The 144,179-nt window shown below is 35.8% G+C and overlaps 8 protein-coding genes and 1 long non-coding RNA gene across 16 annotated transcripts in view; 3 read left to right on the top strand and 6 right to left on the bottom strand.

The window, feature by feature from the left end:
- Positions 1 to 10,542: 10,542 nt before the first annotated feature.
- On the bottom strand, positions 10,543 to 12,339 carry LOC137949457 (protein neprosin-like). Its single transcript, XM_068795506.1, has 7 exons — positions 12,326 to 12,339; positions 12,040 to 12,222; positions 11,856 to 11,942; positions 11,553 to 11,768; positions 11,298 to 11,462; positions 11,154 to 11,210; positions 10,543 to 11,070 (listed from the first exon to the last, which is right to left on the bottom strand). The coding sequence occupies exons 2-7, from the start codon at positions 12,196 to 12,198 to the stop codon at positions 10,543 to 10,545; spliced, it is 1,212 nt and encodes a 403-aa protein (XP_068651607.1). The 5' UTR covers positions 12,199 to 12,222; positions 12,326 to 12,339.
- A 13,629-nt stretch (positions 12,340 to 25,968) lies between these two features.
- LOC137950008 (aldehyde dehydrogenase family 3 member H1-like) lies at positions 25,969 to 33,338 on the bottom strand. Of its 2 annotated transcripts, none has more exons than XM_068796336.1 (10): positions 32,981 to 33,338; positions 31,197 to 31,265; positions 30,994 to 31,090; positions 29,874 to 30,080; positions 28,475 to 28,590; positions 28,262 to 28,366; positions 27,411 to 27,583; positions 27,217 to 27,307; positions 26,965 to 27,114; positions 25,969 to 26,409 (listed from the first exon to the last, which is right to left on the bottom strand). In XM_068796336.1, the coding sequence occupies exons 1-10, from the start codon at positions 33,209 to 33,211 to the stop codon at positions 26,170 to 26,172; spliced, it is 1,479 nt and encodes a 492-aa protein (XP_068652437.1). In that variant the 5' UTR covers positions 33,212 to 33,338; the 3' UTR covers positions 25,969 to 26,169. The 2 variants fall into 2 exon arrangements, with proteins under 2 accessions (XP_068652437.1, XP_068652438.1); XM_068796337.1 differs by having other exon boundaries at positions 29,874 to 30,044.
- Positions 33,339 to 46,715: 13,377 nt separating this feature from the next.
- LOC137949456 (secreted RxLR effector protein 161-like) lies at positions 46,716 to 47,656 on the bottom strand. Its single transcript, XM_068795505.1, has 3 exons — positions 47,301 to 47,656; positions 47,058 to 47,154; positions 46,716 to 46,862 (listed from the first exon to the last, which is right to left on the bottom strand). Exons 1-3 carry the CDS (start codon positions 47,654 to 47,656, stop codon positions 46,716 to 46,718), a joined length of 600 nt encoding a protein of 199 aa, XP_068651606.1.
- Positions 47,657 to 62,397: 14,741 nt separating this feature from the next.
- On the top strand, positions 62,398 to 68,101 carry LOC137949654 (ras-related protein RABA2a-like). 4 transcript variants are annotated; one of them, XR_011111881.1, is made up of 4 exons: positions 62,398 to 62,773; positions 64,851 to 65,340; positions 66,090 to 66,192; positions 67,796 to 68,101. XR_011111881.1 is itself a non-coding variant. In XM_068795774.1 (3 exons), exons 1-2 carry the CDS (start codon positions 62,609 to 62,611, stop codon positions 65,331 to 65,333), a joined length of 648 nt encoding a protein of 215 aa, XP_068651875.1. In that variant the 5' UTR covers positions 62,398 to 62,608; the 3' UTR covers positions 65,334 to 65,340; positions 67,796 to 68,101. The 4 variants fall into 4 exon arrangements, 3 of the variants coding, with proteins under 3 accessions (XP_068651875.1, XP_068651873.1, XP_068651872.1); XM_068795774.1 differs by lacking the exon at positions 66,090 to 66,192; XM_068795772.1 differs by lacking the exon at positions 67,796 to 68,101 and having other exon boundaries at positions 66,090 to 66,487.
- A 12,271-nt stretch (positions 68,102 to 80,372) lies between these two features.
- On the bottom strand, positions 80,373 to 84,102 carry LOC137949637 (ras-related protein RABD1-like). Its single transcript, XM_068795748.1, has 8 exons — positions 84,012 to 84,102; positions 83,837 to 83,909; positions 83,685 to 83,732; positions 83,534 to 83,581; positions 82,613 to 82,684; positions 81,650 to 81,805; positions 81,268 to 81,371; positions 80,373 to 81,031 (listed from the first exon to the last, which is right to left on the bottom strand). Exons 1-8 carry the CDS (start codon positions 84,023 to 84,025, stop codon positions 80,938 to 80,940), a joined length of 609 nt encoding a protein of 202 aa, XP_068651849.1. The 5' UTR covers positions 84,026 to 84,102; the 3' UTR covers positions 80,373 to 80,937.
- A 1,940-nt stretch (positions 84,103 to 86,042) lies between these two features.
- On the top strand, positions 86,043 to 90,811 carry LOC137950002 (SUN domain-containing protein 4-like). 3 transcript variants are annotated; one of them, XM_068796327.1, is made up of 6 exons: positions 86,043 to 86,244; positions 87,081 to 87,225; positions 87,551 to 88,812; positions 88,972 to 89,057; positions 90,032 to 90,280; positions 90,638 to 90,811. In XM_068796327.1, exons 2-5 carry the CDS (start codon positions 87,090 to 87,092, stop codon positions 90,267 to 90,269), a joined length of 1,722 nt encoding a protein of 573 aa, XP_068652428.1. In that variant the 5' UTR covers positions 86,043 to 86,244; positions 87,081 to 87,089; the 3' UTR covers positions 90,270 to 90,280; positions 90,638 to 90,811. The 3 variants fall into 3 exon arrangements, 2 of the variants coding, with proteins under 2 accessions (XP_068652428.1, XP_068652427.1); XM_068796326.1 differs by having other exon boundaries at positions 87,551 to 88,821; positions 90,638 to 90,809; XR_011111914.1 differs by lacking the exon at positions 90,638 to 90,811 and having other exon boundaries at positions 87,551 to 88,870; positions 90,032 to 90,120.
- Positions 90,812 to 102,067: 11,256 nt separating this feature from the next.
- Positions 102,068 to 112,975, bottom strand: LOC137950791 (uncharacterized). Its single transcript, XR_011112001.1, has 3 exons — positions 112,807 to 112,975; positions 102,952 to 103,232; positions 102,068 to 102,412 (listed from the first exon to the last, which is right to left on the bottom strand). It is a non-coding gene; the product is annotated as an uncharacterized lncRNA (long non-coding RNA).
- Positions 112,976 to 121,553: 8,578 nt separating this feature from the next.
- On the bottom strand, positions 121,554 to 122,054 carry LOC137949455 (uncharacterized mitochondrial protein AtMg00810-like). Its single transcript, XM_068795503.1, has 2 exons — positions 121,809 to 122,054; positions 121,554 to 121,718 (listed from the first exon to the last, which is right to left on the bottom strand). Exons 1-2 carry the CDS (start codon positions 122,052 to 122,054, stop codon positions 121,554 to 121,556), a joined length of 411 nt encoding a protein of 136 aa, XP_068651604.1.
- Positions 122,055 to 140,647: 18,593 nt separating this feature from the next.
- Positions 140,648 to 144,179, top strand: part of LOC137949604 (polyadenylate-binding protein 2-like) — a 5,588-nt gene continuing 2,056 nt past the window's right edge. Inside the window, exons 1-3 of one of the 2 annotated variants that reach the window (XM_068795696.1) lie at positions 140,648 to 140,775; positions 140,876 to 140,984; positions 141,646 to 141,716. In XM_068795696.1, coding sequence (XP_068651797.1) covers positions 140,653 to 140,775; positions 140,876 to 140,984; positions 141,646 to 141,716 — 303 coding nt within the window. In that variant the 5' untranslated portion in view covers positions 140,648 to 140,652. Of the gene's footprint in view, positions 140,776 to 140,875; positions 140,985 to 141,645; positions 141,717 to 143,680; positions 144,162 to 144,179 lie in introns of those variants that run through there. The other variant, XM_068795697.1, reaches the window with a different exon arrangement.

Here is a 144,179-nt window from a genome sequence, read left to right as displayed (position 1 = left end):
CTCTGATTTTCGGGATCTCTGGGTTCCAAAATTTTCTTCTCTTGGGGGTCTCGCTCTCTCCCTCTCTCAAATTTCTTTTCTCTCTCGCCATCTCCTTTGATTTCGGGATTTTATTCCCGAACAGAATTTTCTTTTCTAGAGGGGTCTCGCTGTCCCTCTCTCAATTTTTTTTCTTGATGTCAAACCTCTCTCTTTCTACGACTGCGGTGCAAGAAGACGAGGGGTTGCCGAATGAAAATTTCTTCCCGGAGTCGCTAATCCAGCTCTGATACCAGATGTTGAATTTTTCGTATGCAAAGAAAAAATCCGGGAGCTAGAAAAAACTATTTATTCAAAAATCAAAATGGCTTACAAATAGCCTTACAGAGAAACAACAATTCTTCTGTTTTACATTCCGGAAGACATGGTCTAAGGACTCAAAATAGTCCTGAAGGAATAATTCCTTCTAACAATTCCAACAACTTTAACAAAATTAGGGTTCACTCATACCTGTTCAAATCATAGGTCACTCACTAATCAAGTTGTTTTTTTATGACATAAAAATCATTCCAATTTTTCGTCTACCAGGTTAAAGTCGCTTAGTGTTATGGGGGCTTCTTGGTCTGTAATTGTTTGTTTGCATCATTGAAGAAGAACACCCATTTTAAAGACGAGTACGGCAACTTTTATGAGACTTTACGATAAAGCAAATGAAGAAGACTAAATATTTTTCACATTTGATCTCAAAGAAGATTATCACAAGTTGCAAAAACATGAAATAGAGTAGAAACCCTTCGTCATATTGTTGGCCTTTATATCCCTCTAAAGGTATACTGCAAAAGTAAAACTATGCAAGTCAGTGACAGGAACAACTCAAAATGAAGTTTCTCTGCTCAGCAGCCCCATTAATGAGATGCAGCATCCAGAAAGGACAACTGCTTCTGCTACTAAAATCTTGTTTTCATCAGCTTACTTACTTACTTCCAAGTTAAAGAATTCCATGACAGTATCTTTCTAGTAGCAAAGAAGAACAAGTACCTTCTGGCAATGAGTGTGATCTTGTTGTTCATTAATCTTTGAAGGGGGGTTTTCTACTATCTAAAACATTTCAGTAATTATGGCTTCAAAATGAGTGTGATCTTGTCGTTCATTAATCTTTGAAGGGGGGGTTTCTACTATTTAAAACATTTCAGTAACTATGGCTTCAATCGCTTGATATGCCAAAAAGAAGATTGGACAATCATATTAGGTACCAAAGAGTAAGTACCCATTTATTTTAATATAAACTGTCGACAAACCCGAACCATGAGCCTATTACACAATGCCATCTGCTTATTACAGATCACAAAGTCAATAATGGAGTTAATATAAAAAGATAGAGAAGGATAGGAGTAATGAAGTTGCCCTTAAATAATTGAAAGACATCAATAATATCATGTGCAGTGGGCATTTGGAGGATCAAATTTCCATTTTTTCAGGGTAAAGGTTCTGGGGGGAGGGACCCTTGAAACAGATGCCAACTTTGAGTAAAAAGCAAGCATCCAAGGAAAAGCATGGAGAACCCATTTTAAAAGCAGAGAAGCCATATCTGGAGAAACCATTCAGGAATGAGAGTGAGGGTGGTCTTTCAAGTTTATCAGAATTTGGAATATTGAGATGAGACATGGTGGTTGGAGCCTATTGTTTTCTTGAAGCAGTTTAGGTTGAGGCTGTAGATTCTACTAGCAAAGAGTTGCAAAAGACAAACAAAAGGAACTGCAGAATCAAAAGCCACAGGAAGGAAATCCACGACCTAGGAAACAAGATGAGAAGAAGTAAAATCTAATCTAAGTTGCTTGGAGAAACTATCAAGAACATAGAACAAGATTCAAGAATTAGTCAGCAGAGATGGCATATTATCAGAACAAGGAACCTTTCAAAAGACCAGTAAACAAATTCAACATTTGAAGAACTCAGATCACTATAAAGGAAGAAGATTCGGTTTTTTAACTAATACTTACAGGAACGTGAGAATCCCTGGCGTTTCTCTTGGCATCGGTGGCAGAGAAGACAGTGTAAACAAGAACAAAGGTTCCCACTGCTGAGCACGGTGGAGTCTGGTCCATACGTGCGAGCAGGACATGAAGGGCATTCGTGATTTTAATTTGCCCTTTGGCGTAAACTACAATCAAGGGAAAATTAAAATCTCCCTTGGTTCGATTTCAATTTTTCTTCCTCTTCGTGGTGTGTCTTCGGGAAACAGAGAGCGGAAGAGAAAATCAGGGCTTTTGTCGCTGTTGCTGGAAATACAGCAACGCGGGAGCCAGGTTGTCACCAAAAGAGCCAGGTTGTCGCTGGAAGAGCGAGACCGTCGCCGAAAGAGCGAGGTCGTCACTGTTTCTGCTCAGAAATAGCAGCTCAGGACCGTTCTCGCCATTGCGGAAGAGGGGCTATTGTGCCTCGCCGTTGCCGGAAGAAAGGTTGTTGTGCGTTGCCGGAAGAGAGGCTGTTGTGCCTCGTCGTTGCCGGAAGAGAAGGACGACACCATTGCTGCAGTGAACGGGCTCTATTCATCGATGCTGCAGAGAAGGGTCTCTGCTAGTCGACGCTGCAGAGAAGGGTCTCTACTGGCTATGTAAAAGGTGAAAAGAAAAGATACTGGTCCCACTTGTATTGTGATTCCTCTGATTGAAGAAATAAAAAAAATCCTCTGCAGCTCCCGTGGACGTAGACAATTTGTCGAACCACGTAAAATTTTGTGTCATGTGATTGCCTGTCTATTTATTGTCATCAGTTTTTTTCATAACAACTGGTATCAGAGCAAAGGTTTGGCAAAGGGAAAAATGATGACTAGAGATGAAGTGAAGGTATCGGGGATCGAGAAATTCGATGGCAAGGACTATGGATTTTGGAGGATGCAGAAAGAGGACTACCTCCATGGGAGAAAACTCCATCTTCCACTATTGGGGAAGAAACCGGAAAAAATGGAGGAAGACGATTGGAATCAGTTGGATCGACAGGTTCTGGGGATTATTCGGCTAAACCTGTTGAGGTCCATTGCACACAACGTCAGTAAGGTGAAGACGACTATGGGTCTCTTAGAGGTCTTCTCAGGTATGTACAAAAAGCCTTCAGCGAATAACAAAGTTTATTTGATGAAAAAGTTATTCAATTTGAAGATGGTAGAAGGTACATCTGTTGCACAACATCTGAATGCTTTTAATACTATCACAAATCAATTGTCATCTGTTGAAATTGAATTTGATGATGAGATACGTGCACTGATACTATTGGCTTCATTGCCAAATAGTTGGGAAGCCATGAGAATGGCTGTGAATAATTCTGCCTGTAAATCAAAGTTGAAATATGATGATATTCGTGATTTGATTTTGGCTGAGGAGGTATGCAGGAGTGATTCAGGCGAGACTTCAGGTTCGAGTTCCGCATTGAATGTTGATTCTCGGGGGAGATCACATGACAAGAACTCAAACAGAAACAGATCAAAGTCAAAGTACAGGAGCAAGAGTAAGTCAAGGCCTAGTCAGCAGGAAACTTGCTGGAACTGTGGCAAAGCTGGCCACTTAAAGAGAAACTGTAAAAGCCCTAAGAAAATCGAAAAATGATGGTGCAAATACAGTAACTGAAGAAGTATAAGATGCACTATTTCTTTCAGTTCATAGTCCAGTTGATGACTGGATACTGGATTCAGGGGCCTCATTCCATACATCCTACCATCAGGAGATAATGCAAATCTATGTTGCAGGTGACATTGGGAAGGTATATCGGGCTGATGGAGAAGCCTTGAACGTGGTGGGGATGGGAGACATTGACATTGCACTCCCTAACAAGAACAAATGGGTCTTGAAAAAGGTCAGACACATTCCTGAATTGAAGAAGAACCTCATTTCTGTTGGGCAGCTTGATGACTGTGGCCATTCAGTAGTGTTCTCAGATAACACCTAGAAGGTCACCAAAGGAGCATTGGTACTGGCTCGGGGTAAGAAAACCGGTCCACTCTATTTGACTACTGGTTTGATTAAAACTATTGCTACTACCGTTGCAGAAAACACAATAGATTTATGGCATTGCAGGCTTGGCCATATGAGTCAGAGGGGTATGACAGAACTATTGTCCAGAGGCAAGCTACCAGAACTGAAATCAGTTGATCTCAGTATGTGTGAGAGTTGCATTATGGGGAAACAGAAAAAGGTCAGTTTTTTAAAGGGTGGCAGAACACTGAAGAAAGAAAAATTGGACCTTGTGCACACAGATGTGTGGGGACCTTCCCCAGTGGCATCCCTTGGAGGTTCTTGTTACTATGTCATGTTCATTGATAATCATAGTAGGAAGGTATGGGTTTATTTTTTGAAGCATAAATCTGAGGTATTCAATGTGTTCAAAATTTGGAAGGCCATGGTTGAAACAGAGACAGACTTAAAACTGAAATGTTTGCGGTCTGATAATGGCGGTGAGTATATTGATGGCGGGTTCAAAGAATATTGTGCAGCTCAAGGTATCAGAATGGAGAAGACCATTCCTGGGACACCACAACAAAATGGAGTTGCTGAACGTATGAACAGAACCATCAATGAGCGTGCTAGAAGCATGAGGTTGCACGCTGGATTACCACCTACTTTCTGGGCAGATGCAGTCAGTACTGCAGTTTACTTGATCAACAGAGGACCATCAGTTCCGTTGGATTGTGGATTGCCAGAGGAGGCCTGGAGCGGGAAAGAGGTCAAATTTTCTCATCTTAAACATTTTGGTTGTCTTTCTTATGTTCTTGTTGATTCTGATGCTCGTAGTAAACTTAAGGCCAAGTTAAGAAAATGTTATTTTATTGGCTATGGAGACAAGGCATTTGGTTATCGTTTCTGGGATGATCAGGGTCAAAAGATTATAAGAAGCAGGAATGTGATTTTCAATGAGAAGATTGTATACAAGGACAAGTCCAGTACAATTGCTGAAGCAGCTCCTCAGGAGTCCGAGTTTGTGAGATTGGATGACCTACCAGAGGCCACAGTGCAGTGCAAAGATGCGAGTGACGGGGAGAGTGGATCCAGTGCACCCACTCCTATTATTCCTCAGTCAGATCCAGAGCCGTCCACTCCTGTAGCTGCAGTTCGCAGGTCAGTTAGGACTATTCGGCCTCCACAACGTTTCTCACCTATTTTGAATTATATTCTGCTGACAGATGGTGGAGAACCGCAGAGTTATGAAAAAACCTTGCAAGATGAAAATTCTAGCAAGTGGGAATTGGCAATGAAGGAAGAGATGGATTCCTTGTTAGAAAATCAGACATGGGAGTTGATTGAACTTCCACCAGGGAAGAAGGCATTGCACAACAAGTGGGTGTACCGGGTGAAAACTGAGCATGATGGCAGTAAGAGGTACAAGGCTAGAATTGTTGTAAAGGGCTTTTAGCAGAAGCAGGGTATTGATTACTCTGAGATCTTCTCTCATGTGGTGAAGATCACAACCATCAGGTTAGTATTGTCCATGGTTGCTACTGAAGATTTATTTCTTGAGCAGTTAGATGTGAAAATAGTTTTTCTTCATGGAGACCTTGAAGAAAACATCTACATGCACCAACCTGAGGGATTTGCAGTACAGGGAAAGGAAGGTTCAGTTTGCAGACTGAAGAAGAGCTTGTATGGCCTGAAGCAAGCTCCTAGACAGTGGTACAAGAAATTTGACAGCTTTATGTCCAGTGCAGGTTACTTCAGATGTCAGGCAGATCACTGTTGCTATGTCAGGTATTTTGACAATTCTTACATCATTCTGTTACTGTATGTGGATGACATGCTTATTGTAGGGGCTAGTATTGATGAGATCAATAATTTGAAGAAGCAGATGTCAGAGCACTTTGCAATGAAGGATTTGGGAGCTGTGAAGCAAATCCTTGGTATGAGAATTGTCAGGGACAGAGTCAGAGGCACGTTGAGACTCTCGCAGGCTGAGTATGTGAAAAAGGTACTCAACAGGTTCAATATGGATAAGGCCAAACCAGTTGGCACACACTTGGGCAGTCACTTCAGACTCAGGAAGGATCAGTCACCTAAGTCAGAGGAGGAACTAGATTAAATGAGTAAGGTTCCTTATGCCTCAACCATTGGTTCACTTATGTATGCTATGGTTTGCACTAGACCGGATATTGCCCATACAGTGGGAGTTGTGAGTAAATACATGAGTAACCCAGGAAAACAACATTGGGAAGCTGTGAAGTCGATTCTGAGGTACTTAAAAGGCTCCTCAAATACGTGCTTGTGTTTCTTAGGAAAGAGCTTAGAGGTGAGGGGTTATGTTGATGCTGATCTAGCTGGAGATATTGATAGCAGAAAAAGTACAACAAGGTTTGTTTACACTCTGAGTGGTACTGCAGTTTCATGGGGTTCAAATCTACAGAAAACAGTTTCTTTGTCTACCACAGAAGCTGAGTACATTGCAGTATCAGAAGCTGCAAAGGAGATGATCTGGCTACAGGACTTCTTGGAGGAATTGGGCAAGAAAAATCAGAAGGGGACTCTCTACAATGATAGTCAGAGTGCCATATTCCTTGCCAAGAACCCAACACTTCATTCCAGGACAAAACACTTTCAGATCAGGTATCATTTTATACGATCATTGTTAGATGATGGACAGTTGGTACTTGAGAAAATTTGTGGAAGTAAGAACCCTGCTGATATGTTGACAACTTCAGTTGGTCTTCTAGCATGAAGACAAGAGCAGTGAGTTGCAGAGGTAGTAGATATCATGTTTGAGGAAGAGGGTGATACAGTGGGTGTACCAGTCTCCAAGTGGGAGAATTGTTGCGCACGGTGGAGTCTGGTCCATACGTGCGAGCAGGACATGAAGGGCATTCGTGATTTTAATTTGCCCTTTGGCGTAAGCTACAATCAAGGGAAAATTAAAATCTCCCTTGGTTTGATTTCAATTTTTCTTCCTCTTTGTGGTGTGTCTTCGGGAAACAGAGAGCGGAAGAGAAAATCAGGGCTTTTGACGTTGTTGCTGGAAATACAGCAACTCGAGAGCCAGGTTGTCGCCGTAAGAGCCAGGTTGTCCCCGGAAGAGCAAGACCGTCGCCGGAAGAGCGAGGTCGTCACTATTTCTGCCTAGAAACAGTAGCTCGGGACCGTTCTCGCCGTTGCGGAAGAGAGGCTGTTGTGCCTCGCCGTTGCCGGAAGAAAGGTTGTTGTGTGTTGCCGGAAGAGAGGCTACTGTGCCTCGTCGTTGCCGGAAGAGAAGGATCACACCATTGCTGCAATGAACAGACTTTGTTCGTCGACGCTGCAGAGAACGTTCTCTGCTAGTCGATGCTGCAGAGAAGGGTCTCTGCTGGCTGTGTAAAAGGTGAAAAGAAAAGATACTAGTCCCACTTGTATTGTGATTCCTCTGATTGAAGAAATAAAAAAAATCCTCTGCAGCTTCCGTGGACGTAGGCAATTTGCCGAACCACGTAAAATTTTGTGTCGTGTGATTACCTGTCTATTTATTGTCATCAATTTTTTTCATAACATCCACAATCTCAGCACCAAGGCAACCTTTGGTGTAGCCATGGGCAACCACGTTGGCAACACCACCAGAAACCTCGTAAGGACTCTTTCCAAAGCCCTTGACAACTCCAGCACCACAGATTGCGCCCAAGCATTGCAACACAATGTAGTAGAGGGCCCTGGTGAGGGAAAGCTTTCTGGCCAGGAAAAGCCCAAAGGTAACAGCAGGGTTGATGTGTCCACCTGAAAGGAAGACAACTCAGAAGCATGAAATTCAAAATTAGAAAACCAAAACATTCCCATAGTAGTCATCTTGACCAATCCAATGTCAGAGTGGTTCCGTCCACTCTTGTTAGAGTTTGTGGTCTGAGTTAGATACTTGGTTTTCCGCACCTTAAAACGGCTAGTCTTTTCGGGTTGTATTGGCTAAGTATCTGACTCAGAACTTCGTAGTTAAGCGAGCCTGGGCGAGAGTAATTCTAGGATGGGTGACCTCCTGGGAAGTACTCTTGCCTAGGACTTTGACATGGTATCAAAACTATGCACGCCACGGCCCGCGTTCGTATCCCATGAGAAACGGCTCCAGAATGGGCGGGGTGGGTGTCAGAGTGGTTCCGTCCACTCTTGTTAGAGTTTGTGTTCTGAGTTAGATACTTGGGTTTCCGCACCTTAAAACGGCTAGTCTTTTCGGGTTGTATTGGCTAAGTATCTGACTCAGAACTTCGTAGTTAAGCGAGCCTGAGCAAGAGTAATTCTAGGATGGGTGACCTCCTGGGAAGTACTCTTGCCTAGGACTTTGACATCCAATCTGGTACAAAATTATGAGAACAAAAACAAAAGGAAAACTAATACAGAAGAACAACAAATATATTTAGCAGATTTTAAGCCATATAGCAGAAAAAAAATAGCAGAATATAAAAGAAAAAAGACAGAAAGGACGAAGTTCTTTTCAGAAAGACACAAAAAAAGGAGAATTCTAATTGGTTGGCAGAGAAATCGTCCCAACATTCAAAAGAAGAAAACAGAAAATAAAGAGATTTTTTTTTTAAATTTATCCCCAAGCAGAGAAAGAAAAAATCTGAAAAGAAAAAAACAATTTTTTACCTGAGATCCCAGCTGTGCAGTAGACCAAGGCAAAGATCATACCACCAAAGGCCCAAGCAATCCCTTGAATACCCACCGATGCACACTTGTTGGGAGCTTTGTTAACCCCCATCACGGTCAAGATCGTGATGTAGAGAAACAGGAAGGTAGCTATGAACTCTGCAATTCCAGATCTCCAGAAAGACCATGACTTTAGTTCCCCTGGCTCAAACAAAGGAGCTGGAGGACGCTCCTTGTAGAAAGAGGAAAAATGGATGTAATTGAAAACTCTCTAAAACCATTAGAGCTCAATTGAAGGATGAAGTTGATGACAGAGAAACTTAAAAAGCGGAATAAAAACCACCCCAAAAAAGAGTCGTAAGGTATTAAATCGGAAAGGGAAGAAAATTATTGGGGATGTCGGTCACGATCGCCGATTTTCGACGACACAAGTTGGTGAAGGGCAATCAGAAACCAGAGAAAAGAAAAGAAAGAAGCATGAGATTAGGTTACTTGAAAGGCTGAAAGAGAGCAAAGGAGTAGAAGGTGTTATCGATCTCGATTCTCGTCTCTGTGCTGCGTTCCTTTGGCGTTGTAGGGAAGACAGGAAGACTGAAGAACTTACCTAACGGAGCAGATTGAAGGTCTCCCCCCCCGGACGAAACAGCCTGAGATCAACTGAAGATAGCAACGTAGCCACACAAAACCGACGGAAAACATGAAGGGGCAGATTTTAGGCCTCAAACAGTTGCGCTAAACAAGTTAGAAAGAGCAATAACGAAAGAAAATTTCCTATTCAAAAGGGCATACAAGATAAGCATAGAAAGAGCAAAAATGGACGCAATTGAAAACTCTCTAAAACCATTGGAGCTCTATTGAAGGATGAAGTTGATGATAGAGAAACTTAAAAGCGGAATATCTTAGTTGTGTATGTAATTAGGTAATTTTACTTATTTATTGTTTTACTATTTATCAAAATAAAATGGAATAAGATAATATCTATTGTTTACATGTTTACCCATTTATCGATAACGTAAGGGTATTCTTGTAATTTTATATACATAGGAAGATGTTGTTATTTATTTTATTTTATAATTTTTTACTACCTTCATATATTATAAATATGTTCTTATTTTTTAAAATTTTCAAGAATTTTATATATTATTAATTATTTATTTGCCCGTTTAACCAACAATTCAATCCTCAAGGGACAAATAACCTCGGCCCTATGACAGCATATATGACAAGGAAAGCAATGAAAGGGCACCCTCACCAAAATCGCCTAGTCCTCCTCTTGTTTGCCACGTGTAGACTGTGATTGTCCTACTTCAGCAAAGACATTTTACCAAAGACATTTTACCCACGTGTAGATTGCCATGTGACTTGGATTGAGAGAGGAGAAATTGGGAAGAATATGGAAAGAGACTGCAAAGGTGTTTGGTGGGTAGATAATAATGAGAAAGGATTATCTAAAATTAATTAAGGATAAGAATAATGCTAAGAGATGATGGATTAATTTATGTGAAGATGTTTTTTTTCATGTTGTTGGCATTTTGGCATTTAGATTCCTCTACAGGTATGAACAGTGACAAGAACAACTGATAATGAAGTTTCTCTGTTCAGTAGCCCCATTAATGAGTTGCAGTATCCAGACAGGAACAATTGCTTCTTCTACTAAAAATCTTGTTTTCATCAGCTTACTTACTTCCAAGTTAAAGAATTCCATGACAATTACCATCTGGCAATGAGTGTGATCTTGTCGTTCATTAATCTTTGAAGTGGGGTTTTCTACTATCTAAAACATTTTAGTAACTATGGCTTCAATCGCTTGATATGCCAAGAAGAAGATTGGACGATCATATTAGGTACCAAATAGTAAGTACCCATTTATTTTAATATAAACTTTCGACAAGCTATTACACAACGCCATCTGCTTATTACAGATAACTACTACTACCACTACTAGATAATTAGGGTTCGTGATTCAATGCTGCCATGGAAGTGCAGTTCAACAAGTGCCCCCCGGTCCTCCAAAATAGAAGTGTGGGCCAATCGTGGGAACATCAGCCGGGTTGTCTCCTAACTCATAGCATCGTGGTGTTGGTTTATTTGGAATAAGATTACTTGGGGCATCTACGAACTGCATGCTACTGTCTATCACCTTCATATTACTCATATAAGCTGCCTTTTTATAGCCTTCAGAAGGGAATCTACCACTCCCCATTGGAGGATAAGTTACGCCTGGTTTAACATAAGAAACCGTTTCTCCTCCCCACTCGATCCTGTTTGCGTGATTAGCTAGAGAGTTGAAGAGGTTCTCTGGCCAGTACCCAACTGATACATAACCATTACTGTCTTCATACCCGAGCCACCAATGTCTAGGGTTGTTAGCCTTATACACGGAAATGGTGATTTCTTCTTGAGTTCCATCTTTAGTAGAGACCTTTGGCAATATCATTCCAGGAGTTATTCTTGGGTGTACTTGGACGAACCCACACTTAACGTTATAGCAGTCTATGGTTACGTAATTATCCGCCTGCCACACCATAGAGACATTAGTTGATGGTAACAGGGAATGATCTTTACTGAAAGATTAATGGGAGCTTTTTTAGGACTTACTGTAAAGTAAACGAAGAGGCGAACTTCAGTGCTGCCTCCGTAATATGCTGGATATACCTGCAGTAAAGATAATCCACTCCTATATGATAGAAGAAGCTAAATTTCCACAAACTGATCGAGTAGATTAGAACACTTGTTACTTACATGCCATCCGGCTTCTATAGTGTTAAGTACAGGGCCACTATTGACAAACCATAACTGGGCTAGACTGAATACTTCATTGTTTTGGGTATTAATCACTGGCTTCCATACGTTTATTGTCACTCGAGTTCCATAGTAGGGGCCACCTAGTATTCTCTTTGTTGCATACTGAATGACACAAATGAAATGTAACAATTATTTGTGTAAACAATATATCTAAAGAACAAATTCGGAGTTGTTTATAGGAAGGATACTTGCCAGATGATTTGCTCCTTGGCCCAAGGGCTGGTAGCCACTTCGTCCATACTTGCTGTTGTAGTTCTCCACTGAACCAAATTTTAACAAGTCCTCCTTGTGGACTCTTGTCATTGGAACTGTTCCCAGTGGGCAACCCTCGTCGTCTTTTTCTGTCATCATGCTAATGTAGGATGAAGGCCTGAGCTTCTTCATAGGTGGAAATGAAGGAGGTTCGAGCTGTAACACGAATTCATTTATCAAAACTCCTGTACCAGAGAGTATCAGAAACCTAAGCAAATTAAAAGCAAAAGGAAAAATTCGCACCTGCACTGTGTGGTTTCTGAGTAAAGGATGATCCAGAGATGGTTGTTTGTTTATATCAACACAATCGAAAACATCTCCGGCCTTGGTCTACTTCCATATGATGAAATTGAATGCATTAACCTTCAGAAAAAGTAACTAAAATATTTGAAAACGATAATAGGCAGCGTGCGTTTAGAAATTTCACCGTGATCGTCGTCACCGGGGGCTTGTTCACAGACGCAAGGTATTGCTTCATCCGCACATACTCTTCCACAGATACATCAAAATCATCACAGAAGCCGTGGGAAACGAAAGCTAAGATGAGCAACAACGTGAATAAACTGATATTCATCAGACGATCCATGGCTACGGAGTCTCCGTGTAGTTCCTACAAGTATCAGAGTATTGATTCTGTAAGAAAATAACTAGGAAGAAAATTTTCGGCTTTCTGCATTGCATAAACAAAACATCAAACTAAAAAGAAAAACGACCTGTGGATTACTACTACAACTGCTTGCTATGAACACTGGATTACAAGGTAGCCTATTTATAGGAGTCGGACGCTTAATTCCTCCATATTTTCTTGGTGGAGGGAAATTTATTTCTGCATTAAATGGTCCGTTTAATACCTTTCACGTGACTAATCTCATTAAAACAACGTGGATTTAACCAGTTAAGCACACAACAGTGAGCCGGCTATTTTTATAAGGTGAAATTACTTTAAGTGGACAAATATCCTCTGAGTGGGCCCTATGACAGAAAATGTGAAAAGGAAAGCAGCGAAAGGACACGTGTAGAATATGATCGTCCTACGTCAGAAAAGACGTTTACCGACGTGTAGAAAATTGGATTGAGACGAGGAGAAAATTGGAAGATGCTTGAGAGAGACTCCAAAGGTGTTTGGTGGGTATATAATACTGCAAAGTATAAGAATAATGCTAAGAGATGATGGATTAATTTATGTTAAGATGAATTTTTTATATTTTGGCCTTTGAAGAATCTGAAATATTATTAATAAATAAAATAAAATAAAATAAGCAACTTATCTAAGATTTAGTGAAAAATATTATTAATAAATAAAATTTGAAATTACTGTATATTTTAAAATATTTTAATTTTTAATTATTAGAAACTACGGAGAGAGGACAAACTTGGAGAGAGCTTTGCCTTTGTACCAACAGCCTTTTCCAATTCTAAGTTGACATATTGGGGCAATACTGAAGAAGAAAACAACAAGTTTAACATCTAAGATGCAAAAAAAAACCGACAAGCATGATGTGCCTTTTGAAAGTTTAATTTAGACTCTACTTTGTACACTAAAACATATAGTTAAAGATTGAAAAACTACTTATCTAATTTATTATATTTATATAAATCTTATGTGATGTTGTAGTTTAATTTTAATTTTTAATTATTGTAAACTATTTATTACCATGTTTATGTAGTTATAAAATAATATAAAATTAAATTATCTATTTATACATACGTTTATTTAATCATTACAAAGTAAACAGTTATCCTTTCAGGTGAGATGAGTAACAAAACAAAGGTATGGTAAATAGAGTGGATAATAGAATACCCATTACTTGTTTCATCCATTACCCATTTACACCCTTACCTCAAATAACTTCCACTAATTGACATAATTAAGGATTCTAGAGTATATGATATAGAAATTTTATAGTAAGTTAATATGCTTTTATTCTGTTGTCGATAAATAGCATATGCAAGATCAAACCTAATTTGTAGACATCAAATAAATACCCAAGAAATCTCATAAATTTGATTGAGTTTTAAGAATAAACAACATATGCAAGATCAAACCTCATATGAAGATATCATACCCAAGAAACTTAAAAACTAAGGTTAATTATGATTAGGCCAAGTTTTTCTATTAGCTCAATGATTTGTTAGACTAAGAATGATATCATTTAAGCTCTATTCATCGATAATGTAAGGGTATTCTTGTAAATTTATATACTTAGAAGGATGTTGTTATTTATTTTATTATATAATTTTTTACTACCTTCATATATTATAAATATGTTCTTATTTTTTAAAATTTTCAAGAATTTTATGTATTATTATTGTTTAGTTACCGGTTTACTTGAATGATAATCAAAAGCATATTAGAATTAACTTATTACATATAATCAATTTATGCTTCATAGTCCTCATACCTATATGTGAAAATTCATGACGAGACAATTCAATCCTCAGGGGACAAATATCCTCCGAGTGGGCCCTATGACAACAAATGTGAACAGGCCTAATCCTCTTCTTGGTTGCCACGTGTAGACTGTGATTGTCCTACGTCAGAAAAGACGTTTACCGACGTGTATACTGCCATGTGGCTTGGATTGAGAGAGGAGAGAATTGGAAGAATCTGGAGAGAGACTGCAAAGGTGTTTGGTGGTTTGATAATAATAAGATACTGCAAAGTATAAGAATAATGCTAAGAGATGATGGATTAATTTATGTGAAGATGAATTTTTTATATTTTTTTCTTTGAAATATCATAAAATTGAGGTGTCGGTTGTCACACTAATGAAAAACATGATTGGAGGTATTGTAATTAGAGACTCACAAACCAACCTATGCACAACATGAGTGCATTGATAAGAAAACAACAAGTAATAAAATGATTATTTTTTATTAATAAAATTTGAGTTGTGAAGTTTAATTCATAAAATATATTTAAAGTTAAATTAATGTTAAAAAATTTATGATTTGTTTTTATAAATTTGGGTGTTGAAAATTATCCATTAATGGATTTGTATTATCAGAAGGTTGGTGGGTGTCGAAACATGAAAGATATGGTACAACAGAAGAAAAATTTTAATTAAAAAAAATAATAATGAATATCTAAGCAATATATATTTTCATTATATAAAAAATAAAAAAAGAAGAGGTTTTTTTTGTAATATTGTTTTTTTAAATTTCAACATAAATATCATATATAGTAATTTAAATTAAGAAAAATTGCTTAAAATTATTCTTTAAACTCCTTAAGTTATTTTTTTATATTTCATAATTCAATTTGAAATATTCATTAGTAACTTATATGAAATAAAAAAAATAACATAGACATATTTATTAAACTACTGAAGAGTTTCATATTAAATAAAAATATTCCTTATATGAATAAAAAAATTGGTGTAAATTGATTTAGAATGTGAAAAATATTATTAATAAATAATTTTTATAAATTATTGTATATTTTAAAATTTTTTTATTTTTTATTTTATTTGCGTATATGTTCATGTAATTTAAAATTTTGGTTAGACCACCATGATTTCATTACTAGGAGTGGAATGAGGGTGGACCCTATGTTGTTTTATAAAAAAAAAAAGATTAGGGAAATGTTGCCCTTATTCTTTTTCCATATTACTATAGTTCATACTCTTGTTTAGGTCCCAACCTTAAACATATAGCTGAGGGACTCGAGGCGAGTTCCACGAAATAATTCAAGAAGAGGGGGTAGAGAGTTAAACTTGATCAATTTAGATTTTTGCTTCAAGAAAGGCAAGCAAAGGACAGGGAGGTTTACATCTTTAGAAGACCACACAACTATGTTTACTAGGGTCTCTTTGCTTTTCAAACCTGAACCAAATTCACTAGTTGTTAATTGAATATGAAAAATGTTAACAATCCCCATTAAATTTTCCAAACATTTTTAAGAGTATTAAAAATATTCAACATGCTAGAACACTAAAAGTAACTTGTTTCTTAAAACTTGAGTGTAATCTATCTACTTCAAATATCAAAATCTTAATGATTCTTTTCACAATAAAGAGACATAGTATCATTTAAAAACATTTTCTTTAGACTTGCTAAAAGACATATGTTAAATTTTTAAAAAAGCGAAATACTTCATTGACTTGTTCATAACTGAATATAATGAACCTCTATTTATAATAAAGAAAATAAGTAGAATCAAAATATAATAAAACTACGCATGTCTCAGTTACACCCAAACTTTAACATTAAAGATAACCTTGATATTTTCTACATAAATAATTACGTGTATGTACCAAAGACATAGTATCATTTAAAAGAATTTTCGTTAGACTTGCTAAAAGACATTTGTTAAATTTTTAAAAAAGAAAAATACTTCAGATACTTGTTCATAACTGAATATAATGAACCTCTATTTATAATAGAGGAAATAAGTAGAATCAGAGTATAATTAAACTACCCATGTCTCTGTTACACCCAGAGAATCAGTTACACATAAAGATAAGTCCTATCATAATTAAACAACTGAGCATAAATAGAAGACTTAAATAACTAAAACACCTTTTAACTTAAACGCTCCTTTGAGACATCCTCCCATGAGACATCTGCAAGATTCTATTATATTAATTTCTATTTGTGGGATTTCTTCTATGAGAGTCATGCAAAACTTTTCAATACCTGCTCTTCAACAACATTAATTTTCACTATTTGATGCAAATATTTGATGTTTGAGTTTCTCATATGCACGAAAATTGTCCCTGAAGAGATCTAGAATACGGAGATCAACTTCTTGATGAGATGCTTAACATTTTGCTTTAATGTGAAAGGCTGAAATATTTCACTCTAAGCATTGACAACCAAAATACTAGTATGGATAAATTCAGTATTTTACCTCAATGTTATGTCTGAAGTTCCATTGGAAAATAATAAATAAAAAAAGAAATAGAAGAGTCCAAACTGAGCAGTGTGTTAGTCTATAACAAACATTGTGATAAAATAATTGAATGGTCACCTCTACATATTGAGCATTCAACACCAATTTGTTCTAACTCCAAGTGAATATTACTGATGAACCTTGATCTCAATTATTGACTTACAATATTCAATTATTGTCACTATCATCTCATGGTGGTGATTATTATTAATATTATAAATAGAGAGTATGTGATACTTTTTTGGTAATCGATAGAGTAACCATCCAATTGCACCACATGGAGCCATAAATCCCATCTCGAACAGTTTACAATGCATATAATAGATTGAACAATGGAAGATATAAGTCATAGTTTAAGCACTAAAAACACTATCCAACAGCCTTTTCCAATTCAAACCCAATTAGATTGACTAAGTTGACATATTGGGCCAATACTGAAGAAGAAAACAAAAATTTTAACATCTAAGATGCCAAAAAACCGACAAGCATGATGTGCCTTTTGAAAGTTTAATTTAGAGTCTACTTTCCACACTAAAACATATAGTTAAAGATTGAAAAACTACTTATCTATGTATAAGAATTAGATTACAATAGAGCTACTTATTGCATAAGAATTAGATTGCACCCAGCTATTGAACTAGGATAGATCTTGAATTTTTTACTTTAGATTGAAAGTTTAATTTAGAGTCTACTTTCCACACTAAAAAATCTTAGTTGTGTATGTAATTAGGTAATTTTACTTATTTATCGTTTTACTATTTATTAAAATAAAATGGAATGAGATAATACCTATTGTTTACCTATTTTCCCATTTATGGATAATATAAGGGTATTCTTGTAATTTTATATAATTAGGAGGATGTTGTTATTTATTTTATTATATAATTTTTTACTACCTTCATATATTATAAATATGTTCTTATTATTTAAAATTTTCAAGAATTTTATATATTATTATTATTTATTTACCCGTTTACTTGAATGATAATCAAAAGCATATTAGAATAACTTATTTCATATAATTGGTATATGATTCATAGACCTCATACCTATATGTGGGAGTGGCCCACTTATGACATTCATGATCAGACAATTCAATCCTCAGGGGACAAATAACCTCTGGGTCCTATGACAACATGTGTGACAAGGAAAACAACGAAAGGGCACGCTCACCAAAACCGCCTAATGCTTATCTCGTTGCCACGTGTAGACTGTGATTGTCCTACGTCAGCAAAGTCATTTACCCACGTGTAGATTGCCATGTGGCTTGGATTGAGAGAGAATAAATTGGGAAGAATATGAGTGTGATCTTGTCATTCATTAATCTTTGAAGTGGGGTTTTCTACTATCTAAAACATTTCAGTAACTATGGCTTCCATCGCTTGATATGCCAAGAAGAAGATTGGACGATCATATTAGGTACCAAAGAGTAAGTACCAATTTATTTTAATACAAACTTTCGACAAGCTATTACACAACGCCATCTGCTTATTACAAATCACTACTACTACTAGTTAGGGGTGGCATCGAGCCGAGCCGAGCCCGAACCTGCTTATGTTCGAGTCGAGCTTGATTTAAATATTTCGAGTAGATCTTCGAGCCGAGCCTCAACATACATTTAAAACTTTTCAAAAAATATATATCGAATAAAATGTATATAAAATTATGCATACATTTTACATAAAATAGGGCATAACTTATATATATAATATGTGTATAAGATTGGGCATAACCTCTACTTAAAATTGAGCATAATCTATATATATAATACTTGTATAAAATTTGGCATGACCTCTACTTAAAATTGGGCATAATCAATATACATAATACCTGCATAAACACTCCATAAACACTCCATAAAATTGTCTATACATTCCATAAACACTTCATGAAATTGTTTATATACTCCATAAAATAATCTAAACACTCCATACACTGCATAACATTATAAATAAACTCCATACAATAATCAAACACAACAAAATTAAATAAAATATCACTATCAATTTACAATCACCCAAATAAAAACTATAAATCCTTTAAATAAAATCCTATTACTATTACAGACTTACTAGAAAATTACAAGAAATATTTTAATTTTTTCTTAGGAAAGTTAAATGGACCTCTTATTGCCTTTTCTAAGGAAATAAATAAAAATTAATAATTAATCTAATATATTATTATACTTATCGATAAATTTTTAATCACATAAAATGTCAAACACAAAATTGCTATGAAAATTGCCTCATGCTCAAAGTATTATATCATCAACTGTCAAATACTTATTCAAAATTTTTCTATATGGTTTTCTAACCCATCTTGGCAAGAAAATCTTACTTGGAAAATTATATGATTTTTTAAAAAGAATTTATAATTAGAAAAATATTTTGAAAAAATATGAGGCACTAATGGTCCCTATATTTCTATTAAAAATGTCTTTTCAATATTTATTGAAAAAACCACTAATAGTCTCAAGAAACGTATTTTTACTAAAATATCTTTTCAATTTATTGAAGAGCCATGAGGAAGGGACAAAGAGTTTTTTTTTCCTTGTTTATGATCTCGCACGTAGGTGTAGCTTTGAATAAATTATATATAAAATTATGCATACATTTTTAAAAAATATAATGATAGGGGAGGTTCAGGATTGAATTTCAATAATGGATTAAAATGCACCAATATTAATATTTTTTACTCCAATTGTTGTCTAGCTTGTTTTGTAATTTTTGAATCTGGCCATAATTTATTATGGCCTCCTTAATGCCCCTAGATAAAAATCTATATTCTAGGAAAAACTAAAAATAGTTTTCCTATGATACATATTCCGAAAAAAACCTTTAAATAAAATCTTAATACTATTAGTGACTTATTAGAAAATTACAGGAAATATTTTAAAATTTTCTTAGGAAAGTTAAATGGACCTTTTATTGTCTCTTCTAGGGAAATAAATAAAAATTAATAATCAATCTAATATATTATTATACTTATCGATAAATTTTTAATTAAATAAAATATCAAACACAAAATTGCAATGAAAATTGTTTCATGCTAAAAGTATTACAACATCAACTGTTAAATACTTATTCAAAAATTTTCTATGCAGTTTTCTACCCCATCTTGGTACGAAAAATCTTACTTAGAAAATTATATGATTTTTAATAAAAAATTTCAATTAGAAAAATGTTTAAAAAACCATGAGACACTAATAGTTTATAGAAAATTATTTCTATAAAATTTATTTTTAATTTTTTCCAGAGGAAAAAGTTTTTTTTTATTTTTTTATTTTATGATCTCGCGAGGAAGGGGGAGATTATTTCTCCCCTGTTCTGGTTTTCCGCCGAGACGACGCGGAGGGAAGGGGGTTACGGCGGCGGGGAGGACCCGTCGGGGATTGTCAGAGTGGTTCCGTCCACTCTTGTTAGAGTTTGTAGTCTGAGTTAGGTACTTAGCTTTTCGCACCTTAAACAGCTAGTCTTTTCAGGTTGTATTGGCTAGGTATCTGACTCAGAACTCCGAAGTTAAGCGAGCCTGGGCGAGAGTAATTCTAGGATGGGTGACCTCCTGGGAAGTACTCTTACCTAGGATTTTAACATGGTATCAGAACTAGGCACGCCACGGCCCGCGTTCATATCCCGTGAGAAGCGGCTCCAGAATGGCGGGGTGGGTGTCAAAGTGGTTCCTCTTGTTAGAGTTTGTAGTCTGAGTTAGGTACTAGGCTTTCTGCACCTTAAATGGCTAGTCTTTTCGGGTTGTATTGGCTAGGTATCTGACTCAAAACTCCGAAGTTAAGCGAGCGAGAGTAATTTTAAGATGGGTGACCTCCTGGGAAGTACTCTTGCCTAGGATTTTAACATGGTATCAGAGCTAGGCACGCCACGGCTCGCGTTCGTATCCCGTGAGAAGCGGCTCCAAAATGGGCGGGGTGGGTGTCAGAGTGGTTCCGTCCACTCTTGTTAGAGTTTGTAGTCTGAGTTAGGTACTTGGCTTTCCGTACCTTAAACGGCTAGTCTTTTCGGGTTGTATTGGCTAGGTATCTGACTCAGAACTCTGAAGTTAAGCGAGCCTGGGCGAGAGTAATTCTAGGATGGGTGACCTCCTGGGAAGTACTTTTGCCTAGGATTTTAACAGGGATGACGGCCACGACGGAGTCGGCGGCGACGGAAATAGAGGCGACGGCGAAGATAGGAAGAAATCTAACGGATGGCCACAAAAGCGGCCGGCGAGCAGCTACGACCGCGGTAGAGGCGGCGACAACAATCGATGGGAGGGGTCAGCGGTGAGGAGAGGAAGAAATCTAACGGATGGACACAAAGGCGGCCGGCGAGCAGCTACGACGGCGGTAGAGGCGGCGACAACTCCCGATGGGAGGGGGAGGAAAAATTTTCCCCCCCCTCACTCTCGCTCCCGCTCCTGCTCCCCCGCTCGCTTGCGATCCCGTTACCGATTCATACCGATCCAACTCATTTCGAGCCGGCTCGAACCTAGATTCGGTCAAGCTCGGCTCGTTAAGGTAAACGAGCCGATTTCGGTGCTCGAGCTTAATAAATGACGAATTGAACCGAGCCGATACCGAGCCGGCTCGCGAACCGGCTCGGTTCGAAGCCACCCCTACTACTAGTAGTAGATGATTAGGGTTCGTGCCGGCTTGGTTCGAAGCCACCCCTACTACTAGTAGTAGATGATTAGGGTTCGTGATTCAGTGTTGTCCTATCAGTTCTTCATGAATGATTCCTTTGTTCATTCAAAAGTTTGTTTTTTTACTTCATTTTTAACCAGTTAAGCACACAACAGTGAGGCGGCTATTTTTATAAGGTGAAATTACTTTAAGACCCTCGTATGTTTATCCACAATTCTACCCTTTAGTTTAAGAGATTAACAAGATTTTTTCATCTACTAAGATTTTGGGTTTAATAACTAAAAAAAAGGAATGGTAATGTTGTGTTTTTTTAAGAATTCAGTGGGATTTATGAAGAATGTTGTGTTTGGAACACACAAAGAAAGTGGAGAGAAAAGAAAAGAAAGAGAAAATTTTTTTTTCTCTTGTTTGAATGCATGTGGAAAATGAGAAAGAAAATAGAAGAGAAATATAATTCAAGTTGTTTAGATATACGTAGAAAAAAAATAGTAATATTTTAAATTATTGATGATTAAAATTTTATCTCAGGTTTATTTTTTCTTTAAAATTTTAAATTATATATGATTTTCTTTTCTCCTTAAATTTCATTATTTTGTGAGAGAAATTTTATTAACTAATAGAGAAAGTGATTTTTTTTCTCTCGAAGATTCTCCGAACAATAGAAAATACATTTATCTTCCTTTTTTTATTTTCTTTTTTGTGGTTTCCAAAATGATACTACATGCTAATATGTTATATACATTTTCTCTCGTGTACATTCCACTTATGGTTCATTTTCATATAATTTTAAATTATTAATAAATATTTAATAAAATAACAATAGCAAACAAGCACTATCAAATTATGAACATATCTCTTGATTAAGGGCTCTTTTAAACCCTTCTAGTAATTTCTTTCATCTAGTGAGTACATTATTGTAATCGACAATTATTGGTTCCTTTACAAATATAAGGTTGATTAGTTCATAAAAACTGATAGTGGTACCTGTACGTACCTGTACCACTATAATATTAGAACTCCTAAAATGCATTACAACCCCTAATGGTAAAATCTTGCTCTAAATTGGTTATCCTTCTACCAAATCTGTAATTAGGGATAACAATTTTACCTGATTACCCAATTAACCTATTTACTAGTTAATTAAAAAAATATAAAAGATTTTTTTTCCCGTTTATGAATTCGAGTTAATTTACCCGATTACCTGTCACCCATTTTATTAACAAAATAGATATAGATAATGGATTTTTCGGATCTATAGAATATGTATGCAACCTAGAAGAAGGAAGAGACTAGAGAATAATAAACTATTTTTAATAAGTTTTAATAGTTTTTTATTTAAAAATAATTTATTATATTTATATAAATCTTATGTGATGTTGTAGTTTAATTTTAATTTTTAATTATTGTAAACTATTTATTACCATGTTTATGTAGTTATAAAATAATATAAAATTAAATTATCAATTTATATATACGTTTACTTAATCATTTACAAAGTAAGCAGTTATCCATTCAGGTCAGATGAGTAATAGAACAAAGGTATGGTAAATAGAGTGGATAATAGAATACCCATTACTTGTTTCATCCATTACCCATTTACACCCTTACCTCAAATAACTTCCACTAATTGACATAATTAAGGATTCTAGAATATTTGATATAGAAATTTTATAGTAAGTTAATATGCTTTTATTCTGTTGTCGATAAATAGCACATGCAAGATCAAACCTAATTTGAGGACATCAAATCAATACCCAAGAAATCTCATAAATTTGATTGAGTTTTCAGAATAAACAACATATGGAAGATCAAACCTCATATGAAGATATCATACCCAAGAAACTTAAAAACTAAGGTTAATTATGATTAGACCAAGTTTTTCTATTAGCTCAATGATTTGTTAGACTAAGAATGATATCATTTAAGCTCTATTCATCGATAATGTAAGGGTATTCTTGTAATTTTATATACTTAGAAGGATGTTGTTACTTATTTTATTATATAATTTTTTACTACCTTCATATATTATAAATATGTTCTTATTTTTTAAAATTTTCAAGAATTTTATATATTATTATTGTTTATTTACCCGTTTACTTGAATGATAATCAAAAACATATTAGAATTAACTTATTTCTTATAATCGATCTATGCTTCAAAGTCTTCATACCTATATGTGAAAATTCATGACGAGACAATTCAATCCTCATGGGACAAATATCCTCCGAGTGGGCCCTATGACAACAAATGTGAACAGGCCTAATCCTCTTCTTGGTTGCCACGTGTAGACTGTGATTATCCTACGTCAGAAAAGACGTTTACCAACGTGTAGACTGCCATGTGGCTTGGATTGAGAGAGGAGAAAATTGAAAGAATCTGGAGAGAGACTGCAAAGGTGTTTGGTGGGTAGATAATAATAAGAGATTGCAAAGTATAAGAATAATGCTAAGAGATGATGGATTAATTTATGTGAAGATGAATTTTTCATATTTTTTTCTTTGAAATGTCATAAAATTGAGGTGTCGGTTGTCACACTAATGAAAAACATGATTGGAGGTATTGTAATTAGAGACTCACAAACCAACCTATGCACAACATGAGTGCATTGATAAGAAAACAACAAGTAATAAAATGATTTTTTTTATTAATAAAATTTGAGTTTTGAAGTTTAATTCATAAAATATATTTAAAGTTAAATTAATGTTAAAAAATTTATGATTTGTTTTTATAAATTTGGGTGTTGAAAACTATCCATTAATGGATTTGTATTATCGGAAAGTTGGTGGGTGTCGAAACATGAAAGATATGGTACAACAGAAGAAAAGTTTTAATTAAAAATAAATAATAATGAATATCTAAGCAATATATATTTTCATTATATAAAAAATTAAAAAAAGAAGAGGTTTTTATTTGTAAATTTTTTTAAAAATTTTCAACATAAATATCATATATAGTAATTTAAATTAAGAAAAATTGCTTAAAATTATTCTTTAAACTCCTTAAGTTATTTGTTTATATTTCATAATTCAATTAGCAATATTCATTAGTAACTTTTATGAAATAAAAAAATAACATAGACATATTTATTAAATTACTGATGAGTTTCATATTAAATAAAAATATTCCTTATATGAATAAAAAATTGGTGTAAATTGATTTAGAATATGAAAAATATTATTAATAAATAATTTTTAGAAATTATTGTATATTTTAAAATATTTTAAATTTTAATTTTATTTGTGTATATGTTCATGTAATTTAAACTTTTGGTTAGACCACCATGATTTCATTACTAGGAGTGGAATGAGGGTGGACCCTATGTTGTTTTATAAAAAAAAAATATATTAGGGAAATGTTGCCCTTATTCATTTTCCATATTACGATAGTTCAAACTCTTGTTTAGGTCCCAACCTTAAACATATAGTTGAGAGACTCGAGGCGAGTTCCACGAAATAATTCAAGAAGAGGGGGTAGAAAGTTAAACTTGATCAATTTAGATTTTTGCTTCAAGAAAGGCAAGCAAAAGAGTAAGAGGTTTACATATTTAGAAGACCACAACTATGTTTACTAGTGTCACTTTGCTTTTCAAACCTGAACCAAATTCACTAGTTGTTAATTGAATATGAAAAATGTTAACAATCCCCATTAACTTTTCCAAACATTTTTAAGAGTATTAAAAATATTCAACATGCTAGAACACTAAAAGTAACTTGCTTCTTAGAGCTTGACTGTAATCTATCTACTTCAAATATCAAAATGTTAATGATTCTTTTAGGCCTAAAGTGAAAATGGAAAATCATATGTTATTAATAAATTAACAACTCAACGTATTACTTTCGTTTTTTTATTTATAATGTTATTTATTTATTATTTGTAATTAATCATGTGCGTATTTCATTGGCTCATGTAATTACCATATGAATGCATAATAAAATATCTAATTCAATTCATAAATATATAAATATATTTAATTGTACATTAAATAACTTATTCATGTAGTAATAATGGTTGTTTTACTTAATTTGGGGTTTAAGGATTATGTTATAATTAAGTGTACTGTAAAAGTTTAGGGATTCTCTTGTTTTTTACGTTTTTCTCATGTTGGGGCACTAATGCTGGAAACTGTTTTCCAATGTACATGAAGTCGTCAACACTAACACCAAGTGCGAAGTTGACGTTCATGTACATGACTAACATGATCTTCATGTTGGAGATGAACATGAACTTCAAAGATCCATTTTGTTTACTAACCACCACCACCACCACCACCACCCCCACCCCCCCCCCCCCCCCCCCCCCTGAAATAAGAGGAGAAAATTGAGAAAGAAATGAGAAAGGAGAATAAGAAATTTTTGAAGAGCCGGCTTCATTGGGAATTGTGCACGAATTCTCAAACTTCTTAAATAGGTGTTTTGAGTTAAAAATTACATAGTCTCTTTACATCTCCCTAACTACACATCCTATGTACATGAACATTTAACCACTAATAAAAATTTAATATGCAGAACAAAATGACATAAAAAAAATTAACCACTGAAATAATAAAATAATTAAAATACCCCTGAATGTATTTTCTAACATGTTCATCTTAGCTTGCTTACACCTCTTTATCTGATCTGTTTTCAAACTAAAACACTTGTTTTGATATGACAATTGAAAGTCGTATCTTACCAGTGGAGAGATTTCCTTTGCAGCACGTAGGGTAGCCAATATACCACTCCAACGTTCATATTTTAACTCATAATCTTTTCATGCAAATTTGTTGATTCTGGGCTGATAGATAAAAGAAGATGGAACAAGTTTCGGCTGTTCACTTCCACAACTTCACATCTGTTCAGTATTTGGCTACTTTCATTACAGACTTGTATCTCGTATATGGAATAAAGTAAAACACTATGAACATTCTGTATGATAAATATGAAGAAGAACAATTTATTCACTTTGTTCTTTACAAACTTGGATAAAAATCAAAGCAGAAAGCAGAGGCAAAAACTGCTATCTTGTACAACTGAGAGAGCAGAATAAGTTCAGGTTCTATGCCATCCGAGTAAAACTAGAATCAGACCGAAGATGTCTCCATTGAGCAGAGCTCTCAATACAGCTTTCTTTTTGGGTGTAAATGGCGGGTACCTAGCAGAAGCATCCCCGGCAAAGCCTCGATGCAGGACAGCCTTCTTGTGGCTGAAAGCATCGAAAGAGAATTTACCATGGTAACTTCCTATTCCACTCTCTCCAACTCCTCCAAATGGCAAGCTGTGAACTGTGAGCTGAATCATACAGAGAAAGAAGATGAAATATATCAGGATGCAAGGAGACATGATTACACCTCTTTCAGAATGTGCAGAGAAGATCACACAACTTTGCAACTGAAGGTAGTTGTTCACAAATGTTTTGGTGCTCAACCCATCTGCCTAAATACGAAGTTGTTCTTTCAATGATAGATTTGTTCAATGGAATTGTCTTCTTGTAATTGAATGTTCTGTTATCCTAAAGCAGGGAGATTCGGCAAGCCAATTTCCATATGGAATACATGTCATAAACCATGGTTAGAGAATCCCATATGACCTGCTCGGTTTAAATGTTGTTGAACCAGAACCAGACCTTTGTAAGGTAGGGAAACAAGTGTTTACAAAGAAACAGGGCCTTTCAACCTAGAAAAGTTAAAAACGAAGATTTTTTTTGGTTTTCTATACAAACTAAAAAATAGTAGGTCCACCTAGTCTTAAACCTGATTGAACCAGTTTAACAGGACACAATCAGGCCTTCTGATCAGTTTCACATCTTTGTTAAGAGAGTGAGAGAAAGAGAGAGAGAGCTCTTACATGAATTGCAGTATCATTGATAAGCATGCCACCAGCCGAGATTGTTCCAATGAACTTCTGCTCTAGCTTCTTGTCCTTAGTAAAGAGGTAGGCAGCAAGAGGCTTTGGTCTTGAGTAAATCAGATCAAAACTCTCCTCTATATCATCAACCTTGTCAATTCAGATAAATACAAGCTCAGAGTATGAAAAAATATTATACTACTACCAAAAGATTTAAAATCCAACTCAAGAAAATCCTTTCTAGGTACAAACCGTGATAATGGGGAGTAGGGGCCCGAATATCTCCTCCTTCATTATTAAAGAGTCTTGTGGAACATCCAGCAGGATGGTGGGAGAAATATATCTATGATGACAAAAAGTAACTCCTCAAGACATGTCATTTGTCTTAAATTCTAAAAGCTAATGTGAGTATGTATATTTGTAGCATTGTACAGATATATACTTACAGGTGCTTTTCATCTCTTTGACCTCCATGGACAATTTTATCAGAAACTTTATCATCATCCAGAAGCCCAGTCAAGCGGTTATAATGGTTAGAGTTAACAACACGTGACAAATCTTTAGAGTCCAGTGGGTCCTTCCCATAGAACTTCTCCAATCTATATTTGAATGCCTCTATCTGTTAAAATGGTAGGAAGACAGAACGCAGAAAAATTTAGTCGCACAAGGATCTCATATCCCACAGATATGTAAACATTCAACCTAACAAACTTCTTTGTCATTTCTGACTATAGGATATTTTCATCAGAGCATTACAAAACCAAGTCACCTTGATAATTCATTCAGGAAACCAGATTAAACAAATACCCTGAGAATTTCACAAGTTTAATATCACTGAGCAACAGATCATACTACCTATGCTTCAATGTTTCTTGCACATCCATCTATTTATCATTTTAAGAATTTTTTTTTAGTTGGATTTTCTCACAGTAACATCTCCATAAATAGAAAATACCTGAAATTTTCTTTGACTTTTGTCAATTCTTTTCTTACTCTAAGAAAGTCTACTTCACTATACATCTCAAATTTCTTTTTAAGATGCCATGTAGACTAACAGAAACCATTGATATTAAGTACTCAAGCTACATGATTTTAATTATTTTGAATATATGAATATTTTGTAATTCACTTGTATAGATTTAATTTTTTTTTCAGTTTCAAAGAAAAGCTTTATCATGGGGGATGCATCTTATTCATCAGACAGGTTTGGTTGCTAATGTAACCAAAAGTTTCTATTATCCAAAGAAACAAACTCCAAGGAAAAATTCCTAAGCTGGATCCAGGACTTGGAACCTACCAGTTTTGGAGCAAATGATTTTGTTGTAATTATATAATCTGGGGAAACACAAGTTTGTCCATTATTGCAACCCCATTTCCCGGAAATAATCCGCTTCACGGTAACCTAGGAACATCAAAACAAAGAAACAGTAAGACTTTTAAATTAATAATATAATCTGATGCAATATGGTTTAGAATGGTTTGTCTGTATCCATAGCAAACAGAAGTGTACCTCTAAATTGGTATTTGGATCGACAACAACAGGAGACTTTCCTCCTAGCTCCATCACTACTGGTGTAAGATGCTTTGCAGCTGCAGACATCACAATTTTTCCAACTCTTGCATTACCTGTACCAAATGTAGAATTAGCCAATTACAATTACAAAACCATATGTAGGAGAACCAAAAACATTCCATTCAATGTGATAACACAATCCATTGTGAGATATTTAGCTCTGAAAGAGATTGGGTGGTATCGGAAGTGCTATTAGAAATCATGATGGCCATATTCTTCTTTCATTCTCAGGACCCATTAATCAGGCTTATTCTACTTTGACTGAAGTTAGTGATGATGTTTTCAGCTTTTCAGGGAAAATTTTTCTCTTCCTTCAATTATTGAAAGGGATCCGTAGGTCCTTGTTTCTTGGGAAAACTTCTCTCATTCTCAGGACCCATTAGTGAGGCTGATTCTACTTTGACTGAAGTTAGTGATGATGTTTTCAGCTTTTCAGGGAAGATTTTTCTCTTCCTTTAATTATTGAAAGGGATCCTTAGGTCCTTGTTTCTTGGGAAAACTTCTCTCATTCTCAGGACCCATTAGTGAGGCTGATTCTACTTTGACTGAAGTTAGTGATGATATTTTTCAGCTTTTCAGGGAAGATTTTTCTCTTCCTTTAATTATTGAAAGGGATCCTTAGGTCCTCATTTCTTGGGAAAAGGATTCCTCAAGGACCCTTGGAAATTTGAGCATCATTTTGTATTGAAAACCTGACCTCCTCATAGCAAGCCTCTAAAAAACATGTTCACACAGCCATTTCAGGGGCGGATCCTCTAGCCAGAGGGGTTGAGGGTTGGAGTTATTTCTCATCAACAACTTGTTGTTACAATGTGCCCACCCTTACAGGCTTTCTCTTTTCTATTTTTTCCTGTATTTACTTTTTCTCTTGTTTGAGACCTTGGCCCTTTATCTTTATTATTTTGTTGTTGTTTCCTTCAATAAAATTTCTCATCAGTCAAAAACATATTTAGCTCTACAAACATATGTGACATTGTACAGCTGCATGATATTTTAATTTAACTACGTACTGTATATGCCAGAAACAAAAAGACGAAATAAGGCGGAAAAATGCAATACATTAAAACATCACATATTTTCCAACTCTGTAACTTTAGAACTCAAGAACCTCACCATATAGTACGTAGTTAAATTAAAAGCAATGATGATTTAATGATATGAATAGACTGATTTTATTATCTCTTATAACAGGACATCTTGTGTTGAAGACAATTCTAAGAAAAGAGATAAATGAAAAGGAAAAGCTAAAAGACTTCTAGTTATTTATTGTTATCACATCTTAGGCAATACAAGAACCTATGAAACATTAAAAAATAAATAAGTATGAGATCGGAACCTGTATATAATATCTTATCCCATCGCTGATCCAGAAGAAGAGAAGTTTCTGATACAGACCCTTCAACAACTCGAATGGCAGAGCTGTCAACATATTTTGGCAATATTCTTGCAAGTAATGAGGATGTGGCAGGTGAAACTTCTGATGGTTTTAAGACAACAGTATTACCAGCTGCAATAGCTCCAATGACTGGATCAAGAGATAAAACTGGAAAGAAAATAAATGTAAGTTCGCATCTTTTCAGGAGAGAGAACAGTCCTTTCATAGAACTACTGTTTTCTAGCTTTAGCTTGCATACCAAAATAAAATAGAATAAAGTATATGTTAACGTTGGGTCCAGATTCATCCCAAAAATGACTTGCAAAAATTAGGAAACCTCTTCCAAAATATAAGCATAACATTTTTTGAAATCCAAACAACTCTCATTCTCAGATAGCTAAACTGAAAGGAGGAGCACAAGTACAAGTATAGACCAGAGAACTTTTTAATCTTCCGGTAATGAAGTCATCCAAGATGTATTTCCCCAGGGTCAAATTCACTAGGATAAAAAAATGGTCACACGGTGCAAGTTTTATTTCACAACAAGGATAACTGATTCAGAAATTCCAACGTAAAAGGTGATTATTTACTAAATATTTAATCAGAGGGTTGTCCAAACAGATAAAAGACAAAAGGGTTTTGATCTTCATTGAGCATTGCGCAGGAAAATCGCCATGATTTCTTTGGCAGCCTTGAAGGCCATCAATCCAGTAAACCATGTCCCTCAAAAATGGGAACAATATATTTGTCTATACAGAACCAGCATCCTGATTGTTTCATGCTTGATTAATTCATCATGAAGATCTTCACATTCTTCGCTCAAAATGCTCTACATTACATATATTTTGTAGCAATCCAAATAACTATATAAACACAATATTGTGTTTGTTAAAGTTGATAGGTTTTTGTGCCTTGGGCCTTTGACTCAATGATCACATGGGAGGTTTCAAGAATGAGGACTTTTAAGTCTGAGGTCTTGAGTTCAAGTCTCACCGAGGTTAAGGGGTGTGTCTGTGTGTGTACAATCAACATTAAAAAAAAAAAAAAAAAAAAAAAAAAAAGTTAATGGCTTTTCACTTACGGAAGGGATAATTCCATGTTGAAATGATCAAGATAACGCCAAGTGGTTCAGAGACTATTTCAGCTGATGCAGGATAAACTGTCAATGGAGTTTTTGCCTGCAAATAGGTATAAAAGTTAATCATACTGGGTCTACCAACTACCATCACATAGTCATAATCAACTCAAATACATGAGAAAATAGAACTAAAAGATTGTAATGACCTTTTCGGGTGCCATCCAGTGTTTCAATTCTTTGAGCATTGTATGGCAGGAGGCTTTAGTAAGAGAAATCTGCAAAATGAATCATAACTTAGGCATGAGTTTCAGAAAATATTCGTATAACCACCAAAAATAGAAAAATAAAATATTTAGTTACAATTTCTTCAGCACAAGTTAATTCCCCATAAGCAATTTCTGCATTACTCAAAGATCCTCAAAATTTATTATTTATTTTGAGTAAGTGACTTATTATTTTTATCAACAAGATAGTTCCTGCTTTCATAAGTAAAGGAAATTCTCCAAAATAGCCCAATCAACATCTTGTTTCTTCAGGATAAGTTTCAACGACTTACCATACTGGTAACTTCTCAAAACATCACTTAAGAAGATATCCATTTAGAATAAAAACTATTTCTCAGCACGCAGATCAACTTATATAATTCAAAGACAGAGTATTATGAAGACAGCACGAGTATATTTAGAGATCTGAATTGAAAATGTAATCAGAATTATAAGAAACTTATCCACAATTTATGACAATCAAAAAAGGATAACTAAAACTAAGATTTTTTTTAAGTAAAACTAAAACTAAGAGTTAGTTATCTGATGAATCAAGATAAATTCAGTGCCATGAATATCTTCATATTTGATGAAGTTGATGAAAACTATAAGTTCAACAATATGTATTGGATTGAGCTTCATGCTACGAGGACAATCCTTCTTCTAGTGAGGTATTTGAATGTGGTTATGAGAGGTTAACCAAATAAAAGTAGCATCTTTTGTCTTGAAGAACTCCTGCTGGCTACTTTTGCTGAAATATTGTAGACAATAAAATAACAAGTGCCTAAAATACAGGGGATGAAGAAGAATCCACAGCATCACACCCGAGAGTTTCATGAGCAAGTTACATGCAGGTTATCTTGTTCCAACACCTACGAGTCCCTAACTCTGACAAATAATTCTATATTTAAAAATATCACGGAATGACTGTATAAAGCAAAAGGATGTTGCTTGTTCCTTTAATATCCTTAGAATGTAATCAGTGAGAACTAACCAACGAATGTTAAGTAACAAATTAAGATGAAAAACCCTGCAATTCGCTTAACAAAAACTGATTCGTAGATCCCTCAATACTAAGCAACATTCTCTTACTTATTTGGCATAAGTTTATGTGTTAACTTTATCTCAACCAATCTAAAGTTGTAAAAAATTTCTTAAAAAACAAGAAAAGCAGGGAAGAAGTTCTAAAATTTCTCTTTAAGAATAAGAAAAGCATGAACTGATCTTCACAATAGTTTACTTGTGAAATACAATAAAGAAAATCATATATAATATCAAATTTCAATAGTGCCTCGTGAACCACCCAAAATACTTTGACGTCTATGAAGGGTAGACCTGTTTGAGAAGTATTCTCATCCAAAAAGTGGACGTAGCCACGCAAAAACCAATGAATGGAGTAGGACTAATTCCGAAAAACACTTATGTGAACACAAAAATCAAACCGCCGAATGCGAAGTTTCCATCCACTGGCTAGTTTGAATTATGTAGTTTCAAACAATAACTAATAAAATAACAGCTCATCACCCAACCCAGACTTCTCATTAACAACTACAAATCGAATGCGTATCATCAGAATTTGTCAATCACCAAGCAACACAAAAACTCAAAAGAGATATGGAAACAGAGGGTCCAACTACTACAAATCCAGTAGCTACTAAAAGAAAACCATCAGCACTATTTCAGAAAAAAAAAAAAAAACTAAAAGAAAACCATCATACTAAACTGACCTCGTGAACAAAGGATTCAATCTCAGGTTTGTTCAGGTCCAGACGAAGCGCCTCGAAGATCTCCTTCTCACACTCCGCCGCCATCTTTTCCACCATCCTCAACTGCGAGACTCTCCATCCGTAGTCCCTGGTCTTCCCGGATGCATAAACCTTCCGGAGGTCACGCACCAGCGACGAAGCCGCTTCAGCGTCAAACCTCTGAACTAGATTTTCACCCACCACCGGCGTCATGGTTCGCAGTCGCTGACAACGAAGAAACAAAGGGGAGTAGAGAAAAAGGGTGAGCGACAAAAGACCCACGAGAAGCTTTTGGATTTAAATACATCTGTGAGGAGTACAGCGATTAAATTTATGTATGACTAGGAAAGCGAGAGGTTGTGGGAGATGGGAAGATATGGAAACGTGTTTGGATTCGACTTGAATTTCCATATCTGGCGGATTGATCGATGCACACGATTGAGAGCTCCCAAAAAGTATAGTCATCAACTCACGCGAGACAAAGCAAGTTTTAAATTGTGGGTCGTCGAGTTGGCTGCTTCTCGGTTCATGGTTCTTCACTATCCTCAATATTAGTGCTAACAATCGTGTCTATCGCGGTTCATGCTGTTTGCTCTATATGAGTATGATATGAATCTCAATTCTGAACTAATTAGACTATTATTCGAGTATATACTAAAAAGGGTTAGAATTTAAATTAAGTTATTTATATAATATTTAAGTAATTCAAAATTAATTATTTTTAAATTATAAATAGAGTTTACTATTTACATTAGTGGGCAAGTAACATTATTTTTCTTTGCTTAATATCGTTATTGATATCACCGATATATGTTACATAATGGGTGGTTCGAATAAGATTGATATCACCGATATATGTTACATAATGGGTGGTTCGAATAAGATTTTACTACAAATGACATGATATCATTTTTATTTTAGTTATTTATTTTATTCAACATTTCCCAATACAACCTTTGTAATAGTTGACACATTGTAGTAGAGCTAGAGATCTCACATAATAAGTAATAACCAAATAGGCACATAAATAAGGGGTAGGGGTGGGAATTGCCAATAGGTCAAGTTCGGGTTGGGTTTTCAAAAAAAAAAAAAAAATTGACCCTAGAACTCGATCTCCCCCACTAAAATTCCATTCCCATAACGTTTATCCCAAGTTCAACCCATGACCTTGTTTCTTATTGGAGCAGTAGAGGCCAAAGCAACAGGTTAAGGGGCCTTAACTTTAGTTTGAGTAGAAAAATAAGGTACCCTTAATGGAACTCTGGCTTGTTGGTAAAAATTGGGGTCGAGTGAGGGAAATAAGAAAGGAACTCGAGTCGCTAAGGGGGAATGACTCAAATAGGGATGAGAGAACTTGTGGGGGCTCTTTCAAAGACTCCGACTATAATTCTACTTGACATATGGTATGGGGGAAAGGTGGCTCAACTAATAAGATGGTTAGGGGTTAGTGAGGAGAAAGGGTGACTAGGCAAATGGATGGGGAAGGACCATTTCTATAGCTTAGATGTTTCGGTAGTGGATCAATCATTAATATTTTATGAACTTAGTCTACATCAATGCCATGAAAGAGTGAAGGTATGAAATGTTGATTGAATTCTCTCATGTAGAAACAATCTAGTCCTTGTCATGTAGGGGGGAAAATAGATTCAAACAAAACAAAGAAGAAATAATGAACAAGACATAGCATCTTAGAAAAAATATTATAACCAAAAGATGACGGAGAATGAAAAACAAAAGGCCAAACCATAAATTCAAGCTTTGTTCTAGATCAAACTCTTCCGCTACTAATGGCTACTTTCAACTTCAACACTCTGCTTTGTCGCTAGTGCCAATTATAACAATAGATTGATGTATATCCTTGCATGATGTTGAAAGACATGGACAAGCTTAAGTGTTATTATTGTAAAATCTTATGCTCTCTGTCTCTTTTTCACTCTCTTTAGGGTGAATGACATACTTATAATTTACGTATATTTTTACATCTATAAATAAATGTTAAGAGGGAAGGTTGAGAATTCAACTACAACCCTTATTCTCCCCTCTTCTCTCCTATACATTTTTATCTCTACCTCACTCTCTCATATGTTCTTACCGCTAATTTCATTCACCTCACTTCACTTCTTCTCCTCTTCTCCTTCCTCTTTCTCTCTTACACTCTAAGTTGTTGATCTCAATATTATGGAATCCTGAAATCAATACATGACAATCGGGCTTCGAAACTAGTGAGTACTTTCAATGGGTTTTCTCAGTTCTCTCCCATTCTCCATCATGTTGGAGTGAAATCAATGCTTAACTCATTGCTAGTCCAAGACCACAAATTTCAATTGTTTGTGCCACCAAGTTGGTCACTCATCCTCATGGAAGGACCTCCTACATCTCCAACTCTCCCACTCATTTTGAGCTTATCAAGGCACAATGGAGTTTCACATAACCCTGGCATCTCCATTGCCTCATTGCCTCCTTCATATCTTCTCGTGGCTTCCATGGATTAAAAATAAAGACACCACTCTTGTAGTAGCAGAGTCTGATATGGGTGGCGGGGCTAGTGGTGCCGGCAGTTATGTCCTTCAATATGGGTCCTGATTGCGGCAATTATGGAGCTCGCCCGGGGTTTTTGGTGACGATCAGGAAAGAAGAATTCATCCAACCAAAAAATCTAGCCAAGAGAAACTGCGGAAATCAGAGAAAACGAAATAGAAAAACCAGAGAACCATTTAATGAAGCATCCGTTCTTGAGAAACAACCAGTATTCAACATCCGTTCTTGAGAATATATATACAGATATAAAGCATTCAGACGACTGTTATGGATTTGGCTTGTCTTTAAGCAATTGTCTGTGTCTAGTTTAAGAGTTAGTTTCCAAGAAACCAGTTGAATAATCCATTACAGATGAGATGTCTCGTCGATGGATCATGCAAGAGAACATATTGAAGAAGGGTTTCACATAACGTTTCGGAAACGTAATCTGCAAGAGAAAATATGACGTCTTCTTGCATAGAGTGACTGTTTTCACGGCAGTTGGAACAGATTATCAGCTCCAGCTCCACCAGCAGATTTCTTCCACTGTCGGAGCCTTCACGCTAACGCTAACTCTCCTCTCTCTGCTCCCCTGCTATTCTTCTACAGAAAGATTACAGGTGGAGATGATATTTTTTTTCAGTTTTTTGAACTGATATCCTTCATCTCAAGGCCTCATTTCCTCTACTTCATGGGACTCCCCTTTAAACTGTTAAAGAGAGAATGTTTTTGGGTTACTCTTTGAGAATTTCAGTTCCGTATTAAAAATAAATGCCTCCCAAATTAAATTTATACTCCTCCCCAAGATTGGTACACGAGCTTTTACATAAATTTATACCCCTCCCCAAATTCAATTTAAATCACTTTGGTTTGAACTAACTCTTGGATGAAGTGATGTCTATGTTATGCACGCAATAACATTATTATTTTAGTGTTTTCTTTAATTTACTTTATTTTATTTCAATTTTAGGTCATAGGGGTATTTTTGGAATTATTTATTAATAGGGATATTCTTGAAATATTTTATTCATAGGGATATTTTTGTAATATTTTATTAAACCCTAACAGGGTGAACCCTATTTAAGGGGTAAGTGTAATGAGAAAAAGAAGCAATGAAGTATTAAGAATTAGGTTAAATCTAGCGTAAAGAGACTTAGAGTTCTCCTCAACGAGCTCTAGGGTTTTCAAGCTTCCCTTAAGCTTGATCTTCGTTTTCGTCTTCCCCATGTCTTCCTACTATTCCTACGGTAATGCCTGGAAGACCCGTAACCCGTGGCAGACCCCAGATCCTCCCAAAGAATCCTTGTGTCAGATCCGGGACCATAACAACTGGTATCAGAGCGGGAACACAATGGGTTATTCTATATCCCAAGAAAGATGGATTGCTATGGGTAAAGAATTGGAGGAAATACGAGCATGGTTAGATGCTTCCATTGAACGTTATGGAAGGGAGAAACTCGTTATTGCAGCAAAACAGGTCATACGACCTCAAATCTCTATCTCGGACGGGCAAAATGGCCCATGGCTGAAAAAATCAAAAATTTTGTCTCGAGAGGCAAACACAAAAAACCAACAAAAATCAGTCCTCCCCTACTCACGGCAAGCCAATGTTATGCACGCAGCCATAGTTCGTTCCGCACGGGAGGGGAAAAATTTCCCGTCCATTCCGACCAGGAATTATTTCCAAGAGTCTGTCTCGACAAAATTCCAATCGGCGAAGCCTCCAAGGGCTGCTAGTCACCACCGGAGCAGCACGAGACTCCGTCGGCGACAATTCCTCCCTATTCGGTGACATTCCAACAGTAGAACCGTCGACATTCCAGCAGAAGATCGTCGGCAACATTTCCGCTGAAGACCGTCGGCGACAATTCAGTAGAAGACCCGTTGGTGACATTCCAGCAGAACCGTCGACGATATTCCGAGAGCCTCTGTCTCGGCAACTCTCGCATCGACGAAGAGAAACCCCAACGGGCTGCGATTCGCCACCAAAAAATCAGGCGATTCCGTCGGTGCCGGGAGAGAGGAAGGAGACGCCCGTCGCGGGACTTCGTCGGTGTCGTGAGGAACAGAACCGCCGGCTGCAGAGTTCGGGAGCTGCCAAAGAAGAAGACGACTCCCGATTAAATTTTCCTAACTTAGGAAAATTTAATCGGCCCGGTCCGCTGAGTCGCACGCCGGACCGGGTTCTTGAACCGAGTCAACCCAGGTTAACTCGGACCGGCCCAAAAAAAAAAAAAGTGGGCAAACAGAGGGGCGTCATAGCTATCGTGGATGCTACTTCAACACCGGTGAAGACGTCAGCATACAGACACTACTTCCGAGCTTGAGGACAAGCTCGTCTTCCAAGGGGGGTGTAATGTTATGCACGCAATAACATTATTATTTTAGTGTTTTCTTTAATTTATTTTATTTTATTTCAGTTTTAGGTCACAGGGTATTTTTGGAATTATTTATTAATAGGGATATTCTTGAAATATTTTATTCATAGGGATATTTTTGTAATATTTTATTAAACCCTAACAGGGTGAACCCTTTTTAAGGGGTAAGAGTAATGAGAAAATGAAGCATTGAAGTATTAAGAATTAGGTTAAATCTAGCGTAAAGAGGCTTAGAGTTCTCCTCAACGAGCTCTAGGGTTTTCAAGCTTCCCTGAGGCTTGATCTTCGTTTTCGTCTTCCCCATGTCTTCTTACTATTCCTACGGTAATGCCTGGAAGACCCGTAAGAATCCTTTGTGTCAGATCCGGGACCGTAACAGTCTAATATCAATGTGTTGAGATTGAGAGTGGTGAACTAGATTCTTACTTAGACTTATGATGCCCATGTTATCACAATTGATTAGAATTTTATTTTGCTCTAAGTCATAATCCTCTAGTTGTTGTTTCATCCATAGGAGTTGGGCATAACAACTTCTACAACCTATAAATTCAGTATTGCTGGTAGATAGGGCAACTAAATATTGTTTCTTGGAAAACCAAGAGACAAACATGTTTCCAAGTAATTGACAGTTACCACTCATATTCTTTCTATCAAATTTTCATCCAACAAAATCGACTTTGGAGTAACCTACTAGATCGATGGCAGAGGAATTTGAGTACTAAAGTCCTAAGTTTGGTATTCCACGTAGATAAGGAAATTTTTTTTTCACGACCACTAGATGAGATTCTATAGGATCGGATTGATATCTAGCACATAGATATATCGAAAACATTATGTCTAGTCTACTAGCTGATAAGTAAAGTAGGGAGCCAATCATACTTCTATATAGCTTTTGATCTATAGCCCTACCTGAGTTGTTTGAATCAAATTCAAAGACGAACTCATGGTTGTGTTGATTGGCTTGAGATTTTCATTGTTAAATCTCTTAAGTAATCCTTTAGTATACTTGGATTGATTTATGAAAGCTCCATTTTCAGTTTGCATAACTAGATGTCTAAGGAAGAATGTGATTTCACCCATTTAACTCATTTCAAATTCATTCTTCATTACACTAGCAAATAGTGAGGGGTTTGTAGAATTGAAAATGATATCGTCCACATAGATTTGGACAATAATCAGGTTTTGATCATGGTTCTTGGTAAATAATGTTTTGTCGCACTACCTCTCTTATATCTGTTTTTTCTGTAAGAATTCACTAATCTTTCATACCACGCTTTAGGAGCTTGCTTTAACCCATATAATGCTTTGTGTAATTTGTATACATGATCAAACTTAATCATGTCTGCAAAACATTCGGGTTGTTCAATGTAAACTTTTTTCTTGAATGTACCCATTTAGGAATGCACACTTGACATCCATTCAATAAATTTTGAATTTCATGTGACAAAGATAGGCTAATAGGATTATAATTGCCTCTATTACTACCACGGGTGCATAGGTTTCTTCAAATTGATTCCTTCCTCTTGGTGATATCCTTTGGCAATTAATCTAGCTTGGTTTCTCACAATTTAATTTTCCTCATTAGCCTTGTTCCTAAAGACCCATTTTGTCTCTATTACTTTCATATTTTGGGGTCTAGGTACTAGTGTCTAAACTTTGTTCCTTTCAAACTTATTTAGCTCTTCTTGCATTGCTATAATCCAAAAATCATCTCTTCCGACTTCAACAAACCATTTGGGCTCTATTTGAGAAACAATAGATCTATTCACCACAACTTCATGAGTTGTTCTTCTAGTTAAAATTTTACCTTGATGGTCACCAATTATTTGTTCTAGGGGATGATTAACCATGAACCTAAAGTTCTTTGGCTCCATAGGAGATTTTCTTTATTGTTTGGGTTATTTGGGTTCTCTTCAAGATTTTGGTCTTGAGGTTAAGATATCGGAATTGAGTTGAAGGGGTTTCTCTCTTTGTCATCAAAATTTGGAGTGGGCATTGGATTTGTGAATTAGATTCGTTAAATTCAACATGCATTGAGTCCTCAACTCTCTTAGATGTCTTATAATAATTTTATATGCCTTGCTATGATATAAGCAACCTAAGAAAATTCCTTATCAGCCCTAGAGTCAAACATCCCAAATTTCTCTTTTGGTTCTTTTAATACAAACATTTTGCATCCAAATGTTCGAAAATAAGCTATGTTGGGAAGGGTGCACGTATACAATTCATAAAGAGTTTTTTTGAGAAAGGGCCTTATGATTACGTTTATGATGGAGCCTTATGGCTACGGCCAAAATCTATGTGGCAAATTGCATTCATGTAGCATGGCTCTTGTCATCTCAAACAAAATTCATTTCTTTCAATGACACCATTTGGCTGAGGAGTTTGAGGAGTTGAAAATGTATGGTATATACTATGTTTTGCATAATATTCCTCGGTTGTGAATTTTCAAATTCTCCTCCCTGGTCACTCCTAATTTTGGTATTGCTATAGCTTTGCTCTTTTTGAATTTTTTTACATAGATTTGCAAAAGCCAAAACAACGTCATCCTTGTGCGCTAGGAAATCTACCCATTTGACCCTAGAATCATCATCTACCACCACTAGGGTGAGACAATTTTCATTCAAACATAAGGTTCGAGTAGGTCTAACTAAATTCATGTGGATTAGTTGAAGAGGTCAAGAAGTTGAAAAGTACGTTCTTGGCCTTGAAAGAATTTTTGTGTTGTTTTCCAAGCTGGCAACATCACAAGGTTTCTCTCTTAAAAATTTTTGGGTTGGTATTCCTCTCACTAGGTTTTTCTTAACAACTGTGCTTAGTGAATCTATTCGTAAATATCCTAGTCTTTTATGTCTTAACCAAGATTCATCGATGTTTCTACCCAAACATATGACACTAGTTGAGGGTAAATCAATTATGTTCACAACATGGAGGTTTCTATTACTATGTTCCTCTACAACTAGTTCATTATTTTCATTCTTTACTAAGTTTTTGTCCTTTTCAAATGATACTTTAATTCCCTCATCATAAAATTGACTAATGCTAAGAAAATCATGCATCAACCCTTCTACATAATAGACATCGGATATAAAAAAGTTTGAAGTAGCGATTTTACCAATTCCTTTGATGGTATTTTTGCTATTGTCTCCAAATATTATATGACCACCATCTTTCAGTTTGAGTTCAATGAAATTCTTCTTATCACAAGCCATGTAACTTGAGCACCTACTATCCAAAATCCATATATTCTTCGGTGGATTGGATCGGAGACAAACTTACATCACAAAAGATTTAACCCTTAGAGATCCACTTAAAATTGGGTCCCTTTGGGATAACATTTGAAGTGGTAGGAGATTTGGGCATCTAAATTTGTTTGCCAGTGGTTTTGTGGGTTAAAGCAACCCTCTGGTTGCTTTGGGTACCCATCGTTGTTTGATGCAATTTTCATTCTTAATTTGGCAAAAATGGGCATAATCTCCCACTTCATTGTAATAGTCGTATCAGATATGAGAAATGAGAGTGAACTTCTTGTTTTGACTTTTATTTTTCTTCCCAATTTTCCTCCTCGGTGTGTTCTTTTGTGATAGTACCTTGAGTTGTTGCTCAAGTTCAATACTCTTCTTCTTGAAAGCTAACCTATCACATTAGAGTCTTATCTATCACACCACTTTGCCTTGAAGTATTAGGTACATAGCTTTCATTTGCTTCCTTCAAGGAGATGAACTCATTCATAAGCTTTGCAATCTCATGTGTTTTGAGCATTTCATTTTTCCTTATATTTATTTAAACTATGAATAAATTTTTCTAAAAGTAATTCTAACTCATTTTCATAGTGTGAGTCACTTACCTCTTCTGAAGTGGTGGATTATGATAAGGGATAAGCATAATCCCTTCAATAATCGGATAAGAGCCCATTGGATTTATCCCATGTTGTATTTATCTTATCATGTAAAGGTTATCTTTTCTATTCTAAATTGTATAAATATCACTCTTACTCAATTGTAAAGGTGTGGTTCAGTTCAACATCTTACATGGTATTAGAGCAGATTGATCCTCTGCCTCTTTTCCCATAACTCACTCTCTGCCACTCCCTCCCAGCTGAACCACCCAGACAATGCACTCTTTCTGATTCTATCTGCCCCAACCACTACTAGTGTCGTTGCTCTTCCACATCTCTTCATATGACGATGCACTCTCTCTGATTCCGTCCGCCCCAACAGCAACCAGTGACACTGCTCTTCCACATCTCTTCGTCGGACGATGCACTCTCTCTGATTCAGTCTGCCCCAACAACAATAAGTGATGCTGCTCTTCCACATCTCTTCATCGGACAATGCACTCTCTTTGATTCTATCCACTCCAGCCGTAACTACTCTTCCACTTCTTAACTGCTACCAGTGTCGCTACTCTCCCACTTCTCAGCTACTACCAGTGTCACTGTTCTTCCGAGACGCTACCAATGTCGCTACTCTTCTCAGTCGCTACTAGTGTCACTGCTCTTATCAGCTGCTACCAGTGTCGTTGCTCTTCTTACCCGCTACCAATGTTGTTACTCTTCCCGTCCTTTTGCGTCCAAGAACCCTCAAAACAAATATCCTTACATAGCCAGTGCCAAGTTCAAAATTTCATTTACTACGAGATAAGATTGGCTTCTCTAACAAGTGGCCTATCTTGAGGGGGCATGATAAGGGATAAGCATAATCCCTTTAGTTATCGGATAAGATCACATTGGATTTATCCCATGTTGTATTTATTTTATCATGTAAAACTTATCTTCTCTATTCTAAATTGTATAAATACCATATTTACTCAATTGTAAAGGCGTGGTGGTTGAGTTCAACATCTAACAAATTCATCATTGTCTTCAATTGCCATAAGACCCACATCACTTTCTTCTTCCTCAGGATGGTTGGACTCCTCTTCCATTGCATCCCAAGTGGATATCATCACCTTCTTCTTTTTATTCATTGGATCCTTGCTTGAGGATGGGGTTCTTCCTTTTAAGTTAGGACACTTGTTTCTTCTATGCCCTAGTTTGTCACACTCAAAACAAGTGTCAATTTTCTTAAAGGATTTGTCATTTTGAGTTTTGAATTGACGTCTTCTAATGCTCTTCTTCTAACGGTACATCTTTTGGAGATGTCTAGTGATGAAGGTCACTTCAACGAAGCTTTATTCACTAGTATCATTTGCAGTACTTGTTTTGGTCTTTAAAGCAAGGGTTTTCTTCTTAGGTTGCTCTTTCTCATTCTCTTCAAGCTCCATCTCATAAGCTAGGAGAATCCCTAGAAGTTCTTCTGAGCTCATAGTTCTAAAGTTAGCATTCTCACAGATGATTATCTTCCTCATGTCCCCTGACTTTGGAAGTGCCTTGAGAAGCTTATCATTTTGCCTATATAGGGAGATTTTTTCTCCTAAAATGTTCAAAATTCATTAATTATGTGAGTGAACCTAGAGTTCATCTCAAGTATTGATTCTCCCAATTTCATTTGAGTTTTTGGGATATCAATAAACTAATTCTAGAGTCCTTGACTCTAGTGGTCCTTTTATGTGTGACTTCAAGTTTGTCCCATATTTCTTTTTGTTGTCTTGCATGTGGAGACCCAGTTGAACTCATTTGGTCCTAAAGTTCATAACAACAACTTAATAGGCATGGAGTTTGCTTTGAGTTCCTCCTTATCTACCCTAGTCAACTCATTGAACTCTTTCATGACAAGGTGGTCATTCTCTAATTTTTGTGCCTCAAAGGGGTTATTCTTTGTCACATGCCAAATATCCCAATCCATGGATTGGAAGACAAATTTCATTCTTACCTTACAATATCCAAAGTTAACACCGTCAAATAGAGAGGGGGATGGTTAGCGGATTGTCTTTCGAGAAGGAGCAATTTATCTTGAGATGTCATTTGAATTGTTATTCAAAATCTAGGTGATTTTGATTCTAATTGTGCATATGCCTGCTCTGATACCAATTGATGGTTCATGTGGCTTCTCAAGAGGGGTGTAAATTTGAATTTTTAGAAATTAAAAGCAAGTGTGTACAATTTAAAATAAATACAAGTAAAATTAAAAGTAAAGCACGCACACACCACAATTAACACAAGATGTTTTGTTATCGATGCTCCCCTATTGGTATTCACCGCCCAATAACCCATGCTTGGAAAATTCCACTAATATAAACTCTATTGTTTGGAATTACACAAAAGAGATTCTGACTCTCTCTTAAGCCACGTGTATGCTCAAATACATGATTAACATAAATCTCCTCTGAGATTTGGCTAGATTCAAAAGGTTCTATATGAACCTATCAAGAAAATAATGGAATACAAAAAAAAAAAGCTTACACCCTTTGTGAACTCTGAGAGACAGTCGTCTCCCTTGAAATTTCCAAGCCACCAACTTTGATGCACAATGCAAATAATTTCAGAGCTTGACTAAATGAATGCAACAAGTAGGTTTTGAGAAGTGTGGAAGAGATTTATAGTGTTTTTTCTCTCTCAAAAAATGAACTTAGGAGTGGATTTGCAAGATGTAGAACTTAGAATGTTATAGGTATACCAATAAAAGCTCATTAACTTCTTAAAATTACGTTTCGTGGGGGTATTTATAAGTTTCCCAAGCTAAAGTAGTCATTATTTTCCCATTTGAAAAAAAGTTGACATGTCATTGATCGATCAATGTAAAGTATTGATTGATAAATCGTGTGCAACGACTACATTTTTGTAAAAAAAAATTGCTTATTGATCATTAGTATGTTCGATCAATATCTTTCTATTGGGTCCGACAAGTTAAGTTGATTGATCAATGTCCAAGGAATGATCAATCAATCAGAATTCCTATTGTCTATGCATTACAAGTATGATCAATTGTGTTTTATGTCCCTAGTTGGCAAACTTCTGTATGATAGATCAATGTCAAGTGGTTGATCGATCATTCCTCATAGTCTTACATTGCCTAGACATCATTGATAAATCAGACCCCATGAATAATTGATCATGCTTTACAACTCAGTTTGGCAATGTTCTGGATGATTGATCAACCATGCTTTATATTTTTGGCATGTGCACATTTTGGTTGATCGATCATTGGTAGATGTTGAGTGATCAATCCAGTGCCAGATCTCTAGATGTGTTTTAAAAGCATGATTGAAGTTGATCCTAAGTGATTCTAACATGTTTAACACATATGTTTGCATCAGTAAAAGATCTAGACATATGCAATTTTGACCTAAAGCTTCAAAAACTTCCATTGTACTTTAAGTTTGAAGATTTGGGGTTGCTCTCTTACATAGACCGAGTTTTTTTATGATTTTCCAAGACTTCCTTAACTCTACTTTTCAATTCTTTGTTTCTTCATTCTGAGGGTGCTTCTTCAAGATGACTTAATTCCCCTTCTCTTCACCCCATGGAAATAAGTTTATCTAATAAAATACTTTCCTAAAAATTGAAGTAAACACAAATTACATCTTCTGACAAAGACTCGAAGCCATGTTACCACACTAGGTCTCGTATCACACCAACTCAAGGCTACACTTGAATTCATGCCATGGGGACTCACACTGCTAGATGAAATTTACATGTGTGTTTCTCACCATTATTAAGAGGTTGGCAAAAAACACAAAGTCCAAGCACATAATAAGTTTGAGTTCCAAATATTGAGAATCCTTGTTGATTATAGATACTAAAATCAAATATTAATCAAGGCCGACTTGTAACTACAGAAAGAATTTGAACTAGAGAGACTAGGTTCTACTTGTCATTGATGATTTTTTGGTTCCAAAGTTTGGCTAAAAAAAAACAACTAAACTTAACTTTGGCCTGAATAATAGACAAGGAAGGAATGATTTATTTGTTTAAAAAATTTTTGATAAGTTAATTCGGATGAAGAACACATTCAGATAATACAAAGTATATTCAATATTTTTTACAGTTCTTGCCACTCAGGTTTGGGCCAGAGTGTGGGCTTCTTGACTCTTGACAGGCCAAGGGAACTACCCGAGCCTTGAGGATCCACCGTTGTATCCATGTAGCGACTCCATATCTTCCACTTCACCCCCCACAACCTTGACTCCCTCCCTTCACCCAATCTCCGAGCTTCGCCCCATTCTCTCTACTAAACATCTTAGGTGGCCGTAGGCATTTCTTCTTTGATGAGCTTCTTACTGGCTGTTGTTTTCTATTGTGGTTCTCCCAGGTAATCTTGTTAGATAACCTTAATCTTAAATACGAATCTAGAATTTACATCATGCCAGAATATTAGGATTCGGGATACGGGATAAATACTTGGATCCATTCTGAACGATTGTCTCCTGTTGCAGAATTACTACGACAATCGATATGAACATATGAATGGTTTCATGATCTTCCTCAACTAAATCTCCTTTATTCCACGTGGGACCATCGTCTCTCTTCCGGATGGGGAGAAGAGAAACCGTGTTTTGATTTAGTCTATGGGGACCACAACCACAATGTTCCATTTATATTGTTTAATTAGGGTTCCCATAATTCCCTAATTAAGACAATATGGGTTTCTACTCAATTGGCCAATATTACTTATTTAGTAATCTATGGGCTTACCAAAATTAGACCACTTAATTTCAGCCAATTCCAGTAAATATTAAATATAATTGAATAATTAAATATGTTGCCGAAATTAGATTAGAAAACGTGAGTTTCCTAACAATCTCCCACTTAGGTTACATATCATTCCTGAAACAATTATATCACAAATTCTTTAGACGTGCATTTGTATACTATCAATAATGGAACCATCTTATATATTAATAACGGAACCACCACGACTTTCATCCCAATACAGTCGTGACTAAACTACGATGATCACCATACTAATACACTCAATGACATAGACCAAATATGGATGAGTAGCATGGAAATTACATGCAATGTGATATGAGACATGCGTATTTCCGACTTGTCCTTCTTTAGTCTTTAATGAGATCTTTCCAAAGTTCTTAATGCAATGCGAACATTGCACATAGAAAAACACAAGCAGGTTCAGAAATAGAATCATAAGTAATCAATTTTTATTATGTAGAAAATTGAATAACTCAAATTCTAAAGCAAACATATAGTACAGAAATGACTCCCACTAAACCAAGGTATCCTTAGAAATAACGCCCATATGAGCAATGTGCTCATGAAAGACCTTAGGCGTTAAACCCTTGGTTAATGGGTCTGCTAGCATAGAGTCCGTCCCTATATGTTCTATAGAAATCTGTCTATCCTGAACTCTCTTCTTAAAACTAGAAATTTGATGTCAATAAACTTTGTCTTTGTTGAGCTCCTGTTGTTGTTGGAATAAAGTACAACTGAGTTATAGTCACAGTAAATCTTTAATGGCCTGTTAATGCCATTTACGACTCGCAGCCCAGTGACAAAGTTTCACAACCATATCTCATGGTTGGACGCTTCAAAACAAGCAATGAACTCTGCAACTATGGTCGAAGAAGCTATGAGAGTCTGCTTAGCAGACTTCCATGAAATACCTCCTTCACCCAACATAAAGATGTAGCTTGATGTGGAGCGTCTATTATCTTGGCATCCCACAAAGTCGGAGTCAGAGAACCCAATGATCTCTAAACTGTCTGATCTCCAATAAGTGAGCATGTAGTATTTTGTTCTCCTCAAATAACGCATCACACGTTTGGTTGACTTCCAATGTTGCATACCCGGATTGCTCAAATATCTGCCCAAAACTCCTACTATAAATGCTATGTCGGGACGAGTACAAACTTGAGCGTACATTAGACTCCCTACTACTAATGCATAGGAAATTTTCTACATCTCTTTTCTTTCAAGATCATTATTAGGCCACTATTTGAGACTAAACTTGTGTCCATTAGCGACGAGTGTGTCTCTCCTGGTTTACTATCTTTCATGCGGAATCTGCTCAAAACCTTATCAATATAGCTCTTTTGTTACAACCTAAGGATACCTTGAGAATGATCTCTAAGTATTTGAATACCTAATACAAAAGTGGCATCACCAAGATCTTTCATCTCAAATTTCTTCGTCAAACGTGTAGTAAGCCTATATCGCTACTAGCGAGCAGAATGTCATCAACATATAATATCAGGAAGATGAATTTACTTCCACTAAACTTATGATATACACTATTATTAACTACATTCACCTCAAAACCGTATGAGGTGATGACTTGATGGAACTTGTGATACCAATAACGGGAAACCTGTTTGAGACCATATGAATTTCTTCAATTTGTAGACCATAGACTTTGGATCTCCAGATACAAAGTTTTCTGGTTGTACCATATAAATCGTCTCGTCAATGTCTCTATTGAGAAATGCAGTTTTGACATCCATATGATGTAGCTCTAGATCTAATGAGCAATATAGACATTATTATTCTAAAAGAGTCTTTCAAAGATACCGGAGAGAAAATCTATTTGTAGTCTATGCCTTCCTTTTGAGTAACGCCTTTAGGGACTAGACGAGCCTTATATCTCTCGACATTGCCCTTTGAATCCCTCTTGGTTTTAAATATACATTTACAACCAATGGGCTTCGCACCTTTAGGCAACTCGGTGATATCTCAAACATCATTGTCTTTCATAGACTTCATCTCATCCTTCATGGCATCAATCCACTGTTGAGAGTTAGAACTGCATAAGGCTTGACAGAATTTGATCGGCTCATCTTCTGTCAATCCGACGTCATCCTCATGTTCTTGGAGAAAGATGATATAATCATTTGAAATCACATTTATCCTCTCCCTATTAGATCTCCTTAATGGCACTTCTTGAAGTTGTTGAGTTTGTTCTAAAGGTGGTGTATGAGGAAGAATCTCATTGTTGTCTTGATTTGGAACAATGTCAGGAATAGGAACCTGAACATTGTCCTCTAGTGTTTGAATTGTGTCTTGAACAATAATAGGTATGGAGACCTGTTCACTGTCAGTAACTGATTCTTCTTCAAAGACAACATTCCTTATATTTTCTTCTCCTCCAAACTCAATATCCTCAAAGAATCTCTCATTTCCCGTTTCAAAGAAGGATCTTGATGTGGGATCATAAACTTATAGCCCCAAGAGCGTTCAACATAACCAACAAAATAACAGCTAACCGTCCTTGAGTCCAGTTTTCTTTCATGTGGCCTATAAGGTCATGCCTCAACTGGACAACCCCAAATGTGCAAGTGCCTAATGCGAGGTTTCTTGCCTGTCCAAAGCTCATAGGGAGTTTTGGCAACTGCTTTGATCGGTACCCTATTAAGGATGTACACTGCGGTCTTTAAAGCTTCTCCCCAAAGTGACTCTTGTAAAGGGGAATGACTGATCATACTCCTTACCATATCCTTAAGAGTTCAGTTTCGTCGTTCTGCAACACTGTTCATGCTGGATTTGCCCGACATGGTGTATTGAGGAAAAATTCCACACTCTTTGAGGAAAATCGTGAAGGGTCTTGGACGTTGTTCTCCTGATCCATCATACCTTCCGTAGTATTCACCACCACGGTCAGATTTGACACCCTTTATTTTCTTTCCATGTTGAAGTTCAACTTCATCTTTGAAAGACTTACGTCCAGGGATTGTGACTTCTCATGTATTAAATATAGGAAACCGAATCTAGAGTAATCGTCTATGAACGTAATGAAGTATTGTTATACATTCCATGAAGTTGTAGGGAATGGACCAAATATATCTGTATGTACAAGTTCTAAGACGTTTATAGCTCTTTCGGCATCTAATTGTCTAACGTTTGTTTGTTTCCTCTTGATGCACTCAACACAAACTTGGAAGTTTGTAGTATCTAGGGGTTCAAGAATTCCATCCGACACAAGCCTCTGAATTCTCTGTTTAGAGATGTGTCCTAAATGTTTGTGCCATAATGTGGCGGAACTCTCACTTAATTTTCCCTTCATACCACGCGAACTTGTTTATAGTATTTCGTTATAGGAACTAATAACATCAAGCATATACAGATTATCATACACATGAAAGTTCCTATATCCTCTACTGCAACTTTATTGTCGTCGCCCATAAATATGAACTTTTCAGCATCACTTGGCGGTTGGCTGCATATGCAACCCTGCAAAGACATACTTATGTGAGTGGTAGCACCAGACCCACCTACCCAGTATCTTTAGGTACAGAAGCTAAATTAACTTCATAACAAACTAAAGTTAGAGGCATACCTTCTTTACACGCCAAGTGGTGTACTTGGGGCACTCCTTCATGTGTCCCGACTTCTTGCAGAAGTAGCAGGTAAACTTCTCATCCTGCTTCTTCTATTTCTTATTTTGAGAAGATCCTTCCACAATATCCTTACCTGGCTTCTTCTTGTTTTGAGAGGTCGAGGCCAAGTGAATACTTTCAGTCTTATCCCGTTGTTGCCTCTCTTCCTTTTGCACACAGAGATATAAGCTCATTTAGGGACCATTTGTCCTTCTGAGTGTTATAACTCACTTTAAATTGCCCAAAGTGTGCAAGAAGAGATATCAAAACCAAGTGCACAAGAAAGTCTTCAGACAACTCCATCTTAAATGACTTGAGTTTTGACGCAAGATGAGACATTTCCATGATGTGCTCCCTTATGTTCCCTTTACCCTTATACTTCATTGAAACGAGTTTAGCCAAAAATCTATTCGCCTCCAAGTTTTCGTTCTTGGCAAAATATTGCTCAATTTTCTCATGGAACTTCTTGTTGCTCTTGCTCTTAGTAATAGAGCCCCGAAACGCCTCCGGAATGGAGCGTTTCATTATCATCAAGCACATTCGATTAGAGCGCTCTCACTTCTCAATTTTAACCACATTGATGTTTTCCGGAGTAGAAGTGGGTTATTCCGCCCGAAGTGCAAGATCCAAATCCATACAACCGAGGACAATTTATACGGTATCTTTCCAGACCTTAAAGTTTGTACCGCTTAGCATTGGGATGTTGCTTATTTGAGCAGTAACATTCGTAGCAGTAGTAATAGAAACTGTATATATAACAAAATAAACAAGTATACTCACATTAACTAGCATGTCATATAGAGAAAAACAAGACATGTATAACAATCCAAATTAGAGACCCATCTCAAGATACCTAGTACAACATTAATTCCTAATCTTTGGACAGAGAAATTAATTGTAAGTGGTACTCTCAGTCTAGTGATCAAATACTGACAATTGGTTCTGTCAAATAATAGCCTTTCTTTGGACTGACTATTGGTCACATGAAAAGTCTTTATAATTGTTACACATTTATCATCACAGACACGTTGTTGATTTGGCCAAACTTTGTTTTATTTTGGGCCGAGCACAGTTTGCATAAATAACTCCACACAAACATCTATGTATTTTTAGTCAAATTAATCTACACAACAGAGGTTACTTTGGCAACATGTAGCTTCATTCAATTTGATTAAAATACTAGACCAATTGCATAAAAATACAATAGGAATTTTCACAATTGAAAAATCAACTTAAATACACACATTATACAACTATATGTGCATGCATATAATATTCATATGAATGGAAATTGCATAAAAAACAGATTCTGCAATTTAATATATATGAAAATTTTTATTCAATGATAACACACGAATGCCAGTGGGTCGAATGGTCACTGGCGCCTGAACTAAATTCCGTGCATGGGTTCGAATCCCCGCTGGAGTAAAGATTTAATTTTGACAACCGAGTCGCCTTAGCCCTCTCTCAGGCTAGTTGACACAACGAATTGGAAAGGGCAAGCTGGCTCAGCCCATCTGAGTCGACCCGAACCACCCGATTCGACCCTTAATTTTCGAATCATATCAACCCATCTGAATCGTCTCAACTAGCCTGATCTTTCACAAACGGTCTGAGTCGACTCGTTATTTAAATGAAACCGAACCTAAGTTTCAAAAAAAAAAATTCTTTCATGCGTGAGAGTCGGCAGACGCACAACGCCAAGGCGAGTTCCGTGGAGAAAGACTACGATTCTGCACAGCGCCAACGCTTTGTGCGTCGCTCTCCACGGAATTACTCCATCCGAGAGAAATCCAAATAATCTAACAATAATGAACTGCTCTGATACCACTTGTTAGATAACCTGAATCTTAAATCCGAATCTAGGATTTGCATCATGCCAAAATATTAAGATTCGGGATACAGGATAAATACTTTGATCTGTTCTGAACGACCGTTTTCTATTGTTGAATTACTACGACAATTGTTACGAACGTATACATAGTTTTATGATCTTCTTCAACTAAATCTCCTTTATTCCTCTTGGGAGGACAACCACAATGTTTTATTTATATTGTTTAATTAGAGTTCCCATAATTCCCTAATTAAGACAATATGGGTATCTACTCAATTGGCCCATATTATTCTTTAGCAGTTTATGGCTTACCAAAATTAGACCACTTAATTTCAGCCCATTCCAGTAAATAGTAAAATAAATGAATAATTAAATATGTTGCCCAAATTAGATAAGGAAATGTGAGTTTCCTAACACATCTCCATTTTCTTTCTCCAATATCGCGAAATTGCTATTTTGTTATTTCCTTAAAGACTTTACCTTAAACCCTCCCTTGCCTCTCATCACTTGTTCTCTCAGGTTGTTGGTGCACCTGATAGAAGTCCCTTAACGCTAGGGGTGGCATCAAGTCGAGCTGAGCCCGAACCTGCCTATGTTCGAGTTGAACTTGATTTAAATATTTTGAACTCAAGCTCGAGCCTAAAATTATTATCAAGCTCGAGCTCAATAATTTTAACCGAGTTCGAGCTGAGCTTGAGCTTCAACATTCATTTAAAACTTTTCAAAAAATACATGTCTCAAGTTCGACCTCCAACATACATTTAAAACTTTTCAAAAAGTACATGTTAAATAAATTGTATATAAAATTATACATACATTTTACATAAAATTGGGCATGACCTCTATATAAAATTGGGCATGATCTCTATTTAAAATTGGGCATAAGGGTGGCATCGAATTGAGATGAGCCCGAACCTTCATATGTTCGAGCTGAGCTTGATTTAAATATTTCAAACTCGAGCTCGAGCCGACCCTAGCCTCGAGACAAAAATTGTAATCAAGCTCCTAATAATTTTAAACGAGTTCAAGCTCGAGCTGTAGCCGAGTTCGAGCTTAACCTACATTTAATACTCTACATAAAATATATGTTAAATAAATTATATATAAAATTATGCATACATTTTATAAAAAGAATGATAGGGGAGGTTCGGGATTGAATCTCTATAATGGATTAGAACGCACTAATATTTATCTTTTTTACGCCAAATGTTGTTTATCTTATTTTGTAATTTTTGAATCTAGCCTTAAATTTACTATGGCCTCCTTAGTGCCCCTGGTTGAAAATTTATATTCTAGGAAAAACTAGAAATATTTTCCTAGGATATATATTTCCAAAAAAAACCTTTAAATAAAATCTTATTACTGTTAGTGACTTACTAGAAAATTACAAGAAATATTTTAAATTTTTCTTAGGAAAGTTAAAGGGACCTCTTATTGCCTCTTCTAGGGAAATAAATAAAAATTAATAATTAATTTAATATATTACTATACTTATAGATAAATTTTTAATCAAATAAAATATCAAACACAAAATTGCTATGAAAATTGCTCATGCTAAAAGTATTACAGTATCAACTGTCAAATACTTATTCAAAATTTTTCTATATGGTTTTCTCAGGAAAATCTTACTTAGAAAATTATATGATTTTTTAATAAGAATTTCCAATTAGAAAAATATTTCAAAAAAACATGAGGCATTGATAGTCCTTAGAAACATATTTATACTAAAATTTTTTTTTCAACATTTATTAAAAAAACCACTAATAGTCTCAAGAATTTATTATTTTTTTTTTCACTTGAACGCACGTGCAAATTCGTCTTCTCGCAGGGGGGGGGGGAGGGATTCCATTCTAACTTAGGTCCTCTGGTTTCCGCCGAGGACGAGGAACGGCAGGGAGGGCAAGCTTCCAGCGGCGCCGGCGAGGAACTTTCGTCGGGGATAACGGCTACGACGGAAACAAAGGGGAAGGCAGAAAAAAATCGAGTGACAGCCATGGAAAAGCAGAAGGCAGCCGGCGAGGCGGCTGTCGACGGCGACAGAGGCAGCCACAACAGCGGACGGGAGGGGCTCGGCGATGACGAGGGGAGGAAGAATTTTTCCCCCCTCGCTCCGCTCGGCGCTTGGCGTCCCGACTCCCCCAAATCCCCCGAATCCCGCGCCGCTCGTTAATTTAACGAGCCGGCTCGCGACTGTCGAGCTGAACCTGGATTCGGTCGATGTGGGGTCGGTTAACGCATAATGGGCATGGCTTTCTTTTGATGGAGTCTTTTGATGTTTTATAGTTATCAAATTCCTTTGGTGTTTGGTATAATCATTTGTAAATCATTAAATTAATAAGATACAATTTTCCGTAGTCCTAATCAGTAAATATTAAGTCATTTGTTTGTTCTTTTGTTTCTGTTAGGCCTAGTCTACCTAGCCAGTTGCCTCTCTGCTTGTTGAACGTCAGCTGTCATTTTGGCTGCTCCATTACTATCTCTTTGTCTGTGAGGTTGCTTGATGAAACTTTTGTTTTTCTGCCCTTCCTAAATCTCCCCTTTTGTGTTTTTGTCTTTGTAATCTGTCTTCTCTCTGTTTGTTGCTCGAAACTAGAGACCTTCATTTGGCATCTTTTGTGGTATCTAGCTTTATTCATTTTAATTTTATTGTCTGGGTCAATCATACCAAATAATCTAATCATATTGTGTCCTCCCAAACACAGTTGCTCTAATGTTTTTGTGAACTGTATATTTTGACAGGTTCTTGTAATCATGGCGACATCATTCCTTGGTCGAGCCTTGATCTCCAAACCTACATTTGCGTCTCTAGTGGCCCGTTCTTTTACTTCATCTTCCCTTGCTCGTGTTCCTTCAGTTCACCACCGCCTTCGCTTTCTTATAGCAGTGAAAGAATATTATCAGTCTCCTGCTGTTACTGGTGTTCGCTATTTTTCAACCCGTCTTACTACATCCTCTCTAAACGATCCATCTAATCAAACCTGGAAGTTTAGAAATTCATGTGGAGAATTTACAATGCTTTCATTGCTCTCTGTTTAATTTTTTTTTCTCAATAGTGAAGATGAAGCAAGGAAAAAAATTTATTGTCTCATCTCACTGCTACTTTGCCTTTGGATGTCTTGTGTCAAAGGAACTCTCATACAAGATCAAGGGTATGCCTCACTTGGTGTCGCCTAATGGATGCATTTGTGCTTTTACTAGCGAAGACTCTACTTTTCTTTGGATTAATAGGGTATCTGATTACACTGCAGAATTGCCAAGAAAGCATCTTGGATACGAAAAATAAGGTCTATGCAGGTGAGTTTAGACTTGTGGTTAGCTTGAAAGTTCCTAAGTTGTTTTTTTTTTTGTCGATACATTGTAAGTTGCCTTGACCACCAATACTATTATTCCTTTGCAGGGGAGCCTTTCATTGATGGGAAAGCAGTTCCTTACGATCCTAAGTATCACGCGGAATGGATCGGTAAGAACGCACATCCCAATGAAACATCTAGGAGGAATGATAGGCCACAGAACCAGGGACCAGGTGGTGCACCGGCAAACCCTGGATATCAGAATCAGGGAGTGGGAGGTGCTCCACCTGCAAACCCTGGATATCAGATTCAGGGAGTGGGAGGTGTTCCACCAGCAAACCCTTGATATCAGAATCAAGCAGTGGGAGGTGCTCCACCTGTAAACCCTGTATATAAGAATCAGGTAGTGAGAGGTGCTCCATATGTAAAATTTGAATAATCTTCGTTGCTAGAGCTTGTTTGTTTTCTTTTCTTTTATGGACTTCACTGGTTGAACGGTCTTCATTTGAAAAGACTTCAATATAGGATTTTCTCTCTCCTATCCACCCGGCCATGGCTATTTGGTTGAATGCTCCTTAGCTTCTTATTTTCTCTTCTTGCCTTTGCCTTTGTTAACCTAGCTATTCAAACAAAACCTTTTCTTTCTCCTATCTGGTTAGATGGTTGTCTAGTGTTCAAATGGTCCTTCATTAATCTTGAACAACCTCTCTTTTATCTTTTTACATTGGCCATCTAGAGGATCCTTATCAAGTTGGACAGGTGTTATGCCGATTTTCCTTCTAAGGCATTTTTTTTACCAATTATTCTATTAAATTTTCAAAATTATTTTCTAAGTGTTTGTTATCATAAAGATTACCTTAATGGGGATCTTTAAATTAATAATCTCCATTTTTACCAATTTGATGAATTTGATTCACCAAATCCGACCCCAACTCCAATTTCTGATGACGAAGAGGGAAACCCCTTTGACTAATCCTTGGGATCTCAATCTGAAGACTAAAACCTTGAAGAGAACCCAAACAATCTAAATAACCAAGAAGAGTCACCTATGGAACCAAAGAACTATAGGTTCATGGTTGATCACCCCCTAAAAGCAAAGCTAAACCAAAAGAACAAATCATGAAGCTATGTTGAATAGTGCATTTATTTTTCAAATATAACCCAAAAGCTTGGTGAAACCAAAAAAGATTATTTTTGGATTATAGCAGTGCAAGAAGAACTAAATTTTGATGGAGCTCAATTCAATGTCACCCTTATGCCCAATTTTATGTAAAATGTATGTATAATATTATATATAATTTATTTAACATGTATTTTTTGAAAAGTTTTAAATGTATGTTGGAGCTCGAACTCGAGACATGTATTTTTGAAAAGTTTTAAATAAATATTCGGGCTCGAGCTCGGCTCAAACTCGGTTAAAATTATTGGGCTCGACCTCGATAACAATTTTCGGCTCAAGGTTGGGCTTGGCTCGAGCTCGAGTTCGAAATATTTAAATCAAGCTCGGCTCTAACATAGGCAAGTTTGGGCTCGGCTCGGCTTGGCTCGTTGCCACCCCTAGTCTTATGGAAGTGTCAATTAGTCCCTTTCGTGGCTCGCAAGTCAGCCCATTAGATCGACTTGAGCAAGTATAAATGCTTGAGAAATTTGACTAATATTAATTCTATTAGCTTGAAATTTACAAGAAAAAGATTCTGACTCTCTTTCAAGCCACGTGTATTACACGATTATAATATAATCTCTCCAAGAGATTAGATAGATTCTAACTCTAGTAAGTATTTTTATCTAGATTGAGTAAGGTTACCTATCAAGAAAAATAAAAATTACACAATAAAGAAAAACTAGTTTGGACTCTAGTGCCTAGACCATAAAATTAGCAAGTAATAGGAACTAAATGGGTCTTTAGGAACAAAGCTAATGAGGAAAATGATAGTGTGAGAAACAAAGTTAGGGTGGTAGCCAAAGGATATAACCGAAAGGGATTGATTTTGAAGAAACCTATGCGCCCGTGGCAAGACTAGAGGCAATTAAAATTTTATTAGCCTATGCTTGTCACATGAAGTTTAAATTGTACCAAATGGATGTTAAGAGTACATTCCTAAATGGGTACATTCAAGAGGAAGTATATGTAGAACAACCAAAAGGATTTTAGGACATGAGCAAGCTTGATCATGTATATAAATTACATAAAATACTATATGGGTTAAAACAAGCTCTTAAACTGTGGTATGAATGATTAAGTGAATCCTTGAAAAAAAAATGGTTATAAGAGAGGTAGCTTGGATAAGACATTTTTTTTTTTACCAAGAATCATGATGAAAGCTTGATTATTGTCCAAATTTATGTGGACGACATCATTTTTTGTTCTACAAACCCCTTATTATGTCAAGAATTTGTTAGTGTAATGAAGAATGAATTTTAAATGAGTTTAATAAGTTTACTCACATTCTTCCTTGGACTTTAAGTAACGCAAACAAAAAATGGAACCTTCATAAATTAGTCCAAGTACACTAAAGGCTTGTTTAAGAGATTCAACATTGAAAACCTTAAGCCAAATATTACACTTGTGAATTCGTCCTTGAAACTTGACTCAGACAACTTAGGTAGGGCCATAGATAAAAAAAAAAACTCTATAGAAGCATGATAGGCTCCCTACTTTACCTATTAGCTAATAAACTAGGCATAATGTTTTACTTATGTCTATGTGCTAGATTTTAATCTAACCCTAGAGAATCTCACTCAATGGTTGTGAATTTTTTTTTTTTTTTTTCGTTATCTTCTTAGAACACCAAACTTAGGACTTCGGTACTAAAACTCATCGGTCATTCATCTAGAAGGTTAGTCCGATACTAATTCTGTCGGATGCAAAATTTACCAAAAAAGTTCAAATAGTAGTTGCCAATTACTTGGAAATATGTTTATTTCTTGGCCCAAGAAACAACCCACATTTGCCTCATCTACCACGGAGGTTGAGCACATAGTGTGTGAAAGTTGTTGTACACAACTCATATGGATGAAACAACAACTAGAGGATTATGGTTTAGAGCAAAATGAAATTCCAGTCCATTGTGACAACATGAGCATCATAAGTCTAAATAAGAATCCAATTCACCACTCTTGATCAAAATATATTGAAATTAGACATCGTTTCATCAAAGAGTTGGATCAAACCAAAGTAATTAGAATTAAATTTGTTCTCATTGAAAAACAGCTAGTGGATATTTTCACGAACCATTAAGACCCAATCAGTTCTCTAAGCTTTGAGGGTAACTAGGTAGGTGCAACCCACCTTATTCTACTTCAGTTGATAAACATGAGCTTAAGGAAACAATCCCACTAATTTCATGCTATAAGAGTGATTAGAGAGCTAAAATATCACAATTCTATCACTCTGTATATAGCATGATCGATCAATCTACATTGAATTGATCGATCAACAACAATGATCAATCATTCACGATGCTAGAACCTAGTTTGAATGGTTTTAAGCAGGATTTCCCCCAAATCTTCATTTCAAACCATTCCACCCAAACCCTAAATTTCTCCAACACCCTAAATTCCTCCAAATCCCAACTTCGATATCCTTGCTCCAAATCTTTGCAAATCATATCAAGGTTTGATTTTCACCAATTAAGTCTTTCCCAAACTTGTTTTCACCCTTAGGCCCTACTTACGACCATGGTTCGCACCAAGAGGACGTCAATGAGGCCTTCTCTACCATGGGAAAATGTACATTTGAGGAAATGCCTAATTGGAAGGATCACTTCTATACTAAGTCTTAAAGGAGTAAGTTTTTAGACACTTTTTCTTCCAAGCAACCTGTGTTTCCAATACTAGTGAAACACATAGCATACATACATTTCATACATGTAAGAGTCACTTAGGACAAATATTATTCATACTTTAAAATCCACATAGTAAACAGGCACTGGACTGATCGATCAACATTTGCCAATGATTAATCAACTAGAAGTGCACATGCCAAAAGTATGAAGCATGATCGATCAATCAGGGTCAATTGATCAATCATCCAGAACATGGCCAATCTGTGCTATAAAACATGATCAATCAAGTGGATTGATCAAACAAATACTGGTTTTGCAAAGAATATTTTTTTGCTAATTGATCGATTAACCTCTAGAGACTAATCAATCATACGGAACTTTGCCAACCAAGTACACAAAGTATGATTGATCGTAACAAAAATATTGATCAATCATAGTTGCTATGCACTACCAATAGGAAATCTGATTGATTAAATACCCTGTATAATGATCAATCTATATAAATTGTCAGACCCAAGTGGATAATATTAATCGATCATACCATCGATCTATGTCATTTTCTAATAAAAATGTAGTCGTTATTCATGATTGATTAATCAATCACTTTACATTGATCGATCAATATAAAGTCACTTTCTTGCAAATGAGCAAAAAACTACTAGTCTGGCTTGGAAAACTTATAGATACCCCACCAAACGTTCTTTTGAGAAGTTAACGAACTTTTATTGACATACCTACTACAACTCATTCTCAATCTCTTAAAAATTCATTCTTTAGTCTTTTTTGAGAAAGAAATAGCATATAAGGCACACCAAACGTTCTTTTGAGAAGTTAACGAACTTTTATTGACATACCTACTACAATTCATTCTCAATCTCTTAAAAATTCATTCTTTAGTCTTTTTTCAGAAAGACATAGCATATATGGCAAATCCTTTTCCATTCTTTTCTCAAACTCCTCCTTGCATACATTCTAGTCATGCTCCAACCCATCCCATTGTGCATCAAAAGCTAGAAGCTTGAATCTTTCTAGGAGAAGGTTTTCTCTCCATAAATCAAAGGGTGTAAGTTTTTCTTTATTGTGTAATTTTTATTTTTCTTGATAGGTAACCTTACTCAATCTAGATAAAAATACTTACTAGAGTTAGAATCTATCTAATCTCTTGGAGAGATTATATTATAATCGTGTAATACACGTGGCTTGAAAAAAGTCAGAATCTTTTTCTTGTAAATTTCAAGCTAATAGAATTAATATTAGTCAAATTTCTCAAGCATTTATACTTGCTCAAGTCGATCTAATGGGCTGACTTGCAAGCCACGAAAGGGACTAATTGACACTTCCATAAGACTAGGGGTGGCAACGAGCCAAGCCGAGCCGAGCCCAAACTTGCCTATGTTCGAGCCGAGCTTGATTTAAATATTTCGAACTCGAGCTCGAGCCAAGCCCAACCTCGAGCCGAAAATTGTTATCGAGGTCGAGCCCAATAATTTTAACCGAGTTTGAGCCGAGCTCGAGCCCGAACATTTATTTAAAACTTTTCAAAAATACATGTCTCGAGTTCGAGCTCCAACATACATTTAAAACTTTTTAAAAATACATGTTAAATAAATTATATATAATATTATGCACACATTTTACATAAAATTGGGCACAAGGGTGACATTGAATTGAGCTGAGCCTGAACTTTCCTATGTTCGAGCTGAGTTTGATTTAAATATTTCAAACTCAAGCTCGAGCCGACCCTAGCCTCGAGCCTAAAATTGTAATCGAGCTCGAACCTAATAATTTTAACCGAGTTCAAGCTCAAGGTCTAGCCGACTTCGAGCTTAACCTACATTTAATACTCTACATAAAAAATATGTCAAATAAATTATATATAAAATTATTCATATATTTTATAAAAAGAATGATATGGGAGGTTCAGGATTGAATCTCGATAATGGATTACAATGCACTAATATTAATCTTTTTTACCCCAAATGTTGTCTAGCTTATTTTGTAATTTTTGAATTTGGCCATAAATTTATTATGGCCTCCTTAGTGCCACTGGTTGAAAATTTATATTCTAGGAAAAACTAGAAATATTTTTCCTAGGATACATATTTCCAAAAAAAAACTTTACATAAAATTCTATTACTATTAGTGACTTACTAGAAAATTACAAGAAGTATTTTAAAATTTTCTTAGGAAAGTTGAATGGACCTCTTATTGCCTCTTCTAGGGAAATAAATAAAAATTAATAATTAATCTAATATATTACTATACTTATAGATAAAAATTTAATCAAATAAAATGTCAAACACAAAATTGCTATGAAAATTTCCTCATACTAAAAGTATTACAACATCAACTGTCAAATATTTATTCAAAAAATTTCTATACGGTTTTTGCAGAAAAATCTTAATTAGAAAATTATATAATTTTTTAATAAGAATTTCCAATTAAAAAAATATTTCAAAAAACATGAGGCACTAATAACCCCTAGAAACGTATTTCTACTAAAAATATTTTTCAAAATTTATTAAAAAATCACTAATAGTTTAGTCCCTAGAATTTTTAAAAAACAATTCTTCTTTTTTATGATTTCGCACGTGCGAAATCATCTTCTCGCGGGGTGGGGTGGAGGGAAATTATATTTCCTTTTGTCCTCTAGTTTCCGCTGAGGACGAGGAACGACGCGGAGGGAAAAACTTCCAGCGGTGCTGGCGAGGAACTTTCGTCGGGGATAACGGCTACGACGGAGGCGGCGGCGGCGACGGAAACAAAGGCGAAGGTAGACGAGGGAGAAGAAATCGAGTGACGGCCACAGAATCTGTGGTGACGAAAAGGCAGAAGGCGGCCGACGAGGTAGCTGTCAACAGACAAGAGGGGCTCGACGGTGACAAGGGGAGGAAGATTTTTTTCCCCCTCGCTCTCGCTCCTGCTCCACTCAGCGCTCGGCGTCCCGCTCCCGAGTCCCAACTCTCCCTAATCCCTCGAATCCTGCACCGCTCATTAAATTAACGAGCCGGCTCACGAGCTGTCGAGCCGAACCTAGATTCGGTCGAGCTCGGTTCATAAATTTAAATGAGCCGATCCCAGATCTCAAACTCGGCTCAAGACCTAGGATATTGAATCGAACCGAGCCACCAAGACAAGCTTGCGCACGGCTCCGTTGGAAGCCACCCCTACGTAATACCATAACGACGCGGGAATTTAAAAGACACTCTTGTGGGAACACGATCCAAACCGATCTGACTCAGTCTCGGGAAAAGAACCCACACGGATAGAGGTGGGGTTGGGTTTTCTTCCCAAATTTTCGCCGCATCGAGCGGAGCGGCTGAAATTTTGCATAAAAGATTAAGGGTGTTTCCGTCTTAAAAATTCTCTCTCGCTCTTCTGTCTCAATTTCCACCCTTTGTACCCATAGAGAGCGTAGAAAGATCCGGGAGATGAGAAAGGGCACATAAAACGGGTGAGATTCTGAGAGGCCTTCGGCGGACTGCGTGAGCGGAGAACCACATCGAGCAACAGTGAGAGTGAGAGAAACCGGTAGTGAGGGTATCGGAGTTTCGGCCTCGATCCGACACGATCCGGTCCCGATCTGCTCGGAAGAAATGGCGAGGAGACCGGATGAGGATTACGACTATCTCTTCAAGGTCGTACTGATCGGCGACTCTGGCGTTGGCAAATCCAACCTGCTTTCCAGATTCACTCGGAATGAGTTCTGCATCGAGTCCAAATCCACTATCGGCGTCGAGTTCGCCACTAGAACCGTTCAGGTTGGACCTTTTGTTTTTCCTTTCATTTTCTTATAATGGACTTCCATTGGGTAATGTTGTTCTTCTTGTTTTCATTTCATAGTTAGGCAAATACCGTAGATATCTGGACGTTTCTATCCGTAGCTTTGCATGCCCATCTGCTGACTTCTTTTGTGTAACGTTTTGGAGAATTTTTATTGAGGGGTTACATGCATAACGGTTGTGACAATTTCGAAGTGAAGCTGTTATTCTTTGATTCGTAAGGTTTCCTTTTTGGTGATTCTCTCCGGATCCTTGTTTAATGCTTTTGGAAATGCAATTGGACTTTTATCTTTTTTGTTTCACCCTGTTTTTGTTTTTTGTGGTTGTTTCGTGGCATTTGTGGGATTGGTGCCGAGATCACTACTGATTGGGATCCGACTAAATTATTCTGGATCTTTAAGATCCTCGGGGTTTAGTTGAGATAGGAATAGGAGTAGGATGCATTTCACTGACGTCCACTTTAAAATTGTCAAAACAGTTCATGATAACATGTATATCGAAATTGAATTTCTCTTTTTAGTGGAATCGCTCATTGTAGCTGCTATTTGGTGTAAAACGTTGTCTTTTTTTTTTTAATTCACAAAAAAAATGAAATAATTAGTTTAGAACTGTCTCATCTAATAGATTAGTATGCAAGTTATATACCAGTTCTGAAATAGGGCAAGAAGCCCTTAGTGGAATTGGTTGCTCATTTGGTGAACCATCGATATTAGCACCAGCCAGGTAGTTGAAGTTTGATCTTGGGTGGCCCTGAGCACTGCAGTCATGTATGCATATACTTCATACATGTACCTAGTTGTTGCTCAATCAAGGGTTGTTCATACATGTAGTGAACAGGAATGTCCTGTTCACCAAACAAGTCATCCTTCAAAGTACTCGGGAGTTAAATTACCCTTTATTTTTTTAGTTTTTTTATTAGGACTATAATAAATTTTAAGCTGTCTGTTGTTAAATATTGTTTCAATTTTATGGTGTCTTTAATTTTTTTCAGCTTTATCACTTATTACTTTCCTTCCTTTCTTAAGACTGTGGGAGAGAAAACCCAGGAACCAATGTGTTGGTAGTTAACATGCTTCCAAACTCATTAAGTTTTTTTCTCTAAAAGATTCAATAAAGAGCTATTGCCTGAGAACTGCACCTCCTGAGCATCTAATGTTACATACGTATTCAACTATGCTTGATGCAAATACATCCAGATGTTTCTAGTCAAGGCTAAGGAGATTTCTGGAGGCAACTCATTTTGTTACTGAAGCTTCCACATTAGTAAGAAATGGGTGAGCAAGGATTCATTTTAGTTATTCCCCGAAGGGCCTTGGAACATGATGCTTCAATTTTTTTGTTTTTTCAATGGTCATAAATTTATTAAAGAAGCAAGAAAAAACCATATTGAAAAAAGTACCTATCAAAAAATAAAAAATAATTGGTAGCAATTTTTGTGCAATTGGGCTTTGGTTTGCTGCCAGTATCGACATCATTTGTTGTGGTTCAATTTTTAACCAGCAGGCGGTGTTTGAAAACCTGATGAGTATCTAAACTTAATTGCACTTTTCATGATTGAAGGGATGGATTGGGCAGATAACTATGAAGTGTGAGCTATTAGTTCTATGAGCTGGGCCTTGTAATCAGAAGCGAGGGCATTTAATTCATTGCTTTAAAGTTAGTGTAAAATCTTTCATCATTTTTGTTTATTTGAAATGTAGGCACATGTAAGATTTTCTCATATCGTATTTTTCATACCCATGAGGTTGAAAGCACCACTTGTCTATCAATATATTATATTTCTGCTTCACACCAGTAAGGCAAACATTAGATTTGACCATACTATGAATGAATGCTTATGATATTTGCTGTGTCAGATTCTTGTTGGATCTAGTAAGATGACTAGATCTGGTATAATATATGCGTCGTCCCTGTTTCTGTGATTTCTGGTATGAGAACCTCTATACACAGTTGAAAACAAATTATTAGAAAGATGATAGTGTGTTACTTTATCCATTTATGAAATTGTTGCTAAGCTATATCTATCTTTGTTCTTTTATGAATTCACATTTCTCAGGTTGAAGGAAAGATTATAAAAGCACAAATATGGGACACGGCTGGTCAGGAGAGATACCGGGCTATAACGAGTGCCTATTATCGGGGTGCACTTGGAGCCCTATTAGTGTATGATGTGACAAAGCCAACAACATTTGAGAATGTGAGCAGGTGGCTCAAGGAGCTTCGGGATCATGCTGACTCCAACATAGTCATCACGCTTATTGGCAACAAGACGGATCTCAAACATCTACGTGCTGTTGCCACTGAGGATGCACAAGGTTATGCTGAGAAGGAAGGTCTGTCATTCATAGAGACCTCTGCCCTTGAAGCCGTCAATGTGGAGAAGGCTTTTCAAACAATCCTTGGTGAGATTTATAGGATTATCAGTAAGAAGTCCCTGTCATCAGAGGATCCAGCACCCGCAAGCGTAAAAGAAGGAAAGACAATAGCGATTGCTGCAGCAGACTCTAACGTGAAGAAGCCTTGCTGCTCGTCTTCGTAGATGTCAGGTGATGAGTTTCTGTCTCATGTCCTTTTCTGTAGCAGCCTCTTGTTTGTATGCTATAAGTAGTGATTGTGTCCTGAGTTGCTTTGCACTTCACCATTTATCAGGTGCATGTGTATGATTTGTTTCCGATATGTTTGTTAGTCTTGTGTATTGTTTAATTTTTATCTGAAAATAGATAGACAAATTCTTGAGAAATTTAAACAAGGTAGGCAATAGCCTATAACTTGATTGATACTGGTTTCTTTGCCATGTCTTAAAGAAAAAACAAAGACCAGCATAGCGGATTCTTCAGTAGAGTTCTGTACTGAAACATGACACATGTTTTTTATTGTCTGCATTCAGTCTATGAAGTGGGTTGGATTTTGGTTGGACCAACCTTTCACGTAAATCTTAACTAGAAAAAATTCTAACAGTTCGAATTTGGATTCAGAACAAAATATGTTTATAAGAAGATGAATCATTGAAGTTCTACTGATAATGAATAAGATGCAATAAAATTGTAATAGAGAAGAAGCAATGATATGTTTATTGTTGTCACTAATAGACGGTGTGTTAGATCAGTGGAGTTTAAATAGAAAAATTTACATATTTGGTATCAAAAGCAGCACAATAAAATTGAACTGTATGTAATGAAATCGTGATATTCCAATCTACCATTAATCATCAATCATCCACAATTGGATTTGGGAACATTGCTGAAAAATATACTCGGATCAATTGAATCTTGACCAGGTTTGGTTGCATTGCCAGGCTTAATTCCATCCTGATGCCATTTCAAGCTTCTTACCCTATTTCCAGTTACAGCTACAGGAAAGGATTTTTCAGAACTGCTGCACAATGGATCAGTTATCAGGTTCGTAGAAAAGCAACTACGTAACAACCCCACTTTTACCTCTCCCTGTTTAATTTTAGACGTTTGGTGGTGACAGTCTTCCTAAATCCACACTGTTGAGAAGTGATAGATTTCTTTGATTTAAACAAGACCAGCATACGGAGTAGTTAAACTGGCTGCAAAATGGAAACATTTAAACAAACTGTAGATATGTGCGTCTACATGTTGATCCAGGTTGGAAGTGGAACATAATACTGGTGACTATGGATTGAGGTGTTTTAAATTAGTGAAATTTTGAAATAGAAATGAATTGGGATGGGTCCGTCCTAAAATAATTAGCCAATAATGGCAAGTTCTATGTGAGCTTGGAATTTTAAATTGCAAACTAGTGTGGGAAAGTTCCTACCTTTCAAGCTTTGAGAACCAACCCAAGACGACCAATTTTAGTGTTTTAAAATGGTGGGTCATTATCCTCCAAAACTCCCTTTAATTTTTAGGTTTAAATTGACAAAGGTAACTGAAGATGTTGAGAAATAGTTCTAGGGTTTGTATTTGATCTGATATCTTTTTTAATTGGCCTAGAAGAATCTTGTTGAATTTTTAGAAACGAGAAATGTTTCACTAACTTGTTTAATTTGAGTATAATGAGACTCTATTTAGAGTAAATCAGTAGAATCCAAATATAATTAACTTACCCTTATCCCAATTATACCTAAAATGTAATACTTAAAGATAAGTTCTATTATAATTAAATAATTGATTATGAATAGAAGATTGGGATAATTAAAACTCCTTTTAACTAAAACACTTTTATGAGACTCCTGTAAGATTTTACCATATTAATTATTGTTGTGTGAGACTTATTTTTGTGAGATTTATGTAAGACTCATCCATACTTGTTCTTCAACACTCCCCCTCAAGTTAGAGTTCATAATTTTAACTTGCAATGAAAAATATTATTATTCTTCAATCTTCTTTTACTGAAAATTTCTTCATAGATGCAAAGTCATATTTTGCTCTTTTGTTGAATATTTTGGTCATATAAAAATTACCACAACATGAAGAATAAAATACTTATTTCTTTTACTTTTTCTTCTACTTTTCCCCCTTCAAACTGGGGATAAAGAGGATATAGAAACCCAACTTGGACAAACACAATATGGGAGAAGAAAATCACTCCTAGCCTTACGACAAAGCTTCATACACAGTCAAAATGATCATAGTGTGAAACACACTCCGTTCAATTTCAAATACAGAAAAATTACCCAACTTTAAGGCACAATAAAGAGACTACTCAATGTTAAGGTTAGTTCATATACAAATCCCCTCTTACGTGAAGAATAAAAGACTTAAACTCAAGTTGGATGTTAGACACACTCCTAAGTAAGTAAATTACAAGATGATGAATGGAAGAAATAATAGAAAAAAATAAGTGAAGCTAGAAGGAGGCAACTATACAATACTCATGCTTTGAAACAAATTTAGAATGTGATTTTTTTTTTTTTTTTGAAAAACTAGGGAAGATTGTAAAAAGAGAACTGAAATAACTTAAAAATAAGTTGGACCAATTATACCTCAAGTGAATTTCAAGGGGAGCATGTGGGTGACCAATTTTTTTTTTCAGAATTGATGATGCAAAAGATATACAATCAATGCAAACAAGTAAGCCATCACTATAGAGGAGATCCCGAGCCTACTTTATTAAAGATGGGTGTTGAAGAGCAAGTATGAAAGAGTCTTACATGACTCTCACAGCAAGAAGCCTCATAGAGGTAGAATTATTATGGTGGAGTCTTACAGAAGTCTCAAAGGAGGAGGTCTCATAGAAGAGTCTTAAATGTGTTTTAGTTATATTACTGTTCTATTTATGTTCAATTGTTCAATTTCTCAAGGACTTATCTTTTAGTATTTAACTTTAGGTGTAACTAGGTCGAGGATAGTTTAATTGTAATTGGATTATACTTGTTTTCTCTATTATAAAAAAAAACTTATTTTACTCAAATTAAAACATGTTAGTGAAGTAATCCTATTTTTCATAAATTCAACATAGTATCAGAGTAGCTTTTGTTAATTGACTAGGTCAACCTATAGGGAAAATGTGAACTTTTTTTAGTTTCTCGTCTCTAGTTGTATAAGTTCGAGTTCTACCTTTTTTTTTGTTTCATGTGCATATACCAATTGTTCCCTTGGTGTTTGCACCCCAATACTGAAATTTTTATATTACAAATTATATATTTACATTAATATATTTGAGTCTACTTTCCAGTGTAAAAAGAATGTTGGCAATCAAAGTTTTCTATCAAGAGAAATCAATATTTGAATCAACAAAGGTCAAACAACAAGAGAAGTTTGAGCAACAATAGACAAGTTCAATTCTCGAGGCATTTTTTGCCATCAAGAACAAGTCTTTATATGGATATTTATATTTAAAAATAAAGATATATAAGTCTTTTGACCTATCAAATCCATTCTCAATAAGAGTTTTCTAAAGGGAGATACCAATATCGGAAGAGTCAATGGTCATGTTCGTTAAAGAAAAAAGAGTATTCAATTCGGCCAGATTGCTAAGACTAAAATCTATTCGATTCTTTGTATTAGCAGATGTATATTTTATGAGGAAAATTATACTTGAATGAGATATATCGAATTATACAATCCTACTTTGAAGTGGTTTTTAAGTTTTGTGTTTTTGTTACTTGGTTGTGTATCTTTCGCATGATCAACTCTGAAAAATTGTGGTCACCCCAAAAAATTTATTCTCGATCAAATTTATTAAGTTTTACCATTATAGTTTCTCTTATTATTATTATTTTTTAAAGAAGGACGTGTTTTAGATTCCTTTGGAAGTATGAGTGTTGCATAATCGCCTCCTTCCGATTAATGTTATTTTTCTCTAGTATTTCTTCAGTTTATCATCTTGTGTTTTTATCACTTTAGAGAAATGCCTAGATTTACTACCTAAAGAGCATAGGAGTGTGCCCAATATCCAACTAAATCTTTTATTATTCACCCAAGAGGTGTTTTGTGCTGGAGTTATCCTTAAAAGGTGATTAGTCTATTTATTGTGTCCTAAAGTTGGTTCATTTTTCTGCTTTTAAAATTGAACTGAGTGTATTTTAGACAATGACCACTTTGAGTGATGTATAAAGATTTGTCGTGCGACAAGGAGTGATTTTCTTCTCCCATATTATGTTTTGTCCAAGTTAGGTCTCTGTTTCCTTTTTATCCCCAACTTGAGGGGGAGAAGTAGAAGGAATATAAGAAAGAAACATGTTATTCTATATGTTATGGTAATTTTTATGTGACAAAAATATGTAAGAAAGGGGGGAACAAAAGATGAAGTTTTTGCATCTATGAAGATTTTTTGCAGTAAAAGAAATTTGAAGACTAATTTTTTTTTAATTACAAGTTAAAGTTATAAACTCCAGTTTGAGGGGGGGGGGGGGGGGGGGGGGGGTTGAAGATCAAGTATGAAAGAATTTTACGTGACTCTCACAAAAAGAAGTCTTATAAGAGCCAAACTTAATTTGGTGGAGTCTAAGAGAAGTCTCACAAGAGGAAGTCTCATAGAAGAGTTTATTTGGAAGTATTTTAGTTATGTTAATCTTCTATTTATGTTTAATTGTTCTAGGACATATATTTTAGTGTTTAACTTTGGGTATAACCAAGACATGGGTAGTTTAATTATAATATGATTCTAGTCATTTCCTTGATAAATAGAGGCTCATAATACGCAATTTAAAACAAGTTAGTAAAATATTTCTCTTTTCCATAAATTCAACACTTATCTTGGCTAGAGAAGAGATTTCTCAATCACTTGTATTGGCTAATTTGAAAAAATCTACATTGAAGGCTTGTCTAATTGAAATCATCTTCTTAGTTGTGCATGAAATTTTTGAGCAACTTTAGACCTTAGAATACCTGCTTTGATACATCTTAGATTCAAAGGCTTAATTGATGTTAGAGGCTAATGGTAAGAGAAGATGAGAGAAGGAGAGATGAAGGAGAAGAAGAGAGAAAAAGAGTTGATGAGTAAAGAGGGATGGAGAGAGAGAATTCAAACTTGAGAGAGAGAGAGAGAGCTTTCCCCTAGATTCTAATTGAGGTTAGCTCCTCTCACCCTAATTTATATTGATAAGTCGATAAAATTACAAAAGTGCCCCTTGGCCGGTTAGGGAGAAAGTTAATATAACATATGTTTGATGACCAAATTAGTCACATTCAATATTTTCATAATACTAAGACTACCCCACGTACATAATACAATCCCATACATGTATTAAAGTCACCTATACTCACATGTATGCATGCATGCAAGTTTTACCTTTTTTACGAATGAGAGGGGCTCCATCACAAATGGATTCCCAAATGTCAAAACTCTCTAATTCAATGAATACTTTCATTCTATACTCTCAAACGCAAAGGGATCATCACCTTGTAAAAATCTACACTTGACAAGAGTTGCCATACCTATTTAAATTTAAAAAGGGGGACTAATGTGATATTTGTCCTAATTCCCAATCATCTTTAGTACCCAAACTAAATATCAGGTTTCTAGAGTACACTTGCTCTAATACCACTTGTAGGTCCCGTGTGGTACAAAATTAAGTGGGAGTGAATATGTTTGTGTGCACTATTTAAAAATTTAATCCTGTTTTAATCAAATCTTGTTTAATTTTACTCTTAAAAGCTTATGAGTTAGCAAACTGGTACACTTCACACAAAGTACACTTTAATTTTTACGGTAGTTAAATAATTCTATATATTTTGGATTACTAATCCTCTCCCAAGGTGTTTGTGCCTCCAAGGTAATTCATTATGTTTAGTATTCAAATGACATCTATAGTAAATACCCACAAAGGCCTAATGTCAATGTTCTCCTCATAGGGACTAATGCCACTCAAGTGATCATTGGACCCAATATACACAATTGTCCCTTTCACAGTTATGGTAGACAAGGCTCTCTAGCGTAGACCACACTTGGGATTTTCGGTAGTTAACTAGGTACTCTTGCCTAGACCCACAAAGGTATTTCAACTACAAATTAGGCACTCTTACCTAAACCTCAAAGATATTTCAGCAACCAACTAAGCTCAAAAGGCAAGACCCACACATGAGTTATCAATATCCAACTAGGCTCTTCAGCCTAGACCCACAGATGGCTTAACAACTAGCCACTATACTTACTAGCTTAGACCAACAAAGGGTTTATCAATAGTCAATCATTTGCCACAACAATTCTTCTCATCAAATTGAGATGAGGGGAAGTCTTGCCTGCACATGGCTTGACCAAATGCATGCAAAGTTTACTTGCTTACACTTATGCATGTTAGATTCTAGGGGTGCATGTGTAGGGAACTTAGGGCTTGAGGTAGAAAGTGGAAGAAGAAGAGAAGAGAGGAAAGGAGAGAGATCGAGCAAGAGAGATTAGAGAGAACTAGGGTTGATGGCATGTTATGTTTGCCCTCCCCTTAACACCTTTATTTATAAACTTGAGGGCATAAAACCCTAGTACATGAGTGAAGTTAAAAGGCTTAAAGATTTAAATAATTACTTCTCCATGCCACTTACTCTCTAAATTACATAAAAGTGCCACTATCTTCTTTAACACTCCCACTCAAGCTGGTGAGAAAACATCATAAATTCCTAGTTTGGAACATGCCTCTAAGAGAGATTTTGCCACTATACATGCCTTTGATAGAAATTCCCTTTGTGAAGATATATGCCAGTTGATTCTTGGATGAAATGTATTGCATAGATATTATTCCAGCTTGCAACTTTTCACGAATAGAATGACAATCTATCTTGATATGGTTTGTTCTTTCATGAAACACTGGGTTGTTTGCAATATGAATTGATTGCCTGATTATCATAATGAAGTTGCATCGGTTTATTTACTTAGAACCCCAGCTCAGTCATGAAGGATTTGAGCTATAATAGTTCACTTACTGCATGTGTCATTGATTTATATTCTACTTTTGCACTAGACCTTGCGATCACATTTTGCTTTTTACTTCTCTAGGTGACTAGAATACCTCCAATAGTTATACAATAACCAGAGCTAGGTATTCTATCATTTGGTGAGCCTGGACAGTCTGCATCTGCAAAACCTTTTATGTTTGTATGTCCATGACTCTTGAATAATAACCCTTAACCAAGGTTTTTCTTCAAGTATCGAAGAATCATTTCCAATGCTTCCTAATGAGTTTGTTGAGGTCAATACATAAACTGACTGATGACACTAATTGAATAAGATATATCAGGTCTAGTAGCCAAGAGATAGATTAATTTCCCAACCAACTGTAAGAACTATCCAATATCAACATCACCATGACCTATACCACATAATTTAACTTTGGGCTCCATAGGTGTATCGGCCGGCTTGCACCCGAACATTCTAGTTTCTTGTAACAAATCAAGAAAATACTTTCTTTGTGACATAATTATGTCATATTACGATTGTGGAAAATCTATGCCCAAGAAGTATTTGAGAAGCCCCAAGTCTTTGGTTTGAAATTTTTTTCAAGTCTTCTTTAACTTGTTGAATTCCATTGTAGCCACTACTAGTTATAATAATATTATCAACATATACTACCATCAAAATCTTCCCTCAAGTGGTATTTTTGAGAAATTTTGAGTGATCGGTCTCACATCTCTTAAACCCGAGTTGAGTGACAACCATAGTAAACTTATCAAACGAAGCTCATGGGGATTGTTTGAACCCATAGATGGCTTTTTTTAACTAACATAATTGTTCCCCCTCAACTATATACTCAGGTGGTTGAACCATATAAACCTCATTTGAAAAATCACCATTTAGGAACACATTGTTTACATCCAATTGATATAGTTTCCATTGAAACTAGTCACAAGAGAAATAGAACCTGAACATAATTCATTTTGGCCACCGGAGAATATGTTTCATCATAATAAATGTCATATGATTGAGTATAGCCCTTAGCCAACAACCGTACTTAATATTTGCTAACAATTCCATCTGGTATATTTAAGTGTGAAAACCAACTTGCAACCGATTGTCTTCTTACTGGGGGGAAGAGAAACCAATTCCCAGGTAGAATTTTGATACATGACATGAGTCTCTTCATCCATGGCAGTTTTCCATATTGGATCTTTTGATGCCACTTCATAATTACTCGGAACCTAAGAAGATGTTATAGAAGACAAAATGGAAATACAAATGGAAGACAAGTGATTAGTAGAAACAAAATTAGAAATAGGATGTGAAGTGGATGGTAGATGAGTAGTGGTACGTGGATCTTTACGAAGGACAATGGAACGAGTATCATATGGTGGGCCAAACACAACCGGAGAATATAGAGGAAAACTTACTTCAAGAGCACCAGGAGACTACATAGGTGAGTGGTTAGCAAGAGGAGAGAGATGAATATGATTTGTTGGCTCCTCATGATAAATGTGATGAATGATAAGCACACTTGGCTTGGGCATACCTACAGAAGGTGAAAAACTAGGAGAATAGCTAGCTGAGAAGTACGACTAGTCCTAAAAAAAAGTAACATCTGCTAAAACAAATGTCTTCTTAAGAATAGGAAAGAAACACACATAGCCTTTTTTTATTTTTTGAATACCCCAACAATATACACTTGATTTCTTTGGGAGAAAATTTATTTTGATGTGGCTCCATATTCTGAACGAAGGCGATGCATTCAAACACGTGTGGGGGCAACGAAAAATGGTGTTGCAATAGGAAATAATTTTGAAAAAGGTGTCTAACCATGTAAGACACTATATGGCATTCAATTAATTAACAAACAAGTTGTAAGAACAACATACAACCAATAAAACTAAGGGACATTTATAGAGAGCATGATTTCCTACCAACCTCAACTAGATGCTTGCTTTTTTCTTTTAGACACAACATTCTGTTGTGGAATGTAGACACATGAGGATTTATGAATCGAGTAGAAAAGTACTATTTGGCATTATCATATCAGAATGTCTAAATTTTGGTATGAAATTTCTACCATAGCACAAAAGGCATTGAATATGAATAACACCTTTGACCTTTCTTTCATCAAATAGAACCATGTTGCACAAAAATTATGAAATACTTAGATTGAGAGATATTTGGGACATTAATAGGTCCCCACACATCTGAATGAACAAAAGCAAATGGTCTTGAAATAATTATTTTCCTGAGGATGAAAAGTAGACCGATGATGTTCTCCAAATTCGTAAAATTCACATGATAATGTAGAAATTGAACTAAGAGAAGGAACTCAAAACTGTAACTTGGGTAAAGAGGGATGGCCTAGCCTATTGTGTCATTGTTGTGCCTCTTCATCAATAACTGCAACAACTGCCATATTTGTAGTATGTAAGAAGTAAAGACCCCCTCTCTCATAGCCTCTACCAATCATTGCTTTGTCTTGATGTCCTAAAATACACAATGAGATGGAAAAATAATAATAAAGCAATTGAATATTTTGGTTAATTGATTGACAGACGTAAGACTAAGAAGAAACTATGGTACAAATAAAACATCAGTAAGTGAGAGAGATAGGAAGATAAAGTGGAAGAAATGGTGCCTTGAATTTTATTTTTTAGATCCATTTGTAATGGATACAAACCGATTTTTAGTACATTGTGACACATTTGACAGTCTATGTATGTGACCAGTGAGTTGTTTGGAGGCACCTAAATCAATTATCCAAGATGAAGAACTACCACTAAAATCTATGATTAATGAGAATGCACTTGAGGTGGCTGTAATGGTTGTAGTTGCATTATGAGGAGCTGCCATGAAGCTTTTGAATTTTTGAAATAGCGTATTTCTTCTGACAAGGTATTTCTTTTGGTGGATTCATTAGGCACTTCATTGCTTGTAGATGTGGTAGAAGTGGATACGCGATTTTCTTGATTGGCTTTGAAATAATCCAGTCTAACATGTAAATTCCAGTATTTATCAACCAGGTGATTATTAGGTCCACAAAAAGTGCACTTCTTGTTTTGACCTGAATTTGAAGAGGAATTAAAGTTGGAATCACTTCCACTTCTTCCTCTACCTCACCATATGTTTTATCATCTCTTCCGTGGCCTCTTCCTTGATTGTTACTCCCCCTTCTTTGGATATATATAGCAGAATTTTCAATTTGTTCTTTCTGTGAGGAAGGTGTTTTGGCAAGTACCCGTAAAGGAGGGTCTGACTGAGGAGCTCAATCCCGGAGTCTTTGCAACCTTTAAATAAGGTTGCACATTTTACAAGACATATTGCTATAATAAAATCTTCTCTTTGCTTAGCTTGGGGTGGTAATATCCATTGAATAAGGTTGAGCTATAATCCACTCTTGAAGTAAGCCGTGCAACTTGACAAAATACCCATGTAGGGAGCCTTCATGCTTTATTTTAGATAATTTTTGAAATATATCATAATTTTTTTTAGACCATTAGGAGAGGAGTATAAATCTTTTTAGACCATCAAGTGGATGAAATTGTTTTCTACCACCTCTTCCATACTATTGATCAACTAGTATACTAACAAGGTGTCTTCTTTTAGCTACTTGTGATAAGAGGTCTCATCTTCATGCATAGGTGGCTGATCTAGATGGCCAATATGGTCTCTAGTGATTAAAAACCATTTAATAGATTGTAACCATGGCACATAGTTGCTTAGGCCCTGAGAGCAATTATGATTCTCAAGGGATCATGTTTACCAAATTAGAATGTATTGAAGAGGTGGATGAGTGACCTGAGGAATCGGCCATGTTTGAAACACTTTTCAATGTTGGAATTATAATTCACACATAGTTTTGAAATTTCAATGACTTGAAAACAAATTGATCAAACAAAGACACAAACAATGGTTGGAATTGAAAGAACAAATTACACAACTTAGCTAGTAAAGAGAGAAACCATCCAACATAAGACTCAAACAAAATTTCAGCCAAATTTTAGTAGGTGAACAATAGATATTGCTGGAATATAGAGTGGTTTCAGACATCAATTACTCATAGACTAGTGCTTCAAATTTTGATTCAAAAAACACAAGACAAGGCATGCATAATAAGGGGACGAGCATGGTATGCACGAAGACCATGAAGTAACTCAAAAAAAAAAAAAAAAAAAAAAACTGAATATGAATTATAAATTCCAGCACTTAAAACCACAACATGATGCAGGAAAAAAAAAACCTAAGTATGAAGCCACGAATGTCAAACGTGTAGCTAATACTCCCGAAAAGGCCAACTGATAGATGCCAGATTTTGACATGAAAACTAGGTTAATTATAATAGAATAGCCCTTATAATTGTGTTATAGGTGGTTATTTATCGATTTTCAAATGAAACGTGCATTTATTGAATTTGGCATTAATCACTGTTTATATTGCATATTTTTCTCTCTTGAATTATATTTCATTGCTTTTAGGGTTTATTTCTTCCTGAAATAATTTTTATGGATTCATTTATGGAATTTTAGGAGAATTTTGGTGGAGAAAGAGATATTTACCAAAATGCCATTAGTGAAAGGGAGATAGAATTTTAGGGTAAAATCGTTTTGAAAACAGGGGGAGCTCGAGGGGGAAAACAAGGGAGGCCGCCGACCGTTCGGAGGGAAGACCCGAGAGGGCTCCCTCCGAACGCCGTTCGTCACTGTCGTCCACCCCCATCCTGCAACCGAGAACAGACCCGAGGAGAGCTCAAGAGAGTCTCCGTCGCGGTGAGTTCGACACTGCCATTTTCTGCTCGCCAGGTCAAGAGGTGACTCGAGAGTGCTCCTCCGGCGCCGATTCCGCATTCCGACCATCCTCCGGCATCGATTACCCATTTCCGACCATTTCCGGAGCTATTCCAACTCCGACCGAGACTCGAGAGAGCCGGTCAGATGACTTCAGCTCCATTCCGTCAAACGCCGGTCGTCACCTCCATCCGTAGGTTTCTATCCTTCTTCACCGGCGTCGTCTCTACCTCCGGCCACTCGCTCTTGCAACCCGAAGCCATCAATTTCTGGAAATTGCAGCCGTGAGAATGAGCCTTTGCTGCCTGAGCGAGAGGAAGGAGCAGAGGAGTAATCCATCATTTTGTAATTTATTTTTTCTATAGTTTGAACTTAGGTTTTGAATGTTTATATTTGAGAATTAATGTTTATCGAATATTTGTTTTCCGGATATGTGATTAAATTAGCTAGTTAAGGTAAGATTGTAATTTAGGTTGGATTTTAGTATTTTAATCCGATTTCTGTCTTTCACTCTATGCGCCCGAGAGGGGCTAGACGCAAGGATTGAGAAATCGGATTTGTGATTACGTGGCGCTCGAGAGAGAGGCACGAATCACGGTAAAATCCAGAGTTGATAATTTTAGCATCGTCACAATAGGAAATTGATTATCTGCATTCTAGTGTAATCTGATCTCTGTCATTTGTCAGAGTGGTTTCATCCACTATTGTTAGAGTTTGTGGTCTGAGTTAGGTATTTGGCTTTCCGCACCTTAAATGGTTAGTCTTTTCGAGTTGTATTGGCTAAGTATCTGACTCAGAACTCCGAAGTTAAGCGAGCTTGGGCAAGAGTAATTCTAGGATGGGTGACCTCATGGGAAGTACTCTTGCCTAGGACTTTAACATAGTATCAGAGCTAGGCACGCCACGGTCCGCGTTCGTATCCCGTGAGAAGCGGCTCCAGAATGGGCAGGGTGGGTGTCAGAGTGGTTTCGTCCACTATTGTTAGAGTTTGTGGTCTGAGTTAGGTACTTGGTTTTCTGCACCTTAAACGGCTAGTCTTTTCGGGTTGTATTGGCTAAGTATCTGACTCAGAACTTCGTAGTTAAACGAGCCTGGGCGAGAGTAATTCTAGGATGGGTGACCTCCTGGGAAGAGTACTTCCCAGGAGGTCACCCATCCTAGAATTACTCTTCCCTAGGACTTTGACATCATTAACTCTAGACACCCGAGAGGGGTTAGACGCAAGGATTGAGAATCCAGATTCGTGGTAACGTGGCGTTCAAGAGAGGCATGAATCACGGTAAAATCCAGAGTTGACGTTTCCTGTTGTGCAAATAGTTAATTAGATTATTGCTTAATAGTTTATGATATAATTAGTGTTTAGTTCAAATTAATTTATCATATTTGGTTAGGCTAGTTGACTGAAGAATACACAAAATTCAGTCCTCCTTGTGGATATGACCCTCGCTTCCTGCTAGATTACATGAACGATTCGTACACTTGCGAGGTATAAAAGCCAATGTAATTAAATTTCACATCACCGACCTATTAGGGAGCATAAAGCCAAGTACCTAACCCATCAAGGGTGGACGGAACCACCTAACTCTGACACCCACCGTTCACACTCCCTACCGCTTCTGCCGAGATTCGAACGTGAAACGTGGTACCTAACTCTGATACCATGTCAAACGCCTAGTCAATACTCCCGAAAAGGCCAACCTGTTAGGGAGCGTAAAAGCCAAGTACTTAACCCATTAGGGGTGGACGGAACCACCTAACTCTAACAATGAATTCACACCATATTTGAGATTAAATTAATCATTGAACGTGAACAATGATTCCTTTACATAAACCCTTCAAACCCTAACTTAGAGTTTCATCAACTTGAAGAGTTAATACAACTTTGATCAAAACGAGTTTGAAATTGAAATTTTCCAAACTTATTCAATTTTTTTTAAAAAAAAACTTAATTTTTGGCTTAAAAATCATAGTCAAAAACATCATAAGCAACTTTCTTAAAACACAAAATTTAGCCATGTTTTGGAGCATAATAAATTCTATTTTTTACATAAGCATATATTGGTGTTAAATTATTTTTTTTGCACAATCAAAACATGAATTCAGAGGGTTTAAGACATTTATTCAAGTATGGAACACACTTATCTGAAGAGTGTGCTGGAATTTGTGAAAAATAATACATATTCTTCACCCATCAGGGGTGGACGGAACACACTTTTTTGCACAATCAACTATGTGCTGGAATTTGTGAAAACTAATACATTTTTTCTTCAAAAACACCACATTTTCTTCACACATTGGAGCAAGTTTTTCCTCCTTGCATTCTCAAACTATTTTGAGCAGTTTTTAACTCACAACTCTACAATCCGTGCTCTAATACCATGTTAGATTCTAGAATTGCATGTTTAGAAAACTTATGAGTTTGTTGATAAAAGGTGGAAGAAGAAGAGAAAAAGGCAAAACAGAGGAAAAGAGAGATCGAGCAAGAGAGATTAGAGAGAACTAGGGTTATGGGCACATTATGTTTGCCTTCCTCCTAACAAGAGAGATTAGAGAGAACTAGGGTTATGGGCACATTATGTTTGCCTTCCTCCTAACACCTTTATTTATAGACTTGAGGGCATAAAACCCTATTACACGAGTGAAGTAAAAAGACTTAAATATTTAACATAATTAAATCCCAATGTCTCTCACTCTCTAAATTACACAAAGTATCGTTATCTTCTTTAACAATGCACACATATAATACCTGTCAATTAGGTTGATTTAGAAATTACAAGAATAAATAAAATACACAAGCTAGCCTATGTACCCAATCTATGTGACAATAGCTCAATAAGTCTCCAATTGACTTGATGCCATATTTTGAAGCTTGAAATAAATTTTAGAATGGTTTCTTGAATTGGGGTTACACACATAAAGCTGCTTAATAAAATAATAATTTCATAATTCAAGCCCCACAAGTTTTAATCTGAACAAAGTATTTTGGTTTCAAAATAAGAGAGCTCTAGTTTAAATTTAATTGACCATATGCAATCAATTGATTTCAAAGGTCATGCATGTAGATACTTGGATCTAAAAATTCAGCCCCAAATCATCTGAACTATGCAAATGCCACTTCAAATCCATTTGCTTGAATGAACAATACAATTTCAAATTAAAAGTGCAATAAATACATACCTCCCTGAGAAAGAGCTTCTCAAAATACATACCTCTTTGAGAGATAGCTTCTCAAAATACCTTTTATTCAAATCCCAAATTTGATTTGAAAACTTTAAGATCTATGGGAGAATTTGTGAATTCCTTAGCAATCAATATAGAGTCGTTTTGGATGAAGACAATCTAAATAGATGGGTTCTCAACGTTCAAAAATTAAACTATTGAACTAAAGTTTATTTTTTTATTTTTTTATGAAATCACAATTAAAATTTTGAGAAAATACATTGAATATTCTTCTTGAACTGGTAATAACATAGATAGCTCAAATACACCTTTTGAAGAGCTATCTTGGCCAAATCAAAACTCGAAATCTGACTCCATCCTTCTACGTTACAACATTTGAACATAGTTTGACTCGTACGATTGATCTTCTTTAATCAACCTTTTTTCTTTCTTCCATCATTCAATTTCTTCGAAACGGTTGTTCAAATGTTTGGTCAAATGATTTCGAGTACTGGTTTTTCTCTCATCTGGTCCTTTGGATGAATCCATATATTCATTTGAACAGTCTTCTTAGTAGTACCTTGTTTTGTTCTTTTCTATTCTAGCCATGCCTGGCTTGGTTTTTTGAAGATTTGGGTGAACAAATTCTAATGAGTCTCTCCTAATCATTCGAAAAGTAGACTTCATTCCATTCCAACACTGGCCTGAAAAATTCCTTCCCAAGAGTTTTCTACTTGCGAGATTTCTTCAGCCTTTTCACATCATATGCTTTAGTGGGACTAGCGGTAGATATTCACGAGACCGAAGAGTTCATTTGATCATCACTACAGAAGCACAGCAGCTGTCTTGGTCTAACGTTGTTATTAACACATCAGTATGCTAAAGTAAGAATGGCTAACCACAGCAGCTGCTGTTCTGCTGGATTGCCTGCCCCTTCATCTGCACTGTGTTGGCCGGTTTTCTGCTTGCGCTAGGCAGGGTTCCCAATCTGCAAATAAAAAACAAATCTCAACTTAGGTCACATATACCCTATAGCAGAAAAACATAACCATAGAAAATGGATTAACAAAGTCGTCAAATGAAAACCCAGTACAGCGAGTTCACATGATCACTCTGGAGAGTAAATTTGTACTGAACATCCATCCATCAGAATACCAACACGAAATTAACTCACAGAAAGCAAATGTAATATGAGATCTAAAAAACTGCAAGTTCGACTAGTACCTTTTCTTGATTTCCCCAACCATGGTTAAGAAGGTTTCTTCAACATTGATTGAATCTTTTGCACTTGTTTCAAGGAAAGGAATCCCAAGCTCATCCGCAAATGCCTACAATTATATTGCAACAAATCAGCCAAACACCTCATAAATAGAGAAGATACTCATGTAAATGACAGATGTGCTGTCCGAAAGGTTTTCATTTCCTTCAGCAACACTAACAATGAATGGAAGTGATTTATCATTAAGGCAAGAAGAATGTGCTGTCCGAAAGGTTTTCATTTCCTTCAACAACACTAACAATGAATGGAAGTGATTTATCATTTAGGCAAGAAGAATGGGAGGATTAAAACAGAAAAAAGAAAAAACTTTAGGAGGATTTTTTTTACCTGTGCAGTTTGTGTGTCCACTACTTTTTTTTCAACCAAATCACACTTGTTTCCGACAAGAAGCTTGCATACACTGTCACTGGCATATCTGTCAATTTCACTCAGCCACTGCTTCACATTGTTGAAGCTCTCCCTCTCAGTTACATCGTAAACAATCTGGCACCATCTAGCATTAGCAATTTGGTGTGGAAGAAAACTTTCAGACATGCAAGTTACAGCATAGTAACTCACATTTTGCATGCAACGAACATGAAAATACATTTGGAAACAACAAAATAAGGACAAAGGATTCACATGATCAACTGCATTTTATAAATGAAGATGATATTAAGTTGTAAAAAAGAATGAATAAATGGAAGAATGCCATACTGTGGTCGTTCCCCATCATCCAAAACACTGGAAAAGCTCAATCAAGACCACTCATGAGACAGATGGTAAAGGAAGAGATTGTTGTGCAAACAGATGTGCAAACCAAATCAGAAACTCTAGAATATCAATGTCAGAGAGTAGATGCAATCCCGGTCTCATGTTTGGTGCACAAAACAATATTATTATATTGGTCTACCCATAACATCAATGGTTTGGAAACACAACTAAAATATTTAAAAAGCCTATTTTACAAATTGTTTTTCTTTAAAGAATGCTGAGTACACACATATATTACACCCCAAACACCAGTGACTTGATCCCAAACTTCGACTAACATCCTCCCCAACCTCAAAGAAAAAAAGGCCAATGATCCAAACGTCCAACATAGTTGCAACAAGAAGTTCAGAACCAGATATTCGAGGAATAGAGCATACATTTTTATTGGATAAAATATTGCATTCACAGAGGCAGATTTCTGATACACACAATAAGAGAAGAAGGCCAAACTTTAATGAAATGTTTGAGAAAGGCCCTACCAAGCACTATGCGAAAAAGGAGGCCAAACTGTAATGACATGTTTAGGAAATGTCTTACAATGATTCCATGCGCCCCTCTGTAATAACTGCTGGTTATAGTCCTAAACCGTTCCTGTCCGGCAGTATCCCACTATCACATGAAAAAAGCCAAAAAAGGAAATCAGTAACTAGTGTAGATCTTGTAGTAGAGCATCATGATAAAAAAATTCGTACAAGACATTTCAACTCTCTCAAACAGGCAGTACACAATTGGAATAGTTTTTCCAGTTTCCTTGCTCAGTACGGGCAGAAACATTTTCTGATGCAAATAAATTTTTAGTTTGGGTTTTCTTTTGGTAACCACAGACATTGCAAATTCAACCAATGAAGTATGGAAGGGCACCCATCCGTACATAGTGGAAAAAGACTAAAATTTCCAGGTCCCATAAACACTATTTTCTAGCCAGTATATGCTGTTGTTTGACCGGACATCAGGAAATAAATACCACGACTGGCCAGGGGCTAAACCATCATCACTTTATAACCTTAGGAAAAACATTGCTGAAGTAAAATTAGTGTTCAACCTTAAAAACCAAAAACCAATAAAACTTTGGACCAGATTTAGCTTACAGAAATTTATAAAATAAATAAATTTTAAAAATTTGCATGAGGATAATTCCATGGTTATATGCAAAGAAAACTGTATTTTCTGATATGGATTATGCTTAAAATGAGGTCCGAATCAAATCCTACCATCTTAACAAAATATTTACTTTCCTATTCTACAAGATTTTCTTCCCGACCATCTTAGCAGATCCTTAAGTTTCCTATTCTTCAAGATTGTCTTCAACAGAGAAACGAAGAGAATTATATAATGAACAAACAAACCATCTGATAACCAATTGAAAGTCGCACTAAAAAAAAAAAAAAAAACATAATGAATCTTCATCTCATTACTATGAACAGTGAAGTAGTTAAGTGAACCTCCAAGGTTACTCACAATCTGCAGCTTTATAGTCTTCCCATCCAGCTCTACAGTTCTAATTTTCTGAAATTCGAAAAACTAAAAGTGAGTTATGAAAATAAAATAACAAGATAACAAACAGAAAACGATTAACATCAACAAACTCTAAGCAGGAAGAGTCACTCACGAAATCGACCCCGATCGTACTAATGTAGCTGTCAACATACGAGTCATCCTTAAAAGAAGAAGAAAAAAATGAGAATCAACTGTTAAAAGCTCAAATACTGGACGTTCAAATTCGAGCACTAAAAGAAAGAAGTAGAGAAAAGGTATAGTTACAGCAAATCTCAGAAGCAAACAAGATTTTCCAACAGAGGAGTCCCCGATCAGTAGCAGCTTGAAAAGATAATCGCTGTGGAAGAAAACAATGGAAACATGCGTGAAATGCTTCGAAAATTTTCCAGAAACAAAAACATCGAAAGAAAAAAATAAAGGATATCGAACAGATTCATACTAGTCGTTGCTCATATTATGTGATTCTCAACAAAATAGAGTAAATTTCTAGCTCGTTAGGGTTTGGAGGGATTTTGGAATTGGGGGGGAAAAAGCAGCGCTTTCAGGTGTCTAAAAGCCCTCCCACCTTTATTTTAAAGATTGCTTTCCTCCGACGACGGGAATGACACAAATACCCTTCACTGTTTCAAGAACAACGTCTACATTTCGGGCAGGATTAATATGTGAAATTGTCCACTTTGTGTGTGTCAAACATACTAGTTTGGCATAATACTTATAGGGGTCTACGTGGATGATATTATCACGATAGTTGGCGATAAAAGTAGGATAAAAAAACCTAAGGATGAACTGAGCAAGATATTCCAAAGATTAAGGATTTATGATTATTCAAATATTTCTTGGGTATAGTGGTTATGTGATCAAAGCATGACAATCTTATCACAAAGAAAATATGTATTAAACCTATTTGAAGAAACAAATATGTTTGGTCGTAAACCTTTCGATTCACCTATGGATCCAAATGCCAAGTTACACATGGAAGAAGGGAATGTATCTTCAGAGAGCCGTTCTTACTGTAACTCAGCCAAATATCTCTTCTATAGTAAGCATTATTAGTCGACTCATGCATCATCCTCGAATATTACATCGGCGGGTCTCAGAAATAATTATAAGATACCTAAAAAGGATTTTTGGACAAGGATTTTTATACAAAAATCATGGACACATCAACATAGAATGATTAGCCAATACAAACGGGACAGAATCACCGAATGACAAAAAAATCACTTCCATGTATTGCACTAGTCATCGGGTAGAGTAAAAAATAGTCGGTCATAGCCTAATCAAATGAAGAAGCAGAATACCTTATTATGGTCCATGCAATAAGTGAAAATGATATGGCACCTTATTATGGTCCATGCAATAAGTGAAAATGATATGGCTAAAATTCAATTATCATAACTAGGTTTTTCCTTTAAAATCAAATTGTTCTTGGATACCATTTTTTATTTAGGTTTTGACTTAACTAGTGGAATTTGGAGATCTAAAGGGCATAAGTACGTAATATTACAATGTAACATGCTTACATCATTTCAGCCAATTTTAAATCCGATTTGGACCCATTGACCTGTCCGGGTGACGTGGACGGAAAATTCGGTGAAGTGATCGACGGCTCCTGTCACTTCCTCCACGTCACACTTCCATTGGAGCCATGAGCTGTGACGAAGCTTTTTAACATCCTGGGTGTTGGCAGTCTTCTGCAAATTTCAGTTGAACTGGTGGGCGACAGAAGAATTCAATCTCTTTCATCTAACCCGAAGCTTTCGAATTCCCTCTGCTAGTGAATCCTATTTCGTGCTTATCGAGTTCCTCGTTCCGCAAAACCTTATTACCTCAGTTTCTTTGTTTTCTTCAGAATTGTCGCCATTCCCATTTCCAAATTGGTTTGGTTAGTGTCTTCTGTGATCCCCAAAAGCTTATCCTGTTGCGTGGATTCATGTAGCGCAGGACCTTCTAGCCGCAGCAAATCATCTTGGATTGCTCGTGAGCTGTGTGCACATAATTCATTGTTTATTCCTTTGTCCTTGAATTGGAAGCAGGGAGAGTTCTCAGCAGTTCTTCATTTGGGAGTGATTTTTTGGCCCTTCTGCATAGCGGATGGTTGAAGGGGTTTGCATGGCATTGAAGAACTTTGAAGTTAGAAAAGTGCGAGAGATACGAAGACTCTGGTCATTCTGACACGAATACGAGGTTTCTTGGGTTTTTTTGGCCATTACTATCCTACTGCTGTTTGCTTTCACAGCACTGTTTCTTCTTGTGGAAAACGGCTGTCCTCCATTGCTGTTTTCGAAAAAGCCAGTTTTAGATTTTGGCTTTCGGCTTTTCAAAGTTTTGAGAGTCTCTGAAAGGGCAGATCGAGGCCAGAGTTCCTGTACTTTTCACCAGATCTGGTAAAAAGTCGAGACAGTTTACTTACTACTTATACAAGTAAAAAAATTTAAAAAGGAAAGTGTCAAAAATCGAAAATTTATCATCTCTCGGTCAGTCGGCGAGGCAAGGAAAAAAAAAGGGCACCGAATTCGTTAAAGAAGAGAAATGAATATAAAATGGAGATGGACAGCACAAGCGCGGAAAAATAGCCTTACTTACGTGTTTGTGAGTCAGTTTTCTTCATCTGAACCGCAGGCAATTCCTCACTTTGATCGTAAATTTGTCGAATAGATGGACAGAAACAGGTGATCTATTCATATTTAAAATTGGTTTTTTGATTTCTTATGCGATGTTCTCATTGTTTTGAAATTTGACATTTGCGTCTTGTGAAGCCAATCGGATCTTCGGCTATCTTCTCATATTTCAATCTACAAATATCACTGTTGATTTTCTGAGATCTGCTCAACTGCCTCGGCTACCTTGGCCTGGAGTTTCTTAGTTTACAGTTCCATGGATTCAACTGTCTCTTCGATTTGTCATGTTTTAAAATCGGAAAGAGGGAGACACATAAACTGAATATGCTATTTCTTTTGGAGATCTAAGACGAATAGGATTACTTGAAGATTTATCTGTTTCTTTTGGGTTTGAGAAGGGATCTAGAGCTTCCTATTGAGAATCGAGGGTGATACATAATATAATATTAATAGAGTCAATTGAAATTGTTCAGTTTCACTAAAATTTCATTTATTAGGATTCTGAATTATGTACAATTAGAAAACCCTTGCCTCCTTACTATTGCCATCTTTCTCTGTATTTCAAATAGAGATGACTTTGGACGGTAACCAGAGAAATAGTTACTGCTTTGTGGCAAAATAAGAAACAAAATTGATTTTATAAGTATCACTTTAGTTTTACTTTGGTAAGAAGCTCTTTACTTTCAAATAAATGTGTGCTGCTTATACATAAAGATGGATGTATGCCCTCTTGATAGAGAAGTCTGATCTAATCAAATTCGAATTTGGTTGGTCTACAGACTTTACTTCCACAAGAGATACTGTTCTCTTCTTTGATTTTAGAAAAAACAAGGATTAACATCACAAACTGAATTAAATTCTTTTTTCTCTTTGCTCCACCGCTGCAGATTGGATTTATGAGCTATGCAGAGAGAGCTGTGAATAATGCTAGATCTAGAGAGAAACACCTGCATAAAGTAACCCTAGTTATTGCCATGTGGTTGCTCGTCTTTCTCCTTAGCTTGCAGATTGGCTATGGTGATAGCTTCTCAGGTACACTTTTATCTTCTTATTCTTTGTCTTCCTTGATATCCAGATTTCTTTCTTCCTTGATTTTTCTTCTCTGGTTGTCTAGTAGGCTTTGGTGTCATTTCCCATGTACTGATGATTGCTTTACCAATTGAAGAATTTTGAACTCTTGACCTTTTGTAAATGAAATGTTAGGCTTGAGATGCACTTGGTAATTTTGGATTGCATTTTTTCATTTCGTTACGATAACATTTCTCTTTGTTGGTCTCTTTTTTAGAATATATTTTCTTTTTTTCCATTTTATTCGATGGGGTTGATGGCTGATCTTTCCTTGGTTTTGGGTTTGTAGGTGTTTTGGCGAATGAGTCAATTTGGCATGAAGCTGAGGCCGAGCCAGTTGAAGCACCCAATGAGACAGCTGAGTTTTATCCCATGGGATTGGATTCAAACTCCTACTCTCAAGATAGTGATGATGCTGCAGGTAGAAGAACTGGATTTGGATCTGATCAAGAAAACAGAATGAATTTATTGTTAAACTTAGATAAACCTTTGGAAGTTGATGATACATTGGTTCATGCGATAAAACCAGAAAAGGAAACTCCAAAAAATGAACGTTTGGGTCGCATATCTCCTCCTGGTCTAGATGAGTTCAAGAGCAGAGCAGTTAATCAAAAGGGTAAATCTACAGGTGGCCAGTCTGGCAGTATCATTCACAGAATGGAGCCTGGTGGAAAAGAGTATAATTACGCCTCTGCTGCCAAGGGAGCAAAGGTTCTGGCTTTCAACAAGGAAGCAAAAGGTGCCTCAAACATCTTAGACAAAGATGAGGACAAATACCTTCGGAATCCATGTTCGGCAGAAGAGAAATTTGTGGCTGTAGAGCTTTCTGAAGAAACCTTAGTAGATACTATAGAAATAGCAAATTTTGAGCACTATTCATCCAACTTTAAAGAGTTTGAGCTTTTAATCAGTTTGATTTATCCAACAGACAATTGGGTCAAACTTGGGAATTTCACAGCTGGTAATGTGAAGCATGCACAGAGATTTACACTTCCAGAACCAAAATGGGCCCGCTATATAAAATTGAATCTGCTTAGCCACTATGGTTCAGAATTCTATTGTACATTAAGTGTGCTAGAAATCTATGGCGTGGATGCTGTTGAGCGGATGCTGGAAGATTTGATCTCAGTTCCGGATAACCGGGTTGAACCTGAGGATATAGCTACTGAGTCAGTGCCCACGTCACTGCAGCTTGAGCCTGCTGATGGGAGTGATCTTTGTCAGAGGCTTCTTTCTGAGATAGAATATGATTCTGCTCCTGAAAGCCTTAATACCAAAGGTGAATCTCCTAAAAATAGTTTCCCTGATCCAAATGTAGAAGTACGGCCTCAGCAAGTTGCTAGGATGCCAGGAGAAAGAGAAAGTGTTCTTACGATTCTAATGCAGAAAGTACGGGCACTTGACCTGAACTTCTCTGTTTTGGAGAGATATCTGGAGGAATTGAATTCTAGATATGGTGATATTTTCAAAGATTTTGATGATGAGATTGCTAACAAGGACTTACTTTTGGAGCAATTGAGACTGCAGATTAAGAGTCTTACTGACAGTAAGGTCATTCTGGTGTGTAACTGTCTTGTGCTCCTGTGTCCTTGTCCTTTCTTGTGTTTGAGTATGTGCATTCATTTACATGAGTTCTTGTGTGAAGATTTTTATTTTTTTTCTTTATTCTTTTAGACATTTTGACTTTTATTTTATATTTATTTTTTTCAGGCAAAGGACTTTGAAGAGCTTATCTTGTGGAAATCTCTTGTTTCCTCACAGTTGGATAATTTGCTGAGAGATAATACACTTCTGAGGTCTGAATTTGTCTTGACCTTGTACTCTTTTGCTTTTATCAACTGTATAGATTTATTCTATGGTGAAGTCTTTAAGCTAACATCTGTTTTTTTTTAAGAATTTATATCTCTCTGTTTAGACTTTTTTGGCTGTTCATAAATACTTCTTTGATTGACTATTGATGGCATTCATACACGTTGTTCAAAAATCTTTTAGTTGCAAAACAGAGAATTCTGGATATATGTATTTTCTATTTGGAAAGGAAGTCTGACATTTGTTATGCAAAGCAGACGAAACTTAGTATTTCCTCAAATTAGAGCTGCACTTTCTCCATTATCAGTTTTATGACAGTAGGTTGAAGTTCTTAGGATTTGGAGAAATGTGCCGTGATCTTTCCATGCCTTGAATTGGTCCTCCAATAGTAGTTCCCACCGTTAGGCAGCCCATTTCGTAACAAGATCATAAGTTTATCATGAGAAACTCGGCCTTGAAACTATGATATTGTAGTTTGAAGGGATTGCGGAGGCAGTTGGCGGACAGCCTATATGCCTCTTCTATCATAAAACTAAAGATTTATTTTGTATCATCAGGTGTCCTGGTAGATGTGGGATAATCATGTGCCATTGGTGGGCTGCCAGTAATGCTTAGTTTCATGCTAATGTCAGTCGGAGCTCTGTTTTTGCAGCTTTTTTCATATTTGAGTTGATGTCATTGCGAAACATGTGAAGTATGTTGTAGTTCTCTCATTGCAGATCTCAGACTATTTTCTAAAATGCTTTGGTCCTGGGACCATAGTGCATAGCTAGTGGTTGGTTGGACCAATAATACTTCTTTAAATTCCTCATGACTAAAGCTGGGCTATATGAATTTGACATGACGAATTAATATAAACCATATTATATTACTTGCATCCGAAGGTTTCATTCACATTATACTGGATGTTCTTGGAGATAGCTGACCACAGTTCTTTTTCTTTGAAATATATTTTTTTTAGGTTGGAGTTGGAAAAAGCTCAGCAAGATGAGGCAAATAGGGAGAATAAGGGTCTTGCTGTGATTTTTGTGAGTTTTGTTTTTGGGGTTTTTGCAGCGGCGAAGTTGTGTTTGGATGTAGTGGTGAGTGTATTGAGAATGCTGAAATTTTCCAGTGACAAAGTATGTACTAGGACGAGTTCTGGTTGGCCTCTCCTGCTGTGGAGCAGCTGCATTGTACTGTTTATCTTAATGTTATAAATGTCTTTCAGGTATGTTATCTGCCTTTTATTCGATTGCTTTCTTATTGAGCGCCGTTTAAAATTCTCATGGTCTTTTAGGGTCTGTTTGGAACCCCATGGAAAACAAAAGAAAAGAAAAGAAAAGAAAATGAGAATCTGACCATTATTATTCCCAAAAATAGTTAGTGAAAAGGAGAATTTGATTATTATCGCATTTTCACTAACTATTTTTGGGAATAATAATGGTCAAATTCTCATTTTCTTTTATTTTATTTTCTTTTCCATGGGGTTCCAAAATCTCCTTTTCACTAACTATTTTTGGGAATAATAATGGTCAGATTCTCATTTTCTTTTCTTTTCTTTTGTTTTCCATGGGGTTCCAAACAGATCCTTAGGGTAGCGCAGGGATGCCCATATCGTGTTGCCCACCTCAAAATTTGATACCTATGATATGTATTTATGATTAAGATCATGAAAAATTACTTGTGTTTTTTTAATTTTGGTCTGTACAGAACTAATTAATTAGCTTTACATTATGGAATGAGATCTATAATAATAATTAGGTAGGTTTAGTCCCATAATCTTTTTACCTGTCATAATCAGAGTCAAGTGATGGAATTTAAGAAACTGACTATCAAGTTTTTTTTTTTTTTTTTTAAAATGATATCTTGCAATGTGAAGCAGACAATAGCAGCTGCTTGCAGCACCCTCTAGCATCCTTTTGCTGGTTCATGCTGAGAGCTGGCACCTACAAGGAACCTGAACCTTCTGCAATGATCTTTTAAAGCAGGTGAAGTTTAAGACCTCACTTGCGCCCTTAAGTGGAATGTTAAAAACAGAAAAATAATTATTAACTTCAAAGAAGAAAACCCTTAAAAATGATGATGAAGATGAAAACTAAAAAGGGTAGTTTTCAAACATTACTTCTCTGTGTATATTATTAGATTCTGTGCATCTGTGGATAAACTAGATTCCGTCAGACCCACTTCCTCTATCAGGTCTATTAAGCATTTGACTTGGGAATTACTTCAATTCGAGTTAGACAAACCTGGTTTGCACCAGGTCACAGAACTGGTTACTTCTCTTGACTAGGAATGACAATCTCTCCAAACTCAAAAGCCTACGTTATCATCAATTTTATTCGGAATCATGGTGACTCAGTCACCTGAAATTTTGAGTAAGATTAGGTTGGTCGAGTACAAACAAGGGCTTGGACCAATTTGAGGGAGATCACCCAATCTAGAAGGGGACATTCTCCCCCACCTAACCAGCTTGCTTCCAAAGGCAAGTCGACAAAAAACCATGTTCTGAATGCTTAGATGGGTCTTTCATTACTTATGTTTATTTATCAGCTTATTCATGGGTTGTCAAGTGACTGCAAAATAAATACTTATAAAATGTAAAAAAGTTAAATATTAGAAAATAAAATGAACATCAAACATGTAATAAAATTAAAAAATACTAATTAAATATGTAATTAAGTGGTAACAAGATAGGGAGAGTGAAATTCTAAAATGTGCACAACACTTCATTAAGAGAGTATGACATTATGTATGCACTAGATGTTCAAATTACAAATTTGTCATTATCAAAAGGGGGAAGAATGAGGAGGAAGAAGAAGCTCAAGATTCTTCTGATCACATAAATTTTGATGATAACAATCATCGAAATTTGACTATTTTTATTTTTGAGTGGTTCATAAACAAAAAAAAACAAGTTGATTCTCAGCTAAACATGTAAAAGGAATCAACTCCATGTCATAGGAGTCGAACACATATGAAAAAAAGACACTAATCGAATTTAAATTTCAATAATTGCCATCTCAAGAAGCAAAAGGAGTCGAGTACTCACCTTCGGAGTCGAGCACACACACACTGAAGGAGTCAAGCACAACTTCAAAAGACCAATTTTTTTTTTAAAAGCCATTATAATTCACAATTGAAAGGAAAGGAGTCGGGCACTTGCATATAGAATACAACAAAGAAGAATGTAGTTGAGCCTGAGAAAAAATAATGCTGAGATAACAGGAGTCAACCCCATTGTGAAGGAGTCGACTACATACAACAAGAGGCACGAATCAATGAGTCAAATCCGAAATACAATAAGTTTTGAATTTATTATGGAGTCCAATCCTTGTAGGAAAAAGTAATATATAGGACTTGACTATATTAAGTAGATTTGACCCAGATTGATTATGTTGAACAAGGAGGATTTGATCCCTACAAGAAGGAATCGATCCCTATAGGACATAAAAGATATGGACTTGAGTCAGACACAGGATTTGACCCTCACAAGAGCCATTGGACTCCAATCTGGGATTTGAGTACAAAGGACTCGACCCCAAAGCAAAGATACAAATATGAAAATTCAAGATCTTCTAGAGGCCATAAATTTGCTCGTATGACTCGAAATTATGTAAGCGACCTATTTCAACAACTCTAATAGGTTTTTATGAATTTTTTTTTTTGTAATTATTTTCACTAAATTTTGCAAGGATTAGAAATTATGTCTAAAATTTCATAACAAGTAGTTTGTCAAACTTGGATTTTCTCCTATAAATTTCCAGGTCCTATCTTGCCAAATCAACCAAGCTGCTTGTGTAAAATTCTAAGTTTCTCAAGCTTGTTCATGCGCCTCTCAATGTCCTTTGATTTTTAAATCCAAGGAGGTGATATTTTCAAGATTTTAGTCTCAACAGCTAAGTCTTTTGTATTTATTTTCATATTTATTGAATACTTTTCAAGAGACAAGAAATTTTAATTATATTTATTGTTTTAGTTATTGTTTTCAATCTAAAAACATTTTTTAAGTCATCCTTATTTATCTTCACTTTGTATTATATTTTACAATTGCTGATATATTGGTTGTTCACCTAGGACTAAGGGGTAACATTTTCTTTTGTGGTAATTGTTTATATCTATTTAATTAAGAGACAATTGTACTTCATTGAAAAGAAAGTATTTGTTACATTAAGTTCAATCTAGTCTCACATTCAAAAAGTCATAAGACATCACTTTTTAGGGTCTAGGTGGTTGTACCAAGTGTTGATAGTAAGTCCCTTTGTGTTTTAGGCAGGTGCTATAAATTTGAACTGGCTTGGTTCAGTGTTTGGTTCGTTGTTGTAGGTGTTATTAGGCATTTCATCAAAATTTTTAATTCAAATAAAAAATGGACCTTTTTAGACCCTAATCATGAATTGGCATGATGTGCAACTCATAATTCTGATGACCTGCAACATTTGTACTAAGCATTGAAATCTCATTTTCCCCCCTAGTAGTTGTAGTAATCATAGTGTGTGCTTGGAATTGGGTCAGAACTAAGTCGAACTCTATGCCTAGTAACTCCTATTCAAGTTTTAGTTTTAATTGATTGGATTTTAATTCGCACTCCTTTCAATCCCTCTAGCAACAAGTAGGGGCAATTTTCAAATTAAGTTCAAGTTGGGCTGCTTTATTTAAGCAAAGCTATCAAAAACTCTTTAAACAACAAGAAATTATGAACCATCCATGTTGTCTCCTGCTATTACTCCTGATTTACTATGACATGACAATTGCTCAAAGAATTTTACAATTCGGATTTGGTTAAACACACTATGGGTCTGTTTGGAACCCCTAGAAAAGAAAAGAAAATGAGAATTTGATCATTATTATTTTTTACAATAGTTCGTGAAAATGAGATAATAATCAAATTCTCCTTTTCACTAACTATTTTTTGAAATAATAACGGTCAAATTCTTATTTTCTTTTCTCTTCTTTTCCATGGGTTCCAAACAGGCCCAATGGTCAAGACTTTACACATTTTTAATCAACTGGTTCAAATTCAAACCCATTTTAATTGCCGTAGAGATCATGTTGTTGTAGACTATTTTTGCCAATTCTTGTGTATGAGATTAACTATGTCAACTAAAGAAGATAGCCCCTAGTCTATTATTTTCATCTTGTAAGCAGCTCTTTTAGAAAAGAATTCATTTTTTAGGAAAAAAAAGACTCAAAACACTCAATCCTCTTCAGGTCTTACAACATTAACGTTCTGTGAAATCTAAACCTCTTCATCAAGATGAAAACTTCTCTAATTCATGATTTGTATTTGGAAAACATTTGGCAGCCAACTTTCAGTAAATCTACATTGTATGAAAGAGATTTGAGAGGGAGGAGAATGTAATAAGGAAAAGAGAAGAGAGTAGCGAGAACAACTCTCGATGGAACAAACGCTCGAGCCCCATCCCTCTTTTATTAACTTCAGTGAGTAGAGGAAAGATTTTTCTACCCCTCACACAAGAACTCCTTATTTTTCCATAATTACATATCCAAACATTATGAAAATTAGACCATTGACTAATAATATAAACATGTTGAATCTACTGGTACTCTCATTGATACTCAATGAAACGACCAAACTACCCCATTTGGTATATTTAACTTTTTCCTTCAAACTAATACATATATCTAAAAGTCTCGACTTGTTATAAAAATATCCCAAACTCATGTCTACCCAAAACTTTAGTGAAGATATCACCAAATTGATCACACAATCGAACATAGGGAGTAACAACTTCCTTGTGCATTACTACATCTCAAACGAAGTGGCAATCCGCTTCTATATATTCAGTCTTCTAATAAAATATTGGTTACTAACACAAATGGCAGCATGATTATCACAAAACATTGTCATAGGCGCATCAACCTACAGATCAGTTCTCGAAGAACTGATCTCACCCGCTTCAACTCACTAATTGGAAAGGTCATAGCTTTATACTCAACTTTTGCACTAGAGTGGGGTACTACATTTTGCTTCTTGTTTTTCCAATTCACTAAGTTTTTTTGGCACAAAGACACAATACCTTGTAGTGGACTTTTTGTTAAACTTGGAGCTAGCATTGTTAGTATCCGAGAAAGCTTCTATTTTTAGATTTTGAGGTTTAAAAACCAACCCCTTTCTATGTAATCCCTTTAAATATTTCAATATTATTTGAGTAGTTTCTAAATGAACTCTGCATGGATGTTCCATGAATTGTCTTATCATACTAACCAAAAATATATGGTCTTATAACAGTGGCATAGATAATTTTTTCAACTAATCTACTAAATATAGTTTTATCTTTGTGTTTATCAATACTCTCATGATAAAGGCCATTACCAACTTCTATGGGTGTTTCTACGGGCTTCGCACCCAATAGACCACACTCATGTAACATATCAATAACATATTTTCTCTGTGTTAACACAATATCAGTTTTACTTCTAGCAACATCTATCCCAAGGAAGTATTTCAAAGAACCTAAATCTTTAGTTTGTAAATATTTAACGAGTTCTTGTTTTACCTCTTCAATACCTTGTATATCACTACCCGAGAAAACAATATCATTATATACAAGAAGAACTACAATTCAAAATGCCCTTTTCATGACAAACAAAATGATCATAGTGGCTCCACAAAACCGAAGGACATCACCACTTCGCTAAATTCCATGAATTGCCTTCTTTAGCTTAGATACCTTTTCCATATCCCCCTTAACTACATATCCAAGAGGTTGCTTCATATAAACTTCTTCAACTAAATCACCATACAAGAAGGGATTTTTAATGTCTAGTTGGAAAAGTGGCCAATTCTGATGGATACATAGACAAACAAATGTCAATCATGTATTGGTAAGAATGTCTCAAAACATCAAAGTGGTACATTAGATTATATCTTTTAACAACCAACCAAGTTTTATATCGCTCAATAGAGCCATCTACTTTGTATTTAACTGTGTATACCTAACACCAACTCATAATTGTAGCAACTGAAGGAGCATCACATAAACTCTATGTACCTCTATCAATCAACACCTCCATCTCAACATCCATAGTATGTTTCCACTTAGTAGACAAGAGAGTATCCTACACAAAATATGGAATAGTACATGAAGACAATGACAAAGCAATCTACTTATATCTGGTAAATAAGGAATCAAATAAGATATAATTGTAGACAAATGAACTCCTTTTATGAATAGCAATGGAAAGATATAAATCAGTTGCCTCAAGATCTGCAGACTAAGAAGATATTGGAACCTGTGAGAGAGGGAACTATGGCTCGTTGTGGACCAAGTTTGAAAACTCCAATTCTGGACCAAGTGATCAAAGAGTCCAAGAAAAGCTACATTTATGTGGCATTAAGACTCCTCAAGGTGAAACTGTTCACTTGTTGGACCTTGATCAAAGAAAGTCCAAGAGGTTGAACTTCCATGGTGTTAGAACTCCTTGATCCGGAATTCAATCCTAGTTGAGATCAAACTCCAAGTTGGGGTAAAAGTCGTGCATGGTGCTTATTGCTGGGATAATACAACACTCGGGTTCATACTTCTCACTGGTGAGAGGCTGCATCTTCTTCTCATAGTCAGGTTTATTGCATCTTCCTTCGATGAGATAATGAAAGCGTCATAGATAGGAATACTTCCAGACTAAGTCCCAGCCAGAGAAGAACCTCACCCCGATTGCAAGCTTGAGCCTTGAGTATCCTGCTTCTTTGCAGTGTTCTTAAATAAGAACACAACTATTTTGTTTACTTCAAGCATTGATACTGCTTATACACCATCAATTGTTTCTTTTTCTCTCAGCTAATTTGCTTGTGAAATATAGATTTGAGCCTGTTGATTTTTTTTTTTTTTTTTGGATATTACATATTGTGGAATTGTTATAAGTTTCACCTATGGCTGAAGAGATATCTTCAAATATATTTAGTAAAAGTGATTTACTAAAGATTACCACCATTCTTTAATTGGTTCCAATCTATTAAATCATTTCTTATTACCTGGAAACTTGTGTAATCATCTAGTTAAGCCACCTCCTATGGTTTATGAAGAGATATTTTATATAAAATGTGGCTTAAGAAAGGCACCCCTATCATTAGTTGGCTAATAAATAGTATGAAAGAGGGTGTTGCAAATAATATGCTGAATCTTAAAACAACAAAATTTGTTTGGGACACCCATGTAAAACTATATCCTAGTGTTGGTAGTCTGCAAAAGTTATATGATGTTTTTGAGGCAACGTGTAACACTAGATGGGGGTAGAAGTTGTATGATTATTTTGCTAGATTCAAAGGACTTATTTAGGAGTGGAAACTTACTTAGTCGTACTCCACGGACATTGTAGTTCAAGAGAAACAAAAGGAAGCATTGGTGGCTTCCATATACCCTTGCAAATTTGAAATCGTATACTAATGTGGCTAAGACTCAAATTCTTAGTTCTACTACACTACCTTATAATTATTTGTATCTTAGATGCATCCATATCCACACCTATAGATACATCATCAACTATGTACTCCCAAAGTAAGGGAAGAAATGCAAGCAACAGGGATCGTGGAAGAAATACTAGAGATGACAGATCAAAAGGTGGCAAAGTCATGGACTTCAAAAAATAGACAATCAACAATGGATGTGTGTCCATTGTGGAGGACTCAATCATCTGGTTGACACTTGTTGGCAAGTACAAGGAAAACCCAAGTGAATCACAATAAATCAAACATCAACCACAATTACAGCTAAACTTGAAGTGCATGTTGGGTCCTCTAAAGGCAAACAGGCTATCCCTAATGAGGAATTTGAGTTACTTAAAAAACTTAAGGTGATGTTTCATTCTACCTCCAACACAACATCCACCCCTACTATCGTTGCAACTATTGTTTATGTTTCCTGTTAACTTTTCACCTCCATATCCTTGGATCATTAACTCTAGTGCCTTTGAGCATTTTGATTGATCAAGTTAATCTCTTGAGTTCTTTGTCTCCTTGTCCAAAAGATAAATTTATAATATATACCAGATGGATCCCAAACAAAAGTACAAGGAATGGGATCCACCTCTCCCATACATTCTCTTCAAGTAAATGATGTCCTTTTTGTTCTTCAATTTCTATTGAGTTTTATGTGTGTTCTTCAATTAACCAATAAAATTAAATTTTCCATAAACTTTTCTCAATGTATGTTCCAAGCTCTGCAGATAAAATAGGTGATTGGTGGAAACAATGAAGAATGAGGCTTTTATTATTTGGACACACTAATAATCACTGCCACAACAATACATAACAAAAGGCTCTACAACGGCACAATAGATTGGGACATCCTTCACTTCAATCTATCCAATCAATGATTCCTTCTTTGAAGTTTGTTTATGAGTTACAATGTGAAGTATTTCATTTGAGTAAACACCATAAAAGTACTTATTCCCATCGGTCAGAAATTAAGGGTGCTACTACTTTTTTCTTTAGTTCACACTGATGTATGAGTACTATTAAATGTTTCAAATATTTCTTAATTAAAATATTTTATTATATTTTTTAATGAATATACTAGAGCTACATGGAAATTCTTGATAAAAGATAGGTCTTAAGTTTTAGCAACTTTTAAATCTTTTATGCTATGATATCCACTCAATTTGGTTTCAAATTAAAATTTCTTTGATCAACCGAAACCAAAGAATATATCTCTAGTGATTTTTAGACTCTTTGCAATGAACATGGCATAATTCATCACATCATGCGTTTACACTCTATAGCAAAATGGCATAGCTGAAAGACAAAATAAACACTTGCATGAAGTTGTCAGGGTCCTACTACAGTGTATAAATGTGTCTCATTTCTATTGGCCACATGTTATTCTCACAACATTTTTTTCTTATCAATAGATTGCCCTCTTCATTTCTCCACAACAAGCCACTATACTCCATGTTGTTCTCTACTGATAATGTCTTTTCCCTTCCCTTTAAGATCGTAGATGTACTTGTTTTATTCATGACACATCTCTTTGTACAAACAATTTGGACCCTCAAATTATTAAAAGTATTTTTTTGGCTATTCCCGTACCCAAAAGGGATATGTGTGTTATAATCCTTCATTAAAAAAAGATATTTGTGTCAATGGATGTGAATTTACTTAAGTATTCCTTTTATCTAGCGGCACTGCACCACCTTACTTCTCATCTTCTACAAGTTTTTCCAAGCCTATGGTGCCATTGGAAGATCCACTTTGTTCCAACACAAATTATAATCATCTTTATCCCCTTGGTAGGTCGATTGAAAACCCTCTTGTAGAATTTATAGATCCTCTTGAGGTCAATTCTCCTCCTTCACCTATTACGTTTGGACCTCCATATGACACTTGACCTATTGCCATTAGCAAACCCTAGTTTTGCACTTAACTATCTACATCTCACCTTTGTCTAATTTTTTTATCTACTCACTAGTTGTCTTCTACTTGTTGCACATTCCTTGCTTTTCTTTTTTCTACACCTCTTCTTAAGCCTTATTAGGAGATTGTTCAACATCCAAGATATGGAGTGGCAATGGAAGAAAAAATGGCAGTTCTGTATGAGAATCAGACTTGACAGTTAATGCCTCTACCACCATAAAATAAGATAGTGAGATGTAAATGGGTGTCCACTGTCAAACATAACCCAAATGGAACAATGGCAAGACTTAAAGCTAGACTTGTGGTTAAAGGATATACTCAATGTTATAGAATTAATTATGAGGAGACATACCTCACTTGTGGCTAAATTATATTCGGTATTGGTTCGTGTATTCCTTGCTGTCAATTCTCAATGGTCCTTTTATCAACTTGATGTAAAAAAAAATGCATTTCTTAATGTTGGCATAAAAATGAGATCTATATGGATCAACCACCTGAATTTGTAAATAAGAGGGAATCCTTGTGCAAATTATAGAAATCTTTATATAGGTTAAAACAGTCACTGAGAGCTTGGTGTTTGACTTGGATTTACAAGATGTATGGTGGATCACTCGGTTTTTGTCAAGCATACTAGGAAAGGAGTTGTTCTCCTAGCCATGTATATTGATGACATTATTATTACTGGATGACATTATTATTACCGGAAGTGATTCAGAGTATTAACCAAGTAAAAAAATTATTTATCTATATACGAAATTCAAGACAAAAGACTTGGAACCCTTAAATATTCCCTTGGAATTGAAGTATACAAGATATTGTTTTGTAGTGGAGAAAATATGCTATTGACCTGCTTAGTGAGACAGGGTTGATGGGGTGTCATCCTACAGACACTCCTATGGACACTAATGTAAAATTATGCGTTGATTTTGGAGAACCCTTAAATATTTCCTTGGAATTGAAGTATTGTAATCCATACATGATATTGTTTTATCGTAGAGAAAATATGTTATTGACCAGCATAGTGAGACAGGGTTGATGGAGTGTCGTCCTACAGACACTTTAAGCAACACTAATGTAAAATTATGCATTGGTTTTGGAGAAGATGTAGACATGGGTAAGTATCAAAGGCTAGTAGGAAAATTGATATATATCACTTTAACGAGACTCGACATCTACTTTGTAGTAAGTGTAGTTAGTCAATACATACATAAGCCTTAGAGCTCACAATGGCAAGCTCTAGAATGATCCTTCGATAATTAAAAGAAGGCTCCTAGAAGAGACTCATATACAAATGTCATGGCCATATTAATGTTGAACGCTTAATAGATGTTGATTAGGCAAGCTCTCGAAATGACAAAAATTCTGCCTTTGGCTATTGTGCTTTAGTTAGAGGAAACCTGATAATTTGAAAGAGCAAGAAATAGAAAATAATTGTGAGATCCAGTATTGAGGCTAATACAAGGCCATGGCACATGCAATGACTAAAGCGATATAGGTTTTAAGTCACTTACAGAATTGGGATTCAACAAAAATACCCCAATAAAACTCCATTGTGATAACCAAGCAACAATTTAAATTACATTCAATCTGATCTTCCACGAACGAACATAACACATTAAGGTTGACTACCACTTTGTTAGGAAAAAGCTATAAACTAGTATTATAAGCTTTGAGTATATTTCATCCCAAGGTCAAGTTGTTGACATATTCACAAAGTTTGTTGCTTCAAAAACATTGACCACTTCATGCTCCAAGCTAGGAACATATGATGTTTTGTACCACCAGCTTTAGAGAAAGTATTAGAAGACAAGAATGTCATAACTATAATTGTCATATGCTTTAGTTCTTATTTTCAACCCTTAGGATAGAAGGGTATTTATGTAATATTTCACTTTTACATCAATATATAAGGACTAGAGGGAGGATTAGGGTATCACTTTGAACCCTAATCTTCCTCATCAAAACTTTCACCTAGCCTCTCTCTTCTTCTCCCTCTCACCTCGAACCTCTCTCTTCACATCTCTCTTCTCCTCTCACTATCAATATGGAATTCGAAGATTTAACACAATAACACTGCATAACCCCTATATGACTTAGTACATGCATGGTCCATGCCACTTTTAACAAATGCCGATTTTCATGTTCAACTACTCCAATTTGTTGTGAAATAAAAATACACAATAATTAATGATTTATACCATGATGCTGATACAATGCAGCAAACTTATAAATCTTGAATTCGAATACATTGCCTCTTTTCAATAGAGAAAAAGAGGCAATGGCTTGAAATCAAGACCGATTACTATGATACCATGTAAAATAATGGAGGAAAGAGAGTTACAAGAGAAAAGTAATATAGACAGGAAAAGAAAGTTTGAAAGGGGACCGAGAGCAGCTCTTTTTTGCCCCAAAAACTCGAACCCTCATACAAGAACTCCTTATGACTCCATAATTACATGTCCAAACATTAGGAAAATTGGACCATAGACTAATATAAACATGTTGAATCTATTGGTACTTTAACTGATATAGAGACTATGAAATGACCGAACTACCCCTTACATTATATTTAACATTACTCTTACTAAAAAATTCAAAGGCAATCGGAAGTTTTTTTCATAAAAACCACCTGTTTTTCTAAAGCTGTTGGCCAACTACAGTTCAATATATTGCCATCCAATCTTTTCTTGCTGATTTGCAAGTAAAAAACATACTCGATACTGTGTGGTACAAAAGCTCAAGCATCTTGAACATGAAAATAGGCAACCTGGAAGCTACAACCGAGCATGCAAATCATACTTTACAGAGCGGCTAAACTTTGATTTCTCAAAAATCACAATATTTTTGTACTACACAGAAAAAATTACAGTGACTACAAAGAAATAGGACATCCCTGATCTATACTATGGAAACATATTCCGAGAATCATTCTAATTCCAAGCTTCGATATCATCCACCTAATATTTCATGCAGCTAAGGGCCCATCAAAACCTGCATTGCGGCAACAAAAAGAAACCATCTTTAGTTGTCCTTCTATTCTTCTTTTGAGTAAAAACATGGAGAAACAAATAGACAAGGATTTCAAAACAAAGGGAGAACTCCAGTACAATTACCATAAAAGATGCAGTTCCTAGCTAGTGGATCCATAGGGTTTTGACAGATACAATGCAGAGATTTTGAAGGAGTTCGTAAAAGCAGCTTCTAATACATTGAGCAGTCACGACCTATGGTAACCATTATCCAATTCACTATTTGGCACTTGGCTCCATTAGATCTATATCCATCTGTATTGGGGACACCCTATTGTAACATTGCTCATTAATGTAAGGCACAAATCATGTCAAGATTTTCTGCACTTGTAAAAGCATGCTCAAACAGCTATTATGCCATCTTGTATGTTGTGTCAACATCATTGTCTTTGTATTTGTAGCCTAATCTAGAAACAAAAACTTGATAGACTACATGAAAATGATAACTTTTTCACATGCCTACACTGTCCAAAGCAAATGCAACAAATTCTCAGCACATACCTCTTGAGTACATTACACACAACTGTTAGACAATGACTCTCAATCTCGAAGACCAAGCTCAAGCTCGAGTTCATCATCTTCCTCAAACAGTCTCAAAAGACGAGCATGTTGTTCCTCTCTTTTCTTCTTCTGCCATATCTTGAACAAGAATACTGAAAACCCCACAACTGCTAACAGTCCAAGGCAAATGACTAATACGTTTAGCCCCTTGTTGCTCTTAGGAGGAGGAGTTCTCCCAGCATTTTGCCCGTCTTTAGAAGTTGAAGGGTTCCCAGACAAGCCTATGGAGATAGATAAGAGTGTGTTAATCTATGTACAAATCAATAAGTAAAGAACTCCAGTCAAGTGAAGTATTTAATACCTAAGAGAACATAAACATATATACTTTTTTCCTGGTCAGAAACATATGCAAGACAATACCCTAAAGTATGATAAGAGAATATGCTTATGCACCATCTAATCCATACCAAAACTAATGTGAAAGTGATCTATTTTTAACAAGGCTAATGTTGGTCCTTTTGTAAAAAAAAATGTGATGAATATATGAACAAGGAGCAGGTCCTACAGATTCTCTGAAAAGGAACTGCAGTGTCAGTTCCGCAAACATGCATGTTAAATTCTAGGGTTTCATCATTAGAAGACTAGGGTTGAAAAGAAGAAGAGAAGAGAAGTAGAAGAGAGAAAGGAGAGCAAAAGAGGCAAGAGAGAGAGGGGACGACCTAGAGAAGATTAGGGTTTTCTTAAAGGGAAAAGGAGAGCATGTGTATGGCTCTCTCCCTTACTTCATTATTTATAGATGGGAGGGCTGGAAGCCCTAATACATGTAAGGAAAAAAGGAACTCAAAATTTAGCATAATTACACCTTGTGCCACTCCTTCATTTACTTACATAGAATACCACCTCAAACAAGTGAAAAAACATCAAATATTCCCAGCTTGGAATATGTATCAGAGAGAGACTTTGCAGCAATAACCTTTGTAAAGACATTTGCTAATTTGTTCTTGGAGAATATGTATTGCATTGAAATAATACCTGCTTATAACTTTTCCTAAACAAAGTGACAATCTATCTCGATGTGTTAGTCCTTTCATGAAATACAGGGTTGGTTACAATATGAATGGCTGCCTGATTATTACAGTGAATCTACATAGACTTAGTTGCTTGGAACCCGAGCTCGGTCATGAAGGATTTAAACCATAATAACTTATTGCATGTGTCATAACTCTGTATTCGGCCTCAAGACTTGACCTTGCTATAATATTTTATTTCTTACTCCTCCATGTGACCAAATTACCTCCTACAATCGTACAATATCCAAAGGTGGACTTTCTATCATCTGGAGAGCCACCCAATCTCCATCTACAAAACCCTCAATATCAGTATTTCCATGAGATTTAAAAAATAATCTTTGACCAGGATTTTTCTTCAAATACCGAAGAATTCTCTCCAAGACCATCCAATGGAACTGTTGAGGTTGGTGCATGAATTGACTGATAACACTGGTTGAATATGATATATCAAATTTCGTAACTATGAGATAAACCAGCTTCCCAACCGACTGTTGAAACCTGCCAATATCAACATCACTAACAGTTTCCGCACATAGTCGAACATTTGGTTCTATAGGTGTATCAGCTGGTTTACACTCAAGCATCCAAGTTTCCTTTAAAAGATCGAGTATATATTTCCTCTATAACAGAACAATTGTCGTAACTAGATTGAAGGACCTCTAAACCCAATAAGTATTTGAGAAGTCCTAGGCCTTTGGTCTGAAACTCTTTGTTCTAGTCCTTAACTTGTTGAATCCCATTAAGGTCACTACCAGTAATGCCAATGTCATCAACATATACAGCCATGAGAATTTTTCCATGTATGGTGTTTTTTGTAACACCGAGTGATCACTTTTGCATCACTTGAACCCAAGCCGAGTTACTATAGTGGTGAACTTATCAAACCAGGCACAGGGGGATTGTTTCAGCCCGTACATAGCCTTTTCCAATCCACATACCTTCTTCTTATCAACCACATAACCAAGTGGTTGACTCATATTGATCTCTTCCAGCAGATCACCATTTAAAAAAATATTCTTAACATCAAACTGATATATGACCCATTTAAAATTTGCGGCCAGAGAAAAAGAACACAAACGAAATTCATTTTTGCCACCAGGGAGAATGTCTCATCTTAGACAATACGATATGATTTGAGTATAACCTTGTTTTATACCAGGCATTTGTGCCATCAGGATTATACTGATTGTATATAACCAACTACTTTTTGGATGATGAAGGAAATGTAAATTCCCAAGTAGAATTCTTGTACATGGCTCTGATATTTTCATCCGTGGTAGTTTTACATCTCAAATCAATGAAAACCTTTGTATAACTATCAGGGATATGAGGGGATGATACTACAGATAAGAAGGAAACACAACTAGGAGACAAATGGTGAGTGGATACATAATTGGAGATGGGATGAGAAGAGGATGGACGTCTAATAGTAGTGGAATGGGGTTCTTTACGAAAAGTAATGGGACGAGTATCAGATGGTGGTCCAAACTGCACTGGTGAGAGGGAGGAGAAAATACCTCAAGGACATCAAAAGGCTCCACAGGTAGTTGGTCAACAGCCAAATAGGGAGGAGTCTCATCAAGCAAAAGCTAGTAATCCATTGGCACATTAGGCTTGGGCACACCTACAAAAGGTGTAAAACCAGCAGAAATTGGCCATAAAATATGGCACATCTTCAAAGAATGTGACATATGCTATTTAAATAATAAAATATCCTCTTCTGTGTTAGGTGGTCGTAAAAGATGTAATTCTCACATCCTGCTATTTAAATAATAAAATATCTTCTTCTATGTTAGGTGGTCGTGTCCCTATGCTTATTTTGAAGCCAGACTGTAAGCTATTTGATTTACCTCCTCAAGTTTTTAGATCTATTTATTTTATTCATCATGTTGGTCCTCATATTGATAATTGTCTCTTCAAGCTACTCATTGGGTTTTTCTTGTGTATTCCAACATCAATATTATGATCCTACTTCTCGCAAAGTTTATGTCTTTGTTGTATCACTTTCTTTGAGGATCCACCTTAATTTTCGTCTTTTGATATCTTTCCTTCCCAAAGTAATCTATCTCTTAAATAATTCATACCTATTTTTTGTCACAGATGTCCCAAGGAGCAATCCACCCCATGACAACTGAAGTCATTACAAGCGTATTAAATTAGGTATGTATGTCTACATCCATCACCAATGAAGGACCAAGGACAGGTAACAATGACTCCCAATCCTTTATTGCCCCCACCATCCACCTCCATGCCTACAAAACCAATTGCGAATGACCTTGATTTTCCTATTTACCTTAGGAAAGGCAAACAATCCGAAACCCAACATCCAATTTCTTGTTATGTGTCTTTTGATTTTTTTTCCTCAATATAGATCATTGCCTTGTCTTTGTCAAGTATTTTTATTTCCTACTAAAGTGCAGGATGCCTTAACTTCACCCAAGTGGAAAAGGCCATGGATGAGAAAATGAATGCCTTGGTTGCTTACAAAACATTGATCTTGATTAATTTGCCTCTTGGGGCTATTGTCATTAGTTGTAGATGAGTTTATACAATTAAGTACAATATTGAGTGCACTATGGAACGATATAAAGCAAGGTTGGTGGCTAAGGATAACTCATACATACGATTTAGATGTCTTTAACACTTTTTCTCCTATAGCTCGTCTTAGTACTATTCAAATCTTGGTTTTGGTAGTGAACACAACCTAGTCTTTTTACTAGCTTGATAATTTTTTGAAAAAGTGATGATTTTATTGCAAAAAAAAATATATATATGTATATATACATTAAGGAAGACCTCCCCTTACAATAAGATATTGGAGGGAGGTTCCAAGCTTAGCACAAGAGTCAGCAATAGAATTAGCGTAACAGGGTAGACTAGACCAAATACATGAAATCGAAGAAGAGAGATCCAAAATATCCAGGAAAGTACCCCAATAACGCCAAAGGGGTGACGAGGGAGTAGAACACCAACCAATGACCACCTTAGAGTCTCTCAATGATGAGGGGCTTCTAAAATGATCGTGATAAATGTGAAGGTCGTGGAGAAGCACAAAAATTTCAATAGTGGTAGAGTCTGCAATACCCAAAGGTCCAAAATATGAGATGAAAAGAGTACCATCAAAATCCCATAATACTTTGCCAAAAACCATCACCCCCGGATTGCCAATAGCATGGCCATCAAAATTGAGCTTAAGGTAGCCCTCGTCAAGGGAGGTGACGGGTTTTGGCAGAGTAGCCCTCGTAGCCCTTGTCATGGGAGCTTAAGGATTGCCAGCATGCAACCATGGGAGGCGAGGCGGGAATGAACATGAGGGCAATCGCACGCCAATTGGTGCAAAGAGGGACATTCTTCAAGCAATCAAATTCCTTATTAGTGTGCAGCCAAGTGGAAATGAGACCAATGGAGTAGGAAATGACCTTGATAGTGGTCGTGTAGTACTTGCAATTGTATCTACAGTTATTTCATTCCCTCCAAATACACCAAAGGATGTGGGCGGTACAAGCCGAGCAAAGAAGTCTGCCTAATTTGAGTAGCATAACAAATTTTGCCAAAACTTGTAGTCGGCTTTTCCAGCTACAAGGTATTTTAGTGAAATCATATTTTTGGTGCCCCTGAGCAACGAGATGGGCTCTGCTAGAGCTTGTTGTAGGCTTTTAGAGTTATGAGGCAGTTCAACAAAATCATTTTTTCATTTTTTTATGTTTCAAGGTAGCGAAAAAAATTTGCTGAAGTTTGTAAAAGATGACTTTTTGTCCTTGATCACCACGAAGATTTGCATGGTGGAAGACTCAAGAGGATTTCCTACCCTTGAATACATTCAGATATCAAAGTTTTGAGTGAACTTAAATACTTGAAAGAATGTTTTTCCCATTTGTTTGAAGCTTGGAGTTTCAAGGATAACGTTTTGCCCCCAAGTTTACTTAAGACTTGGATTTTGGAGGAGTTTTGCACCCCCAAGGTGCTTGGATCTTGGATTGGAAAGACAATGCTTTTGCCACTGAGTTTGTTGATAGTTTGACATTTTGGAGGAGTTTTGGCCCCAGGTTTCTTTCAAGTTTGAGGACAATCTTCTTCCCTCAAATTTGCTTGAAGTTAGGATTTTGAGGTCAACTTTTTCCTCCCAAATTTTCTTAATATTTTGGACAAATTTCCCCCTTGGTTTGTTGGATTTCGGGGACGACCGTGTACCCTAGATTGGCTTGAAATTTGGATTTCGAGGGCAATTTTCTAACCCCCATATCTGATTCCTAGAGTTTTAGAGATAACTTCTTTTTGCCCTTAAATTTGTTAGAATTAAAGTTTTGGAGGAATTTTTTCCCCCACGTAATGTGCACTGAAATAGACTTCCTATAGTGACTTCGAGTTGCACTGATTTTGATTTAGTAATATACATGCTCTAAGTTATTTTAGCACAAATTCTTCAAGTGTGACAAACAACAGCGAAGATTACTTCTAAACTTGCCTTCATGGAAGCTTCCTATTGGGCTTTTGGCAAGGAATAAGTTTGTTTTGCCTTTTGCTTTCTATTTTGGACAAACTTGCATTTTGAAAAAAAGTAAGTCTAGATTTTCCACCGCTATTGGTTTAGATGTCCCAAGGCAATTTTGAAAGAAGCTATGATCAAAGTGCTTGAACTTTTTTTTTTGTAATAAGATGCACAAAGTGCTTGAACTTGTCATAGAGTTTTTTGATCTTTGGTAGAGGAAGCTGACTTCTTGGCCTTCGAGTTGTGTGTCTTCACCACTATCATTTTAAAGACTTGTGACAAAGTTTGAAGTTGCTCATTCATCCAACGAATTAAGGATTATTACACCTAGTTCAATAAGCTCAAGGATCTTCTCTTTCAAGGTGAAAAACATTCTTTTGTCGGATGTCCAATTATTTTTTACTTGTAAAATCATGGACCATTTGTTCTACCAACTTCTCATCACAGCTTAGGACTTGGAAGATTTATCACCTTTTGTTCAAGAAGTAATTTTAGCATTTCAAGAATGCCCTCATGTAGAAAGGATATTTCTTTCCCCATCTTTCCTACAGAGTGAAGTTTAGCCCACCCAAGACTTGCTTTACTAGAGAAAACAACTTTTTTTTTTAAAATAGTGCTGAATTATATTAAAAAGCTACAAAGAGCTGAATTTCATGGTGGAGGACTGTCCCAAACAATGAGAGATTGCAGGGAGATAGGACGTAGTCTCACCTTGAGGCGAACCTGTATAAATCTTGTGTTTTTGTGCTTGATTATTTCTTTTTCTGCAATTATTATTGCTCTCATTAGTATTAAATTAGGGCGTCTAATTCCTAACAAACCGATCTAGGGAAGACAACTTTTAGTGCAATTGCTATGCAAACAACATGAGCTTCATCAAATAGTCTCAACATCAAGTTTTGACTCTTTCTCTGGCTTTTGGGATTCAAAATTGGCATGTTGTCATTTTCTTCTGAAGTAATCAACATCTCCATATTGTAGTTTTGTTGCTAGCTCTTGGAAATCTTTTAACTTCTTACTATGAAAAAATAGAGCAAATCTCAATCAAATTCCTTTAGTGCACATTTTAATTTCCATATCAGTTGAGAAACTTGTGTTATATTTGTAGTTCGAGCTCAAGTTCCATCAACAGTTGATATAATCAATCACTTTTTCATCCTTTCACTACTTGACATTGGTGAGTTCCAATAAAGTGACATTGCGACAAGTGTTGTAAAACCGAGTTAGGAACTCATTTTCAAGTTGTTGCCAACCATTGGTTGATTTTAGAGACAATTCAACAAACCATTCAAAGGTGTTTCCCTTTGGTGAACAGCTAAACTGCTTCACCAATAAGTCACCATCTGTTATGGCATTGTTGAAAGTTTCACTAAAATGGGAACATGGTGTTTTAGTTTGCAATTTCCATCAAATTGTTGGAATTTTGGCAACTTGTACTCGAGTGGCATTCACAAGGCTTGAATTCTTTTGTTGTAAGACCTAATGTAAGCTTGGGACGTTCATTGTGCACCATTTGTCAATTGCAGGTTTTGAACAACATTTTAAATTATTGACTTGAAAAAGTCCATTAATAAGGTGCCTCCCTCTACGAGTTGAAGAACTTGTTCACTTGTTGTTGGAACAAAAATATGTCTTCTGGAAGAGGATCTTTGGGATGAGAAGATTCTCCAAGATTTATCTTCAATGCCTCAATTTAGGATAGAGTTGCACAATTTGACGATCTCTTGCCCTAATGTTCTCGTCCCTTTCCTTCATCGGTTCTTATACCTCTACAACTTGCTCCTCCAAGATTTACGCTTGTCCCACTATAACGTATACACTTACTTTTAGAGATGTTTGTTATGGCAAGTTGCAGTATTTTTTGCATCTTTCTGAGAAAAAAACTATTACAATGCCCCTCATATTGCTTGACCATTACTTACACCATTGTGGGGCTTGAAGGATGAAAGAGATTTTTTGATAGAACGTCAAGGTGAAGTTATTCATCTATAGTTGCTACAAACATAGTTGCCCCAAGATTAGCATGGTATACAATATTTTTTGCACATTCAGAAGCCTTGAACTCTTTGTTTTCTTCCATTTTAGGGTATAGTTGCAGCATTGGTAGATTCTTCCTCATTGATCGAGTGACTCGACCAGATTAAGTAGCTAATGTAGTGCTTGAAGGAACCCCTTTGTTTTGCTTTGGTAGCACAGTGACAGGTTGTGTGTCTGAGTAACCTCATTTGACTTGGATGGGCAGCAACTGAATCTACTTTGTTTGGCTTTGGCAGCTCCATGATGTGTGTCTGATTACCTCCTTTTACTTAGATGGGTGCCAACTGGATTTGCTTTCTCTGGATTTGGCAAGCTTAGATCTAAGTTTGTGACCTTGAGATCATAACTTATTTGTGCCATAAGATGCCATGATTTTAGGGCTGATTTTTTTTCTAGAATTTGTGGAGAAAGATATTAGAGGCAAAGATATCCCATTGAGCAATCCAAAAATGTTGACATACAAAAGAACTGATCCCTGAAAAGACACGATTGTAAGTACAACAACAAAGGAAAGTTACAAGATTTCAGGTTATGTGAGGTCTGATCTCTGTCGAGTTCTTTTATTTGATATCCACAAACAATGTTTGTTGGTCACAAAGCTGATCCAATGGCAAGATTGGTCTACTTGATCAGCTAGGGATTTGTGCTTGTTGCTAGCGTTTTATGATGTGTAACAAGGGAATTGTGATCTCACTTACGTTTGATGATCCAAGGAGAGATGACAGAACAGGGCAAAGTGCTTGCTTGTTGCAAGCTCCGTAATAGCTTTAGAAAAATTCAATAGAGCTGCAGCAAAACTTTTGTACTTGTTGCAAACTCTATGAGGATTTTTAGTAGGGTTTCTAGGTTTACTAGGTTTTGGACCTCAAGTGGGTTTTGTAGAGTTTCTCTTTTTCTGAATCTCTAGCTCTAGCAATTTCTCTAATGATTTCACCTCTCTTCCCTAAAAGCTCTCTTTCCTAGAAAATTGGCCTCCATTCATAAGGCAATGGTGGGTGGCTGAACCACCCACCTTTTTCTCCTCCATTTTATCTTCTCCATCTTTGATCATTTTTAATCCATGGGGAATGTATCAACATATTAAGTCATTAATTGACTAACATTTTTGTGCTTTTAAGCTTTCATGTGTCACCTTATTTGTCCTCTCCTAAAGGTGTCATGTGTCAATGATGTCTCACCTCTGCTTAGGTGGCAACCTCTAGCATTGTTACATGTTGGCAATATGCCATCTTTTTTGCTTATGAAATTCTCCTCTAATTGGATTTTGACAGTGGTCATGTACTATCAGCTTCATCTGAATCATTGATCATAATCAAAATCATGCTTTGAATATCTAGTTTATCTTCAATAATGGTCTCATGCTATTAGCATGAGCATGATCATGGTCGTTAATCAGAGTTGATCAAATTCTATGTTTACAGTTAACTAAGCCTAAAGACCGGTAGGAAGTAAAAGTCTTTTGCAACTGCAACTGCAACTTGCAAGGTTTAACAAACAACTAATCAAAGTTAAACATACTATGCAGTTGCAACTTCACAGGAATGTTTTTTAAATTGTACAATCAACCTCATGGCATTTGAAAGTAACGTGTGACACGAATCATGAATTGAAAGAGCATAAAGCATGCATATAAACATATATCCCTATGAGGTTGAATGATCAATACACGTCAAAAGCAACAGTGACTAACAAGAAGAAGATTAACTGATTCTATTACACACACACACACACACATATATATATATAACAAGGCCGACTGCTGCCACTGATTTTTCTATAATTTTACTTTAAAATGGTGGCAAGTAAAGGTAAAGGATAAATCAAGGAGAGGTTATCCTCTCATTTGTTCGCAACTTTTAACAGGATGACAATATCACGAAAGTAGACAGAACAACAGATAATGGTACTCTTTTCATGCATGAAACCGAAATCAAACCTAAACAGGAAAGTGGACAAAAATAGATAAACAAAAAAGAGAGAAAAAACAGCTAGCCCCATGATTCTAAAACAATCTCAGCCGAATCGCTTTGTAGTTTCTTGAGAGACACTCTCACCAAAATACGCCACGATTTTCACCAAAAATGAACGGTAACTCAACAAGAAAATAAAAGTTCGGTTGACATTTCAAAAGAACTGGACCCTCAAGGTCCTATTGAGTGGTTCTATTCACAAAGACTCGGAGAATTTTCGTCGAATTTTACGAAAATGAAAGGAACAATAGGTTTTTCCGGAGATCTGAAAAGAGGAATCGGCACAAACCTGTGATAATTTGCAGAGAAACCAAAAGGAAGAAGATGAGATGCCGTAGCGATCTAGACAACTCCGGTTTTACGGTCATCTCTCTTGCTCGTTCTTTCCGATTCTTCCTGGTCAGGTGTTTTATGGAACGAGGAATAACTTTGTATGGATACACGCCTGCCCGCTTCTTTTAATTCCCCAATTTGAAACGACGGGAAGGTAATTCAAGTGGATAGTCACCGTCGGATCTTTGTGACCGAGTGTCGACAGCGCAGGTGCCGGCCCCAGCATCTGTCAGAATAATGCCCGTCATTAAGGGGGCTGACTCTATTAATAACGAAGGAGAGAAGATACCCTCCTTCCAATTTTTATTTGTAAAAAAAAATTGGCAATGAAAATATAAGATGATCAATTGATCAACTTATTCAAGGCAATTCTAACAAGACAAAGTCCAAATATTTTCAACATTCTTACCATTTGGAAGTATCTTAAGTTGGGATATTGTTTTTGTTGATAGTTGCAAGGTTTGTATACTACTTATCCTTCTTTTAGAGTGGTTTGTCGCATTGAGACGTCGATTTCAAGGACATGAATGACCAAGAAGATAAACTTTCTTGCATTAGTATAGTTTTAAGTAATAATCAAGGATGGTTTTTTCCTGGAGTATGGAAGTTAAATTCGGTATGTGTTTTATTATTATCTGTTGTTAATTCTTGGTGGCCTATCTATCAGCTTAATGTGAAAAACTACAGAAGTCTTTATATGGCCTGAAACAATTTCCTTGTACTTGGTTTGACAAGTTTAGTCATGCAATGTTTTGGTTTGGGTTTACCATATGTTTTGCAGATCATTTAATCTTTGTCAAGAACACTACAAAAAGAGTTATTTTGCTATGTATGTGGATGATATTATTTTGACAAGTAGTGACATAGACAATATAAGTCAAGTTAAACACAAAATATGCAGTGAATTCAAAACAAAGGATTTATGATGCTTCAAATATTTTTTTGGTATTGAAGTCTTCCTGTCCAAGCAGGATATTGTTTTGTCATAGAGAAATATATGTATTTGACTTACTTAAGGATACAGGAATGATGGGTTGTCACAGGGAAGCTAATTTATCTTATTGTGACCAGACCAAATAGTTTCTTTGCAGTTAGTATTGTTAATCAATATATGCATCTCTTATATAAATATCATGGTCATCTTAATGTTGAAAGTTTTGGTGATCCAGATTGGGTTAGATCTCCAAATGATAAAAAATCCACTTTTGGGTATTGTACTTTGGTTGGAGGTAATTTAGTTACATGAAAGAATAAAAAACAAAATGTTGCTGCAAGGTCCAGTGTCGAGTCTAAATAAAGGGTTATGGCTCATACAATAATTGAACTTCTATGGATTAGATCTCTCCTAGCATATTGGGATTCAATAAAACAGATCTCATAGAACTTCACTGTGATAATCAAGCGATCATCCATATTGCCTTCAACTTAATCTTTCATAAAAGAACAAAGCATATCGAAGTTTTCTACCACTTTGAAAGAGAAAAATTACAAATTAGCATTATATGTCTTAAACATGTCTCACCTCAAGAGCAAGTTGCTGACATACTCACAAAGCCAGGTAACCTCAAAAGTTCTGACCACCATATGCACTAAGTTAGGAATCCATAATGTCTTCTCACCACCAGCTTGAGGGGTAGTGTTAGAAGATATGAGTGAACTTGGGTTGGCATTATTATAAAAAGATTATTAGATTTTTTGTTTTTATCCTCACTTATAAGGATGAAGGCCATGGATGTAATATTTAGCTTTCGATCTTTGTAAATAAATCTTAAAGAGGATGATTAGAGATGATCTTATAACCCTAATCCTTTCTCTCTTTCCCAATGTGTCTACTCTCCTCATCTAACCAAATAGTCCCTCTCTCCTTCTCTCATTTTCTTCTTGTCTTCTTCCTTCGCCTCACATTACATACACTATTATCATAGAATCCTAAAAAACAACAATTTACATTATAAATTGCAAGTGTGCCCATAATGGATGAAGCTTCCAGGAGAACATATGACTCATGAACTTTTGAGGAAGATAGTAAAATGCTTGATTTGCTCATTGAGCAAGTCAATTTGAGTAACAAATTGCCAAATGGAGTTTGGAAACATGAAATTTTCATTGAGTGTGTCAAAAAATTTAATGACGACACATTGAACAAAAAGACGATTGAATAGTTGAAAATCCGCACGAGGACTTGGAAGTAAACCTCTTAGATTGTGAAACTTGCCTCAACTCTAGTAGCTTTGGGTGAAATCCAATAACTCAAAGAGTCATTGTAAGTAATACAGTGTTGCAAGAATACATCAAGGTCAGTAAATGTAACATAGAAAGTTATGTTTGTTGCATTATTAATCAGGATTTTAAGTTTTCTAAGAGAGAACTTTTCTTGTAGGAGCACAGAGAAGCCAATAAATATAGGCGGGAAGGTTGTCCACTATATGAAAAATTGGATTTAGTTGTTGGAAATTATATTGCCATGGGGACATGTCAAACATGCATTGAGCTAGAAGAAAACCTCCCTCATATAGTAGAAGAGGCAATGATTGAGGAGATAGATGAAGATGGTACAATGAGGGAGATCCTTGAGTCATTGCCTAGAGGTACGAAGTCTACAAATGAGGCTAGTGGAAATGGCAAAGCATCATCAGATCCCAAGTTTGAAAGTTCTTCTACTCGTCGTAGGAAGAGATCCCATCGATGTCATGACAATGTTTAAATGGTTGTTGATGCTATTAATAGTATGCCATCAGTCCTTGTAAGGATCTTTAGTCCCATAGATGTCGATGCAAATATTCCATGGTACGGATCTCTTTTAGAAGTACCTGACTCGTCAGAGAAGTCAAATTTTGTGTCACAAAGTTGCTTGACACCAAAGATAAGAAATATATGTTTGTCAAAATGACACCAAAAGAGCGGTATGATTGGTTAATATATAAATTTAATGAAATATAACAGACTAACACAGTTGTTGACTGTGTTAACATTGATTTATAAGACACATTAGATTTTGTATGAATGATATTGATTAATGAGTATTTGTGGTTAATATAGGAATGTGTTTGTTGCTAATACGTGGATATGTTTGCGCTTAAGACATGGATGTGTATATGGATAAACATTGACGTGAATGTGGGCATAATATGAATGCATTTTTTTGGTTATGACAGGAGGGCAGAGAATTATTTGTTGATATGATTTAATATTTGTGTTCAATACTTAGATGTTGAGACTTATTTGATCGTACAAGTTGTGTTTTGTCGTTCAGACATAGATGCTCATTTGTGTTTGACTCATGTTTTCATTATTGAATGTCCAATATTATAGGTACCCATGGATAATCTATCACACAGTGAAAAAAAATTATTTGTATTGCAAGTTACAAAGTTGTGCTTGCTCTTGTAAGTTACTACTTACATCATTGTATTGTGCGAGTGTAACATTCTTATGGTATGGGTGGTCCATAATATTTTTTAAAAAATATTAGAAAGATCACCTATTAAATTTTAAAAGTTTACACAGTGAATCAATTTTTTTTTTTCAAATTGGCTGAAATCTTGAAAAATAGAGGACTTTTATTTTATACAAGGATTATATTTGTGGAAGAACAACTTGCATATTTTTGACTCATTGTTAGTTAACAACAATCATACAATGTTACCTCAGAGATGCTTGATAAATCAAATTGGACCATTAGTACGTATTTTAATAAGGAGTTAAGATGTTATTGTCAAATTATATTGATTGCATCAAATGACCTTCAAGACGTACACATTCAAATTTTTTGAATAATAACATCTATTATCCTTACTTTAAGGTAAATATAAAGTCATTTGATGAAAAATTTTAAGTTAATATCAAAATATGTTTGTATCAATGAAATTTGTATCATTAAGATTGTATTGGTGTCATTGATGGTACTTATATTAAAACACATATCATGTTTAATCAACAAACAAGATTCTGGAACAAGAAGGGTTTCCTCATCATGTACATTTGACATACAATTCGCTTATATACTTGTTGGATGAGAGGGATCAACAATTGATTCACGTGTATTGAAGTCAGCGTTAACAAGACGAGATCTCACTTCTCTCTAATCTATTGTCATGTATAATTATTTTCAATTAATTTGTCAAATATATCTATTATTGTAGGCAAATATTATGTGGAAGATATTGAATATGCAAATCTTTCAGGGTTTTTGGCTTCAAATCGAGGGACTCATTATCATTTGCAAGAATTTGGAGAAATGCTCCTATAGATGAAATAAAATTATTCAACCGAAGACACTCATCTTCACAACTACTATTGAGAATACTTTTGGGGGTTTAAAAACTCATTTCAAAATATTAAAATATGCTCTCTTTTGACTTTTGATGTCCAAGTAAAAATTGTGATTGTTTGTTATATATTGCATAATTATATATGCAAAGAGGATTACATGGATTTATTTGAATATGAAGATGATGATTCAAGTGATGTTTATGGTCAAGAAGATTAATTAAGGTAACACTACAAATGAAAATGAAGATAGTGATTATAGCTAGGGGTGGCTTTGAACCGAGCCGGCTCGGTTCGATTTGTTATCTCTCGAGCTCAAGATCAGAAATCGACTCGTTTAAATTAACGAGCCGAGCTCAACCAGAGCCAGGTTCGACTCGTTAATTTAATGAGCGACGAGTCAAGAATCGGGGGGATTTGGAAAATTTTTGGGAGTCTGTCTCGGGACAGGAAGAGACCCGGGGGGGGGGGGGGGGGGGTGCGCCATTCGTTCCTTCAGCCACAACGCCGCACAGAACTCCCCGATATTCCTTCTCTCTTCTCTCGTCGTCGATTTACCGCCGAAATCGGTCGACCTCGCTGCCGTCATTCGCCCTTCCGGGCAACCCACCGCCCGTCTCGGTAGCACCGAGACAACCTAAGTTCAAGGGTGAAAATTATTTCCCCCCTTGGACGCGTCGTCCCGCTCAATGTGTGAATTCGCACGTGCGGACTTTTTTATTAAAAAAAAAAAACTCTACATCCTATTCAGACAATGTGATTCCATCCACCCCAGCCGCTACCCTATCCTTCCTTCGGACAATGCAATTCCGTCCGCCTCTAGTGTCGTTGCTCTTCCATCGGACGAGGCAATTCCGTCCGCACTAACCGTTTTCAGTGTCGTTGCTCTGCCACCTGACGATGAAATTTCGTTTGCACTAGCCGCCTCCCATGCCGCTGTTTTGCCACCTGACGATGAAGTAATTTTAATATTTTTAACGACATTAAGTAACTAGAACCGGAAGAGTATTTTCTATCTGACAATAACTAATTTTATTTTTTTGTTTTTGTCATAGGTGGAGATTTTGCTCTTGCAGGGATGTATATTATTTTCTAGCATGAAGAGAAACAACTATAGTTTGTAAATTTATAATGGATTTATAGATTTTATTTGGGTGATTGTAAATTGATAGTGATATTTCATTTAATTTTGTTGTGTTTGATTATTGTATGAAGTTTATTCATAATGTTATGCAGTGTATGGAGTGTTTAGATTAGTTTATGGAGTGTATGGAGTCTATAAAAAAATTTATGAAGTGTTTATGAATGTATAGACAATTTTATGGAGTGTTTATGCAGGTATTATGTATATAGATTATGCCCAATTTTAAGTAGAGGTCATGCCAAATTTTATACAAGTATTATATACATAGATTATGCTCAATTTTAAGTAGAAGTCATGCCCAATCTTATACATGTATTATATATATAGTTTATGCCCAATTTTATGTAGAGGTCATGCCCAATTTTATGTAAAATGTATGCATAATTTTATATATAATTTATTTGATATATATTTTTTGAAAAATTTTAAATGTATGTTGAAGCTCGAAGCTCGGCTCGAACTCGATTAAAATTTTTGGGCTCAAGCTCAATATCAATTTTAAACTCGAGACGAGGCTCGACTTGAAGCTCGGCTCAAAATATTTAAATCAAGTTCGGCTCAAACATAGGCAGATTCGGGCTCTGCTCGGCTTGATGTCACCCCTACTGATGATTTTGAGGATGAAGAGGACACACAAAGAAGTACTTAGAGGGAGCATGCAACACTATATGTAAGAACATCATATTGTTTAGATAAATTAGCAATTCATATGTGAAAAAATTATTAACTATCATATTTTACTAAAAATAAATATTTTAGGTTGTATTTGACATGTACAACTGTAGGTTTTTATATTAAATATTTAAATGAGTTATATTTGTGTTTATTTTTTTATTATTATGTTATTTCTTTAGCGCTTTGGATAATGATTCTATTATATTTTATTACTAGTTTAAGAGTGAGAATTTAAACACTATAAAATAAAAATTTTATTACCTATTTTGATATTATAAAATTATGCATTTATTTAATTATTATAATATATATTTAATTAATTAAATAATCTAAAATTAAATTTTTATTATTTATTAATTCATCACAAGTTAAAATCTATCTTATTTTGTTGATAAAAAATTAAGTACAACTATCTAATAAGAGTTAATAGACTAATTTTATATAATAAAATATTGTTTTATATAAATTAATGATGATTAATAATATATTTAATCACTAGTTTAAGAGTGAGAATTTAAAGACTATAAAATAACAATTTGATTAACTATTTTGATATTATAAAATTAAGTATTTTTTAATTATTTTTTTATATATTTAATTAAATAAAAAATAATTAAAATTTAATTATTTATTAATACATCACAAATTAAAATCTATCTTAATTTATTAATAAAAAAGGTAAGTACAACTATCTTATAAAAGTTAATAGACTAATTTTATATAATAAAATATCATTTTATATAAATTAATGTTGGTTATTATTTTATTTAATTACTAGTTTAGGAGTGAGAATTAAAAAATTGTAAAACTTACAATTTGATTAACTACTTTAACATTATTAAATTAATCATTTTTAATTATTTTAATTTTATGTATTTAATTAATTAAATAATCTTAATTCAAGTTTTTAATTATTTATTAATTCATCACAAGTTAAATCTATCTTATTTTATTAATCAGAAGTTTAGTACAACTATATTATAAGAGTTAATAGACTAATTTTATTTAATAAAATAATTTTTATATAAATTAATGATGGTTAATATTATATTTAATTACTAGTTTAAGAGTGACAATTTAAACACTGTAAAAATAATAATTTAATTAAATATTTTATTTTGTAAAAAATAAGTATTTTTTAATTATTTTATTTATATATTTTTATTTAATTAATTAATACTAATTCAATTTTTATTATTATTTATTAATTTGTCACAAGTTAAAATTTATCTTTTAGTTTATTAATAAAAAAGTTTAAGTAAAAGTTATAAGCTATATCTATCAAAATATTTAATTAATAAAATAGGTAGAGACTAGCCTATAAGAGACTAGTTGGTACTTTGGTAATGGTTAATGAATTAGCAAAAGTTTTATGAGATGGGGATAACTAGGCATAAGAAAGAACTTGAGAGAGTACATAAGGTGTCCCGGATGTGGTGACCACCCTGGAGGCAAATGATTGTTCAGGTTGTGATGGTAGACTCGCTTCCACATGAACATCTTGAAGTTAGCTGGGTCGCTTAATTGGTGTGGTAGAGAGGTCACGAGTAGGGGGTAGTATGGGAGAGGGAGAAGATATATGGAGGAAAGAAGTATTATCAACATTTGCAATTTCATGACTTTTTTATTGAGTTGGTGTGTTTGGTATAGGGTCATCATAAAAAGCATACATTATAGGAGGAGGAATCATGAGACTTTTATTTGCAGTAGAAATGTGATTAAGAAGGAATTCCGTAGTTTAACTCACTAATTATCCAGTTGGTTATTATTCTTACAGCACAGGATATGCTTCGGTTATATGGTCGTTAGTGATGGATAATTGAAAAATATGTGATTTGGGGAGAAAATAGAAGATAAAAAGAGTTCTGGAAGAGGGTTAGCTTTGGTGCCTTAAAATCCGAGCCAAAAAGGCTCTTCCAGCTTCTTTATAATCAAGGTTTAAGTGAAAATTTTCAAAAGGAAAAAAATACCCCTCAATACTCAAAATTACATATCTCCTAAAATACATGTCTAAACTGAATGAAAATGTGATTAGAAATAAAATATGACATTCTCTATCTAATAGCCATACTATAAGAGAAAAATGTAAAGTAGAAAATATAGGAAATGATCAAAATACCCTTACACTTGTATTTTAACACTCCCCCTCAAGCTGGAGAGTAGATTATAAACAATCCCAGTTTGTCACCAAAGGATACATGTTCACGTCTCCCCGAAGGCTCGGTAAATATATCTCCCAACTAATCTGACGACTTTACAAAAGCAGTTACCACCTTCCCTTGCATAACTGCATCTCTAGTGAAGTGGCAATCAACCTCTATATGTTTCGTTCTCTCATGGAATAAAAAGTTGTTGGCAATAAAAATGGCTGCTTGGTTATCACAATTCATAACCATAGGGTCAGGTAACGTAAAACCAAACTCAAGAAGCACAGACTTAATCCACATAAGCTCACTAATAGTATGAGCAATTGCTCGATACTCGACATATGCACTGGACCTAGCCATAATTATTTGTTTATTACTTTTCTAGCTTATCAGGTTGCCTCCAACAAAACAACTATAGCCTGATGTAGAACGTCTATCCATCTTATACCTAGCATAATCGGCATCAGACTACCCAAGTACATCAACTTTCCCATTCTGAGTATATAGAAGAGCTTTTCCAGGTGGACCATTCACGTACTTTAAAATCTTCCAAGCAGCTTCTAAATGGACTTTCTGAGGATTTTCCATGAATTGGCACAACTCCCTCAACAAATGAGATATTCGGCCTGGTAACTGTAGCATAGATCAGTTTACCTATTAACTGTCAGTATTGACTTTTATCCTTGAGTGTAGGACCCTGGTGTCATATGGATTATGATTAACTTCCATGGGTGTGTCTATGGGTTTAGCACCTAATAAACCATACTCCTGTAACATATCCAATATATATTTTCTCTGAGAAAGAACAATACCTCGCTTGTTATGAGCGATTTTAATGCCAAGGAAGTACTTGAGAGAGCCCAAATCCTTTGTCTGAAAATGTGTGGCCAGATATTGTTTAACTTCTGTAGTACCATCAAAATCATCACCAGATAACACAATGTCATCTACATAGACAACCAAAACCATTATACCAGTCTTCCTTTTAAGTAGGAACATAGAATTATCACAATGACTCCTATAGAACCCAAATTGTAGTACCACACCACTAAAATTTTCAAACCAGGCCCGTAGACTTTGTTTAAGTCTATAAATAGCCTTTTGCAACTTACACACCTTTCCTATCTCCCCCTGAGCAACATACCCAGGAGGAGCTACATTTGGGAAGCAAAAGCAGGCTATGACATACTCAATTCAGGATTGGAGGTCATTGAGTAGACCACTTTGAATTATTCATGTCATAAAAATAAACCTGCTTAATTGTTAATTTAAAGTTAAAAAATTGTTTATCATGGAAGTGACCTTTGCAAAAAACACACTATGTCACATATTTTTGGTTATCGAGAAGATGTTGTCAATGAATGGTTTAGTTGTTAGGGATTAGAATGCTCACAAAAAGCATGCGTTTTTTGTAATACTATATTCTGGTTTGTGGTGTGAATGCTATTTATATTTAAAGAAACTCTTTGATTTATATGAAAAGGAGGGTAAAGAGAGCCTGGCACAACAAGGGTAACTCCCTGGTGTATATACTTTATATTATCAAAATTTTGGGATTTTTTTAAATATTATCAAAATTAGGATTCTGGTGTATGCAGTCTCCTTTTTATTATCAAATTGTATGGGACATACTTTTAAAAAAAAGATATTCCTGGAAAAGTAAATCACCATTCACTTTCTCTTTTCGAGTACTTTCCAAGTGCAGTGTTTTACTTCCATTAGGATTTCAGGCAAATTTTATAAAACAATGATGTTGTGCATACAAGCATAGAGCTCTTTCCTTCTAAAGAAAAAGACTCGCATTTTCTTGTTTCTTTCTCTTCTCACACTTTTTTATTAGAAATAAAAGAGAAGATATATTGTTCTCACGTGAGAGAACAATCAAAGATACCGTATTTCTTCACTTTTCCTTCTCAATTTTCTTTTTTGTTGTTTTGGTTTCTTTCTCAATCCCCCACTTTTTTTTTTGCCTCTTTTGGTTGCCTTTAGACCTTTAACTGTAGAAGATGAATAGAATTATAATCCTTTATACTAATAACTGTTTGGGATTGATTTGCAGGGCAAAATAGACTTTGTGATAGTCTTCTTAAACAGTCAACTGCATTCATTTGGGTTTCTTTGCAGAAATCCAGCTCTTCTTCTTTTGAAGTTCTGTACTTACAATTCTGCATTGTAATGGAGAAAGATCCTGTGAGAAGTGTGAAGGAAGCTGTGTACAAGATCCAACTTTCACTCCTTGATGGAATTCACCATGAAAAGCAACTTTTTACTGCTGGGAAGTTGCTCTCTCGTGCTGATTATGAAGATGTTGTCACTGAACGAGCAATCAGTAATATATGTGGGTACCCACTATGTCAAAATCCTCTGCCATTGGATCAATCACACAAGGGTCGATACCGCATTGCTTTGAAAGAACACAAGGTTGAGAATCCGTCAGGTTTGAGAAACCCTATTCGAAAAGGAAGAGGAAGAGGGAATTTACAAGTATGCCATTGGACCAAAGAAAAAGACAAGTATGCCCCTTTACATATACATATTTACATTAACACCCCCCCTCAAACTTATGAAGGGGCAAGTAACATAATTTTGCCTATGAGATGATGAAAACGAGGAGCTAGATGCGATTTGGTGAAGACGTCTACAAGTTGAGATGTGGAGGAAACATGGGGCAAGGTGAGAGAGCCATGTAAGTAGGCACAAAGTGACAATCAATCTCAATATGCTTCGTACGCTCATGAAAAACGGGATTCTTGGCAATCTGAATGGCACTTTGATTATCACAAAACATAGGGGTAGCAGACAGGTGAGGAAAGCCAAGTTCTTCAAGTAAGCGGCGAAACCAAATTAACTCAGCAACAGTGGTGGCCATAGCCCGATATTCTGCCTCGGCAGAAGAGCGAGAGACAGCAGATTGTTTCTTACTTTTCCAAGTCACCAAAGAATTGCCAAGGAAGATACAATACCCAGTAGTAGATTTGCGATCTGTCGGATCACCAGCCCAGTCAGCATCAGAATAACCAGTGAGAACCAAATCAGAGGTGAAAGACAAAAGTAAGCCATGATGCACAGTGCCACGTAAGTAGCATAAGATACGGAGAACTGCTGTCCAATGAGTAGTACGAGGGGCGGAAGCAAACTGACTAACCATATGAATAGCATAGGTAATATCAGGACGGGTTATCGTCAAGTAAACTAGAGACCCAACTACCTCTCTGTATCGGGTAAAATCTGACAACAAGTTACCATCTGTAGGGCTAAGGCAATGATTGAGTTCAATGGGAGAATCCACAATCCGATCATCTGTCAATCCTGCACGACTGATCACTTCAGAGATGCATTTGGATTGAGACAAAATATGACCTTCAGGAGAATAGGCAACCTCAATACCCAAAAAATACCGTAAATACCCAAGATCCTTCATTTCAAAGAGAGAATGAAGTTGTCGTTTAAGGTCTGCAATGTCAGCTTCATCATCACCAGTCACAATTATATCATCAACATATAGAAGGACCACAATATGTCCCACAATAGTTTTACGAATGAATATGGCAGAATCATAGTTGGAAGCGACAAAACCAAAGCGGATCAAAGAGGAACTGAACTTCGCAAACCAAGCCCGGGGAGCTTGTTTGAGACCATATAAAGCCCGTCGAAGGCATCAAACATAACCAGCAGGATGAGGAAGACCTGGTGGTGGCCGCATATATACCTCCTCGGTCAAATCACCTTTTAAAAAGGCACTTTTAACATCCATTTGATGAAGATGCCATTTGATGAGCCGATGCAATAGAAATCAAGGTGCGAATGGTCTTCATTTGAGCAACTGGAGCAAAAGTCTCATCATAATCAAGTCCTTCTGTTTGGGAGAATCCTTTTGCAACTAACCGAGCTTTGTATCGCTCAAGTGCACCATCAGATTGAGTTTTGATTTTGAAAATCCATTTACAACCAATAGCATGCTTACCTGGAGGAAGTTGAACCAACTCCCAGGTACCTGTTTGGTGCAGGGTGGTGAACTCATCATTAATAGCTTGTCGCCAATTTGCATCGGATACAGCTTCCTTGTATGACTTAGGCTCAACAAAAGAATGAATCTTAGACAAAAAGGTTAGATAGGGGGAAGATAGCACATAGGAAGATGGACTATACCTCTGAGGGGGACGGCAAACACAAGTGGAAACGAGAGGGGTGGCAAGATGCGGATCACCAGAGTCTAGAGAGTCGAGAGGGAGAGGCGCCATAGGAGAAGGTAAGTCAGTACCTGCATGTGACTGTTGTGAAGGCATAGTAGAGGAGACCTCTGGATGGAGGGGTGAGTCAGTGGACGGATGGTGAATGAGTAACTGGTCATCATGGAGATCATCAGGCACAAATGGATCAATGTGTAACAATTCTGTATCATGCAAACCAAAAGTAGACAACGGAATCCGAAAGTAACAGAACTGTTCCAAAAACTTAACATTGCGAGAAACAAAAAGTCTACCAGACTCAGGATGATAACATCGGTATCCTTTTTGACCAAAACCATAACCTAGAAACATACATAATGCAGATTTGGCAGACAATTTAGTGCGATAGGAAGGGGGTAATAAAACAAAGCAGGCACAACCAAAGACTCGCAAGTGATTATAGGTAGGACAAACACCATACAACCGTTCAAAAGGAGAGATACTGCCAGAAACAAATGACGGAATTCGATTAATCAAATAAGTGGCAGTATGAAGGGCTTCCCCCCAAAATTCAGAAGGGACAGAGGCATGGAGCAGTAAAGAGCGAGTAGTTTCAATAAGATGACGATGTTTACGTTCTGTAACACCATTCTGTTGAGGTGTATAAGGACAAGATAACTGATAAATAGTGCCCTCAGACTTCAGAAAATCATTCAATAAAGATGACATATATTCACCACCCGAATCAGAGCGAAAAAAATTTATGTGAGTGGAAAAATGGGTTCGCACCATAGCACAAAATTGAACATAAATAGAATAGAAGTCTGATTTTCGATGCATAAGAAATATCCAAGAGAAACGAGTAAAATCATCGACAAGCAATGCATAATAGCGAGCCCCACCTTTTGTGGATACAGGTGCGGGTCCCCAAACATCAGAGTGAACAAGATCAAAGGGAGAGGAAGTAACTGAGTGACTCAATGTAAAGGGTAAATGACATTGTTTGCCAAGATTACAACCAACACAATCACGTAGAGGGGAAGATTTAATAGTACAATCTAACATATTGTGTTTGATCATAAACTGTAAACGAGAAGTAGAAACATGTCCTAAACGAGTATGCCATAAGTAAAAAAAGTTATCTACAGAAAGTAAATCTTGCAACATGGATTGAACTGAAAAACTAGACACCTGCAGAGATACTAGCAATTTCAAAGCATCAAGCAAGTAAAGACCACCTTCTCTATGGCCTATCCCAATCTGCCTCCCGGACTGGCGATCCTGTATAAGACAATGATAAGAAGCAAAGGTAATGGTGAGACCTAAATCAGTAAGTTTGCCAATTGAAAGAAGGTTAACAGCTAGATGGGGAACATAGAAAACATTAGATAAAGACCAAGTAGGGTGAGTGACAGTTCCAACCGAGGCTAGTGGCATGGGAGAGCCATTAGCCGCTTGGATGTTAACTGGGTGAGAAGGCTTAACACAATCATGTAAAAGAGACAAGTGGGGTGTCATATGTTGTGTGGCTCCAGAATCTAAGATCCATTTATGAGTATCACTGGAGCCAGCCAAACAAGACATACCTGTATGAGATGCAAATTGAGTACTGAGAGCAGACGACTTGCCAAGAATGCGAGTGAGCTCGGCAGCTAATGATGAGAGATCAGACGTAGAATCACTGCTGGTGGGAGCTGGGGCAGAAGAGGCATCTGAACAATCCAAAGATCCAATGGCAGCAGATGGACGAAAACCTCTATGCGGAGGTGGACAACTGAAGGCATGATGTGGTGCAGATTTGAAATGGCCTTGATTGTGACGACTAGAGGCATGATGTTGTGAAGGTTTGAAATTGCCTTGAGTTTTATTGTTGCTTTGCAATGAGGGACACTGGTGTTTCCAATGACCTTTACCATGACAGTAGGAACATTCATCTTGTGGAACTGGCACTTTTGGCTTCCTTGATGACTGATGAGTATGAAAGTGTGTTCCAGAACCAAGTATGCCCCCTGATGACTGAGTATGATAGTGTGTTCTAGAGACAAGTATGTGTGACATATCTGGTGATGATGTCTTACTGGAAGAAATCCCACCTAAAGACCTCAATCGTGTTTCTTCAGCCAACAATTCAGATACAGCTGCAGACAAGGTGGGTAGCAGAGCTCTATGGATCATAGATCCTCGTATTAGTTCAAAATCATTGTGAAGAGCCATAAGAAAGTCGGTAAGCTTGCGATCATCACATGCTCGGGTATATTCAGGGAGCTTCCGAAAGGAGGGTGGATCCATCATATATAGTTGGTCCCACAGAGGTGTCATAAACGAGTAGAATTCTTGAATTATACGATCACATTGCTTAGCAGACCGAAGTTCTGTCTCAATTTGATACCTTTTGGCAAAGTTTGTTTGTTCATACAGAGTTTCCAAATAGTCCCATATTTCTTTTGCAGTCTCATACTTCAATAGTTGCAAACTGATAGACTGATCCACTGAGTTGTTGATCCAAGTGATGATCTTTGCATTATCAATCAACCACTTCTTATTTTCTTTGATGAAGTCAATGGATGTAGGTTCTGGAGCAGTAATACTTCCATCAATGTAATCCCATAGGTCTTTTCCAACTAGAAAATTTCGCATCACAAACTTCTAAAGAAAGTAATTACTCCCATTTAACCGAACAGAAATGACCTCATATCCTGACTAATTGAATCCATAGATAGGTAAGTCCAAATTGAAACTAGCTCTCAGCCCAACCACTATAATCAACTTCCCTCACAAAACACAAATCTATATCACGGTTTCTCAAAAAAATAATAACACTAGGACTTCAAGCAACCACCAATAGAGCTATGTCCGAAACCCACTCTAAGACCCCAAAATCAACCAATTTCAATGTTAAACCTACTGTAGGAATTTTTAAAAATTCCACGAGTCCGTAATGCCTTCCATGGACAGAAATCGTACAGGTGAATACCAGAGGTCGACGAGACAGAGCAAACAAGCTGCAAATATCCGAGAAATAGAGGGGAACCAACCTTTGAGGGCGTCGAAACGAGGATTCAACCCACGACAGAGCTTGTGCGGGGCGGCGAGACGTCTTTAAGTACCAGGGATCACCGGACGAGCGGCGCGAAAGCATCAGACTAACAAAACGAGCACAAACCGAGCAAAATAAAAAAAAATCGAGTGCGAGAGCAACCAAAACACCTTAGACTGAAAAATCGAAGCAAAATCGCTTGATTTGCCGCTTTGATACCTTGTAAATCTCTCTGATTTCAGATAGGTTTCTGTATTATCAAACTCTCATTCGAAAATTACAGAATCCGTCGGGTTTGAGAAACCCTATTCGAAAAGGAAGAGGAAGAGGAAATTTACAAGTATGCCCTTGGACCAAAGAAAAAGACAAGTATGCCCCTTTACATATACATATTTACATTAACGGTATGATCTCCATGAGACAAGAAAGTTCTGTTCTACTGAATGTGTTATCAATAGTCGTGCTTTTTCAGCAAATTTGAACAGCGAGCAGCATTCAGTCTATGATTTTACAAATGTTGAGGAGGTTGTGAGGTTGTTTGGAAATTTTAGATTGAGCAACAAGGAGAACATTGTTGGAAAGAAAGAAGAATCAGGGCTTCCAGAGATTACAATTGTGGAAAAGAAAGGTGCGAAAGATGGTGAGATCTCACTGGAAGAGTGGATTGGTCCAGCTAATGCAATCGAAGGATATGTTCCTCTGCGGGAGCGATGCATATCACCAAGTAGGGAGAAAGGTATGTTTTAATATTGCGTTTTTTGGCTTTTGTTTTATGAGGAAAAACTTGGACACATAACAATCATGCTATATATCCACTAGGTTTAATTTGATTCATAACTACTTTTCTGTGCTCTACTTTTTTTTTTTTTAATCTTTTGAGAACAATGATTGTTTTCGTTATTTGGATGTAGAATAGCGTATGCTTCTGCTTTATGGAAAGGTTTTTACTCAAGGTGAGATATGACCGTGTTGCTATCTCAATGATCCTTCAGTGTATTGAAAATGGCTTTAAATCTTTAAGGTCCTTCATTTTGAAAAATGAGACTTTTGGAGATTATATAAATTTTAGCAGTGAGATAATAATGGATAATCAGCAGACTATACCAAAGAAGCCTTTGATTCACAAGAAAAATATTGAGACTGGTGGTAGTGCAGTCACTGTTGGTCATCAGAATAGTATTTCAAGAAAGTCTTCTTCTTCCAAGAAAAAAAATTCTGAATCAAAAGTGAAGAAACCAGCAAAGGATGTCTATGTAAGAGAAAAGGCTGAATTGACCGCAGCCAGCTTGGATGTATCTTCAGCTGTTGAAGCAAAGACCTTGGATGGGTCTATTGAAAAGGTGGTTGAGGCAAATGAGAGACAGCACGACTCTTCCACAGATGCAGTGGCTGAAGAAAGAACAAATATGTGGCAAGTAGAATACTCTATGAAATTGTCAGGAACTAAGACGTCCATAGAAGCTAGAGAAACATTGGCTCATTCAGACAACGATCAGTTAGTCTTGACCTCCAACTATTTAAGATCAAATAAATTAAAGGATCCCTCTGCAAGTGAAGCGAATGGGAATCATTTGAAATCATCCTTAAAATCTTCAAGAGGGACACTAAACCGTAATGTTACATGGGCTGATGAGAAGAAACCTGGGGATACTAGTGATGGTAAGCTTTGCAAATTTCAGGAAATAGAGAGCCACTGTGAAAGAAAAAAGAGCTTGGAAGCTTCTGTTGGAGAGGATGAGAGTACATTTAGAGTAATATGCTTCAGCATATAAGTAATATGTTAAACTTACTAGACATGAGACTAAAATACCACCAGCCTATAAAACCGTTTTATTTTCTTTCCTATTTTTTTTTTTGTTTTTGATTTTTTTGTTTTGTTATTGGCTTATAAAACAGCCATTGACAAACATGCATTGAAATTTTTTTAACTTTTTTCAGATGAACTTCTACCAGTTTACAACTCTTTGTTTCCTTCCATGATGCATTTGCTGTGATCTGCTATTTGTCTGTACTTTTTTCAGATGAACTTCTACCAGTTTACAACTCTTTGTTTCCTTCCATGATGCATTTGCTGTGATCTGCTATTTGTCTGTACTTTTTTCAGAATTCAAAATGGGTTGTCTTTTTTGTTGTCCTTACTCTTACATTACCATTCAAAATGGGTTATCTATGATTTGTTTATTTTGATCATGATGGTTTTAGTATCTCCATTTTAAAAGAGGTAACTTAGTGAGGAAAGTAATCTATTGCTATTTCAATAAACACTAACAAGAATGAAATTACTGCTGTAGATCAAGCCTTGCAACAACCACTGTGCACTTTACCAGGATCCAGAAGAGTTGAAGGCAAGGCAGATCAGATGGATGTAATTTCTTTACTTTGCACAATCTTTTTGGCCAATCATGGGGCAGGTGATGCGAAGCTATTACCATGGGTTAGTAGTTTGGTCCAAGTGTCATGATTTTTAAAGAGTATCCATGTGAATTTGTGCTTTCAACCACATTAAATTTGGTCTTGCTACTGGCTGTTAAGTTCCTTTAGACTCTTGGGCATTAATGTGTAATCCTACTTCTACTTCAGTACCACATTGAGTCTTGGCAGGCTAAATAGGCACCTGAAAATAGCAGGAGGGAGTTTAGCCTGTTATTGATAAGGAGATTTCTCGAAAGGCTTACTTGACTGAAAGTTTAATTTGTTCAACTCTTTCTATACAGAATGATGAAGCTGCTCTATTGCAAGGGGAAAGGGAGGCTGAAAAGATGATTATTGAGGCTTATGCAGCCCTGCTTCTTGCATTCCTATCAACAGAAAGGTATCTTTGAGTGCCTTCAGATTTCTGCTGATGTGACTCTCTTTTCCAATTCTACTATAATTATGTGGACTTTGTTTTGTTTCAACAGCACAAAAGTCAGGGATGCCATTGCCAACTATCTCCCTGATCACAATTTGGAAGTTCTTGTACCTGTATTGGACAGATTTGTGGTAAGCTTTGTTAACCTTTTTGTATCATACTACTGTTCCATGTTACTTTTCCCTAAATGGTATTTGTTTTGCTTCTATGCACTCTGGTTCATGCCAGTGAAGGAAAAGAGCATTTGTTGAGGTGATTCCAGCATCCTCATGATAAACCTATTAGGATCCATTTTAAGAAAAAAGAAGCTATTATAACCGATGATCAAGTTCATGCCTTGCTGACATGACAGAGGACTCTAAATACTCAAGAACAGATTCTGTACATTCTTCCTCGTCTTTTGTGCCCATATAGAACAAAATTTCATTTTGGCCAGTACATTAATGCATTTGCATTAGTCATTTGTTGTTACATAATCATCATTGAGATTTTTCTTTTCTTTTTACCAAAATACCGGTTTGAAACAACTTATTTATGAAAATAACGAAGATCTCAAATTATTTACAAAAGCACCGAACTTTGACCGGTCCACTGTATATGTGGACAATCAAAGGCGACACGTAAACTTTGACTGCTTATGCGTCGCCCCGTCATCAAAGCGATATTGTAGATGAACACAGAGGTTGCTACATCATTATTATTGACACGTCATCTGCCACGTCATTACATGATAAAATTTTGAATAAACTTAAAAAAAATTAAAAAATCAAATACATTTTTTATTACCTTATATCTAAAATAAAAAATTATTAAAATTTTAATAAACAATTAAAAAATAAATCTTACTTACTTAACACCATTTAATATCAATTAAAATATTTATTAATTAAAAAAATTACCATTATACGTTTTATTACTTTATATTTTAAAAAATAAAATAAAATAAGTAAAATATTATATTTAATATATTTATAAAGAAAAAAATCTTACTCTTAAGTCTTACCCACATATTATTGATTTAAAATATTTAAAAATTAAAAAAAATATACAAAAAGTTATTTTATAGTTTAAAAATACAATTTATTTGTATACTTTTTATCACCTTATTTAAAAAATAATAATATTTAAAATTTTAAATATTTATAAATAGAAAAAATCTAGCTCTTACCCATTTATTATGGATTTAAAATATTTATAATTTAAAAAATCTTACTCTTAAGTTTTACCCATATATTATCGATTTAAAATATTTATAAACTAAAACAATATACAAAAAATTTATTTTAGAGTTTAAAAATACAATTTATTTGTATAATTTTATCACCTTATTTAAAAATAATAATATTTAGAAATTTAAAATATTTATAAATAGAAAAAATCTAACTCTTACCCATTTACTATGGATTTAAAATATTTAAAAATAAAAAATATACAAAAAATATATTTTAGAATTTAAAAATACAATTATTTTGTATACTTTTTATGACCTTATTTAATAAATAATAAATATTAAAAATACATTAGTTAATTAAAAATCTTACAACACCTTTTATTACTAATTTAAAAAATTTTATTAACTAAAAAAATTTGAATATTTAAAAATATGATAAAAACATTGAAGCAAAAAATGTTAAATTCTGGTCAAGGTACAAGAGAAAGTAAATGTATACAATGACGTCAAAGAGATCATTAATGGGAGCCGTGGCGTCCCAACATATTTGACATAGCTTTAATAGACTGAAATTACATTTCTTGAACCAAGTTATAGCACACCCAATTTTTCTAACAACCTTCATAGAGGACAAACCAAATAGACTCAAGCTGTAAAGCAAACCCAACATAAAATTTATTTAGCAAGATAAAATTATGCATTCAACAAGTTTAAAAGTTATCTCAAGTCTTAGTAGCCAAAGGTACACCTAGCTCATTCATCATCATAATACTCCTTTTCCTCATCATCAGTGTCATCCTTCTGCAAGTAGTTTCATCAATAAGAGAAAAATTAAAATTTCCTTGTAACTCTCATCTGATATCATTGCATGATTCCGTGCATAATCTACAAAGCCAGGTCTGTCTCCGAGTCTATCCACTTATTACCAATCTGCACAGTTTTCAATTTTTTTTCTTAATTTGAAAGCTTTAAATATGATCAATGGAAAGTCATATATTAATAAATAATTTTAACCCAAACTGATATAAATAATGAAGATAGAGAGGGTAATTGGGATGAGCAAAGTTGATTGCCATACTGGCAATATTCTTGTTGAAACATTATGCTATGAAGCAATATAATAGATCAAACGTGCCGTATTTGGAACTATAGATCCAAGTGTTTATTCTTGGCATGACTTTTTGGGTTTCATGCACAGGTCCGGAGTTCAGCAAGGTGCTTCGGTGTGTGTGCCAGAGAGGGAAATCCTCGGTATGTTTTAATTTCAATTCAATGTGAAAACGTTGATAGAGATGCTTTTAGGTCGCGCGCTTTAATTTCTTGCGCGTGCACATTTCAATTTTAAAACATAAAAAACGTTATAGCTCTGCCTTGGGGTACGTGTAGATATGAAAATTGTGATAGATAAAATACCTTGGGCGTGTGCGTTTTGCAATTCACCGAAACACGAGAGGAGCTGCAATGGAAGAAATGGAGCTACGGCGGTAGAAGGCCAGGAGTCCAAAAGGCTCAGCGACGAAGTTGGAACCCGGGCGGAGCTGGAAAGCGCAACGACGAAGTCAGATCCGGGCTGAGCCGGGAAGAGTAGCGGCGACCGGCGATTATTTTTGTGTACGGAGAGGTTTTAAGGGAGGGTTAGTCAACAACGAAGTTGAAACAAAAAAGTTCATATGCATTATATAGTTTATTCGATTTGGCCGTTAGTGGTGTAACAGCACCAACGTCATCTAAAAATACAAGTAATCATCTCAGGCTAAAATCGTGGAATCGTGATTTAGCCTAAATTTGCGAATCATCCACTTAAAACCTCATTCGGTACGCGTCTTTCCCTCCCCCAATGATTTTTTTTTCTCATTCGCGCTCTCTTCTCCTTCTCGGCCTTCCTTAGCCGAAAGTTTTTTTTCTCCTGCTCTCTCTTCTTCCTCTCGTCTTCGCACTCCCCTCGGCTTCTTCTCCCTTTGTCGTCTTCGAATCTCTTTTCCCTTCTCATCGTCTTCGCATCTCTTCTCCCTTCATCGTCTTCACATATCCTCTTCCTGTCTCTCTCGGCCTCCCTCTCCCTTCTCCCTCTCTTCTCACTTTCGATCTCCCTCTCCCTTCTCCCTCTCGTTCTTCTCTTTTTCCCCAAAAAACCTCTGGATTTCCTTTGATTTAACCCATTTTGGTTTCGATTTCCCCATTCCAGCGTCAATTTCTTCGATTCTACTTCAATTTCCCTTGATTTTTCCATTTGGCTTCGATTTCCACATTGGGTTTCAGTTTTCCCCAACTTTCATAAGGTAACCCTAAACCCTAATTTTTGTGTGTGGTATTTTTATTTATTATTTAGTTTTTGCATAAATTCGGGATATAGGGTTAGGGTTTATGGTATTTAGGGTTCATTTTGTCTTTATGGTTTAGGGTATTTAGAGTTAGGGTTAAGGAAGGGTATAATTTCGGGTTTAGGGTTAGGGTATAGGGTTTAAGGTATTTAGAGTATGGTTAAGGTAGGGTTTATGGTATTTAGGGTTAGAGTTTTGTTTTTTAAGGCGTCGTCAAGGTAGGGTTAATAGAAGTTAGGGTTTAGGGGTTTCGAGTTTGGGGTTATAGGGTTTAGGGTTTGGGGCTTTTAGGGGGTTTAGTGTAAAAAGTTTAGGGCTTAGGTTTTGGAATTAGGGTTAGGGTTAAGGGTTTATAGTTTAGGGGCTAATGGAGTTAGGGTTTAGGGGCTAATGGAGGGTGGGGTTATGGGTTGAGTCCAGTTCAAACTAGGCTGAGTCACCTATACGAGCGTCCATTAGCCAACGAAATCTGACCCCCATCATTGACGAGGTACGGTTCATAGTGACTGGGAAGTCATATGGGGCTCTACCAGGGGTGTTCGGTGAATTTGGACTTGATGAGTGTGTTTTTGCATTGTTCTAGTCATTTGCAATGGAATTAGTTTGATTAATTTGTAAATGTTATAGAATGTTGTTGAATAATTTTGAAGTGCTATAGAATGATCTTGCCATGTGGTGAGGAGATTCAAATGGCTTATAAATATCCACCACGTGGTTTTTTTTAAGTGGTTACATGTGTCCCTATTTACTATGATGGGTAAAAGTTGTCTGACAAAGTTTTTTTCATGAGGAACATCTCGGATTTAGATTATAAATGGCTGGAAGAAGACAACAAACTCCTCAATCATATGACATTTGGACCTTCGAGAATGAAAAAAAAAAAATTCGATCTCTTGGTTGAGCAGGTCAATATGAGGAACAAGTTGTCCAATGGCGTTTGGAAGCATGAGGTGTATATGGACTGTGTCAAAAGGTTCAATGAAGATAATTCATAAAACAATTATTGAGTAGCTCAAGAATTGAACAAAATCATGGAAAAAAACTTACAAAACAATAATGAGTTGTCTCAACACTAGTGGGTTCAGCTAGGATACAACCACACAACGAGTTACTGCATGTTTTTCTGTATTGCAAGACTACATCAAGGTTAGTAAATCATGTTGAAGTGCAAAACATTTTGTATTTTTTTTGCATTACCAGAACTCTATTCCAAGAGGTCTAAAAAATGTTTCTTTCTTGTAGGAGCATAAAAATGTTGAGAAGTATAGACGTGAAGGATACCCGCTTTACGACAAATTGGCTTTGGTAGTGGAAAACTCAATAGCCATGGGGACAGTAAGTCAAACTAGCGTAGACATATGCAATGGTATTCGGCGTGAGTTAGAACATTCACCCTTGGACCCACTCGAGGATGTCGATTTAGGTAAGGATACTCCATCACCATTCCTTAGCGGGAATGAGTTGACACCTGATCAGTCTCAAAGTGGTAACCTATCAAGTCGTTGAAAGAGAACTGAAATGTCCACTGATGAGATTTGCATATTTCTTTGATGCAATGAAGGAAATAGTTGCGATATTTAGTGATGCTATCAAACCTAAAGATGGAAATGTTTGGAATAATTGGTTTGAAGCCCTCACGGAAATCTTGGACCTGTCGATACAGTTAAAGTTTTACGCTCCTGAATGGTTGGATACGCAAATTAAGGGGGACATGTTTACAAAGTTGATAGTGGAAGAGCGACTTTAGTGGCTTAAATATTGTTCTTGTGAAGTGTAGTAATGAGTTTTAAGTACACTATTTACTTTGGGGGCGAGTGTTTTGTATTTTAATGATATTTTTTTAATTATGACATTGTAAGACTTATCATTGATAGATTATGAATGTCACTATGGTTAAGATTTGGGTTTTCATGATTTTTGGGTTCTTATTGTGTGGATGAATATTGTGGATGAGTATGGACGTGGACAATTGAATGGATATAGTTGTGTATGGTTGTGATTAAAGATATGAAAGTGGGAATGTGGATGAAAATAGATGTGTGATTGGATATGGTTGTGTAGATGTGTGATTGAAAATAGGTTATGATTGAAGATAGAGGTATGTTTGTGTTTATGACTTTTAGGAAGAAATATGAATTATTTTTGTTATTGTAATTGTGATTGTGGTGATTGTGGTGATTGTATTTGCAGGTCTCCTTGGATATTAGGACAAAAAAAAAATTACAAGTATGTTAGCATTCACATGTATTTTGAACGCCATGGAAAGATACTATCTCAACCATTGCAATAGACGTGCACCACGTTCTCGTGAAATTGGTGGTCCGCTTTATTTGCAAAAGGCATTAGAGAAATCTTTTGTTAAATTTTGAAAAGTTTAGAGGATGAATCAAATTATGTTTCACAAATTGGCGGAGATACTTAATAGTAGAAGATTTTTATCAGCCATAAAGACCATCTTAGTGGAAGAACAACTTGCATATTTTCTCCTAACTGTTGGTCAACAACAATCATGTAGTGTCATAGTAGAGATGTTTGATAGATCGAACTTGACCATAAGTAGGTATTTCAATAAGGTGTTGAATTATATTATCAGACTTCAATATGATTACATCAAACGCCCTTTAGAACACACTCACTCGAATGTTTTAAACAATCCAATGTTTTATCTGTATTTTAAGGTAACATCAGTTGCCCTCTTATAAACAATTTTAGATTAATATACAGAGTTACTTTGTATTAATTGAAATGGTATAATTAAGATTGTATTGGAGCTACTGATGGAACTCATATCAAAGCAAACATCCCACTTGAAAAACAACAAAGGTTCTAGAACAGAAAGGGCTATCTCTCACAAAATGTGATGGCAACATGTACATTTGACATGCAATTCACTTATGTATTTATTGGATGGGAGGGATCAACAACTGATTCCCGTGTACCGAAGAATGTGTACCTAAAGGTAAATAATATTTTTTTATTCATTATCTTTTTATCTATTATTATCTTCAATTATTTTAGGTGGAATATATTTTATACTGTAAGTAAATATTATCTAGTCGATGTTGGCTATGCAAATCTGCCAAGATTTTTGGCTCCATATCCAAAAACTTGTTATCATCTACAAGAATTTGGATACAACTTTCTTATAAATGATAAAGAGTTATTCAATCGAAGGCACTCATCTTTGAAGAATACTATTGAACAAACTTTTGGCACTTTAAAATATCGATTTCAAATGTTGAAAGGCGCTCCTCCGTTTTTTTATAAGATCCAGATAAAAATTGTAATAGCTTGATGCATATTACATAATTATATATGTAGAGAGGATTACAATGATATGTTTGAATCTAAATATGATGATTTGGGTGATGACTTTGATGGAGGAGGTGATGAGGTCCGATTAGTAGGTGGAAATGATGATGAATGAAGACAACCAATCTACAAACATTCGGAGGCAAAGTGCAATAGAATCCATAAGAGCCGCACAATTTTGAGATGACATAGCGACTTGCATGTGGAATGATCATTGATGGTTGTCTCATATTGCTTTTGAATATGTATTTTGTCATTCATATGTACTAAACTAGTTAGTTGATTTTAATATTAAAGGCATGAACTCATTGTTATATTTCAAGGTATAAACGTTTGCTTTTATGCAGTAAATTATGGACTATTACGAGTAACTCGGTTCATTTTCAAGCATGTTTTTTAAGTTTTAATTATATATATGTTATTAATAATATATCCTAGGTTATTAATAAATAATATATTTATTTATTTATTATATTCATTAATTTATTACTATATTAAATTAGGAATTTAAGACTAGTAATTAAAATATTGGTGAAGAAAGCATTTGATCAATTGTTTTGGTTTAATTATCCCGTTTTTATAATTAATTTAACTAATTATTTTTAATTTTTTAAAAAATATTATTAATTAATACTAAGTAAAAAATCCATCTTTTATTATTAATAAAATAATTATTTTTATTTATTCAGTATATTTATTTTTTAATTACTGTATTAAATTAATGATTTAATAGTTGTATTTAAAATATTGATAAAGTAAACATTTGATCAATTATTTTGGTTTAATTATCCCATAGTTATAATTAATTAAACCAATGATTTTAAATTTTGTGGTAATATATTATTAATTAATAATACCTAAAAATATATATTGTGTTATTGAAAAAATAAAATATTAATTTTTTTATTATATTAATTTTTTTATTTTATTAAATTAGTGATTTTTAATGTTAAAATATAACTTTTGTTATTAAAAATTAATTAATTAATTATATTCACTTATGTTATTTTTTACTTTATTTATTTATTTTTAATAATTTATTATAGTCACACGTAATTATTATATTATTTTATAATAAACTGTAATCATCAATTAATATAATATAGTATTTCACTAATTAATATATTAATATATTTTAATACGACATTAAATTTCTTATTAGTGTGGTAACCATATTTATTTTGGTTAATTATCTGTTTAGGTATATGCTCTATTTAATTATATTATAAAAAGTTACCCATTCTCTTGTTTATATCATATTTTTCATTTTGGGGTACTAACACCCAAGGATGAGTTAAAGTTGAATCAAATCATTGCCTTGAATTTGAAGTCTAACTTCAACTTCAACTTCAATGTTAACTACTAAACCTTGATGTTGTCGTCGTCTGAGCTGGAAGCGACCTTTGTCGAAGAAGAATCCAGTCACTTCTCTCGACGAACGTTGCAGAGATATCTTTGTTTGTCAAACCTAGCGTTGAGTTCGGTTTACTGAGAGGTTTTGGACCTCAACGGTATCATCGCCAGAAATGGAAGCAACAATGAGACGGATGGCGAAAATTTTTAGGAAGGTGTGATTTTAGGATCGTTGCTCTAATACCATGATAAAGTTCTAATTTTTTTTATTGCTTTGATACAAATCAGATTACATAAAAATAAGGGAGTTTATCCCGTATAAATTCTAATTACAAAATCTCTTATATTCAACAAAATCTAAAGTTGTTAGGATTTGAATCCATTACAGTGGCATGGAATCCTTGAGCACAGGTTCGAGCTCCAAACCTATATTTAAAATAAAAAAAATTATAAAAATAAATAAAGAAAATATTATGATGAACTTAGTATCATTGAACTGCAATCTATCACCGCGGAGTCCAAGACTTTACAATGGTGCATACACTTCCATCAATAGTTTTTATTCCATTGGCAAACAAGAACAATAAATTTTGAGGAACCCAAATGGGTTGAACAATTGATCGTCTTTGAGGTTCGAGGTAAATAAGAGCAGCTATCAACTAACTAAAGAAAGAATTAATGAAAGTAGTTAGAGGAAAAGGTATTTTCGTAAAAAAATTATGCTAATAAGTCATCTCACGAGTTAACAAGTCGAGTTTGAAAAATCTCGAACTTTGTTTGTTATGCTTAACAAGGCTTATTTCAAGTTTAAGCTCGAGCCAAACTCAAGTAAAAACTAAACTAACCCGAACTTGAACGGTTTGCAAGCCAGTTTGGTTTGGTGCCACCCCTAGCTGTTGGATATACACTATGATGGTTAATTTGAGCATATAATAATTAAGGAAAATTTATATATTATATATTAATATATTTTAAATCCATAATTTATAGTCTTTTAGAGATAAATGCCCCTATTTTCGGTTAGGTTATTTATTAAGGAAAATTTATATATTATATATTAATATATTTTAAATCCATAAGTTGTAGTCTTTTAGAGATAAATGCCCCTATTTTCGGTTAGGTTATTTAGGTTAGAATCAAGGAGATTTTTGTGCAGCAAAAGATTGTATTATCTATCATCATAATACTATATTATGAGATAGTTATAAGTCAGAAGCTAGGGCATTTTTGTTAATAAAAAATATAAAATCTTTGATTCACGAACTGTGTATTATTTGGCATCACTTATTATGCGCAATCCATCTTCTCCCGTATAAATATTGAACCACCGGTTTTACTGTCGAAAAAAGAAAGATGGAGGAGGAAGAGCACGAGGTCTACGGCGGCGAGATCCCCGACGACGGAGAGATGGAAGGAGACTTGGAAGGCCAAAACGCGGATGCGGAGATGGCAACAGCTGATGAAGATGCTATCAAGGTTTTGGTTTTTTCCTTTACCTATCTCCTTCCTTACTTTCCGTATTTGAAAAATCGGGTTTTCTAAGACCCTAACCTCATGTTTTGTGTTTCTTATACAGCTGCAGGAGCTCGACGAGATGAAGAAGCGGTTGAAGGAGATGGAGGAGGAGGCTGCCGCACTTCGTGAAATGCAGGCCAAAGTCGAAAGGGAAATGGGATCGGTGCAAGGTAGGATGATTCTTTGTCTTCTGAAGCTTCCAACTGTTTATGTCTGAGACTTGAGATGGTCGTTTCGTTCCTTTCCAGTGACTCAAGTGATTGAGGCTTAGGTTCTTAGTTCTGTTGATTTCAATTGGATTAGTAGCGGAAGATATTATGAGACACGTGTTTTGATTTTGAGGACTTTTTCTCTTTTTTGTCGTTAACTTTTCTTTTTTTTAATGCTTATTAATTATCATTTTTGGGGTAATTTATTGCTCTGAAGAGTATGCTTGTGTTTCTGGATCTGACTTGCAGAAAGGCCCTATTTATTAAAACAGAAATCGACCTATTACTTGTAAATAGCCACGTGATTACTCTTGAATAATTAACAAAAATAAAAAGGAAATAAAGAGAATACTCTTTGCTCCTACATGGCGGCTTGTGTTAAATTGGGTCAAAGGCCTATCTCAAAATGACTAGCCACTTAGGAAACCTTTTCTGCCAACTAATAAACTCAAGATCTTTGATCTCACTAATCCATGTGGGACTATTTCTTAACATTCCTCACGTGTAAGCACATGGATACTTCATCCCACATGCTGTGTATATTATCTTCTTATGTGATGGTGTTTACATTCTTTGAATAATCAGGAGAAAGTAACTAGGTTACTTTTTACTCTGTGAACAGATCCAGCCAGCGCTGCAGCAACGCAAGCCAGTAAGGAGGAGGCAGACTCACGCTCTGTGTTTGTTGGCAATGTAGGTTTGAAATACCTCATGCTTATTCAGATAATTTCTCTCTTTATTATACATAATCTATCATCTCCATTATCAAATAAAAACAAAACCATGATCCATTCTTTTGTTGTTTGAAGTAAAAAATTGCAAATTGCAGAATTTTTATTTTTGAAAAGAAAATTTCATTAGAATGAGAATAAAGAATATAAGTAAGTGCAAATTGAAAAGAACATAAAATGAGAGACATCTGGAGCAAATGAGATATATACAATTAGGTGGAAGAGAGGCTGCAACTGTATATGCAAACAGTGGAGTGTGTATCAATGAAATTCTTTTGGCATTAACACTCTCCTGAGGTTATATTCATAATGCTTTAGATGTTACCATGGGGCGGTCCGTTGCCCTCCTCATACCTAATTTTGCATACCCTCCACAATGAAGAACTCCTCGAAGGAGAATTTATGAAGTTTCAGCCTGTGGAAAACAGAAAATGCTCCTCAGTAGGTTATCCATTCCATTAGGCCTCGATAAAACCTTCATGACTCTTCCAACAAATTCTGGAGTAGACCCCTTAGCCTGCATTAGGAGCTCCTTGGGAACTTCTTTCAAAGTTAAGCATGAGAGTGATTGACTCTAACTTTTGCTGATTATGGCTCTATATACTACTCGAGATCTCTTTTAAGATTTGGCATGGGAGAATGTTGTGACTGACCTTTTCAATGGTATTGTCCTATTGTATTCCCCTTGTTTGAGGAAATCCTTTCATTCCTTTCCTTCCAAAGGCCTGTTTTAGAAGAGATGCCTTTGTCATAGCAATCATTTAATTCCATTTTGATTAATAGTATATATAGGTTATGAGAAACTGCTGGTCTTTTGCACTGGATATTGTTGGTTTATGTTAAATTCTTCAAAACTTCAGAAGAAATTTAGTTTTGAGCAACTAATAGCAGAGATGGTTTTGGTTCTCGTCTAGAGAGAATATGGTATCGGGTCTTTTTAAGAGGGAAATAATAGGTCTAGTAGAAGTGCTCCATTTACAAGGCTGAGTAAGCACCAGCATTTGAAGGATGGTACCAATCCAGAGGATGTAACAAAGTCCAAATTTCTCACTGCTCTTGCTTTCAACTATTTTTAGGATGTTTGGAGTCATGCCACAACAAATATTCATGTTTGTGACTCAGACTTGTACATTTTAGTATTCCTATTTTGATGGATAATGTCCTGCTTTTGTTGTCAAAATTTGGGAAGACTTGCTTCTCAACAATAAGTAGATTTTTTGTTATTTTAATTGGGTTTGAAGCTGAAATCTTATCCTTGCAACAGCGAATCAATTGTATAAGGCATAACTCCATTAAACAAAATTGAGTGAGGTTCATTCAGGAACATTCTGCATGAGCTCAGTCTTCTAGTACTTCATTGGCTCCAAATATTACCATACCGTCCTGCGAAGTGATTGGTATCTGGAGTAACAAGAACATAGTCATGGGATACTCTAGACTTGTCAGTGATAATATTGCAGATTATTCTAGACTGATTGTGGGAAGAGAAAACTTATCTGGTTTATTTGGAGTTCACTGAAGTGGAAGTCCTTTTTTTTATCATAGGAAAACATTTATTCAGTCGGGGTTTTTTCTCACTCAGAAACTAATGAGTTGTTGGTCTAATTACTTTGTCAATTTTTTTCTTTCTTAAATAATTAATATTTGCTAGAGTTGTCGTTTGCTGCATCACTTTCTTGTTGACCATCTGTTACCTTTTTGGAATTAGGTTCTCCTAGTCACTTTCTGTTTATTTTAAAGTGGTGAATTATTTGGAGTTTTGGAGTGTACTGTTTGTATGACTTGAATGATGAACAGAGATTTACATGATAGGTGGCACTGTTTCTGTGGTTGTACATGCTCATGCATGTGTTATGTGAGGGTCACTCTTTGACTCTTTTTCTGATAATGGTCGCAGGCTTTCTTTGCTCTTCAAGTAATCTGATAATTTAGTGCCGGAAATGTCGCCCTGTGTCTTTCTATAATACTGGGATTAGGAAAAAGTGGAAAAAAAGATACTTTTAATAATTAAGGAGAAAAAACAAAACAGGGGGCCAGAGAAAAAGTACTTGAAGGTCTGCCTCTCAAAAAAAAAAAAAAAACAAAAAAAAAGAAAGAAAAAAATGAAAGAAAAAAAGAAAGAAAAAAGACAAAAAAGATTTGCCAATGAGAAAAATCAATGATTGATGGTCAGGAAGAAAAAAAAAGAACTGGTTTAGATCCTAGTTGGGAAAAGAATGGACACAGTAAATGGACAAGGGCACTGAGTATTATATGGCTAATGTTGTCCAAGTTGGAGGCTGGAAATGGTGATTACCCAAAGCTCAAATGGTTCACTATGGTGGCAGCGATAAACTTCTTGGTGTGCATGAGAAACCCGAAATGAGCAATGGGAGCACATGGCGAGGGATCCTTGATCCTCTTTAGTGTGAGGGATTCTTGATCT

This window comes from Aristolochia californica, unplaced genomic scaffold, assembly GCF_029961685.1.
Source record: "Aristolochia californica isolate CCGP_79_NKW_82.1479 unplaced genomic scaffold, dmAriCali1.0.hap1 SCAF_14, whole genome shotgun sequence".
NCBI classification, from domain to species: Eukaryota; Viridiplantae; Streptophyta; class Magnoliopsida; order Piperales; family Aristolochiaceae; genus Aristolochia; species Aristolochia californica.
The sequence above is the reverse complement of the archived record's forward strand: the minus strand, read 5'-3'. Positions and strand labels throughout refer to the sequence as shown.

Excerpts from the sequence above, each read along its gene's own strand:
- LOC137949457 (XM_068795506.1), bottom strand. The coding sequence starts at position 12,198 with ATGGATCGTCTGATGAATATCAGTTTATTCACGTTGTTGCTCATCTTA. Across the intron at positions 11,943-12,039 it reads CCCCGGTGACGACGATCACG|ACCAAGGCCGGAGATGTTTT; the intron begins GTGAAATTTCTA and ends ATATGGAAGTAG. Across the intron at positions 11,769-11,855 it reads TCAGAAACCACACAGTGCAG|CTCGAACCTCCTTCATTTCC; the intron begins GTGCGAATTTTT and ends TTCGTGTTACAG.
- LOC137950008 (XM_068796336.1), bottom strand. The coding sequence starts at position 33,211 with ATGACGCCGGTGGTGGGTGAAAATCTAGTTCAGAGGTTTGACGCTGAA. Across the intron at positions 30,081-30,993 it reads AACATGGAATTATCCCTTCC|TTTTATCTCTTGATCCAGTC; the intron begins GTAAGTGAAAAG and ends TTTTCTTTCCAG. Across the intron at positions 26,410-26,964 it reads TCAATGATACTGCAATTCAT|CTCACAGTTCACAGCTTGCC; the intron begins GTAAGAGCTCTC and ends TGTATGATTCAG.
- LOC137949456 (XM_068795505.1), bottom strand. The coding sequence starts at position 47,656 with ATGTACGCTCAAGTTTGTACTCGTCCCGACATAGCATTTATAGTAGGA. Across the intron at positions 47,155-47,300 it reads GCGTCCAACCATGAGATATG|TTTTAAGAAGAGAGTTCAGG; the intron begins GTTGTGAAACTT and ends TCAAATTTCTAG. Across the intron at positions 46,863-47,057 it reads CCAAGGGTTTAACGCCTAAG|AACTTTGGAAAGATCTCATT; the intron begins GTCTTTCATGAG and ends CATTGCATTAAG.
- LOC137949654 (XM_068795774.1), top strand. The coding sequence starts at position 62,609 with ATGGCGAGGAGACCGGATGAGGATTACGACTATCTCTTCAAGGTCGTA. Across the intron at positions 62,774-64,850 it reads TCGCCACTAGAACCGTTCAG|GTTGAAGGAAAGATTATAAA; the intron begins GTTGGACCTTTT and ends CACATTTCTCAG.
- LOC137949637 (XM_068795748.1), bottom strand. Across the intron at positions 83,582-83,684 it reads GTACGATCGGGGTCGATTTC|AAAATTAGAACTGTAGAGCT; the intron begins GTGAGTGACTCT and ends TTCGAATTTCAG. Across the intron at positions 81,032-81,267 it reads GTTGGGGAAATCAAGAAAAG|ATTGGGAACCCTGCCTAGCG; the intron begins GTACTAGTCGAA and ends TTTTATTTGCAG.
- LOC137950002 (XM_068796326.1), top strand. The coding sequence starts at position 87,090 with ATGAGCTATGCAGAGAGAGCTGTGAATAATGCTAGATCTAGAGAGAAA. Across the intron at positions 87,226-87,550 it reads CTATGGTGATAGCTTCTCAG|GTGTTTTGGCGAATGAGTCA; the intron begins GTACACTTTTAT and ends TTGGGTTTGTAG. Across the intron at positions 89,058-90,031 it reads AGAGATAATACACTTCTGAG|GTTGGAGTTGGAAAAAGCTC; the intron begins GTCTGAATTTGT and ends TATTTTTTTTAG.
- LOC137949455 (XM_068795503.1), bottom strand. The coding sequence starts at position 122,054 with ATGGTTTTGGTTGTCTATGTAGATGACATTGTGTTATCTGGTGATGAT. Across the intron at positions 121,719-121,808 it reads CCATAGACACACCCATGGAA|TTACCAGGCCGAATATCTCA; the intron begins GTTAATCATAAT and ends TCTATGCTACAG.